This window comes from Petromyzon marinus, assembly GCF_048934315.1.
Source record: "Petromyzon marinus isolate PM22_M1 ecotype Great Lakes invasive population chromosome 68 unlocalized genomic scaffold, UKy_Petmar_22M1.pri1.0 chr68_unloc.1, whole genome shotgun sequence".
NCBI lineage: Eukaryota > Metazoa > Chordata > Hyperoartia > Petromyzontiformes > Petromyzontidae > Petromyzon > Petromyzon marinus.
In genome coordinates this window covers 5,181,917-5,326,095 of record NW_027422597.1, presented here as the reverse complement: position 1 = coordinate 5,326,095, position 144,179 = coordinate 5,181,917, and the positions used below count along the sequence as shown (strand labels likewise).

Here is a 144,179-nt window from a genome sequence, read left to right as displayed (position 1 = left end):
CCACTTTGGATTGGAATGGGGTCCTGGGTGTACACCCACGACGGGAATGGAAGAATGGCAGGCGCATCTAACAGATGACAAGTCTATGGCCAGTTGGCAGATCAGCTCCATGGTAGGTCCTGGTGTCAAGGACATGTGCACGCATCCACTGGTCCATCACTATGTAGCCCAGCAGATGTTCTTCCTTGGACCCGGCATGCATCCATGATGTTGTGTGGATGCGCCGATGCCAGAACAGCGTGTTGGTAATTACAAGCCCATGGGCTGCACAAAAATCTAGCAGCCTCCTACCGTTGTTATTGAGCTGATCTGGCCCATGCCCTCCAATCACTCCAGACCAGGTGCAAGCATCATGACCAACTCGGGCATTGAAGTCACCCAACAAGATGACTCTATCCCGAGGGGCCACTTTAGTCAGCACCTGTGACAGGAGGTCATAGAAGGCATCTGACTCATCGGCTTTGCCAGCATCCCTCCACGGATGTTCATCTTTGGTGGGGGCATAAATAACCATGATCACCACTCCTCACCTCCGGTTGATGGGAAGGCGAGCCCAAAGTAGCCTGGGGCTTACAGCTTCCCACACCTCACCACCACGCTCCCACACCCATTCATTATTTTGTTCAAAATAAGAGCCACACCCTGTTGTTGGCAGTCTGCTGCCCCGAATAGAGGACTGTCCACCCTTCATGGTGGCAGGAGGCAGAACCGGTCCACCGGACCTCCTGTATGCCACAGAGATCCAGGCGGTACCGGTTCAGCTCCCGACAGAGGAGTGGCAGCCTCTCCTCCGCAGTGAGCGTTCGAACATTCCACGTGGCCACACGAAGTGGCTTTTCGTTGTTTCGGGAGGAGCCCCAAGGGTAGAGATTGAATCTCCTGGCTCCGCCAATTGAGGTTTGTCTAACACACACACACCCTGTGTCTAACACACAGAGCCCATGTGTCTAACACACACATCCAGTGTGTCTAACACACACATCCTGTGTTTTGAGTGTTTAACCATGAGATGTTATGGATCTGTACCTGCGCATCACCTCCAGGTGCCCCTGTGGAAGAGAGGGATAGATCATGAGTGAAGTCTCTACCCTTGGACCACGAGTCTCATTGCCACTGCCCGCTCTGTTGTTCTGGACACCCAAATGGCATCTCCACAGAGGTGATTCCCACCTGCAGGAAAGCGAGCGAGTTCCTCTCGTGCTGCAGAGCATGCAGGCGAGCGGCCGTGGCCTGGAGCTCGCCGATCTCCTGCTTGTGACGAGCGATGTCCTCGTCTATCCGGGACAGCAGGTCGTGCTCCTTCACGGCCACGCGATGTAGAGCCTCCCTCTCGTCCTCGTCCAGAGCCTTCCTTAGGCGGGCGAACTTCCCCACGACGCGATCCCTGATCCCAGCAACCGATTCCTGCGGAGACGCGGGGACCACAGTTGGCTCCTTGAGCCATGAGCTACTCCGTGTATGCGTGTGGGCGCCGTGGTGGCTAGGAGATGTTGACTCCTTCACATGGTATCCAGCAGGTTGGAGTTCTATCCTGACCCTGACGCCTGATGTATATTTGGGGTTCGTTCGCTCTGTGGTTGTGTGGATTTTTATTTGGGTCCTCCGGTTTTTGCCTCCACATTTAGGATCAATGTTGCGCATTTAGAGTATTTGGCTCCTATCAGTTTACACATTACCAGCGGCCACTTTTTTTAGCTCTCATTTGTAATAGCCAGGTCGCTTCTGGAAAATAAACTACACAGCTCAGTGGAGCCGTTCCTGCTAAAATAAAAAAATAGTTTAGTCTATTGGTCTCTATGGGTCTCTATTTCTCTCTTGGGGTGCCTCTCTATCTCTATTTCTGCTTATATATCTCTCTGCATGTGTAGTGAGTCCAACTAAGTCGCAGACGTTGTCTTGGGAGAAACACTATTTATTACATCAACTCAACACAACATAATGTAACCTACACTCGGGTGTTGAACGCCCATCTAACCACGCTATGGCAGAACTAGACACGGTTCCGCTATCCCGGTCCGGACCACGAGCTGCGTCCTGGACTGCGTGGCTACAGGCTTCTTCAACCTGACGTGGATCTTCACTCACCAACAATCAAGAACCCCGAGCCCCAAACAGGGCACCCGTTATATCGACTTGGGCTGGGGCTGGCTCCGCCTCTCGCCCCGCCCACCTTCTCGATCTCTCTGGCCCTTTCCCGAAGGCTCCCAAGAGCTCTTCTATACCACATGACCACCCAGCGGCCCCCGTCTACCGGTGGCCCCCCTCCAATATCATCTGGTCACGTGTCGGCAGGTCAACCAGCGTATCATGCCCCAACGTAACCCTGGCTGGCTGACTCTCTCTCGCTCCCTCACCGGGAGCCCGCACTGCACACTGTACGTGGTGCCTCTGCGCTAACCAGCGCTCAACCAAGCCCCGCTAGGGCTGGTACTACGCCCAGTAACCAGGCTGCACGTAATTACATTATCTGTCGTGGCCTCGCAAGGCCGGCATCACACAGTGACATTCACAGTCACTACACATGTCTAGGTATCTCTATGGGTCTAGTATCTCTATGGGTGTCTATGTATCGATATGGGTCTCTATGTATATTGGCTGCTGCTATAAATTTCCATGTGATAATTATGATGTCAACCACTTGGTGGAGCTTTAATTTGTAATAGCCAGGTCACTTTGGAAAAAGAGCTATACAGCTTAGTGGGGCCTTACCTGGTAAATAATTAAATAATATTACCTAGTGGTGAATCATGCCCAAGTGACAAGGCGCCCATGGGACTGAGTCGATCCATGCCAAGGGGGCAAGAGGGGTGCCGCTCTCTTCTTGTTTCTCCCCTAGAGGGCGCTGGGGTCGTGGATGTTGAGACTCGGGCACTCCGCGTCCGGGGGTTCCCCTCCTGGGTCCGACGAGATGTGGCGAGATGTTAACCACCTCGCCTGGTGTACAGGGAGTCGTGGGTTCGACCACGACCATGATGCCTGCCTGGATTTTTGACCAAGACCTCCGGCTTTTCTCTCCACATCTAGAATAGGTATAATCCAGGTCGGGTTTTCTCACAAGTCCGACTCGGGTTTATAGTCCAAGGCATTCGTTATCTGCTGTGAAGAACCCGCAGAGCCCAAGGGTGTCTCCAAGTTCAAGCAAGCGTTTAGAGTACTGTATTTAGAGTATTTTTCTGCTGTCAATTTCCACCTATATAAGCCATTTCATTGAACTATCATTTGGGACAGCCAGGTTCATTCTGAAAAAGAGCTACATGGCTCAGTGGGGCCTTACCTGGTGAAATAAAAATAGTTTAGTCTATGAGTCTCTGTGTATCTATAGGGGTCTCTATGTATCTCTATGGGTCTCTATGTATCTCTGGGTCTGCTGCTATATATTTTCACGTGATGATGTCAGCAAATTAGTTGAGCTACTATCATTTGTGACAGCCAGGGTCGCTTCTGAAAAAATCTACACAGCTCAGTGGGGCCTTACCTGGTAAAATAAAAAAAAATTAGTTGTTATCAAAATAAACTCCGGTAATGCGATTAGGGACGACGTGAGGTGCAGCTGTGTGGTGTTCGTGCCTCTGCGTCCGTGCCGGTGCATGACCTCCTGTGCAGTGCAACAGCTGCACAAAAGCCCCACCACTAGAATCCGTGGCACTCTTTACACTTTAGTTTTTGCCACAGGAGTGGAAGACGCAATGCCAAGAAACCCACCCTCACAGCAGACTTGCCAATGCGGATATCGAATGTAGTAAAAGTGAAACCCACTTGTAGTTGATGTTGAGTTCCAAAGTGAATGATATAGTTAGGAGGTATCAAAGTTATGAAGCTGCACGAAGTTCGCTTGAAATAATTGTGATCTCCATGACTTCTGCCTTGGGTGGAGGTGACAGGGGTCAAAAAGCCCGACCCGGACACGGTACCTGCGCCTCCTTGCGAGCGGCCTCCATCCGCTTCACGGACTCCTCCGCCTCCTTCCTCTTCTCCTCCACCGCTCGCGTCTCCTCCCCTACGCGAGTCTGGAGTGAGAGACGAGACGTCACCAGTGGGAGACTCCAGCCCCCTGAGCCACCCCTCATACCGCCCTTCCCTCCACAACGACCCCTCCACAGCGAAGGCCCTCATCTCCATGCTGCCTTTGTACAGCGACTGAGATGGGGGGCAAGGGTAGTAGCAGCAGCCGGTGTGAGCCGTGCTGGCTTGGTGTACGTAACGACTCGGACACATGGGCCCATGTGACTACAGCTGTCTAGTTTAAAAGATAAATTAAATATAATTGTTTCTAAGGGGGCTGTGATATCAGCCTCAAATCTATGTCTACTCAATTACTTTATATGGCAATTATGTTTAATGAAAGCCTAGGATTCAATACATCCTCAGTTTCTTTCCTAGAATGCAAACCAGAAGATTAGCTACACAGGCAGAGAGACAGATATTCAAAAGGGAGAGCATGAACACACGATAATGTTTTTCATTAGATGTTGTGTAGCAGAGTGACAGATTTGGTCAGATCGTGTTATGGTGTCTCACTCTGAGGGCCTCACCTTCCGTGTTTCGTGCTCATCCTTCAGCGTCAGGACCTTGTGTCCTGTGTGTTTATCTGCGATGGTGCAAGTTGAGCAGACCAGGCTGCTCTCTACTGTACAGTAGAATTCCAGCTCCCTTTTGTGATTAGGACATCTTCGCTCATCCAAGCTCGCAGTAGGATCCACCACAGTGTGGTCCCTCAACCTGGGATTCTCCTGGTGAGGCCTAAAGTGAGAAAAACAGTAGGACATCTCGCATCTCAGGCAGGTCTTCACTGCAGGAGTGTGTCCATCGCTGCAGATGTCACACACGACGACCGCGGCCATCACGTCTCCAACTTTGAGCTGCTCTGCCAGGTTGGCGAGGGCCACGTTCCTCCTCAGCTGGGGTCGTACAGGGAAGGTAGCTCGGCACTGCGGGCAGCTGAAGCTGCTCGCCGTCTCCCAGGCGACCTCCAGGCACCGCAGGCAGAACGAGTGTCCGCAGCTCAGCGTGGATGGGCAGATGAACGTGTCCAGGCAGATGGAGCAGCACAGCTCACTATCCACACTCTCACTGGGAGTTGCGCTCGCCATGACCCATGGCTTCGCTGGGATCGCTCGCTGTGTGGCTCAGTGAGACGCTGGACCAGGGCCTCTCTCTTATAGCGACGGTGAAGAAGGAAGTAAAATTCTTAAAATATTTTCATTGTCGTTTTTGACATTGAGACTGCCTGGAATGTGAACCTGCATCCTATGTGTACAAACACAATGCACACGGCTACTGTACACACCTGTTGGGATTTAACTTTAATTAACAGAATATATCAAAATAATCTACTCTTTAGAAAAACACATGAAAAGAAAAAAATACACTTAAAGAAATTAGTTGTTTTTGATATTAACATAAATCAAAGAGGATCAGCTTCGAAAGCTCATTCGTGAGATGAGTATCGAGAGATAGACTCATCCTTCCACAGCTCAGTGCACAATTCGGTGTCTATGGTAAGACAGCAATGTTATCTCCCTCGCCTGGTGTACAGAAGGATCTGGGTTTTATCTGATGCTGGCTGTATATTAGGAGTTTGCGTCTCTCTACCGTGTGGTCACGTGGAATTTTCTCTGGCTCCTCCGGTTTTTCGCTTCACATTTAGAATCAACATCACGTATTGAGAGTACTTGGCTGCAATACATTTCTACCTGATAAGCCACTTCATTGCACAATCATTTGTGCCAGGTCGCTTATGAAAAAGTGCAACATCGCTCAGTGGGCTTGACCTGGTAAAATAATTAGTAGTTGATGTAGTTGTAGATATTTAATGATGTCCTGTAATTCCATATCCACGTAATTATCCCAATGTAATGAGTTGCTTGAATGTAATTTTGGCATCTGAGATGGAGTTTGTCACAGACTCCCGTGACCCATCCTGGATTCTTGAGGCTTTTTTTGCAGTGTGAATCTATCACCCACTCTACCTTCCTCCAACACCCACTGTTTGCGATGTCACCGTATCTCACCTTGTCCGAGACTGAAGATTCCCGTGCCGACTATTCACCATTCACAGCCACACCGACTGCTTATAACATGAACGGCAATCGGCGTTCACCATTAAGTGGCACCAATATCACCACGACGCTTGGTGATATCATCCAGCTGCTTGATGACATCACTATATCCATTAACTCCACACAGCTTAACCTGTTTGTGCTATTGTTGTCACGTCATGAAATTAGTGAATCGAGTGTTGATCCCTTGGTAGAGCAGTGTTAGGGAACGGCCCACTGAAGTAGACATCAAAGAGCCACCTCTGAGAAACCTTCAAATTGGAGACCTCTGGTCCACAGGCATAGTAGAGGCCCTCAGTCGACATTTCTGTGGCGAGGATTATTTTAGGTGAACCTGAGACTCTGCCCTGGTCTCGTGAGTACTCACACCTGGCTACACGCACCGTGATCACATTGGGGAGATAACGTCTAAACGAAATGTCGTGGCATTTTTATTCCCTTTATTTGTATTATTATTTTTTCTACCTACGTGACTTTACTGAAAGAACCAAATAATATGAATTCCTGCAGTCACGAAAGTTTTAAGTCAAAAAACATTTAAATAATAGATTTTTAAAATAAATCGTTACCACGAATCGTGACAATCGAATCGTGTGGGGTGGGATGGGGTTCGCATCTGATTGGTTCAGAGCATACGGTGCTCTCATTGGTCAAGCGAATGATGGGGGCGGGTACATTTACTCGTCCAGTTCTGCTGTGTATTGTCACTCTTAGAGACTTTGTAGATTTGTTGATTTAATTTATTTTTATTGTTGTTAAATTGTTCTGCGGCACAAAGAGCGCAACAACGAAATCTACTTTCTACAGGGGTCGTCCTCAGCCGGTTCTGCCGGTATCTCTTCTGTCTCTACACCAGCTGAAGCCTCCCACTCATCACGTGACTACTGTGTGTGGCCACCCCCACTCTGAACCCCTCCTCACTCATCTGTAGATCTCGATCTCTACATCAGTGGTTATTCACATTCACTGCAGCCTTGCACCCCTTTGGTTCTCACTCGTTAACAAAATTACAATGTTAATTAATAAATAGGGTTTTATGAAACAAAGTAGATGTACTTACGTACTTGTACTTAAGGGGCCGTCCATAAATGACGTCACGCACCTAAGGGGGGGGGGGGCGTTAGACATTTGTGACGATGTGTGACGATGTGGGGGGGGGGGTTTGAGAAATGTGACGTCACATCAAAATGCACAACTTTAAATAAATATAGACAACACGTTCTACTTAATTAAATAGACTTTTAAATACATGTTTTCTCCTCCATCATCAGAGTGCAGCGCCACATTAAATACGCACTAGAATAGCTTAAAGCGATGTGAAGCATGTTTTTTTTTGGGGGGGGGGGGGGCAGAGCTTTGTGACGTCATATTTGAGAGGGGGTCTGACTTTTTGTGACGCCGTGTGACGATGGGGGGGGGGGGTCAAAAATCGTCCAAAATCGCGTGACGTCATTTATGGACGGCCCCTAATTTGTCTTACACCCCCATGAAGGGCATCTCGCACCACCAGGAGGTGCGTGCACCCCAGGTTAAGAAGATCCACTGCTCTACCTAAACCACCTCAAGCCTCCCCATCCCCTTAGTAAGCACATACACTGCTCTCCCTAAACCACCTCAAACCTCCCCACCCCCCTTAGTAAGCATCAAAAGGCGATGTAATTTTGTCACGCTCAACCATAAGCCTCACGTTGTACATCGATCCTGTATAGAGCTGTCCCGATTCAGCCTATTGGTTTATAACGGCATTAAATGGCATCACACAAAAAAACTAAAAAAAAATAAACATGTTTTTTTATATATATGAGTCAGACTCAGCTGCGAGGGCTCATTGACGAGCTGATGAGTGTTGAGTGACACCCTCATGCTATCGCAGCCTAGAGCAGTGGTTCTCAACATTTGTTGGCCACTGTTACCCCCCTTGTTGAATTTAGTTTCAACCCAGTACCGCCCTTTCCTGACCCATCATGGGTCTGAGAAATACATGCATGAAGAATAAACGTCAATATTTGAACCAACTTTCCATTGTGTGAGGTGTATCCTAACTGGCTTGTAAATGCAAGCTACCCCTGGGACAAACAATCAACGGACGCTCTGGATACGTGACGTCATTTCTTCTAGCTCGCGGGTTACTCTTGGAAACCACGTGGTTTACGATCAATTAATTTATAAAGCTATGTCGCGTCGTTCTAGGTTACCATACGAATATAAATTGTGTCGTAGTTATTTTATTTCGGAAGATTCATACATGATTGTTCACCAATGACTCCAACGTATGTGATATTTCACGTATTTTATAAATCACCTTACGTCCTACCCCCTGGGAAATTACCAGGGGTCTGCGTACCCTCGGTTGAGAGCCACTGCTCTAAGCTGAGATATGTTTCCACGCAGAGAAAAATAATTTGAAGCCGGAGAGGTCGTAGGGGTTTTCAATTGGCGGTACGTGACCAAGCAACTTTGTGTGAAAGACAACATACAAGCTGACAAAATATGTCATTATTTATCTATTGTTATTTATAACACCTATAAGTCCAATTGACTACTGGGAGTGCATCATTTAAAAAAAGTTTTGATTCGGTACAAGCACATTCCAGATAGGATTTTTACATAATAGTGTCTCATCAGCAGTCAAGCTTTCTCGAATTAATGTTGGTGAACTTTCAGATAAAATAGGCAAGTGCCTATCTTTAAGATATGGGTCCTAGTTCGATACAAAATAATAATTGTAAATAATATTTAGTGTCAAATTAAGAATACGTATCTAATGTTATATTCTTGGTTCTTTCAGTAAAGTCACGTAGAAGGGAAAAAAATAAAATGATACAAATAAAACATAATACAATTCTCACGACGTTTTGGCCACAACGCAAGCAGACATAACTAATGTTAGTTTATTATCATGTACTGCGTGTTATATAGTGTTAAATAGCATCCATATGTTTTAAATAATACTGTAAAATATAAATTGTCGTTTTTTTTTGTAATTAGAGTATTTCGATAGTTAATATAAGCAAAATGTATTTGTTCATGCAAGAAATACTGATGAATAAGTGCATAGTTCACCAATATTGATTCAGTTATACTTGACTACTGATGACACACTGAATGTCAAAGCCAATGCAGAATCTGCTTGTATAATTATCAATGCTACTGACACGTGACTCTCCCAGAAGGTTATGCGCCTGATGAGTTCTGTAATAAATACAGTTGTTGTTTTTGTTTGGAGGGACAGACATTTGAAGGCAGTGGTTCTTAACCTTTACTGTAGATTCGCACCTATTTGGTTATCAATCGTAAATAAGTACAATATGAATAAATACATAGGGTTTGATGAAACAAAGTCGTTACGGTACTTACGTGTCCATTCTTAATTTGTGTTTCAATTATTTACCTTCTAAAAAACCTGGCATGTCTCGCACCCCCAGAAAGGGAATCTCACACCCCCCGAGGATGCATGCACCCCAGGTTAAAAACAATAACTGTATTAAGGGGTCGTAGTGACTGCTTATCTATATTGTTACTTGTATTCTTCCGTGTAATCAACTGAGCCGTCTGCAAGCAATGGTGTTTGACGCTAAAGCTCTTAATGAGGCGGCCAATAGGAGATGCGAAGGTCGTGAACAGCACGAGGCCGAGGTCAGAATCGTGAGAGACTCTCCAAGGGAGCTCGGTTTCTGCAGACAAAGACTCCCCGGTTTGACCGAGAAACCCCGGCAGCCTGAGCAGTCGGACGTCATCTACTGTATGGCTGGACCGCTGATAATGAAGTGACATTCCGGGAGGCCAATGGAGGTAGGAGAGTTGCTAAGTCTCCATTGTGAAAAGATGCCAAGGCTCATCTGGTGATGTGAGTTAAATATCAGGCCATGTCCAACATCATTGACGAGTTGATCATTGAATGGGCCTCCACCCTACTTCTCCAATCCGGATTGTATTTTTATGCTCCTATTGAATTTATCACGAGAAAGCAATTTTTCTTCATTTTAATGTTCAAGTGTTCACATCCGCTCGTAATCCAAGTGCATTGTCTTCTGGTTAGGCTGTGCGTTGAAGAACGCGCTGCTGACATCTTAAGGAGTCACAGTAGAAATAACTTTTTTATTTCGTATTGAACGCCGGTAAATGGCCACTTTAGCACCTGGAGAATGCTTGAGAGACGTGACGGTCAACACGCAGCCCAACCCAGACAACCACACGTGGAGTATTTAAATTTTATGAGGCTTAGTGCACCTCATTCATCCCATACACGATAACAAAAAACATCTGGAACTTCAAGGACATCTGAAAAATGTCAGGCAGACTTCAAGGAATATCAGGCAAGATGCACGGATACTATGTATGTTGAACTTACTATATCTGCATTTTTAGGCAGTCTCGATTACTTTTGAGACGATGACTATACCCTCATTTTGTCCCCAAATAGCCTGAAACATGTCACGTGATTTGTTTGCTTTGGTTTAAAGTGCACAATGGAATGACAACTCATGCTTAAACTATTCGCATTGTAGCTGTTCAATAGATAAGGCGCTCATCTTTGGAATGCTGCTGAGACTTGTGACAGTGTTTGCTGAATCATTCCACTTTTAGTTTGTCTCCAAAGGTCGCAGGTATTTTAACGTTTAAGCTGCCAGTCAGTCCTCAACGTAAAACAAACCTCTTATTTAACTTGTAGATTTTGAATTATTATTTGATGACACTGCGTTGGTAGTTGTGCACAATCAAAGATAACAAACTCTCAACACATTCGTCAACAATAGCCAGGTAATAGAAAACGAGTAACTGGTGACGTTTCAGGCAATGGCTCTTCTTGAGAGCATATACATAATGGGTTTGAGAAGAATGGCAATTGCTACAAACGTCGCGTATTGTGTGTATAGATGCATTTCTTTTTACTGGCAGTGTTATTGATGTATTCAGTTTTTTGAAAAACGATGAAGATTACAATTCGTAAAGCGTAGCGCATCGTCAGTAGAACACGCGCACAGACTGAAGAGGCTTCATCACCATCTTGATCAGGATCACTCGGTGGAGCCCACCTGAGTGGAAGCCTTTTGAGGGGGGGGGGGGGCGGGTTGGTGGATCACGAAAATTTGTGAAGCTCAAAAATAGCTGAGGCTGCTTTTCCTCTGTCAGTCAGTTATTTTCCAGTTGCTAGGCTGGACATTGATGTGGGTAGAACAGAGTAAAGCAGAATAATCCAATTATGTACTCCAATATCTACCTCTTTCTATAGATCCCACGTCTACCACCAACACGTAATGGCTGGCGTCGTGAAGTATGGCCAAACAACCCCCACGATCCGCACGGCCTGTAGACACTATACATTATTTATTCTGAGTAACTGCGTGCGTTGAAATGGGTGGCTCGTAGATGAATAGCTCCGTCCATAGTAGAAATACCCAACTTTACCGATCTCTCTCTACATCTTTACCCCTTTTTACTCCACCAGCTAAAGCCTTCGGTTGTTTTGTTGTCATTCATAAACTTCTCTACAGATTTTCCAACCACCCTCTTCTTGCCCTCCAACAACCTACTTACTGTACCTGCATAGCACGAGCTGCGGTGATGCGTGCCTGAAATCCAGCACTGGATTCCATTGAGGAGGGAGGGATCCCCTGTAATCCAGGTGGATCACTCCCTTCCCTCTGGGCACTGAGGTCACCATAACCTGGCGTGCCAGCAGATGGCAGTACAGTAAGTGGACTCATCTCCACCTGCTCCATCGCGTTAGATACGTCTGGGTACTCGGGTTCATCATCAAACTCGCATATCCATCACTCGAGCAACTGCGCTGGAGCAGCTCAGCAGCGTTGCTACTCACGACCCCTCACGTCCATTCTAATTAACGTGCGCACACTCCTTCACTTTGATGTTGTAACTCGTGTGCCGACATGCGGAGGGTGCTGTCACGCGTGGATTCTTTGATTTAAAAATGAAATATATTCTCAACAGCAGTGATTTCCCCCGTACTTTATGTGATGTAGAATGGGTGGGTGGCGTTCGTGCGAGTGAATACGTTCATCCAAACCGCATCGGGATTGTTCACCCGACGCTGGGGGGACGAGCCGTCTCGAGCACGCCCTGTCCACAGGACGTCCTTCACGAGTGTCTCTACTCCGTGCTCTGTACAAGACGCAGCTACTCACGCTCGCCTGCCCCTAACATCCACCATTTCACAAGGGGAGACCGGTGCATTTATTATTCTTTAAATTCGTTTTTTGTAAAATGTATTATCCATACATTATTATATTTAATTGAAATTCTGAAAATTTTCATAAAAAATTATTTTCTAATATTATTTTATTACAATTATTACGTAAATAATAGCATTTATTTAATTATTAACGTATTCATAAATGACTCACTTTATTAAAATTATAAAACCCGCTGAGGTCGTGACGGGTTTCTTTTGTTTCATTGCTTTTGCTCTGTGGCCCCGGCACCGTTCACGTGCTGCTGCGATGTGCACCGATGCCCACTTCAGTGAGGGCGATGTTGGCACGCAGACTGAAGATTGATTGAAGATGACAAATGCGAGTCCCTTCATGTCCAGTAAATGTCTCGTTACTTGAACAAATAAGTGAAACCTTACCCATGGCTCGACGAGTATCCTAAAGCTCATTAAATAACTTAACAATTATGTTTGGAATCTCAGCTCCACCGGAACAAGCAATGAAAGCTGCCAATGCTCCCCACATTTCCGCTTTCAACTGAGGAAGCTTCAAATCTTGATGATGCTCCCAGCACGTGGAGGGAACGTCACAGACATCGCGCTGATCAACAAGGGGCAGAACCTGAAAGCGCATCGGAGGCACAACGCATAACCTGCACACCGCACTCCGACGTGCACGCCGCTCACCAATCACAGCGCTGCAGTCTAGGCCCAATCTTGCGTAGCTTCCAAGATCTGGGGAAAAAAATCGGCGACATTCCGGGTTGATTTGGCCACAGCCTCTTTTGAAATCTCCCGTGCACTTTCATTACTCAGCGCGACCCACAAATCCCTGCGGTGGAGCGGCAGCGCCCTCGCGTGGCGCGCACCAACACCGCTCTAGGCACCGCCGAGACCCAAACGGCGTCTGGGAATCGGTCGCGATTCGTGACTCGGTCCGCAACTCTGGAGCAGTGCTGGCAGGAAAACAAATGAACCCCACGTGACCCCCAACATCCCCATCTCCCCATCCCTTTGGGGTCCCTCCTCTCGCGTGACAACCCCCAAGCCCCCCCCCCACCCAGACAACCCCCCCCACCTCGCGCACACTTCCTTAGCACCCCGCACCCCCTCCCCTACCTCTACCCCTCCCACTACCCCTACCACTCCGCAACCCCTCGTCTCGTTGTAGATGACGGTCAGCTGCTCGCTCAGCGGATCCCACCGTGCAGTCCATCGCTGCCGCTCAGCCAGGCTGCTCGCTCACTCAATGCAACGCGTCGTGTTAGAGGCATCCTGGACCACGGCAAAGGTGTGAAGGAGCGACATCAACGGTGCGAGTTCACGTTGAGACGTCTCCACGTGGGGTCTCCTCGTGATGGCAGCCCCACGGTGTCCGCGTCTCTGCCGCTCGGGGCTGCGCTGCCACCCGGCGTGGGGAGTGGTGGCGCAGCGGTTAGCGGCGCGCTGCGCTACAAACTCGAGCCGACCGAGTTGGATTCCCGCTCACGGCCGCCAACGCCGGTGACGAATGATCTGAACAACCGTTCCTGGGCCTCCCCTAGGTCGACTCGGCCTCAAATGTCTACCTGGTGCAGTGTGTAGTAAACATTACCACTAGGGAGACAAAGGCGTTCGGGCGTGGTGCTGGCCACCCACCCCCTCGTGTGCCACAATTCCGGCCTTCACAGGTGCTGCTACTTGCTAACAGCACATGCCCCAGCCGTCTGTTAAGGCTACACGGGGGATCTTTGTCGTTGTCTCCCCTAGTCAGCACTGTGCTGCCATCTAGTGATACAAGAAGATTGATGTAAGTTGTTTTTACCACCTTAAATTCAAACAGCTGATTAATACAGAGGCTGGTTGCTGTGGAGACGCACGCCACAGTCACTCTGCATGGGAACGTGCGTGATGACGTCATCACGCACAACACCTGACAATCAGCGACTACTTCAGCACTAACCGGCTGTGTGTTGGAGAGTGAACCGACTACAACGTTGACGATTTGAGTTCCATGACGTTTCGCTAGTGACTACAACAACAAGCAGCTGCATCGGGCGATTTCCCAGGCAAGTTCCACTGAGCTATACAGCTCTTTTATAGTTCTACTCACAGAAGCGACCTCGTCACACATAATGATAGCTCAATTAAGTGGCTTATCGTGTAAAAATGTATAGCAGCCAAATTGTCATAATTCCAAATGTGGAGGTAAAACCGGAATAATCCACGTGACCACGGGGAGAGACTTTTGACTTTTAAACAACTTTTATTGCCGCTAGCAGCAACAGCACTGGAGGCGATTCCGATATGAAATACACAAAGTCACCAGCAAACAAATAATCGCTATGAATCCACGCGCTCTGGCACTAAATGCAGCGTGCACACCACGAAAGAAAAGTCACGTGGTGGTGTTCATCGCGCACGCCCCGATGACGAGAGAGCGCTTCAGAAGGTGAACATGAGGTTGCCTACCATGCTGGTACAAAGGGCTTTTCCAGCTCCCCAGCGTTCGAAGAAGACGTGCACATCACCGACATGTGTGTGGTATGCGTGCTCCAGTCGGAGCCGCGCCTTAAGCAGGCCCCTGAACACTGGAAGCACAGAGCAGCCTTCAGTGTCACCTTCCAGCATCTTTTTCCTCGTTCTGTACACCGCCATCTTCGCCTGAGCACAGGTGAAGTTGGCGAGGTCATGGCGCTTGTTAGCCAGGTAAGGCACCCGATATACGAAGCTGCCGTTGTAGAAGGGCACCCCAGTTTCCTGAAGATGTCCCCCAAAAAACGGAACATTGGTTTGAGCCGCTGGCAGCGTAATGACCGACGGGGCAGATCCTCCCTGGCACCGCAGGAAATGCACAAGTCTGTTACCCCTAGCGAGATTCGGCTGAGCCACACGGCTCAGCCGGCTACGGGAGACTTGTACATTTGAGGGGCGGCCGCAATGAGGGGAGAGAAATGGTCTCTCCATTTTGTGTCCGATAGGTCGGCCATGGCCCGGGAATGCAGCGCTTTACACAGCCACGTGTAGAGCGCTGTGTTTAGGGCACTCTTGAGGGACACGTTCCTGCAGCCTCAGAGCTTCAGTAGCTTGCCGGAGTCGCTGTGGCCGGGGGGCTGCGCGCAGCAGAAGCACAACTCCAGGAAAGAGGAGGAGGGGCCCCGGGGGGGGGCCCGCCACCACCCCTCGGTGCCTCCAGCTTCAGGCGCAGCTTCTTCATGGCGCGGAGCACGTCCCACAGCAGCCTTTCCCCGGTGATCATGGAGCGGAGTCCTGCGGTGTTGGCGATCTCAGCTGCTGTCTTCCACTTGGGCTGGTGGGCCTGCACGAGGTGGAAGACTGTCCGCAGCCCTGCTGATGTGAGGCGTAGAGCCAGGGTCCTCTCTCCTCTGATTCTCTGGAAGAGGCCGTTGCAGAACAATGGCTCATCGCGCAGTGTTCATCAAGATGATCGTGAAGTGTGCCGAGTGCTTAAAGTCTACTGTCAATGCTACGCTTAAATTTTGATTTAAAGCTTTCGTGACTGCAGTAATTAATATTCTTAATTTTTTCGGTAAAGTCACGTTGAAGGGAAACAACAAAATAATAAAATATATATAAAACAATAAAAAAATTCTCACGACGTTTCGACCATAACTCAAACGGTCGTCTTCAGGTGTGTTGGTTTGCATAAATTAATTTTTAAACGGCGCATTTATTTATTTATAAAAACGTTAGTGCCACGCGCAACGATTTGGCAGTTTATTTAGGACTAGTCCATCTATATTCTGAAAAGAGGAGGGGGGAGACGAATTTTTTTATAATGTATGCTGTCTGAAAGCCACTGTAAGCGTGAACAATCAATTAAGACCTGAAATGGTTTATCAAATCTTTCCAATGATTGCTAAGATAGAATCCATCTTCTCGGTTGAAATTGTCTCTGTGCTTGTATATGTGGATAGCCTCATGAACGAATCTCTCATGGAAGCCAGATGGCTAACAAAGAACCTCTGTCTTGGAAAAGTCAATGACATGTGAGCCTACTGAATTAGAACAATAATCTGCCACGGCCGAGGTGTTGGTCCTACCGTGTTTAAGGTCTGCTTTGTGTTCACGAATGCGGTCCGAGACATGGCGTTTGGTTTCTCCAATGTAACTACTACCAGAGGCAACTTAGTTTGTAGACACCAGGGTATTGTATGTCCGGAATCACATCTTTTACAGACGGAACCAAATCACGGATTTTATGTAATGTGTTGAAACGGACCTGGATCTTGTGTTTATTCAAGATTTTGGAGATCTTTTTTGTGATCCCCGCAATGTAGGGTAAAGTGATGGTTTTGAAAGGCTCCTCAAGAGGGTTCTTCTTCATGGTTTGAGTGATAGCTTTGCGGATTGCATAGTCGGAGTAACCATTAGCCCTAAGAGCTTGGTGTACGTGCTTGAGTTCACTGCTTATGTGTTCCTGGTCGGATATGCATTGGGCTCTATGATACAGAGTCTTGATGAGAGAATTCTTCTGTGATGGATGGTGGTGGGAATCCGGTTTCAGATAAGCATCCGTATGGGTAGCTTTCCTGTAGACAGAGTGGCTCATTGAACCATCATGTCTCTTTTTAATTAGGACATCCAAAAAAGGTATCTTGCCATCTATTTCGACTTCCATGGTAAATCTGATGGCTGGGTGTATGGAATTGATGTGGTCGAAGAATTGGTCTAGAGCAGGCCGGCCATGTGGCCAGATGACAAAAGTGTCATCCACGTACCTCTTCCATAAGGTTGGGCGCAGAGTGGCAGTCTGGATGGCGTCAGTCTCAAATTTCTCCATGAAAATGTTAGCTATAACTGGAGAAAGGGGGGAGCCCATTGGGGTGCCCTCAGTTTGTTTGTAGAAAGTTCCATTCCAAGTGAAGTATGTATTGGTTAAACAGTGTCTCACCAGGGGGGGTACCTCAGTGTTTAGTCCTTGATGAACCAAGTCTTCAATGATTGCAATGGTGTAAGGTACAGGAACCTTGGTGAATAAGGAAACTACATCAAAACTGACAAGCAGGTCGTCTGGGGACAGGGAAATACCCTTGATTGTCGATACCAGGTGAGTAGAATTTTGTACCGCAGAGGTGGTCTTTCCAGTGAAAGGACGCAGGATTTCAGACAAAAAACGAGCTAGTTTGTAGGTGGGGGAGCCGATAGTAGAGACTATGGGACGAAGGGGTGTATCTACTTTATGTATTTTTGGTAAGCCGTATAATCTTGGTGGCCTGGCAGCAGAAGGTTTCAACGAAAACTGTTTAGATTGATCAATTAATGCGGTTGAATCAGAAATTATTTTGTTGGTTTGTGTGACGAGGCTGTTGGTGGGATCACTTTTTATTTTTGTATAACTACCATCGTCGAGTAATTCTTTAATTTTGTTGTTGTATTCTATTTTATCCATGATGACAGTAGCATTGTCTTTGTCAGCTGAGAGGACTACAATATCATTCCTCTTTTTTAATTTATATAATTCAAAACGCTCATCTTTGCTGAGGTTGCTAGCTGGCATCTTAGCGTTTTTGAGGGTTGCAGCGATTTCAGATCTTGCTACGTCTGCAGCGATGTGACCCAGGCCCCTGAGAGCAACGTCTACTTGGGCAATTATATCATTAACTGGTATGTGTTTAGGTGTGACTGCAAAGTTTAGACCTTTAGCTAAAATGGATTTCAGACCATCGGAAATAGAACTGTTAATGCGATTAATTACGACTTTATTAACGTCTAACTTTTTGGTGTGTGGGTCCGGTCTTTTGTTGAAGAGGAGGTTACATTTGGAAATCAGGTTTTCCTTACATTTGGTCGACATAGTAGCAGCTGAAGAGGCAGTCATATTGTCTACATTTTCCCAATCCGATGTGGACATTGTTGCCGTCAATGATAAGTGTGATTTGTAGAGTGTCTTGTCTAACTGATCTCGTTCGGTGCGTATAAGTCTGATTTTTTCTGAGATAAGAGCTAAGCTAGTTTTGAAAAGAATTCGTTTCGCATTAGAAGAAGTTACAGCAGCAGAGGTCAGTGTAAATGCGATTGGTATTACCCCAGAGTCGCGGCATCTCTTCAGGAAGGTGAGAGACTCGATCAGCTGAGCTTTCTTATCCCGGAGTTTGTTGAAGGATCTTAAAGTTACGTGAAAACCCTCCCCGTAGAGGCGATTAAATTTTGATTTAAAGCTTTCGTGACTGCAGTAATTCATATTCTTAGTTTTTTCGGTAAAGTCACGTTGAAGGGAAACAACAAAATAATAAAATATATATATAAAACAATAAAAAAAATCTCACGACGTTTCGACCATAACTCAAACGGTCGTCTTCAGGTGTGTTGGTTTGCATAAATTTATTTTTAAACGGCGCATTTATTTATTGACCGTATTCGTAAACACAAAGCAGACCTTAAACACGGTAGGACCAACACCTCGGCCGTGGCAGATCATTGTTCTAATTCAGTAGGCTCACATGCCATTGACTTTTCCAAGACAGAGGTTCTTTGTAAGCCATCTGGCTTCCATGAGAGATTCGTTCATGAGGCTATCCACATATACAAGCACAGAGACAATTTCAACCGAGAAGATGGATTCTATCTTAGCAATCATTGGAAAGATTTGATAAACCATTTCAGGTCTTAATTGATTGTTCACGCTTACAGTGGCTTTCAGACAGCATACATTAAAAAAAATTCGTCTCCCCCCTCCTCTTTTCAGAATATAGATGGACTAGTCCTAAATAAACTGCCAAATCGTTGCGCGTGGCGCTAACGTTTTTATAAATAAATAAATGCGCCGTTTAAAATACATTTATGCAAACCAACACACCTGAAGACGACCGTTTGAGTTATGGTCGAAACGTCGTGAGATTTTTTTATTGTTTTATATATATTTTATTATTTTGTTGTTTCCCTTCAACGTGACTTTACCGAAAACACTAAGAAAAATGCTACGCTTATGGAGTTTTACCATTTCATGATCTTATGAAGCTTAACCAGTGACTATTATTCTTTTTTCATTTAGGATGCAGACAGCCAGTTTGAGGCTCAAAATATGTTGCGAAGTGTTGTGGTTCACTTGACACAGACACAACGCCTACATCATAACTCTTTAAAAGCAGAGCCACGTTGCACTCTAAAAATATCAGACAAATCACATGACATGCTTCAGGCTGTTCGCCGACGACGACATCCATTCACATCGCCTGACATTTAACAACATCTATCTGTATTTTTTTTAATGCCCCTGATTTCGCAAAATTATTTGGTGTACATGATCGTAGTTCTTGCTGTGTTTTTACTTTTTGTGCTGTCTTATTGCATTCGATAGAGAGATATAATTATAGTGGGGCTTTCTGGGTCGGGCTGCGTACTGAGCAATGTTCCCTTCTCGAGCGTTCACAAGGCACTGCCGCAGGCATCTTCAGGGGCGTGCCACTCGCAGCACAACCGTTAAAGCCACCCTTGGATGACATTGCTGTGAGAAAAACAATGTACGCGTTAAACATGCACACATTCTGCTGTGATAAAACTGTAAAAATAACAAGAGCATGGATTAAAACTGTTGGTTGGGTGAAGTCGGATCAGGGACGGATGGCGATGTCAATCCGCCGCTGCGTGACGGCCTTCCCCCCAGGTCTCTGTGACCTTCTTTGAGATGCCCATAAATTGGCAGACTATTTTTTTGGTATTCTGGATTGTGTCTCTTTGCTATGTTTTTACTCTCTGCGTTGTCTGACTGCGTTCGAGAGAGATGCAGTAATAGTTATGTATAGCCCCATCACCTGTCAATGCTTTCTGGGTTGGGCAGCGCGCTGAGCAATGTTCCCCTCTCGAGCGTCCGCAAGGCGCTGACGCAGGCATCTTCAGGGGCGCGCCACTCGCAGCTCGAGCGGTGAAGCCACGCTTGGACGATTCCCGGCTGAGAGGAGACGAACAATGGACGCGTTAACGCGCACACACATTCGTCTGTGATAAGTCTGTAACAAAACAATTAACAATGGTGGCGTTGAAGTTGGGTGAGCGGTAAACGATGTTAGACTTGGCAGATGTTGATCTCAGGTGGCCCGATTGGCAGAACAATGCACGAACCACTGCACCACCGCTCCACCCGCAGTTTGAAAATTTACATTGAATAATCGGGATTGTAAATACGTCGACGTGAAGGTTTTCCACTTATTTTGTTTAAGTAGTACCCAAATAAACATCGAGTTGCTAGAGATACATGCACTCGATCGCAGTGTAGAAAGCAGTCGGGTTCACTTCAAGGTGCTGAGGACACGTGAGGATTATATTTTTTCCGCCTGAGGACGACCACTTGTGTTGCGTTCAAAGCGTCGTGATTTGTTTTATTTTATACCTACGTGACTATGCCGAAAGAACCAAAGAGTATGTATGTATATAGTAGTGCAGTGTATAGTGAAAGTGTGTAGTGTGGAGTATATAGTGTAGTGTATAGTGTGGTGTATCGTGTTAAACAATACATAGTGGTTTGATGAAACAACTTACATGCCCGTGCTTAATTTGTGCTTTCTATTATTTACTTTCTTAAAAAAAAAATATCTGCCCATTTCTCGCATCCCCCAGAGCAGGCATCTTGCACCCACAGGAGGTGCGTGATGCACCCCAGGTTAAGAATCCATGACCAATTTTCGACTATGGAATTTCATCTCAATTTTGTAACCCGATAGAGACATCGGGTTACATTCTCTGGAACCTAACCCTTCCGTAACCCGGGGACTGCCTCTACCATAGATAGATTGAACGTAGTGTGGGAAATGATAACTAGGATTGTAAATTGTAATCTTGATATGTTATGGAATGAATATCATAGATAGGATAAGTACGGTAATATAACCTATTGCTAGAATAGGTGCAGTATTATTAATGATAGTGGAGTTATGAAAAGCATAGTATTTTAAATGATTGTTATGATTAGTATAACATTAATTGTTGTTTAGATAATAATAGGGAATCTTGATTATCTAGTTTAAATATATATTTCAATAATTGTGAGAGTCACGTGACCACTGGACGAGGATCTTGAAGAGAGGGGGGCCTGTGTCGGGGGGCCAATCGTGACGTCAGCACGTCGACACTAAAAGGGGTCCGTTGGTGTCCCTGTGTTGCTGAATAAACAGAGGCCGTTTTGGACCCTCGTCAACCCCTCAGAAGGTCTTCGCTGTGTTTGTGCGTGGTGTGTGTGTGTGATGTGTGTTTGCACGTGGCCGGCGTTGTGAGCGAGTTGACTAGAAGGAGGATTACTCAGCGGAGCCAAGGAAAACTACGCAGGAGTACTACCCACAACTTTTATTTAATATTTTCTTGATGACCGCCACCCTTCTGTGTCTTCGATAACGGTGACGGCCAGGGAAGATCGAGGCACAGTGGGCACGGGTTACACGTGCCTGTCTCTCTGTCTCTTCACGTAGTCGGGTGGAAGTTTTTTTCCGGATCCCTATGTATCTCTAATTGTTCCTATATATGTATCTGTATGCGTCACGATGGGTCTAGTATCTATATGGGTCTCTATTTATATATATGGGCTCTATGTATCTATATGTCTGTATATATTTATATGGTTGTCTAGTTATCTCTATATGTCTATATGTATCTCTGTGTGTCCCTATGCATCTAGATGGGTCTCTATGTGTCATTTTGGATATGATATCTCTATGGGTCTATATGTATATATAAGGGTCTTTATGTGTTGAGGAGCACTAGACGACTCGGAGACGGTTCTTGAGGTAAGGGCTTCCTCCGTGTTTTTTTATGGCTTGCGCCGATGACAACAGTCTATAAACACTTCCCCCAGGGGTAGGGGTCCTAGGCTCGGTCCAACACTCGGACCCCTGGCTCTGTCTGTCTCCTAGCACAGCGGGCTGCCCGGGCTACCTCCTCTGTACCGGCCGAGGGTTCATCCAGCATCGGCCGACCGAGGAGCGCAGCCACACCTCGCTCTTACGCTGGCCTCTCTACAGACTGCTATCCCCTTACCCCTGGCCCTAACTCCCACCCTTCTTCGTCCCTTGTCTCCCGCAACGATCCCGCTGACATCACGGTCTCCCGCTTTTATCCCCTTGCGAGATATGACGTCATCCCGCCGGCAGGCGCGCATGACGTCATATCTCGTGACGTCACCGAACCTGGAACCGAGCCTGACGTCATGTCCGCAACTAGTCTACTACATGTATCTCTATGTGTCCCTATGTATTTCTATCGGTGTCTAGGTATCTCTATGGGTCTCTATGCATCTCTGTGTCTCCCTATGTATCCATATGAGTCTCTATGGAAATTTGGCTGCTGCTAAAAATGTCCACACGGTGACGATCAGCCACTACGTAGAGTTATCATTTGTGGTGGCCAAGTTGTTTATGAAAATAGAGCTACACAGCTCAGTGGGGCCTTATCTGGTTAAACAAAAATAGTTGTTTTGTACAGTTTGTGCCTTGGGCACGGCTGGGTAGCTCTGTGAGATATTTAAAGCTGATTTTAAAGAGGTAACTTTCACACCTCCATCACGGGACACAACACCACTCGAGTCGTCTTACAAGTGCTGAAGTTTAACATTACAGGGTTGGTCCAGATGTACTGTGACCCCCACCCCGCCCATTTACATCTCTAAAACGTAATATATATTTTAAAGTAAAGTTTGTTTTAAATAGAAATTAATTTGCAAAGGAACAACAAAAATGTAAGGGGTCAATTAATGGGGGGGGGGTCACCAGACATCTGGACCACCTCTGTGCAAGACACGCAGTGGGATGGTCCCCACAATGTTGACAGCAGTGGCTCTCAACCTTTGTTGGCCACTGCTGTGCCCCCATTGTTGAATTTAGTTTCAACCGAGCACCGCCCTTGCCCGACCCAACATGGTTCTGAGAAATAAATGCGTGAAGAATGAACGTCAATATTTGAACCAATTGTCCATCTTGCTAGGTGTTCTAACTCGCCAGTAACTGCAAGCGAATACAAACAATCCTACGGACGCTCTGCGTGCGTGACAACTTACGAACAGACCTCTGGAAACCTCACTCGTTCATAAGTAGAGGTGTCCCGGTAATTAATTTCATTATTGCCAACTTGTCTGGAATAACAATTGCTGAATGGTCCACCTCGGAGGAAGGAGTTGGCGAGTCATCTTGGAACGACAGAAGAAGAAATAAACTAAGATAACAAATACATATATAAATGATACAGCGTTGTTTGAGTTTAAAAACACAGAAGTTTCGCCATGCAAGTGTCAAAATGAAACTCAAAACAAGAAGCTGAAATATTTTCTTCTGATATTAATTTTGAATGTTTATCCTGCGCTAAAAGATGCTGTGTACATTATAGGGACACCGCTTACTACTTATCGTGTGCATATGACAACAACAACAATAATTTACACAGAGAGTCGCGAATTGCATCCGTAGGGTCCCGCCACCAATGCATCCCGTGTATGGAAAGCAGAAAATAGATAGAACCTGCAGGGTAGACGGGCAGGGCTTGGCAGGGGGGGGGGAGGGTGATTTAGCCACTCACCCACTTCACTCACCCACCCAACTCACTTACTAACCAACAGGGTAAATGGGGTGAAGACCAGTTTCAAGAGGTGAGTTTTCAAAAGGAAACTTAAACAGCTTCAGACTTGGGAGCTGCACAGTGCAGGCAACAGCTCCATCACCCACTCACGTACCCACACGCCCGCCAGCTCAACCACCAACGCACCCACCTCCACTCACCCACTCACTCACCTACTCACTCACCCACACACCCACACACCCGCCAGCTCAACCACCCACTCACCCACCTCCACTCACACACTCACTCACCCTGCCACCCACTCGATCACCCCACGAATAGAGCCTTGACCTCGGAGTCCTTAGAAGGAGGCGACCCGTATGCCTCAGGGGTCTCGTTGGTTTATGAGCGGAGATCGGTCCCTGTAGACAGTGGTTCTTAACCTGGCGTGCACGCAGCCCCTGGGGGTGCGAGACGCCCTTTCTGGGGGGTGCGAGACGTGGGCAGATTTTTCTAGAAGGTCAATCATCGAAACAAATTAAGCACGGGCACGGAAGTACAACTCCATTGTTTATCAGATCCCCAGCTATTTATTAAGATTATTAAAATGTTTAACGATTGAGAACCCAAGGGGTGCAAGGCTGCAGTCAAGGTTAAGAACCACTGCTGTCAAAATTGCGGGGGCCATCTCGTTGCATGGCTTGTACAGGGGTGGTCTAGATGTCTCGTGACCCCTGTTAAATGTATTGTGATTTTTTTTGTATTGATAAAGTAATAAAATAATTTAAAAAAACACAATTACGTAAAAAAATATTAATTGTATGTAATTAATTGTGTTGACTAAAATTGTGTGCCAAGTGTATTTAAGAATGCGTGTGTTAAAAACATGTATGATTAATGTGTGTATGTGATTATGTGTTCTCTAGGGGTATGTACGTGTGATTATATGCGTGTGATTATGTGTTCGTGATTATGTGTTTGTGTGTGCAGTTATTATGTGGTGTGATTATGACCGGCTCTCTCGTTGTCTTGGGGTATGTTTCACCAATCGTGATAATATCAATGATTCTCTCTCTGATTTTATGATTCTCGCTTTAACAATTACGAGTGTAATTACGTCAGGTCTCGGGGTTCAGATCTCACCGCAAGAGAAAGTTTGTCATTACGACAATGATGCATGATAAAAGAAAGAAGCACTCGGAAACCTGTTTTTAATCTAAGGAACTTTAATATCCAGAACTATTATCAGCAGTAAATCATAGCAACGACAGTACCCATGCAAATATACCTACTCATCAATCCGTATTGAATTATAAAAACAAGTAATGGCTAATATTCACGATCACGTGATAAAAATAATAGGCAGATCTTAAAATAGCAATATTCGTACGGCATCAATAGCAAAGGCCCTTTCTCCAGTATTTGTACGGCAATAGAGAATGTGAAGCTGGTAAATGAGCGAAGACCTTAGGTCAAATTTGTTTTTGAAACAGAGAAGAGATCCAGCAGGTAGTCTGCGGATTTTTTTGCAAGTACATTGTGAATAAATAAGATCTGGTGCACAAGCCGTCTAACATTAAGAGATGTTAAGTTTGACCCAATGTAGAGATCACAGTGGTGAGTCCTATATGGGCTGTTCAATGCAAATCTTAAGGCCGAGTGATAAATGGAATTAAGCTTCTTCAGTACAGTACTTGGGGCTGATGTATACACGATGTCACAGGAATCAAGTAGAGGCAGTATGGTAGCTTTTATCAATTCCAAACGGAACATAGGGTGCAAGCAGTGTTTGTGTCGATAGAGAAAACCAATTTATATTTTTTGTCTTTTTACCAATATAATCAATGTCATCTTCAAAATTCAGTTTTGAATCCAGGATGACCCCAAGATACTTATAGATCTTGACTTGCTCTATTTGATAATTATTTAAGGAATGTAATTGGGGAAAATAAATTTCTGCTTTAGTCCTGGTGAGAAGCGTAGCACCTTGGTTTTGGAGGTATTCAGGACTAGTTTAAGAGCAACTAGCTGATGTTGTAGTTTATTGAAATCACCCTGATGCTTAGCAATCACGTCATCCGGAGAGCGGCCAGCAGTAATCAGTATCGTGTCATTTGCAAAAAGATATACCCTGGAATGATCCAGGTTAGTGCCCAAGTCATTGACATAAAGAGAGAACAAGAGGGGGCCGAGGATGGAATCCTGTGGAACCCCTTTTGTTATCTTAACACTGCTTGACCTCCAACCATCTGTGAATACAGTTTGGGTGCGAGAAAAGAGGTAATTCTTTAACCATTTTACTGCGTTTTCGGGTAAACCGAGGAAACTTAGTTTACTAACCAGGGTGTTGTGGTCTACTGTATCAAAAGTTTTGGACAGGTCAAATAGACTGGCGCAGTACTGCTTATTATCAAGGCTACTGAAAATGTGATTTAGATAGTATAATGCAGCAGATGTGGTGCTGTATTTTTTTTGGAACCCTAGATTGGTTTCGATATAATACATTGTTGTCGGACAGGAAACTGCTAATTTTTTAGTTCAATAATTTTTCAAAAAATTTCATAAACGGGGACAAAATTGAGATAGGTCGGTAGTTATTTGGATCATAGTTAGGGCCCCCTTTGTAAAATAGACGGACATAGGAATGTTTCCATTCTAGAGGAACTGATGCTTCTTTGATGGACATGTTGAAAATATGGGCTATAGGTTCATATATTAGGTGACCAACAGTTAGTAGAGCAGACGGGAATTCTATTTGCTCTGGTAGAGGACCCTTTGATGTAGGACATTTGTTTCAGAACATTACTTTCGTTGATTGGCTGGAAACTTAATTTGCTTAATGTTCGGACAGGAGTGTAGGAATTTGAATGAGCAGGGGTGACTCCCAATAGATTGTCAAAAAGGTTACCAGCTTCAGAAAAATGAAGGTTAAAATTGTCAACAATTTTTTGGGGATCTGAAAAATATTCCCCATTTCGGTTAAGCTCAACGGGCAGCTTATCTGTTTTGGATGCCTTTTCGATACATTTGATTGTTTTCCAGAAAATCCTGGCATTTCCATGTGATACCAGGAGAGTGGAGGAAAAGTAGATATTTTGGCATGCCGTATTTTTGTGACGCATCTTTTCCTTATAATCCTGTATTCTAGCCAGTCATTGACCAAATTACTGTTCTGAGCACATGTCCAAGCCTTGTCCCTAGTTTTCATGAGCTTTGTAACCAAAGGATCAAACCATGGTGGGCGGTTGCCTTTAGTTGTAAATCTAACCAACGGAGCATGTTTGTTAAGAATTTGGAGAAACGTGTACCTGACGGTCTCCCAAGCTGTAGTCAGGTTGGGGATATCACAGACCTTGTCAATATCCGAGTGAAGTACATCATTAGTAAATGCCTGAGTGCTGAAGTGTCTTATAGAGTGCTTCTCAACCAATTTAGGGGCGGGGGGGGGGCTTTGGGTCTGGCTGATGATCTCACCCCCAAAATGAAGCAGTGATCACTAAGGTTATTACCCAGAACACCAGTCAGTGGGAAATTGTGAGGGGTATTTGTCAATAAGACGTCAAGCAGAATTGACTGTCCCGGATTTTTTAGGTTGGGTCTTGTGGGGACATTTATTAATTGAAACAGGTTAAAATGATTTGCAAAATTTGTGGCCACGGCCGGCGGGTTTAGCCAATTCCAATTTAGATCACCCAGTAAAACTATTTCATCTTTAGGGAGGCCCATAAAAAGCTCTCTCAGTGCAGATGCAGCCTAAATACCCTTCCCACTTGGCGGTATATAGCAGCACACTACAAATATCTGTTGATTATTTGGGAGAGTTATTCTGAGAGCCAGACCTTCAAAGCAACATTTTTTAAACAGGAGTGAGCTGGTGAATATGCAATAGTATTACGAACATAGATGGCAATTCCACCTCCTTCAGATCCTCGGTAAAGCCGAAAAAGGTTGTAGTTGTCAATCGTAATGTGCAAGTCATTAACGGCAGGAGTGAAAAATGTTTCTGTTAGGCAAAAAATGTCCGGGTCAAGATTTGCCACTTCTAGTTTAAGTTGACTTAATTTAATCACAAGCTCTCTGATGTTGACATGTAGAACACCAACACCTTTCCTGCCAAAAAAATCTACAGAATTATACGAGTTGTTTATATTTGGGCCAGGATGAAGCTCAATACCACCCATAAATAAGAAAAGTAGAATTAATAGTTTGCACAAGTATTTTCTGTGAAAGGATGAAGAGCGGTGAACCTTTGACGAATAGCAGCAGCTCACAGATGGTGTTATTTTTAAGAGCAGACTGAAGTTTGGAAGGAGTGCTGGTGAAGTAATGGGACAAAGATAGGGTTTAAAAGGATACAATGATGGAGTATAGAAGTGTCTATGAGCTGTTTCATTTGCAGGTGTAGTGGCAAATCGAGCAACAAGTATGGACGCAAAGTGACGAGGGTAGCCGTTTGTAGAGTTGAGTGTGGCACTAGATATGGCGGGGAGGGACAGCAGTAGGATACACAGCAGGAGAATTGCCATCTTTAAGATAACAAAGATCCACAACAGTTAACACACACAAGTGAAAAATGTACAGGTAGGTCGAGCGCGAGTAATGTCTTGCCACACTCGTCGCACATGAACGGCTTCTCGCCCGTGTGCTTGAGTTTGTGGTGGCGGTCAGCTTCAGGTCACGAGGTTGACTAGCCGTTCAAGTTCTTGCTGTTTGTGAGCACACCTTGGTGCATTGCTATTTATCTACGCTAGCGTGCATGTGACCGAACATGTCACTCTTTTTTTTTCCAACAACAACGGAGGGTGGAGGAGCGATGCTCACAACAATGAGCGGAGCGCCGGGTAGCTAAAGCACAGCAAGTTGACACAGTAGGAGGCACAGGTGGTGCATCAGCCAGTCATCTCAGTCAGTCGACCCGTGGCACCTGGGTCTGCCCCGTGACCTCCTGCCAGCGGGCGTTCGACACTTCACGTGGCCTCAAGGTGCACATGGCCTGGCACAAGCGTCGTGGTGACGTCACCGCCACGGTTGTTGTTGTCTGAGTGTGTGTGTGAGTGAATGTGTAATTGTAACTGGATGCGAAGCCGGGTGTGGGCTGCGTGGCACCCGAGGGGTGTTGAGCTGTCACCTAACCGGCTCTGCCGGGGTGCGAGGATTTGTTGGCTACAAAACCCGCGGCAGATCGTGCTGTCTGCCTGGCCTGGAGCCACTGCGCCTCACTGAGCATTGAACCGTCTCTGCTGCTGCTGCACCAAGGAATGAGCCGTGGACATTGTGGGAACCCCCTCCCTCGGATTGGTGACCTTGTAGAAGGACCCTTTCAAACGCAGTGACGCGTTTTTATCCGTTAGTAAGCAAAACGGACGAGTCCAGGCCGTGTGTTCAGTGTAATACAGTTCGCATTTTCCCACGAGTCCGCCTGGGGCGGAGAGTCCAAGGCATTCGTTATCTGCTGTGAACAACCCGCAGAGCCCAAGAGAGCGTCTCCACGTTCAAGTAAGCGTTTAGAGTGCAGTATTTAGATTATATGACTGCTATAAATTTCCAAGATGAGCCACTTTGTTGAGCTATCATTTGTAATGGGTAGGTCGCTTCTGAAAAATAAACTAATATTTCAGTGGGCTTTACCTGGTGAAATAAAAAATAGTTTAGTTTTATTGCTTTTTCTTTTACCATCATGGTGAACGCCGATGGGCATTTGTGTTGCTGCATGTGCATGCGCGTTGAGTAACCGTGCGTGTGAATGTGAAACAACAACGCAGGTGAAGTAAGCGGTGGGTGCGGCTGTGAATGCCCGGCACGGGGATCTGCAGTGAGGGTGAGAGACGGTGACATCCCCAGCAGTGGGTGATGGAGGCAGGTAGAGTTGGTGATAGATTCACACTCCTAACAAATGGCTCAAGATTCCAGGATAAGTCACGGGAGACTACAGGTATTTTTTTTTCTGATGCCACGATGACATTCAAGCAACTTGTCACGTTAGGGTAATTACACGGAGATGGAGTTACAAGAAATCATGAGATATCTACAACTATACCGTACAATATATTTTAATTATAGCAGGTAAGTCTCACTGAGCTGTGTGGCTCTTTTTCAGAAACGACCTGACCACAAATTATGGCTTATCACGTGGAAATGTATTGCAGCCAACTTCTCTAAACACGTGATGTTGATTGTAAATGAGGAGGGGAAAAACCGGAGGATCCGGAGAAAATTCACGCGACCACGGAGAGAGAGAGACGCAAACTTTAAATATAAACCAGGCGTCAGGATTTGGATGACACCCACCACCACTTGTATACCTGGTGAGGGAGATAACATCTTGACCCCAACTTGCTGTCGAAGGATGATTTCATCTCTCAACACTCATCTCAAGAATGAACGACCGCAGCTGAACCTCACTGCTTTATATTAACAACAGGACTAATTTCTATAAATGTCAAGGTGTGTGCAGTAGCCGTGTTCACCTTGAGGCTGCTGTTTGCGCACCTCGGGGCGCCGGTTCACACTCCAGGGAATGTCTCGTGATGTCAGTGACGACAATGAAAATATTGTAAGTATTTTACTTCCTTCTTCACCCTCGCTATAAGAGAGAGGTCCTGGTCCAGCGTCTCTCTGAGCCACACAGCGAGTGATCCCAGCGAAGTAATGGGTCATGGCGAGCGCGACTCCCAGTGAGAGTGTGGATAGTGAGCTCAGCTGCTCCATCTGCCTGGACACATTCGTGTGCCCCTCCACGCTGAGCTGCGGACACTCGTTCTGCCTGCGTTGCCTGGAGACCGCCTGGGAGACGGTGAGCAGTTTCAGCTGCCCGCAGTGCCGAGCGACCTTCCCTGTGCGACCCCAGCTGAGGAGGAACGTGGCCCTCGCCAACCTGGTGGACCAGCTCAGAGTTGGAGACGGGATGGCCACGGCAGTCGTGTGTGACAACTGCGCTGACGGCCAAACTCCTGCAGTGAAGACCTGCGTGAGATGCGAGACGTCCTACTGTGCGACGCACTTGAAGCGTCACGTGGAGAATCCCAGGCTGAGAGAACACCTCCTGGTGGCTCCCATCGCGTACCTGGAGGAGCGACGGTGCCGGGAGCACAGCGAGGAGCTGAAATTCTACTGCACAGTAGACAGCAGCCTGGTCTGCTCAACTTGCAGCACCGCAGGTGAACACATAGGACACAAGGTCCTGACGCTGAAGAACGAGCACGAGACACGGAAGGTGAGGCCGTCAGATTGATACACCGCAACACGATATGACTAATTCTGTAACTGGGATTCACAACATCTGATGAAAAAACGTAATTGTGTGTTCATTCTTGATTCGAAGCGTTCGTGACTGCAGGAATCCATACTCTTTGGTTATTTCGGTAAAGTCACGTAGGTAGACAAAAATAAAAGATCACGACGTTTAGAAACAAACCCAGCAGTCCTCCTGCTGTGTTTGTTTCACACCTGATGGTGGTTGCTTATGTTGTGATCGAAACGTCGTTATCTATATTTTTTTCTTACCTACGTGACTTTACCGAAAGAACCAAAGAGTGTGTTCATGCTCTCTCTTTTAAATATCTGTCTCTGCCTGTGTCGAAATCTCCTGCTTGCCGTTTTAGGATACAGCCTCAGGATGTATTTCATGCCAGGCTCTCACTAAACATAATTCCCATGTAAAGGAATTAAGTGAATAGAGATGTGAGACTGATATCACAGCCACCTGATAGACAATTCTATAAAATTAATTTTTTAAACGAGACAGCTGTGGGCACATGGGCTCTTGGGTCTGAGTCGGTATGGACACCAAGCCAGCACGGCTCCCACCGGCTGCTGCTACAACGAGGCATCAGCTTGCCCACTCCCCGTGCCCCCCGTCTCAATCGCTGTAGAGAGGCAGCATGGAGATGAGGGCCTTCGCTGTGGAGGGGTCGGTGTGGAGGGAAGGGCGGTGTGAGGGGTGGCTCAGGGTGCTAGAGTCTCCCCCTGGTGAGGTCTCGTCTTTCACTACAGACGCGCGTAGGGTATGAGACGCGAGCCATGGAGGAGAAGAGGAAGGAGGCGGAGGAGTCCGTGAAGCGGATGGAGGCCACTCACAAGGAGGCGCAGGTACCGTGTCCGGGCCGGGCTCTTTGGCCCCCGTGACCTCCATCCAGTGTGGAAGTCGTGGAGGTCAAAATGCATTCAAGCGAACTTCGTGCAGCTTCATAACTTTGACACCTCTTACTGTAATTATATCATTCACTTTCAAACTAAACATTAACTACAAGTGGTTTGCACATTTACCACATTCGGTAGCCGCACTGGCGAGTCTGCTGCGAGGTTGGGTTACTCGGCATTGCGTCTTCCACCCCTGTGGCAAAAAAACATCTAGAGAGTGCCACAGATTGTCGGGGTGGAGCTGTGGTGCAGCTGTTGCACTGAACTGGAGGTCGTGCAAGGCACTGACGCAGAGGCAGAAACACCGCACAGCTGCACCTCACACCGTCCCTAATCGTGTCACCAGGGTCTATTCTAACTACAACTATTTTTATTTTACGAGGTAAGGCCCCACTGAGCCACATAGATTTTTTGAGACGCAATCCTGGTTGTCACAAATGATAGCAACTCGACAAGTGCCTGACATCATCATCACGTGAAAATATATAGCAGCAGACCCATCGAGATATATAGAGACCCATAGAGATACATAGAGACCCACAAAGATGCATAGAGACCCCTAGAGATACATCGAGACCCATCGATTCAACTATTTTTATTTCTTTTCTAGATTTGAAGCTTTCGTGACTGCAAGTATCCATACTCTTTGGTGGTTCCATTCGGTAAAGTCACGTAGGTAAAAAATAAAATAAAACAATAAAAATAAAAATCACGACGTTTCGGCCACAACACAAGTGGCCTTCATCAGGTGAAGGGACTGGACTGTCCAGAGGACAGCGTTGGAGTGAAAACAGCTAAGCTCAGGTCGCGTCCTTTAAGCTGTGTGGGAGGAAACAAAGGCGCCTTGACAAAGGAATTAGCATAACAATGAGAATGATGTAAGTAGGAGGTACATGATGGACCATGATGGACCAGACGCGGGGGGGACCATGATGGACCAGGCGCGGGGGGAGGGGATTTTACATAATGTTGGTGTGAAGGGTAATAATCAGCTATGAAAGTTTGGGATATCACTACTTGAAAAAAATATACTGTACCATTGAAAATTAGTTTAATGTTTGGATCCACTGAATCATGTAGCTCTTTTGCAGACAGAACCTGAATATCACAAATTATAGCTCAATGAAATGGCTTATCAGGTGGAAATTGATTGTATCAAATACTGTACTCTAAACGCCTGCTTGAACCTGGAGACACTCTTGGGCTCTGTGGGTTGTTCACAGCAGATAACGAATGCCTTGAACTCTAAACCCGGGTCAGATTCGTGGGATAACCTGACCTGGATTACGCCGATTTAAAATGTGGAAGGAAAAGCCACAGGACTTGGGGAAAAATCCACGTGACCACAGGGAAATATACGCAGACTCGAAATATGCAGAAATAATTATCGTCGAGATCGAACCCACGACTACCTGTATACCAAGTGAGATAGTCAACATCTCGCCACATCTCGTCGGACCCACGAGGGGGCCCCCACCGTACTCCGAGTGCCCGAGTCTCAACATCCACGACCTCAGCGCCCTCTAGGAGAGAAACAAGAAGAGTACGGCACCCGTCTTGCCCCCTTGGCATGGATCGACTCGGTCCCATGGGCGACTTGTCACTGGGGAATGATTCACCACTAGTGAATGTTATTTATTATTTTACCAGGTAAAGACCACTGAGCTGTGTAGTTATTTTTCAGAAGTGACCTGGCAATCACAAATTACAGATCAACCAAATGACTGACATCATCATCACGTGGAAATATATAGCAGCAGCCAGATATACATAGAGACCCATATCGCTATTCACCCATAGAGATACTAGACCCATAGAGATATCAAAGACATGCAGAGAGATACATAGGCACCCATAGAGATACAGTGAGATCCCGAGAGAGACATACAGACCCATAGAGATATTAGGCCCATAGAGACTCATAGACAGCCATAGAGCTCCATAGACTAAACTATATTTTATTTTACCAGGAAAGGTTATTTGTCAGAAGCGACCTGGCGATTATAAATGATAGCTCAACAAAGTGGAAGATTGTAATGTTGAAATTGCTAGCAGCCAAATACTCTAAACGCGTAACGTCGATTCTAATTGTGGAGGCAATAACCAGAGGACCCAGAGAAAAATCCATACGACTACAGAGATAGTTCCAAATATACAGGTGTCATGGTCAGGATCGAACCACGACCTGCTGTATACCAGGCAAGGGAGTCAACATCTTCTAGCCACCGCGGCGCCCACATGCACACACAGAGTGACTTATGGCTCAGGGAGCCAACCGTGGTCCCCGCGTCTCCACAGGAATCGGTAGCCGGGATCAGAGGTCGCATCACGGGCAAGTTCGCCCGCCTAAGGAAGGCTCTGGACGAGGACGAGAGGGAGGCTCTACGTCGCGTGGCCGTGAAGGAGCGCGAGCTCCTGTCCCGGATTGAGGAGGACATCGCTCGTCACAAGCGAGAGATCAGCGAGCTCCAGGCAGCGGCCGCTCGCCTGCGCGCCCTGCAGCACGAGACGGACTCGCTCACCTTCCTGCAGGTGGGGAGCGCCACTGTGGAGATGGCGTTTGGGTGTCCAGAACAACAGAGCGGGCAGTGGCAGAGGGACTCGTGGTGCATGGGTAGAGACGTCACTCATGATCCCTGTCTCTCTCTTCAACAGGGGCACCTGGACGAGACGCGTAGGTACAGATCCTTAATATCTCACTGTTAAACACTCACAACACACGGGCTGTGTGCGTTAGACACACGTGCTTTGTGTGTTAGACAGGGTGTGTTTGTGTGTGTGTTAGAGATGCAGGCTGTCTGAGACACTGACTGTGTTTGTGACACGGGCTGGTGGTGTGAGACACGGGCTGTGTTTGAGACACGGGCTGGTGGTGTGAGACACGGGCTGTGCGTGAGACACTGGCTGTGTGAGACACGGGCTGTGTGTGAGACACGGGCTGTGTGTGAGACACGTGCTGTGTGTGGGGCACTGACCATGCGGGAGACATGGGCTGTGTGTGAGACACGTGCTATGTGTGCTATGTGTGCTGTGGTTAAACGAGGCTGTGTGTTATGCTGTTGGTGGTTGTCCCAGGAGAGAGATCCCAAAGGAATATGCACCCCCACCTCCCACTTCACTGGACGCCACCACGGTCCTCTCCCTTGAAAGGGTCGTGAACAGATTCCTGCCTCTCGTCTGTGAGTTCCTCAGTCTTTCACCCGCTTGCCCCACTGTGTTGCACTGCACTTCTGTGCTCCCCGCCTTCATCAACTTTTCATTTTATTTTACCAGGTAAGGAACCCACTGAACCATGTCGCTTTTTTACAGAAGCGACCTATCACAAATCACAGCTCTGCGAAGTGGCTCCTCGTTGAGCCAATACTCTGAATGCAAATTGATTCTAAACGTGGAGGGGAAAACGCGAGGAACCAGGGGAAAATCCACTCCACAACGGGGAGAGAGATGCAAACTCTGAAAGAGAGCGACATGGATCAGTGGGCTCTACTTAATGAAATAAAATTAGTTTAACAGTTTCAATATTCGACTAAACTAAACTGCTGTTGACCCGAGGAAAGTGCTGTTAGCGATCAGCAGCAGCAGCTATGAAGTCCAGCACGTCACACGAGGGGGTGGGTGGCCAGCACCACGCCCGGCCGCCTTTGTCTCCCTCCTGCCGAATGTTTACACATCACACCAGCAGAGGGCAGTGCAGCGTTAACCATTGTACTGCACCTGTACGCTTCTACGTTCACGATCCCCACCATCACCAACGCGCACCGATGAGAGCGGTAAAGTATGGTCAAATAACCCCCCCACCCCCCCCCCCTAGGATGCGCACGGCGCGGGGAAGCGCTCATCCAGCAGCGGAGTGACACACAACGTCTGTGTGTGGATGTGAGAGTGTGCGAGTCTGTGACACACAATGTCTGTGTGTGTGGATGTGAGAGTGTGCGAGTCTGTGACACACAATGTCTGTGCGTGGATGTGAGAGTGTGCGAGGCTGTGACAGACAATGTCTGTGTGTGGGTGTGAGAGTGTGCGAGGCTATGACACACAATGTTGTGTGTGGGTGTGAGAGTGTGCGAGGCTATGACACACAATGTCTGTGCGTGGATGTGAGTGTGCGAGGCTATGACACACAATGTCAGTGTATGGGTGTGAGAGTGTGCGAGGCTGTGGTGGCTGTGGTACAGGCGTCGTGTTTATAGAGAGACGCTGTGAGAGTGGCGTTCACATCATGGTGCTGGCATCATCACTGCTTAATTCTAGATTTGAAGCTTCCGTGACTGCAAGGATTCATATTCTTTGGTTTTATTCGGTAAAGTCACGTAGGTGAAATAAAATAAATAATTAAATCGCCCCGGTGTTTACAAATTGAGTTGTATCTGCGGTGACTGCTATATCGGAGAGACAAAATGAGATATTTCTGACCGAATCCGCGAGCACAAATCAGATTTAAACACGGCAGAACCAATTCGTCTGCCGTGGCTGATCATTGTCTCAACACAGCGGGTTCCCATGAGATTGCTTTCTCCGACACCAAAGTACTATGCAAACTTCCCGGTTATCACCAAACATTTGTCTATGAGGCCATCCAGATATACAAACATAGACACAACTTCAACCGAGAGGGTGGTTTTAAATTAAGCAACCACTGGAAAGATGTCATGAACCAAGTCAAAACTTTAGCTTCCTCATAAGCACACAGCAGATTCTTTCCGAACGTTTCTATTTTTCCTTTTTTTCCATTGCCCCCGTGCAGTGACTCATCCCCCGCACCCTCAACATAACAAAAGACGGATTAACTCAGCCCCGCACCCCATCAAGGTCCCCTACTTGGTTCCTCCTCCCCCCCCCCCCCCTTAACCTGTATTTAATCTCGAGGCTCTCAGAGCCTCCCCACAGTTCCACCTGAAGACGGAAGCTTGTGTTGCCTCCGAAACGTGGTGATTTAATTGTTTATTTAATTTTATTTTACCTTCGTGACTTTACCGAATAAAACCAAAGAATATCATCACCGCTGTTCACTACCACTGCACACACACACACATTGTCATGTTAGTGTAGTACCATTAATGAGTTATTATTTATTATTATTCACTAATAATTATTCACAAGTGATTAGCAGTATGTGTACATTTATACTAACGATATTAGTATATGTACACTGATACTAACGAATATTAGTATATATGCACTAATACTAACGATTAATAGTATATGTACACAAATACTAACGAATATTGGTATGTGTAGACAAATACTAACGAATATTCATATTTTATAAACTAATACTAACAAATATTCGTATATGTAAATTAATACTAACGAATATAAGTTTATGTATACTAATACTAACTAATATTAGTATGTGTACACTAATACTAACGAATATTAGTGTGTCCACTAATACTAACGAATATTAGTGTGTGTACACTAATACTAACTAATATTAGTATGTGTACACTAATACTAACTAAAATTAGTGTGTGTACACTAATACTAACTGATATTAGTATGTGTTCACTAATACCATCTAATATTAGTGTGTTTACACTAATACTAACTAATATTAGTGTGTGTACACTAATACTAACTGGTGTGTGTACACTAATACTAACTAATATTAGTGTGTGTAAACTAATACTAACTAATATTAGTGTGTGTACACTAATACTAACTAATATTAGTGTGTGTACACTAATACTAACTAATATTAGTATGTGTACACTAATACTAACTAATATTAGTATGTGTACACTAATACTAACTAATATTATTATGTGTACACTAATACTCACCACAGATGGACGCTCACCGACTCTGGACACAAACTCAGCCCACGACCACCTCCAGATTTCTGCGGATCGCAGGACAGCAACGTGGAGCGGTGTCCCCCAGCGTCGCCCCCATCACCCACACCGCTTTGATGTCTGGGACCAAGCGCTGTGCTCTGAGAGCTTCTCGTCGGGTCAGCACTACTGGGAGGTGGACGTGGGGAGCGCGGGGCGGTGGTGTCGGGTTGGAGTCGCATACGTGACGATCCCACGGAGAGGGAATGGTGCTGAGTGCCGCCTGGGAGAGAGTGACGTCTCCTGGTGCCTACGGAAAGATGGCGACAGCTTCTCAGTGTGGCATGGCGGGGTAGAGACGTCACTGTCGGTGCTGGAGCCTCCGTGGAGAGTCGGGGTCCATCTGGATTGGGACGCAGGGGTGCTGTCGTTTTACAGCGCCGACTCCATGGTGCCATTACACTCGTTTCAACAAACATTCACTCAGCCCCTACATCCTGGGCTGCTGGTGGGGTGGGGTAAAGTTGGTGCCTCAGTGAGGATTGTGGATCTGAGTGGTGCGTCCTGAGATAGGTGAACGTGCCATGCCCGTGACTGGCTGGTGACTGTCACGTGACTAGTGTAGGGGTAAAGTGATTAGCAATGAATTTTGATTTAAAGCTTTCGTGACTGCAGTAATTCATATTCTTAGCTCTTTCGGTAAAGTCACGTTGAAGGGAAACAATAAAATAAAAAAATAAAACAATAAAAATTCTCACGACGTTTCGACCATAACACAAACGGTCATCATCAGGTGTGTTGGTTTGCAGGTGTGTCGGTTTGCAAACCGACACACCTGATGACGACCGTTTGTGTTATGGTCGAAACGTCGTGAGAATTTTTATTGTTTTATATATATTTTATTTTATTGTTTCCCTTCAACGTGACTTTACCGAAAGAGCTAAGAATATGATTAGCAATGATGAACTGGGATGTGTTTATGTACTGGTGGTGTCATGGGCTGTGAGAGAGACACAACAACAATCATTTTTATTTTAAAAAGTATAAATATATGCATACGACAGTGGCGTTGTAACGCTTGTATCGTCGATTCTACAATAAAAAATACAGAACACAAACAACATCAACAACAATGTAATTACATCATGGGACCTCCTTTGCCAGTACCAATATGTGAGAATAGGTTTTCCCCTATTTTCTGGCAGCAAAATAGCTGTTAAGATGTTAATACACCAAACTGAAACCTTTTACAAAGAATAATGACTGCATTAACCACAATACTTGTGGTCAGAATGCAAACAAAAAAATACTGTGATAATATATGCATTGTTTTTAAGGACTTAACACCTGTTTTGTGGCCAGAAAAAAGGGGAAAATCTCTTCTCATATTTTGGTCCTGGCAACGGAGGTTTAGCTGCTCTACCCGAGCTCTCATTACTCTGATGGTGGCATTGTCTTTGAGTTGTAACACCTTTTGGCATCCTCTGGTGTAACACCGTTTTGAGACGAGGCTCTAAAGAAAGTTGTCTCTGGTGTGGACCAATCAGTTTCAAAGACAATGCCACATACATTGTCAGAGTGTTTTGTTTCTGTGCACTCTGACTAGAGGCCGACGGAAATTCGGTTTCGGTTTCGGCGCCAAAAGTTGGCAAATGGCCACTTTCGGCATACTTTCGGATTCGGCCGAAAGTCAATTTTAAACTTTCAGTTTACTTTCGGTTTCGGCCGAAACTGATATTGACTTTCTGTCCTCAACTGAAGATCTATTTTTAGATATAACGCTAGTGCTAAGTCTATCACTGCCTATCGGCCAGTCAGTCGGCGCTAGGCAATCCTATGAGATAGGCTGCAAACACACACACGTCAGCAGCAGCAGCTTGGGAGCGAGGTTACAGCCGCAACGATGGTCTGCTAATGTCAACAGACGGCAGCCTGCATCTGCATCCGTGGGTGGAGTCTCTTTGGCGGGACGACAACAAAGTGCCTCTATTGTCTGTTCCCAGCCACCTGCCCGCCTTGGCTTATGTGTTGCATTCGCTTAAGTCTACACGCGTGTTGATATCGAGATTCGAATTCTGCCAATATTGATATTCAGTTAGTTAATAGTTCCGTAGCGAATTAGTGATAACGAAATTACGAATCTGTGTGAAGTAGAAAATAAAAGTTAATAAACGGAGCAGTTAATCACCGTGAAGAATGTCGAAACATGCGGTGTGGGATTACTTCACTAAAGTCGATTCTGATCAAAGCAAGGCGCAGCAACCTTCTGGGCGAGAATGCAGAAAAACTGTTCTTTCTTAACTACAATATTCGTTTGTTTGGATATAATTACTAAGTAAGTAACACCTAAATATTTTATATTTAGCGACTATTACTGCAGGCTCTGAATTATTAGTTCTAGATTTCTTTTTAATTAAAGTAGCATTGCATCATGACATATTTCATGAATCTTGTGTTCGGTAACTTCGGTTATATACCGTTCTGTTTCGGTCTCGGTCGAAAGTGTAGTTCAACTTTCGGTTTCGGCTTCGGTTTTGGCCGAAAGTCAATATTTAACTTTTGGTCTGGTTTCGGCCAAAACCGACCGAAACTGAATTTCTGGTTTCGGCTGAAACCGAAACCATAAATTCAGTTTCGGTCGGGCTCTAATTCTGACCACAAGTATTGTGGTTAATGCAGACAAGATTCCTCGTAAAAGGTTTGGTGTTTTAACATTTCTACACCTGTTTTCTTGACAGGAAAAAGGGGAAAACCTATCATCAAACAATGTAGCTGTGGACAGGGTCATTCGTGCTCACTGTATCCCGCAACGCTGTTCATTAATTAAATACGAGGACCAAATCCTTTACACAGCCACTGCCAACCAAATAAAATATACAAATTAAACATATATAAAAAAAGTCTACGTGCGCTCGCACTTGCGGGGGATTTGGCTCTCGGACAGTGGGATTTAGGTAGAAAACAGTTTGCCAGGCTGCAAGACCTAAGCCCCGCGATGGGAATAGGCTGTTCCGTTTTCCCATCCGTAAACTTTAAAGTACTTAAATTAGCACATCTGTGCCGTTTCTTTATTTAATTATTTACGTATTGCACGCCATCGACCGTACCAACTGACGACAATTACGTGAGGGGGGGGGGGGGGGCGGCCCCTGTCAAATGATGCGCGTTTGTTCGAGCTCACGGGGGACATTTCCTTTTACATGCAATACATTCACACAACGCTGCGGATATTTCTTCAATGTGATTTCCTCTTCGCTCCCCCCCTCCCCCTCCAACACGATGCGTCCAGTTTATACTACAGAGTCCGTAAATAATATTTTAGTGATCACCCATTGAAATTTTGCCGTACAGCACCTTTACTTTTCACCAAACCCAGGACCACGCAGGGAGGTTCAATCCCATAAATATTGTTGACCTTGCTTTCTTATGGTGGGTGAGGAACATTTTGAGAGAGGCATTGTTCTCCCATACCAAGAAAACACCATCACACGATATCCTGACACTAACAGAGCATACGATGCCCTACAATAACACATTTTCCTGTCGCAAGCCCAAGATGGGTAACTCGTCAAGATTCCTCCAATTACAAAGCTGCACGACAAAGACATCCTCACGAAACTGTCTCCTATTTTTTTATATTCCTTCGTAATCATGGACAGAAGAGGAAACCACACATTATTATGCGCCAACCTCTTTCACCAGTATGTTGTTGATGATCATGCCAACATTGAGAGTGAGCACCTTCTTTACATTCAACTGAATGAAAACCGCCTGCGTGTGAACAGTATGCTCATCTCTGGAATGCCATCAATGCCAAAGGAGATGCAAACGGTCACAATGTGGGCTGATTAGTTATTTTGCCTTCATCCTTCACAGCTCCACCAAGATACATGCATGAGAAGATTCAGGATGCGATGACGTACATCAGTCAATATGCCACGCCGCATCTCTTCATCACATTCTCTTGCAATCCCAAATGAAAGGAGATCCAGGTTTAATTTTATCCAAACCAAAAGCCACCAGACAGACATGACATCTTAGCGAGGGTCTTAAAACTCAAAGTTTATAACCTCATGATGATTATTACGACCAACGAAGGCAGCGTCTTTGCAAAGACAAGCAGCACCTTGCACACCATTGGGTGTCAAAAACGTCGTCTTCCTCATGCTCACATTTCCCTATGGATGAGGTAAACAATTCATGCAAGTCACATTGACACATTTATCAGTGCTGAGCTACCTCACCCCCATAAAGACACTGCCCTTTTCCTATGTGGTCTGCAACCAATGGTCCATGGCCCATGTGGCCAGTTCTATCCAAATGCACCATGTATGCAAGACCAGAGGTGTTCGAAGAGGTATCAATGCAACTACTTGAAACACACTCAGTCGGCCCATTTTGGCTATCGTTTATATCGTCACAGAGCTACTGGACATGGTATATTTCAAATTATGCTCAGACCTGCCACTAACTCGCTAATTAAGGTTCACAACCAGTCGATTGTTCCCTACTACCCTCTCCTATGCAAGATCTTCCAGGCCCATTTTAATGTCAAATTCTGCTATTCTAAAAAAAAACATCAATATTCTTCGCCAATAAATTAACAAAGGCTCTGACATGCCTGTCTTTGCCTTACAAAACAGAGAGACAACGTGTGCATGACATCAAACTTTTTTTTCCAACGAACATACATCAGCAACAATGGGGCCATTTGTTAAATTCTTGCCTTCTCCATCCATCACCGTTCCCCCACAGTCGTCCATTTGCCACTTAACCTCCAAAATGGTCAACTCGTAATAATAAGGTTTTTCCCCTTTTTTTCTGGCAACAAAACTGAAACTTTTTACAAGGATTCATGTTACTGCATTAACCACAATAACTGCAGTCAAAATGCAAACAAAAAACATAAGGGCTGGGTCGAAAAAGATGGCAAGCTACCTTTTTTGGATGTCCTAATACAAAAGAGACCTGATGGTTCAATGAGCCACTCTGTCTACAGGAAAGCTACCCATACGGATGCTTACCTAAAACTGGATTCTCACCACCATCCATCACAGAAGAATTCCCTCATCAAGACTCTACACCATAGAGCCCAATGCATCTCCGACCAGGAACACATTGCCAGTGAACTCAAGCACGTACACCAAGCTCTCAAGGCTAATGGTTACTCTGACTACACAATCCGGAAAGCCATCACTCCAACCATGAAGAAGGACCCTCTTGAGGAGCCATTCAAAACCATCACCTTACCCTACATTGCAGGGGTCACAAAAAAGATCTCCAAAATCTTGAAAAAAACCCACAAGATCAAGGTCCGATTCAACACAGTACATAAAATCCGTGATCTGGTCCTGTCTGTAAAATATGTGATTCCAGACATACAGTACTCTGGCGTCTACAAACTAAGTTGCCTCTGTGGAAGCCGTTACATTGGAGAAACCAAACGAGATGTCTCGGACCGCATCCGTGAACACAAAGCAGACCTAAAACACAGTAGGACCAATACTTCAGCCGTGGCAGACCATTGTTATAATTCAGTGGGCTCACATGACATTGACTTCTCCAAGACAGAGGTTCTCTGCAAGCCATCTGGCTACCATAAGAGATTCGTTCATGAGGCTATCCACATATACAAACACAGAGATAATTTCAACCGATAATATGGATTCTGGCTTAGCAATCATTGGAAGGATTTGATACACCATTTCGGGTGTTAATTTATTGTGTTCATGCTTACGGTGACTTTCAGACCGCATTTCATTTTCTTTCTCTCCCCCCTCCTCTGTTCCGAGCATAGATGGACTCGTCCGTCTGAACAACCACCAGTTGCTGTTTGTGGTGCTAACATTAAGAAAAAAACACCACTTTTTTCAAATTTTCTAGCGTGGTTTTCACACCTGATGATGATTGCTTGTGTTTCAATCGAAATTTCGTGATAATTTTACTGTTTTATTTTTCGATTTAAAGCTTTCGTGACTGCAATGATTCATCTTCTTTGGTTCTTTCGGTAAAGTCACGTAGAATGAGAATAAAATAATAAATTGATAAAATAAAATAACACAATAATATTCTCACGACGTTTCGGCCACAACACAAGCGGCTTAAAAGTCGTGATCTGAACGTGGCTCTTTCACTCCAGCGCTGTCCTACCAGACAGTCTCGTCCCTTCACCTGATGAAGGCCGCTTGTGTTGTGGCCGAAACGTCGTGAGAATATTATTGTTATTTTATTTTATCAATTTATTATTTTATTCTCATTCTACGTGACTTTACCGAAAGAACCAAAGAAGGTTTATTGTTTTATTTTATAATTGTATTATTTCCCTTCTACATGACTTTATCAAAAGAACCAAGAATATGAATCCCTGCAGTCACGAAAGCTTTGAATCGAAAAATAATTGTCAACCTTTATCGTCCAACATTAACAATTTATAATGGGTCGTTAATTGTAAATGTTGTGGACTATGTAGGAGCCTAAACCCACACCATTATCAATTGTACATTTATTTTGTATTACTATATATACCCTATTTTATTTATCATTATTCATGGAAAGTTGTTTCATACAAAGTAAATGTAAATGTATTTTTGTATTACTATATATACCATATTTTATTTATCATTATTCATGGAAAGTTGTTTCATACAAAGTAAATAAATCGTACTGAAATAATTTCGGCAGTACGAAAATGATACACTGGAATTAAATCCCAATTTTATACCAATTCATGCCGATTGCTTAATCCTCACATTAGCAGTTCGCTAAGGGTCACTGTCCAAACACTCGCCACATTCTCATTGCTGATGAAGTCATTTGGGAAGATTTCTGAAATGTGCAAAAACTTGGACCATCATGTTGGCCTACACCTCCAATAAGTATGGTTGGCTAAGAAGTTCAACATGTATACACAATCTTGATTTTAAGCTTTCGTGACTGCAAGAATCCATACTCTTTGGTTCTTTCGGTAAAGTCACGGAGGTATAAAAATCAAACAAAAGTAAAATTATATATCACGACGTTTCGATCGCAACACAAGCGGTCGTCCTCAGGTGGAAAAATTATCCCCCCATTAACACAACTGACGTGCTTGCTTGCCCATTGCCACATATATAACCACTTGTTGTAACAGCTCTCTCGCTGGTTCAGCAGTTCCACTGCTGGATTATTTTTTCCACCTCAGGACGACTGCTTGTGTTGCGATCAAAACGTCGTGATATATTACTTTTATTTTGTTTTATTTTTATACCTACGTGACTTTACCAAAAGAACCAAAGAGTATACATACACAAGGTCCACTCTTAATTGGTGCTGCAGTTGTGAAATGTTGCTCCCTCACCTTGTATGGAGAAGGTTGTGGGTTCGATCCCGACCACGACACCTGTGTATTTGGAGTTTCCATGTCTGTCTCCGTGGTTGCATGGATTTTTCTCCGGGTCTTCCGATTTTTCCCTCCACATCAACATCACGCATTTAGAGTATTTGGCTGATATACATTTCCAAGTAATAAGCCACTTCGTTGAGCTTTTCATTGGTGGAAAAGGAGCTTCTCCACAAAAATCTATATTGCGCAGAGGCCTTTTACATCCGAGGTATTAACTGGGGTGGCCACTGAAATTGAACCGAGAACCTCTGCAAAACTAGACACCTCCACCCCTCGTCTATATCACTACTTTAAGACATATGTGTTTAATATTGTTATAATATTAAAACGATGCATCGAATACGTTATCTAAAAAGATGCATCTGTATGAATGCACACGATATTTTACAGAATTACAATATACACACATTGAGAGGAAGAGTGTCGGCACTGGCGACAAGTGTACGAGCTGCGAGTGCAATCGTGCACCATCAGGGACGAGCATCGTGCGGACTCAGCGGTCATCCAGCAGCAGAGAGGCCTGCAGCTGCCGCCAAGAGAGAGAGAGCGCCGTATGTATGACAAGCCCACACACACACACGACTCATTTCCCAGCAGCATTAAGCGGCTGCTTAATGCAAAGAGTTGAGCTAGAAGACAATACACCCACACACACATAACGCACATATCAGGAATAATATGATTACTCCAAAGTTCTCCTTGTATTTCGAAAAGGGCCATCCTAAAGTGGTGGAGTTAACTATTAGCTGATCGTGAAACACATTATTTGGTCCATTGAGCTGCATGGATATGGCCGTTTAGAAGTATTTAGTCATTCGTTTCGTTAATTGCTTAAATGCACCAATGAATTAATTGAGGAAACTAAATTATAAACATCTATGTTACGAATATACACACTCACAAGAATCCTATTATTTTGAGATTTATTTATTTTTATGACGGAATCTTGCCCACGAACCAATTAAAACTCAGCCAATTGATACGCATATATTAGGCAAACAGACACTGCCGCACACTATTGTTCCAGGGAATTTCGTTAATTGCATAATCTTACCAATGAATTCATTGAAAACTACTTTTGCCTTAGGCACATGTTTCTTTATTACTGTTCGTATGAATATTGTCACATTAATTTGTATGGACTTTTTTCTATCGCCGTGTATGCTCGCTTTACTCCAAGGAATTAGCCGATTGTTCTGTTACCCAGTTTAACAAACGTAACCATTGAGGATTAAATGTACGGATCAATGAGGAGGACATCTCCAGGAGTACTGTGTTGACATTCCTAGCATGAGAGTTCGCATATGATAGTGTTATGTTTGTTTTACATATTAAAGTTGCTTAACACAGAAGAGTCTGAGTCGTGCCTTCCTAAGTTAATGCGCAATAATATTAATTCTAAGAACTGTTTCCTGTGGTAGGTCACATCCTTCGCTAGCGTAGAGAAATAGCAACGCACAGAGGTGTGCTTACAAACATCGATTAGTCAACTTCGTGACCTGGAGCTGACCGCCACCACAAACTCAAGCGCACGGGCGAGAAGCCTTACATGTGCAATGAGTGCGGCAAGACATTTCTCGCGCTCGGCCGACCTGTACGTTTTCACTTGTGTGATTAACTGTTGTGGATCTTTGTTATTTTAAAGATGGAAGTTCTGCTGTGTATGCTACTACTGTCCCACCCAGCCATATCTAGTGCTAAACTCAACTCCACCACTGGCAGCCCTCGTTATTTCTCGTCCATACTTGATGCTCCATTTGCCACTGCACCTGCTAGTGAAACAGATTATATCCACTTCTACACTCTATCATTGTTTCCTTTTAAACACTATATCTGTCCGATTACATCACCAGCACTCCTTTCTAACTTAATTCTGCTCTTGAAAATGTCGCCATATGTAAGCAGCTGCTATTCGTCCAAGGTTCGTCGCTCTTCATATTTTCACATAAAATACTTGTGCAAACTATTAATTCTACTTTTCTTTTTTCTGGGAGGTAATTAAGCTTCACCCTGGCTCAAATGTAAATAACTCATTTTATTCCGTAAATTTTTCTGGCAGAAAAGGTGTTGGTGTTCTGCACGTCAACATCAGAGGGCTTGTGATTAAATTATTATGTCAACTAAAACTGGAAGTGGAAAATCTGGACACGGACATTTTCTGCCTTACAGAAACATTTCTCACTCCGGTCGTCAATGACTTGCAGATTGCGATGGACAACTACTAAAGCAGGTGTGTTCGTAGTACTATTGCTTTGAAGGTCTGGCTCTCAGAATCACTAAAAATCAACAGTTATTGGTAATGTGCTGCTATAGACCTCCGAGTGGTAATGATGTTGAAGCTGGGAACGCACTGAGGGTGCTTCTTGGGGGCCTCCCTAAAGGTGAAATAATTTTAATGGGTGATCTGAATTGGAATTGGTTAAACCCGCCGACCGTGGCCACAAATTTTGCACGTGAATGTAACCTGTTTCAATTAATAAATGTCCCCACAAGACCAATCCTAAAAAAATCCTGGACAGTCATCTCTGCTTGACGTCCGATTGACTAATGCCCCTCACAATTTCCCACTTACTCCTGTTCTGGGTAATGACTTTAGTGATCACTCCTTCATATTTGGAGTGAGATCGTCAGCCAGACCCAAAGCCCCCACTAAATTGGTTGATAAGCACTCCATGAGACACTTCAGCATACAGGCATTTACTAATCATATGCTTCACTCGGATATTGACAAGGTCTGTGATATCCCTAACCTGACTACGGCTTGGGAGACCTTCAGGTATACATTTCTCCAAATTCTTAACAAACATGCTCCGTTGGTTAGAATTAAAATTATAGGCAACCGCCCAACATGGTTTGATCCTTTGATTACTAAGCTCATGAAAACTAGAGACAAGGCTTGGGCATGTGCTCAGAAAAGTAAATTGGTCAAAAACTGGCTAAAATTATTTTTTTCCTCCACGCTCCTGGAATTGCATGTCAATGCCAGGATCTTCTGGAAAACAGTTAAATGTATCGAAAGGGCATCTAACACAGATAATCTTCCCGTTGCACTTAACCGAAAAGGGGACTATTTTTCAGAGCCCAAAAAAGTAGTTTTTCTGAAGCTGGTGACCTTTTTAATAATGTTTTGGGAGTAACCCCTACTCATGCAATTTCCTACACGCCTGTCCAAGCATTCAACGAATTTAGTTTCCAGCCTATCCACGAAAGCAATGTTCTGAAACAACTTTCCTACCTCAAAGGGTCCTCCTCTACCAGAGCAAATAGCATTCCCGTCTTTGCTCTGCGAACTGTTGGTCACCTAATTTACAAACCAATAGCCATATTTTGAAGCTGCACATCAAAGAAGCATCAGTACCTGTAGAATGGAAACATTCCTATGTTCGCCCACTTCACAAAGGGGGCCCTAAAGATGATCCAAATATCTACCGACCTATCTCAATTTTGTCCCCGTTGATGAAGATTTTTGAAAAATTATTTAACTACCAAATTAGCAGTTTCCTGTCCGACAACAATCTCTTACATCGAAACCAATCTGGGTTCCGAAAAAATACAGAACCACATCTGCTGCATTAGATTCTCTGAATCACATTAACAGTAGCCTTGATGTTAAGCAGTACAGTACCAGTCTTTTTCTTGACTTGCCCAAAGCTTTTGATACAGTCGACCACAACACACTGCTTAGTAAACTAAGTTGCCTCCGTTTCTCCAAACACGCAGTGGAATGGTTAAAAAATGTCCTCTTTTCTCGCACCCAAACTGTATTCATAGATGGCTGGAGGTCAAACAGTGTTAAGATAGCAAAAGGGGTTCCACAGAGTTCCATCCTCGGACCCCTCTTGTTCTCTCTTCATGTGAATGACTTGGGCACTGACCTGGACCATTCCAGGGTACATCTTTTTGCAGATGACACGATACTGATTACTGCTGGCCGCTCTCTGGATGACGTGAATGCTAAGCTCCAGGGTGATTTCAACAAACTACAACATCAGCTATTTGCTCTTAAACTATTCCTGAATACCTCCAAAACAAAGGTGCTATGCTTCTCACCAGGACTTAAGCAGGAAGTTATTTTTCCCCAATTACGTTCCTTAAATAATTATCAAATAAAGCAAGTAAAGATCTATAAGTATATTGAGGTCATCCTTGATTCGAAACTGAATTTTGAAGATCACATTTATTATATTGGTAAAAAGACAAAAAATAAAAATTGGTTTTCTGTATCGACACAAGCACTGCTTCCCCTCTATGTTCCAGTACTGTACTGAAGAAGCTTGACTCACTTTATCACTCGTCCTTAAGATTTGCATTGAAATGCCCATATAGGACCCACCACTGCGATCTCTATATTGGTCAAACTTAACATCTCTTAATGATCTTGTGCGTCAGATCTTATTTATTCACGATGTACTTACGAAAAAATCCACAGACTACCTGCTGGATCTCCTCACTGTTTCGAAGAACAAATGTGACCTAAGGTCTTCGCTCATTTACCAGCTTCACATTCCTTACTGCCGTACAAATACTGGAGGAAGGGCCTTTGGTATTGATGCCCCCCCCCCCCAGGGTCTGGAATGCCATCGCCAATAAACTGCAACTTTGATCACTACCTGTGAGGTCTTCACTCAGAAATACTCTAGAGGAGTTGTACACCCCTAGCTGCCACAGCTATTCAGTGGCCTGAAATCAAATGTATCGTTCTGGATGACCGTTGCAAAGGATGATCTTGAGTTATGATTATTGTGTGCTGATATTTAAAGGTGCATTGACAAATGTTGATACTCCGACTGATACTCCTGCTGTTATAGAGTGCCTCATGCTGCCAGCTATGGCTGCAACGTTTGGTCGTACATGTAATGTATATCGGGTATTGTTAAATTTTAATCACTGTTCCAATTATCACTTTTACATTGTTTTCATAGCTTTATTTTGGTGTATTCGAAAACGTTTTGGTTTAGCCATATTTGTTTGTTGTAGTACAAAGTTAGACTGATAACTTTAATCTAAATTGTCATATGGTTATTATTGTTTGACTTGCATCCCACTGGGATTTTTGCACACAGCGTTGATATACGGTGCTTTTTCTGAAAGACTTTGCTGTTTTTTCAAAGATTTTTCTGTTGCGCATTGTCACTTTAAGATGTTACTTGTTCATGTTTTTGTTTGTTGCGGTTGCACCCGATTCAAGAGCGGAATGGCTCCCAGGGGTAATCCTAATAAATTAACTGAACTGAACTCAACTCGGTGCACCTCAAATAGGATTTCAACAGCATCAAGACTTTGCTGGATGCCTTGAAGTATGATGAGTATGGCTGGAAGGTCATCGGAGACTTCAAAATGGTGGCATTACTGATGGGTCTCCAAGGCGGTTTTACCAAGTTTCCCTGCTATCTTTGCCTTTGGGACAGCAAGGACATCAAGGCGCACTACTACAAGGGGTACTGGCCACAGCGGACCAAGTTCTCTGTGGGGAGGAACAACGTCAAGTGGGAGCCACTGGTGGATCCCCAGAAGGTGCTGATATCACCACAGCACATCAAATTGGGCCTTATGAAACAATTTGTCAGAGATGTAGATGAGTCGGCAGCCTTCAAGTACCTTCAAGACTTCTTCCCAAAGCTGTCTGAGGCAAAGGTCAAAGCCAGTGTCTTCTTTGGACTACAGATAAAGAAGATCCTGGAGTGCAATGAATTCCCCAAGTAGCTCACTAATAAGGAGAAAGCGGCGGTTCGTGGCTTCCTGGGCAATCACAAGGTCGAAAACTATGTGGAGCTGGTTGAGACTGGTGAAAAACTACGGCGCAATGGGCTGTAAGGTGTCCCTCAAAGTCCATATCCTTGATGCTCATCTTGATAAATTCAAGTAGAACATGGGAGCATACTTGGTGGAGCAAGGCGAGCGTTTCCACCGGGATATACTGGTCTTTGAACGCCGCTATCATGTGTAAAAGTAGCTCTGCATGTAATGCGGCTCTCGAAATATTTTGTTCGAAAATAAAATGTTTCTTCTTCTGTAAAAGGTTGCCGTCCCTTGAACTCAAAGGGTTAAATTGCAATTTCAAAAATATATATGTATCAAATAAGTTTCATTTTCAAACGAATACATTTGTTGTTTTATGAGGAGTGGCACATATTTGAAGGACACGTAAATTATCCTAATCTATTTCATGGTTTACATGTTCAAAAATATATAGTACTTCATAGTTTACTATCCATAATTATTTGCATCCACTAAAGGAAGTTGATATAGGCACTACTGACCAGCTGCTCCCTCCGGTAAGTCTCGTAGATAGGTTCCAAAATAATAAAATAAACAAAAAACTACGACGTTTCGATCGCAACACAAGCAATCGTCATCAGGAGGAAAAAAGGGGTAAAGCCACTAAAGGCAAGCTGTTTTAAGGGTTTAAAATGGGCGTAGCCCAGGCGTCCTGGTATCAGAACGAAGTGGGCGGGGCATAAGTGCCCTGGAACCTGTGCAAACGGACATGGTTATGTTAATATGAAATCTAAATTAGGAGAGGTGGATCCACATGAGACGTGGAGAAGTAAAAATCTTGTGGTACGCCCAATGCAGGGGCGACACAGCAGGAACGGGAATTGCTCGTCCCATTTTTGGTCAAATGAAACTAACAACGGAAGGTAACAAGATGGAAACATCACAGCCAGTTATGACTTAAACTGGTTGATGATGTCCTTCTAATGATTGCTGAGTTTGTAGCCATCCTCTCGGTTGAAATTGTGTCTGTGTCTGAAAATATGGATGGCTTCATGAACGAATCTTTGTTGATAGCCAGTGGGCTTTCAAATGACCTTTGTCTTAGAGAAATCAATTTCGTGTGAGATAACCCACATTAAAACAATGATCAGCCACGGCTCTATTGTTGGCCCTCTGATGTTTCAAATCTGTCTTATGCTCACGAACACGGTCCGAGACATGTCGTTTAGTTTCCCCAATGTAACTACTGCCACAGACACAGCTTAATTTGTAGACGCCAGGGTATTGCATGTCAGGGATCTTATGTTTCACAGATGGGATTAGATCACCAATTTTATGCGCTGTGTGAAATCGAACATGGATCTTGTGTTTGGTCATGATTTTGGAAATATTTTTGGTGTCCCCTGCTATGTATGGCAAGGTAATGTTTTTTATTGGGTCCTCCGATGGCTCTTTCCCAACGGTTGGAGTGATACGTTTACGGTTTGTGTACTCTAATCTAAGTTGTGGGGGAAGGTGTAGAGTTTTGATCAGGGAATTATTCTGGGATGGGTGGTGGTGGGAGTCAGGTTTTAGCAAGGCATTAGTATGGGTTGCTTTCTTGTAGACAGAGTGACCCATTGAGCCATCTGGTCTCTTTTTGATTAGAACATCCAATAATGGTAGATTGCTATCTTTTTCCACCTCCATGGTGAATTTGATGGCTGGGTGTATGGAATTTATGTGGTTGAGGAATTGGTTCAGAGCTGGTCGCCCATGTGACCAAATGACGAACGTGTCATCTACGTACCTCTTCCACACGGACGGACATAGAGTGGATGCCTGGATAGCGTCTGTCTCAAAATTTTCCATAAAAACATGGGCTACAACCGGAGATAAGGGACAACCCATCGGGGTGCCTTCAACTTATTTGCAGAATGTTCTATTCCAAGTGAAGTATGTGTTGGTGAGGCAGTGTCTCACCAGGGCTGGTACATCAGCAGTTAATCCTTGTTAGACCAAATATTCAATGATTGCAATGGTGTCAGGCACATGAACTTTTGTGAACAAAGAAATTACGTAGAAACTAACGGGCACATCACCTGAAGACAGTGAGATGTCCTTAATTAACGATACCAAGTGAGCTGAGTTCAGTACAGATGAGGTGGTCTTACGAATGAATGGCTGCAATGTTATCTAACAGAAATCGGGCCATGTAGGTGGGTGAGTCAATGGTGGAGACGATGGGACGGAGTGGTGTACCTTCTTTATGGATTTTTGGTAAGCCATACAATCTGGGTGGTCTAGCAGCAGAGGGTTTTAAGGAAAACCGCTTGGTTTGTTAAATTAATTAAGCCGAATCAGTGATGATACTGTTTTTTTTAACGAGGCTACTCAGTAGGTCCTGAATTTTGTTATTGTATGGGGTTTTGTCCATGATGACCGTGGCATTGCCCTTGTCGGCTGAGAGGATGAAAATATTTGCCATATCATCTCTATTTTAAAATTGAGATAGCTCAAAACTCTCATCCTTACTGATGTTGGTGATTGGTGTCTTAGCGTTTTTGAGGATTGCAGCGATTTCCGATCTTGCCACGTCTGTAGCGATGTGTTCCAAAACCTTAAGGGCTACATCGACCTAGGCAATGATATCATCCACTGGGATGTGTTTAGGGGTGATTTGCGAAAATTCAACCCTCTATGACCGATTTTAGGTCGTCGAAAATTGGACTCTTACTCAGAGTAATAACAACCTTACTCTTTGGTTCTATTGGGTAAAGTCACGTAGGTGAAAATAAAATAACAAAAAATCACGACGTTTCGGCCACAACACAAGCGGCCTTCATCAGGTGAAGGGACGAGCCTGTCTGGAGGACAGCGCTGGAGTGGAAGACTTTACCCAATAGAACCAAAGAGTATGGATCCTAGCAGTCACGAAAGCTTTAAGTCTAGAATTAATAACAACCTTGTCAATCTAAATCATAACCTTGCCATACATAGCAGGGGTAACCAAAAATATTTCCAAAATCATGAGCAAACACAAGATCCATGTTCGATTTAACACAGTGCATAAAATTCGTGATCTGATCTAATCTGTGAAATATAATATCCCTGATATGCAATACCCTGACGTCTACAAGCTAAGCTGTGTCTGTGGCAGTAGTTACATTGGGGAAACTAAACGACATGTCTCGGACCGTGTTCGTGAGGATGAGACAGATTTTAAACATGGGAGAACCAACACTTCAGCCCTGGCTGATCATTGTCTTAATGAAATTTGCTCACACGAAATTGATTTTTCTAAGACGAAGGTACTTTGCAAGCCCACTGGCTATCAACAAAGATTCGTTCATGAAGCCATCCATATATACAAACACACAGACACAATTTCAACCGAGAAGATGGGTACAAACTCAGCAACCATTGGAAGGATGTCATCAATCAGTTTAAGTCATAACTGTCTGTGATGTTTCCATCTTTTCACCTTCCGATGTTAGTTTTATTTTACCAAAGATGAGACAAGCAATTCCAGTTCCTGCTGTGTCGCCCCTGCATTGAGCGTACCACAAGTTGTTAATTTATCCACGTCTCATGCGGATCCCCCTCTTCTAATTCCGATTTCATATCAACATAATCATCTCCACTTGCATAGGCTCCAAGGCACTTGTGCCCCGTCAACTTCATTTTGATACCAGGACGCCTGGGCTAGGCCCATTTTAAACCTTTAAAACAGCTTTCCTTTGGTGGCTTTACCCCCTTTTATTTGATTTTTTTTTACCTATCTACGTGACTTTACTGAAAGACCCAAATAATTTGAATTCCTGCAGTCACTAAAGCTATAAATCAAGATTCTAGTTTTTATGTTAATATTTTAATAACACATCGAATGTGTTCACCAATCAAATGGTGGAGAGGAGATGCATGTCTGTATGCATGTTGAACTTCTTTGGCACAGTACGTAACCAACCATGCTAATTGAAAAGTTTTCAATCGAGATTATTTAAAGTAAATAGCTTTATTTGCTTTCTAATTTTCGGAAGTAAGAGCGTTAAAGACGGCCGCAGAAGCACATCTTAGAGCGCGCGATGCGGTGACCATCTGCTGCTGATCACACTGATGATGTATTACTGAGGATGTGTGTTGGTCTACCCCACGCAGGAGGAGCTCAGACTCGAGAAGACGAGGAGGAGAACAAGAAAACGGCAGCGTCACAGACTCCGTAACTCAGGGACATCTACCGGCGCGTGCAGGCACAGAGAGAGACGACAGCTTCACGACTCCCCCTAGTATTTCGCCTGTGAATTGTATTCAATTGAATCCCGTTATTATATTTGATGTGTTTCATTCCCCTCATGCTGCTATAATGTAAGTATGCTGCCTCCTTGTACCGAGTATGGAGATATAGTGGTGTTGAGAAGATGTATGATGTCACATTGAACTGCGTGAAACGATGAACGATCATTATATCTCTGTTTAGGAGTCTCTGCGTGAGACCAAGGAGCAGAACGGCTGAGAGTTTGAGCGCCGGAGGGAGCAGCTGAGGGAGGAGGAGAGAGGGGCGCTGGAGCACGTGGACGAGGAGGGTCTTTTTGTGCTGTCCCACATCTAGGTGGACATCGCTCGCTACGAGAGCAGAGCACGCGGCCTGGAACGGGAGATCAATCAGCTGCTCGCCGCCCTCACTGTGCATGACCCACTTTCCTTCCTGCAGGTGGCCCCACCTCCATTCACTCACAGCCTTGGTTTATGAGAGGGTTTATCTGCAACCAGGAAAGGGTCGCCACTCTATTAAACGTTGACATGGTAGGCAATTTTATTTCAGTGTTTTTCGATCTGAGAGAAAAGTGTGTTGTCCAAATAATTGTGGGTTTGACCCCGAACCTAATGTCTGATGTCTACATTTATCTCTTTCCCCATGGTGGTAGCAAATATTTTTCTCTGGGTCCTCTAGTTGTTCATCTGACATTTATTATCAACATCACACATTTAGAGTATTTGTCTGCTACTCTAAATGTCCACATGATAAGCTTCGTCGTTAAGCTATAATTTGTGGCCAGTTTGCTTCGGAAAAGAGCAACATAGCTCAGTGGACCTTACCTGGTGAAATACAAAGTTGAGTTTATTCAGAGCTATAAAATATGAGCTGTTGAACGTTATTTAGCCATTTGTTTAGGTGTTGGACTAGACCTGTAAAACAGTGGTTTTGTAATTTGTAGAGTTCTGTTCGTGTCCACCGAAAATAACCCTCTTTTGATGAAAAAAAATAAGAGTAGGCTTAACACTTTCTGGCAATAAAACAGGTGTTAAGATGTTCAAATACCTAATTGCTACCTATTGCAAGGAATCAAGTCTGCACCAACCATACATACTTGTGGCAAAAAATATGAACAAACATGCTCTGATAATATATGCATTACATCTTGACTTAAAGCTTTCGTGACTGCAGGAATTCATATTCTTTAGGTCTTTCGGTAAAGTAACGTAAATAGGTTCAAATTAATAAAAATTAAATAAACAAAAACCACGACATCATGAGACCTCCTTTGCAGTAGCAAAATATGAGAATAGGTTTTCACCCTTTATCTGGCAACAAAACTGACACCTTTTTCAAGGGATCATGTTTGCATTAACCACAATTCTTGCGATTAAAATGCAAACAAATAAAACAGCACTCTGATAATGTATGCATTGTCCTTGAAGTTGATTGGTCCACACGAGAGGCAGATTTTGTTAGAGCCCAGTCTCATAGTGTTGGACCAGATGACGCCAAAAGGTCGCAGATGAGGAGGAGTGGGGTGCAGAGAAGGGTGACGGTGCTGGTTGCTAAGTTGGACTCAGGATTAGTGAGAGCCAAACCCGTCGCAAAAGCAGGTGTTCAGAACAAGTAAAAGTTATTATTGTCGGGGCACAACTCTCACCGCGAAGGCTGTGTGTGGTGTTAGAGCAGGCTGCGATTAATCTACTGAAATATAAATAAGAGTGGGGTGGAGACTGAATGTGATAGAAGCATCATCATCACTAAGGCAGCCGTCAGAACGAGCACTCATTATCATCTTGCCGACATCAAGACACGCATTAATTATCTGTTGCAACTTTAATTGGGCTATTTGTTTCGATTTAAAGCTTTCGTGACTGCAATTATTCATCTTCTTTGGTTCTTTCGGTAAAGTCACGTAGAATGAGAATAAAATAATAAATTGATAAAATAAAATGACACAATAATATTCTCACGACGTTTCGGCCACAACACAAGCGGCCTTCATCAGGTGAAGGGACGAGACTGTCTGGTAGGACAGCGCTGGAGTGAAAGAGCCACGTTCAGATCACGGCCTTTTAAGCTGTGTGAGAGGAACAAAGCGCCTTGACAAAGGAATTAGCATATAATTTAACATTGAAATGGCTGAATGATTAGCTTGTGACTGGTCACAGAAATAGTTATGTTAAAAGTTAAAGCATACACATCCGCAGAGGCACCCCTTGACAATGGAATTAGCATAGAAAGTGTATGCGTTAACTTAGCTATTTCAATGCTAAATTCTATGCTAATTCCATTGTCAAGGGGTGCCTCTGCGGATGTGTATGCTTTAACTTTTAACATAACTATTTCTGTGACCAGTCACAAGCTAATCATTCAGCCATTTCAATGTTAAATGATATGCTAATTCCTTTGTCAAGGCGCTTTGTTCCTCTCACACAGCTTAAAAGGCCGTGATCTGAACGTGGCTCTTTCACTCCAGCGCTGTCCTACCAGACAGTCTCGTCCCTTCACCTGATGAAGGCCGCTTGTGTTGTGGCCGAAACGTCGTGAGAATATTATTGCGTTATTTTATTTTATCAATTTATTATTTTATTCTCATTCTACGTGACTTTACCGAAAGAACCAATTAAGATGGGCTATTTGTTGGCTGGATGCTGGACTTTAATTTGGGGGCACCACGGTGGCTATCTGCCTCGCCTGGTATAAAGGAGATCGTGGTTTTAATCTCAACCGCGACGCCTGCTGTACATTTGTAGGCTACGTGTCTCTCTCTCTCTCCTGGTCCTAAGGGGTTTCCCCTTTAGATTTAGAATTGACATCACTTGTGTAGAGTATTTGGCTGCTATAAATGTCCACATTAAATATACACATGATAAGCCACTTCGTTGAGCTATAATTTGTGGGCAGGTCGGTTCTGAAAAGAGATACATTCCTCATGTGAGCCTTATGTCGTAAGAAAAAAAGTTATTTTTATTTAATTAAACAAAAAATATACATTCTTGGTTCGTATTGTTTCCCTTCTACGTGACTTTACCGAAAGAACCAAGAATATGAATCCTTGCAGTCACGAAAGCTTAAAATAAAAAAAATAAAAATGTCTAAATCTCAGAGAGCTGCACTGAAGGAGTTAAGAGCTGTGTAACTATGCATGCAATTATATTTATGTACTCATACACCCAGATGGTAATATACACGCTCCAGTGAACTAACTTTTGTTTACTCACTGATGGAGCGGTGACACAGTGGTTGATGCACTGCACATTGTGGGGTTGATTCCTGGCTATGCCGCGTTGAGCCTGGCGAGTACAGGGATAGGTGACCACCATGCATAGTAGGTGCTATAGGCTGCGGGGCTACAGGGTGGGCAGCAGAGGACAGTACACCGTAAACCATTGTTGTACTGTACCTCTATGCTTCTACGTTTGTGATCCCAACCTTCACCAACGTGCACTCACAAGCATGGTGAAGTATGGTCAAATAACCCTTATTACCCGCAAGGCCTGGGGAGACCCTCATCCAGCAGTGGATTGTCAAAATATATGTGCGTGGATGTGACTGTGCGAGGCTGTGGTGACTATTGTACACGCGTCGTGTTGAAAGAGAGATGCTACAAGTGGCATTAACATCGTGGTGGCATCACCAATGTTCATTACCACTGCACACACATTCGTGGTGCTGTTATTATTATTATTATTCATTAGTACACACACTAGTATTCGTTAGCTTTTGTGTACACATACTAGTATGCATTAGTATTTGAGTACACAGACTCCGAGTATGCATTTGTCATACATGTAATAATCATTGTGCATGTGTTACGTATTAATGTATTATTTATTGCAGTGTTACAATAACATCAAATAAAATCAAATAATAATAGAATACGACGTTTCGATTGCAACACAAGCAACCATCAACAGGTAAGAATGAATGAAAAAACACAGACACGGAAATAACATAGGCAGACACACATTCAGAGAGAAACACACACAAAGACACACCGAGCGAGACACACACCAAGACAAACAGAAGGACAACGACTCTGTGGTGAGGCCTTAAATAGAGAGGGGGGAGGGGCCGGGGAAGAGAGATTACTGCGGAGTCGGACCAACGAGGGGACCAGCAGACAAACGAAGGGAGCATTGTGGAATTCCGGACCACAGTGGCCGGAGGAGCGAAACGCACGAAAATCGAAAGTTTGAGAAAGCAAATTTAGCAAAATTAAGAAGTGTAATGCAATGCAACACATAGGGTATGTTAACACACAGCTAACTCATAACCTGGTCAATTAATGTTTTTCCAAAGATTGCTAAATTAGAATTTAAGTGTAGAACAGACAAGCAAGGAGAAATTTAGAGAGAAAAAGTACGAATACATACTCTTTGTTTCTTTCGGTAAAGTCACGTAGGTAGAAAAATAATAGATCACGACGTTTTGATCGCAACTTTACTGAAAGAACCAAAACGTATGGATTCCTGCAGTACCGAAAGCTTCATATCAATATAGAAATAGGAAGTTCGACAACAAATTTAGTAAAATTAGAGAGGGTAATGTAATGCAACGCAGAGAGTCAGATAACACACATTTAACGCATTGCCTGGTTGATTAACGTTCTCCCAAAGATTGCTAAATTAGAAGTAAAGTGTGAGTTGTGAGTAAAAAGTGAGTTGTGAGTAAAAAGTGAGTTGTGAGTAAACCCTCCCCGTAGAGGTGGTTCAAACTAGATTTGAAGCTATTGTGACTGCAGGAATTTGTCCAGGACGTAGCCCTGGACAAAGGCCTCAGTGATGGCTGCTGCCGACTGGTAGGGGAGTGGCCAGGCCATGTGCCAGCTTGTAAAATACTCCACCCCAACCGGCAAGTACTTGTTACCCCTAGGTGTGGTAGGGAAGGGCCCCAAAATGTCCAGAGCCACCAGCTCGTTTACACGGTACACCGTGATAGATTGCAATGGTAGGCACGATAGCTTAGCTGGCAGTTTCCGCCAAGCGCACTGGGTGCAGCCCTTCAGGAGATCGGTTACATCTTGCAGCATGCCCGGCAAGAAGAAATAGAGTTGGATCAAGCCGAGGGTTTTGTGTGCCCCCAAATGCAAAAGGCGCCCATGCGCCCGCCAAGAGGCTTTACCCCGCAGGGCAGAGGGCACCACAATTTTGTGCCGACAGGAGTCACCATCCCAATTCATGAGGAGATTGTCGCGCAAGACAAGGGATGTAAAACGACCCCGAATATTAGCTGATTTCCTGTGCGATGGTGTAAGGTAAGCAGGGACGCATCCTCCATCTGTTGACGAACTCATTCAGCCAGGGTCAGGCTCAGCAATTCGTCCCAACCTGCTGGGTCGATGGGATTCTCCGAGGGACCCTGCTCAGAGGGGAGCACGTCGGCCACTGCTGCGAGGGGTGGAACCGGACCAACCCCTAGTGGCTTGCAACGACCCAAACCAAGAAAACACGCGCACCCTTTGGGAAGATGGGAGACGTGACAGTGCATCGGCGTTGGTATGTCGGTTGCCCTTGCTGTAGCTAACGGTGAAATCATAGTCCTGGAGGATCTGAAGCCACCTAGAATGCTGACTAGATGGTTGGTCAACAAGCAAGTTGTATTGCAACGCAGAGTGGTCTGATCTAACGGTAAAGTGCCTGCCGTACAAGTATGGCCGATACTGTTGAATGAAGAACATGATGGCCAATAACTCGTTGCGAGTCACGCAGCAGCGTTGTTCCGCTGGGGACAACACTCTGCTGGCATAAGCAATAACCCGCTCGACACCGACGATAACCTGAGAGAGCACCCCACCATTACCAGTATTGTTGGCTTCTGTATCAAGTACCGAAAAGTTGGTGTAACTCAAGGGCGGCGCTTTCACCAGGGCATCGCGTAGGGAATTGAATGCGGTCTGTTACACTTCCCCCCAGTGGAATTTCACTCCCTTGGCCGTCAGGGCATGGAGTGGTTTTGCAATCGACGCAAAGTAAGCGACAAAGCAGCGATAGAAAAAGCAAAATGAATGAATCTGTGGACATCCCCCACCGAGGTAGGAGTCGGCCACAAGCTCACACACTTGTTTTTTTCCGGGGTCGGTGGAAATACCTCAACGGCTGAGAATATACCCCAGATAATGCTCAGACTCGCGCAAAAGGTGGCACTTTTGCGGCTTGAATTTTAGGTTTGCAGTGCGCGTCTTCAATAAGAAAACCCGCAACTGTTCGAGGTGTTCTTCGAACGTGTGACTGAAGACAATGATGTCATATAAGTAAATCAAACACGAGTCCCACTGGAACCCAGCGAGGACAAGCTCCATGAGCCGCTAGAATGTTGCAGGGGCCGAGTGGAGGCCCATGGGCAACCTATTCAACTCGAAAAGGCCCTGTGGCATTCGAAAGCAGTTTTGGGTTTGGACGCGTCATCAAGGGGAAGTTTTCAGAACCCCGATAAAAGGTCCAGCGTTGAGAAGTAACAAATCCCGGCCATGACGTCCAACGATTCATCCATGCGTGGGAGCGGGTAAGCGTCGGCCACCAAAATTTTGTTCAGACGACAAAAATCAACGCAGAATCTCAAACTGCCATCGTGTTTTTTTTTTTTTCACGAGCACTATAGGAGCTCCCCAATGGCTGGTCAAAGGAGAGATTACGTCTGCGGCCAGCATGTCATTGACAGCCAATTTAAGATGCTTTTTATCAGCTGGGCTAAGCCGAAATGGATTTTGTCAGATGGGAGCAGCATCACCAGTGTCAATATTTTGACGTTATAACTTAGTGCAGCCAATATCAAATTTACTTTTAGTGAAAAGGTCGGTAAATTCACGTAAAAGCGTGCGCAATTTGGCCTGCTGCGACCCTGACAGGTCACCAGCCCCCGCGCATAGCGATTCCAACCATCCGTCATCCAGGTCTGAGCGCGGCCGTGACCGAGGACCGGCACCGTCATGACCAATGACCGTGCTTCCCAGGGGCGCCAGCGTCGCATAAGTGAGCACGGTCCCCTGGGGAACAACGGTTGGTCGCAACCCAGCATTCAGGACCTAGATGAATGGGTCCCTGTCACCCGCCACGAGAGTCTGTGCGGCTACGAGTTCCAGGCCCCTAATCATGGTATTCGACAGTCCCAACAAAACGCCTTTCACCGACGCTCCAGAGTCGAGCGGTTTCCTTAAGCGAAGGGGCACCAACATCTGCGCACCTGGCGGAATGCGCAATCTGTGGGCAAGCAGTGCCTACACGTTGGTACAGGCAGTGTGCATCTGTGTGGGGGAGGGCAGGAATGCCACGCGTCGGCCGGAGGGAAGTCCCTGATCAACGAGGATCCCCCAAATAGGGACAGCCGATTTGATGTCGCCAATCGAAATTTGCAAGCGAATTTGTCCGAATATGCCTAGCGAGTCCCCCATGTGTAGTGAGTCCAACTGAGTCGCAGACGTTATCTTGGGAGCAACACTACGTAACATAACACAATCTACACTCGGGTCTCGAATGCCCATCTAACCACGCTACAGCAGAACTAGACGTGGTTCGCTATCCCGGTCCGGACCACCAGCTGGGTCCCGGATCGCGTGGCTAGAGGCATCTTCTCCCCGCAGTGGATCTTCGTAACACCAGCACATGAAGAACCTCCAGCTCCTCACGGGGCCCCTGTAATATTCCCCTGAGCAGGGGCTGGCTCCGCCTTTCACCCCGCCAACCTTCCAGGTCTCTCGAGCTCCTTCTCAAAGGTTCCCGAGAGCCTTTTGGACCACGTGACCACCCCCGTCCACCGGTGGCCCTACTCCAATATCATCCAGTCACGTGTCAGCAGGTCAACCAGTGTATCATGTCCCAAAGTAACCCTGGCTGGCTGATGCTCCCTCTTGCTCCCGTCACTGGGAGCCTGCACCACACACTGCTCGTGGAGCCTCCGCGCTAACCAGCGCTCACCCAAGCTCCGCGAGGGCTGCTCCTAATGACAACACATTACCTGCCATGGCTTTGTAAGCCCCGGCACTATACAGTGACAAGCACAGTCACGACACATGCGTGGGAAGGCAGCCCTTGCTATGGCCAGCAAAGCGCTGTGAAAGGCGAGGGGGGATTCGATCTCACCCCTTCGGCGTGCAGCGAATCGGTGACGAATGTCCGAGGGTGACCCATAGATCTCTGACATGCCGCGGAGCGCCAGGTGCAGAGTCGCCCAGTCTGCTTTCGGGATAGTGATGAGAGCGTCGAGGGCGTCATCATCCAAGGAGGTCGGGAGCACATGCAGAGCCTCTTCCTCGGACCAGCCCACCATCTCCTGGTGGGCGAGGAAGCGGCGTTCGAACGCAGCCCAGTCACCCCCAGCCATCACGAATTCCTTCAGGATGGGCAGGCGTTGCAGGAAAGATGGCATGCGCACCGTGATCAGTCGCTCGGCGTCCAATTTTGCGATGTCGATAGCCGGCAGGATTGCGGCCCCAGTAGCGGGTCACGTCGCTGATAACGTAGTGCCCTCTGGTTCGTCTGACCCGCATACATCCACCGCTGATGATGCGGCGCTCGCTGGTTGGTCCAGGCCGCTCCCGTGATACACCTGACTTCCTCTTCCCGCGGAAGTTCCTTCACCATTGGCGGGATTTTCAAAATGTTCGGACGGCCCAGTGGCGGGAGCAGCCGTTGGTGGCGGGCCTGCTCCGTCCACTACCTTTCCCATCGGCACTCCGCAATTTATTTCCTCCAGGATGGAGGCCGCAGCATGGAGCAGCTCGGCAAGACAGGAGTGCGCATATTGGAGCGCACCGACTGCTGTTGGCAATCCTCCCGATGGCTGTGGCGGCTGTTGAGCAGCCGGCAGCACCTCGCCGTCCTCCGCAGGGCTCGCCGTCCCTGCAGGTGAATCCTCGTTGTCTTCACCCGTGCACCTGGTACAGTGTCTCCTTATAGTTTCCATTCTTGGCCACTGCTGACGCCAGTTGAAATGGGGCAATAACTAGAGGAGAGTCTCTCTGAGGCAACACGTATTTTATTAACAATACATCCCTAACACAAAGGGGTAACGGCGATACATTGAGGTAGTCTCTCCATACTAATACGCCTATCACTGTCTTTTCTAAGCCTTCTTGAGTGAAGCTTGTTCTTCACTGGTATATAAGCTGGAGCCGACTCTTGCCAGGGGTATGGCTCAGCCCATTGGGCTCTTCTCTTCAGTCTTCACTGGTATAGCTTAGAGCCGACCCTTGCCAGGGTTCGGCTCAGACCATTGGGCTCTTCTCTTCAGTACGCTCTTGACCTTCGGGTGGACGAGTGCCGGGACCGTTCAGAGGTCCAGCTATTATACAGGTCCGTGGCTCGCTCCGCCCCGGCCACACCTTTCTTCCAGAACCTTCCACCAGGTCCTGGGAGGGTGATGTCATACCCAGCCCCCTCCAGTGGTCTGGGGTTACCATTGGTCCCTTAGGCCATAGTCCTTGGATACTGGACTCAGTTACTCTTCCATCCTCTATTGACACGTGTGGGATACTACCAGCTGCGAGCATCATGGGGAGTGCAATTAAATTACGACCAATTCTTACTTGTGTTGTGTCTGTAACTAACCACACAAAGGCGTCAGTTGGAGGCAACGCATTTATTGAAACAACTCTTAACAACTCTATTAAACACTACTGTAACACGAAAGGGTACGGCCCCTTCCACCCGATAGCCTAAGGGAGAGACAGCCTAACTTCTAGCGTGTCCTACGCACTTTGGTCTACACTACACGCTGGTCCCTTGCGACGGAGGATAGGCGAAGACTGGACCGACCGACCCACCCAGGGTCCAGGACTTGCTCTGGTCCATTGCAACCCTGGCTCTAGCAAGAGCTTTGGGGAGGGTCCAGGGTGTCCGAGCTACCTTGGGTCCGCTTACAATGGGCTCTAACGAGAGCCTCGGTTGAGGGTTCCCGAGTGCTGGTACAGTCTTCAAGTCTTCAGATGTCTTCCAGCTTGAGATGGCGAACACTGCCCAGCCCATTCAGAGGGCCGGCCTTTTATATCCAGGTCAGGGTCACACCTCCCCTCATGACCCCCCCTCCCCCTCCATAACCTTCTGGAAGGTCTTAGATAGTCTTAATTCTTAAGGGGTCTTAGGAAGTGGTTGGTGGCCCCATCCCCCTCAGCCCCTAGCCCCTGGGAGGGTCTGGGGTGTCAACCTCCGGTCACGGAGGGGCGGGGGTTTGACCTTCGGTCAACCCCTACCCACCTCGCTCTCTCTCGGCTGCCCCCTGTTGGCCCTTGAGCGTGGTGGCAGGTCAGCTGCCTACAGCGCCTTATTATAGCGCAATATTTGCACCAACTACCAAGAAAATATTATATCAATGTTAATGAACAATTAAAGAAAATGCACCACCGATGAGAATCTAACAATGTCCGAGTTTTTCAAATTATCTGCTACTGGGCTATCCGTCCCTGGCATGGTGACGTCACCATGCATGCTCCCCAGCACGGTGACGTCACCCCTCAACTGCTCAGTCGAGGCATTCTCAAACGCTTCTCCCAGACCCCACCCCTCTCCCTCCCCCCTCCTTTGCCACCCGCTCCCAGCCTGCCCCACACTCCTGGACATCTGTAAATAAGAGCTTTATAACTCATAGTATTTCTCCTGCAGTATATATACATATTCTGAAAAAAATAGTCTGATATTCTGGCTTCCCACCACTGGGGAATTTATTAATTGTAAACAAGCCCTCGAGTAGAGGCCATTCATGAACAAGACATCGCTGATGAGCCGTTCTGCGCTCTCTGGCATCATCAAGAACGAGATTGGGCGGAGTGAATGTAGGGAATTTTGTTCTGCGTCTCCACAACACGTGGTACAACCCACGCACACATTGGAGAGATGTTATTTGATCATACTTCACCACGTCTAGAAGTAGATATTGGGGAAGGAGAGATGCAGAGACAATGCAGCCCCATGAGAGTCGACCGCATTCTGTGTGCATGGTAGCCCATCCAAGCACTATTCAGACTCGCGCTCATTAGCTAATATCAGATGAGATCGGCGAATTCTGGGCTGCTGCTGTTGCTGTGTGGGTGGGGCAGCTCTGAGGAAGTGGAGAGGGGGTCAGGAGTGGGTGGGTGGCTATGGGGGCAGGCGGGCACTGATCACACGGCGGGGATTCCCCTCAGCATGTACGTGCGCCTGTGTATGACTTCGTGTGGGGAGCAGTGGCACAGTGGATAGCGCACTACGTTACGAAGCTCAGCGATCCGAGTTCACTGCCTGCTCATGGCCAAATAGAGATCATTAAAGTCGGGTGTTTCTGCTATGGACGGAGCTATTCATCTGCGAGCCACACATTTGGACGTGTGCAGTTGTTCAGCAATATATATTTATTAATACATTAATAACTATAGTAATACGTTTTTACCCTTTTATCTGGCACAAAAACTGACACCTTTATACAAGGGATCATGTTGCAATAACCACAACACAAGTAGTCAAAATGCAAACAAAAAAGACAACTCTGATAATATGCACTGTCCTTGAATTTGATTGGTCCACACCCGAGACGGCTTTTCTTAGAGTCCAGTCTCCATTGGTGTTGGACCAGAAGACGCCAAAAAGCGTACAACTCAAAAACAGCGCACCATCAGAGTTTTGAGAGCTCGGGTAAGCACTTACATTATGAGACCTCCTTTGCCAGTAACAAGATATAGTAATAGGTTTTTACCCTTTTATCTGGCCCAAAAACTGAGACCTTTATACAAGGGATCATGTTTGCAATAACCACAACACAAGTAGTCAAAATGCAAACAACATCCACAGGCCGTGCGTCTCGTGGTGTTGTTTGGCCTTCACGACGCTGGCCAACACGGGTTGGTGGTAAAGGGGGGATCTCTAGACAGAGATGCATATTGCAGTTACATGTTTTTTCTGCTCTACCTTGTTCTACCCACCACAATGTCCAGCGTAGCAACTGGAAAAGAACTGACAGATGTATAATATCTGGCTACTTTGCAGCTTCAGATATTATTGAGTTTCACAAATATTCGTGATCCACCACCCCCCCACCGCTCCCAAAAGGCTTCCACACAGGTGGGTTCCGCTGAGTGATGCTAATTAGGATGGTGGGGAAGTTTTTGCAGTTTCATATTCTTGGTTCTTTCGGTAAAGTCACGTAGAAGGGAAATAATACATTAATCAAAATAAAACAATACAAATTATGCTTTCGTGACTGCAGGGATTCATATTATTGGTTCTTTCGGTAAAGTCATGTAGAAGGGAAAAAAATAATGAAAATAAAACATAATCTTTGCAGTTTGTGCACGTGTTCCCCTGCCAATGCTATGTTTTACGAATTGTAATCATCTTCATCATCATGTTTCAAACAACTCAACATATTCATAAATCACACTGTCATAAAAGAAAATGCATCTATACATATGTTACGGTACAAATTATGGCACGGAGGCAGATCTTCAGAAGGGCTGACACCAAGGTTTATTTGGAGGCTTACGTCTAACTGTTCCTGCTCACTCCTACACTCCTGGGCTATTCTATTCTCCCCCCAGGGAAGGGTACTGGGAATCCCTAACACCCCCCCCCCCCCGACTATCTGGGCTCTTCCCACTGCACTGGCCGAGGGATGATCCAACTTCTGTCAGTCGGGAACGGAGCCACGCTTGATCCCGTGTTATATTTCCCCTACCCTGGGTCCCAACTCCCAACCTTCACCTTCCCCGGACTCCCACGACGAACCCCTTTACGTCACGGGTCCCCCCTTAAATACCCCAGGTGGACATCCCGTCACCGTACCGGAGGCGAGCGTGACATGACGTCACTCACTACTCCTCAACACATACAACGCATGACGTTTATATCAATTGACATTCTTAAACCATTTTGTGTATGCTCTGAAGAAGAACCATGGCCTGAAATTTTCACCAGTTATGATTTTTCTATTTCTGACTGTTATTGAGGAATGTGTTTAGAGTTTGCTATATTTGATTGTGCATGACTGCCAACGCTTTATCATCACATAATAATTCTATATCTAAAAGTAATGTTAGTGCTTTGTTTATGTTGAGGACTTACAGCCAGCTAAAAGGTTAAGAAACATGCGACCAACTAGAAGTGGTATGATTCAGCAGACACTGGCACAAGGGTCACTTCCAAATTTGAGCGTCTTATCTCTTGAACAGCTACAGTGCAAATAGGTGTAGCACGAGTTAGCATTCCATTGTACACTCTGAACGAAAGCAAATAAATCACATTACATGTTTCAGGCTCTTTGGGGCCAAACTTAGGGTACAGTATATCATCTCCAAAGTAATCGAGACTGCCTAGACCTCAAATAGTTAAACAAAATAAGTTCAACATACATACATATGTATTGTTAGTACGCCGACTGGCAGCCATGAGGGCTAATCGCGGGTGGGAAAACAGCATATTCATAAGAGGTTTTTTGGGTTAGATCACGTAAATATAGAAATGTGTTGTTAAAACCAGCCACCACCTGACACAGCCAACTCGTAAGGGTTGGTACGTAAACGGAACATGCCAAGTCGTCACGAGTACAGCACACCAGTGTGTTGGAGAGCCAAGCCACAACATTTACAATCTGAGTGTGAAGTTTCGCCAGTAATTACAACTAGCTTCATCAGGCGACAGCCAGATCTTAAACATAGGTAATTGCCTATTACACGTGACAGTTCACCAGCATTGATTCAAGCAATATTTATTCTGATGATGAGACTGTTACATCAAAACCTATCTGGAATTTGCTTGCACTGTATCAATGCTTCTGAAATGATGCACTCCCAAGAGTCTGTCGGACATTTGGGTGTTACAGAAAAATAATGAAGGACACATTGGTCTGCTTGTCTCTTTTCTTTCAGGCAATGTTTTTTGGTCATGCGCTGCTAAATGAAAACCCCTCCGACCGGTTTGGCTTCAAATTCTTTAACTTATACTGTATGTGCAGCTCACGTGATGGGCTGGCAGTCTTGAAGAACACGCGATAATATTTTCTCTCTAAACTGCTGAGGAGTAGCGCTGCTCAGGGGTAGTGATCGGACTCCCGAGTCTCCACGGGAATAAAGTCCCGGCGTCTCAGATCAACTCAAGCTGTCTCAGAGACCGGATGGGACCTCAGCTGCTCTTTATCGTCGTTATCGGTTGCGTTATGCTGGTGAGTGCTTTAATCATGCATACATACACTTTATGAAACAAGTAACAAGTTTGATTTGAAGCTTTCGTGACTGCAAGAATCCACACTCTTTGGTTCTTTCAGTGAAATCACGTAGGTAGAAAAAATAATAGATCACGACGTTTCGATCGATTGTGTTGCCATCGGTTGCTTGTGTTGCGATCGGTTGCTTGTGTTGCGATCGAAACGTTGTGATATATTATTTGTCATTTTATTTGTATTTTTTCTACCTATGCGACTTTACTGAAAGAACCAAAGAGGAAGTAACAAGTTATTGTTTCAATAAAGAAGAAATATGCAGGACTCCATTCTACGTTTCCACATAGTAACACATTTACTCTGGCTTTCTAAGCAAATATCAAAAGTCACCAGGCAATTTTTTTTTTTTATAAAACTCTGGATTATTTATTTGCGCTGTTTTAAATGTGTGCAGTGCATGTGTCATGCGAGATGTATTCATGGCCGTTGGAAGGTTCTTTTTAGGTCCTGTAGGGAAAAATAACCTGAGGCTGCTGGAGCTCATGAACACTGTCTTACCCACAGTATGTACACTTACAAGCACTATGAGGACCGCTCCACGCCAAGCATGCCGTAGGGGTTATCTGACCATACTTCAATGTGATCAGTGCAAGTTGGTGACTGCGATATATTGGAGCAGAGCACAGTTCAATAATTGACTTTGGCGAACTGCCCTCAGCTGGCAATGTAGCCCGCAGAAGCCTACGGGTCATTGTTGATGCAGATCCAAGCACTATCCAGGCTCAATCCTGGTTGCCTCAAAGACCTTGGCGCATTCCGGGTGATTTTCTATACATGTGTATCGTTATCTTTGTACGTATAGTCATATGTAGCTATGTATATTATAGCTGTATTTATGGGGTGAGAGGTGTATAGTGGAGTGAATTGTAGGGTAGCGGAGAGGAAGTCAGAATGGGAGTATAAACACACACTTACTGGTATTTATCAAATATCTCAATACCCCCCAAAATACCTGCAAATTACTCGATTGTTATTCCTAAGAGCAACATCAGCACGACTGTAAAACCACTGCAATGTCTGTGAAACATTGCGCCTTTGTGATAACCTTGAGCAATCAGAATGGTACCAACATCAAGTGTTCTGAATTACTGTATTGTTGTCATGGGGGGAGTGGCAAGCTAAGCACATTCCCGTCCGCCTCTACTCAATGTATGCAGCATGCCTGTGTTTGCATGGGTCACTTTAGAGCAGAGGGAAGGTATAGTGGTTGACGCAGTGCACTCGTAACTGGTCACCTGAGTACAGTACCTACCTGCATCCAACATCAGCGATTAATGTCTAAAGCGATTCTGCACCTTCCCCAGGTCAACTTAGCCGTTAATGAGTACATTGACGTCGGCATAACGAATAGCTATGCTTGCATACAGAGCACATCCCTTTGGTCAATTCACTGCTGAATGACAGCCTCCCCCAGGTTCGGTGGGTCATGTGACCATACTTCACGCTGGCCATTACTGGTTGGTAAAGGCACCATACTTCTGTAATGACAGAAATTAGGAAGCAATCACCACAAGCAAATGCGCAGCCAAACAGACTTACAGGAAGTAGACCAAGGCCTACTATTGGTGCAGAGAGGTCACTATGATGGTTGGTCAGAAGGCAAGGTTTGAAGGGATTGGAGGAGAGGTTCAAACTGACAAGCAGAGGTTTAGAGTTGAGGCGACGGTTGAGATCGTTAAGGGAGAAGGATGGGGATAGGATGGAAAATCGACAGTGAGGGAAATTTCGAGAGGAGGGGCATGATAGGGATGAAAGGGGAGAGCACAAGGGGAGGGGAGGTTTCGGCAGAGCGTATGAGCTTAAAGCTACAGGAAGAAGCCAGGGCTAGAGTTGGTGCTGTGTCACGAATTAAAGAGGCTCCAAGCACATGTGTGTTGGCGTCATTACAACTGGTGTCATAAGTGGTCTACCTCAAGAATGTCACACTCAAGCCGATGAAGAAACCCACCGACGACGTACGATAATGAGGGGGTCAGCCTTCAGAACGTCCCAGGAGACGAGCACCCAGAGACCAACCTCGAGACCACAGGAGAGGCGATGAACACGCTGGTCGAGCGAGAGATGCAGCAGCAGCGGCCAGAGAGTCTGCTCGCTCTGATGCCGCTGGTGACCAGCAGCTGGGAGAGGCTGGAGGGGTGGATCAATTGACTTGCAGGTACGTTCTCCCAGCTGGTGACAAAGCTCGCCGGGATGGAGAGGCCGGGAGTGGTGGAAATGGTGGCAGAAACTATGGAATTGGTGGTTGGAACCACGGAACCGGCGGTTATAACTGTCTCGCCATCGGTGGTCGAAACTGAGGAACTGGCAACACTCAGTGCAGCCGTGGTTCAAGAAACAGCCGTGGCAGCATGGGAGAGAGTGGCCAACTGACCTCGCCGGCTGGGGCCGGTGAAAAAGTTTGTGGTGGCGGGCGTCGAATGGGGGCCTTCGTCCGCCAATTTTAAGCCACCTATCAGACCTTGAACTGGTCGGAGGCCAAAGCACTGAAGGCCTTGCCAACGAGGCCCTCACCATCTTCAAGGCGATACTGATGGAATGGAGAATCACGCATAAATTAGCCGGTCTTGAGGTGGCAGAGGTCTTTAACTCACCATCAAGTGGAAATTTCATCGGCGCAGGCAGGAGGAAGCCGAGTCGCTCCTCATGTACCAGATTGCTCGAGCAATCAGCTTACCCTCAGCTGGACGTAGCGGCACTGGACTCCCTGGTGATGGAGAAAATGCTGGCATTGGTCCAAGAGATGGCCATGGTGCTCCCTATATTGGACTCGGAGGCACAGACTTTATTGTGGGTGGCCTGGTGACTTAAGGCTTAGGAGGACATCAGCCGGAAGACCCAGGTGATGGCTCGAGTGGACGAGAGCCCGGACATCATCAGAAACCACCTGTACATAGGTCACAGCCACCCTTACAGCCGATTGTTGTCTCTAGAGTCAACGAATTGGTCGCCCTCTATCATCCGGCCAATCTCATGCTCATCAAGGGGGAATATCTCTTCTGATGGGGATGGAATATCTCACAAGGTGGCCAATGGCATGGCCGCTGCCTGACCAAACCACAGCATCAATTGCTGATGAATTCCTTCACAGATATGTGATGGACAACGGTCCTCTTGAGCAGATCCTCAATGACCAGGGACAATTTTTTCGTCAAAACTTCTAAAGGGGGTATGTCGGGCACCATGGAAATAAAAAGGCGCGCACTTCCCCATACCACCCTTAAACAGTATGGTGGAATGGCTGAACAGGACCTTAATGCTAATGCTCTGCCAAGTCATAGATTAGACACACATTGACTGGGATCTCCACATCCCGGGGGTTTTGGCAGCATATAGACTGGTGCCACGTACCTCCACGGGGTTTTCTCTTTTTACATAATGTATGGCAGGGAGCATGAACCTCCCATAGAAACACAGCTGGGAAAGACTCCCAAAAACGTGTCAGGTTAGCCGGTGTCCTTGCAGGTCACACTGGACCAACTACACGAGGCGCGCTGATTGCATTGGGGTTGGTGGCCTACCCGCAGTTGTATCAAGCAGCGCTCGACCCCCTTATAATGGAGAAAATGTTTTAAGTGGCTTCTGAAATGGAAGTCATGCTACCGGTGATCGACGAAGACACTTAGACATCCTTGAGGGCCGCCAGGTGTCTGCAAGTGCAAGAAACCTGCGAAAACGGACTTGGGTGGCTGCATGGACTGGGAAGCCGTGGACTGGAGATGGATCGAACAGCGGACCATCACGGGGCATAGAGGAGCTGACGGAGGATGGCGCCGAATCTACGGGGGAGGTGACGGCAGCGGTTCATTGATGGGAGCGGCGGCAAAGTGAGATGCCGCGACGGAACCGGGAGTGGCGATCCCGGTCGAGGCAGCGCCATTGCTGCGAGCGCCCAGGACTGCATGCTTCCGTTGTGGCCAGCTTGGACACTTCGTGTGGGGATGCCAAATCATCACTCAGACATCGACAGAGTCCCGCACATCCAACGCCTCGTCGACCACCACATCCCAGCCCCCCCCAGGCAAGTCACGATGCACCTAACAACCGGCCGCTGGAAGAATATCACGCATCGGGGCTACGTGGTCTCGCAGAGACCATTTCCATCTCCCATTCTCTGGTCAGGGTGGACTGCCAGCTAGCATGGCCGACAAAGCGGTTGCCAAACTCGAGAACGCAGTGGCGAAAGCTGGCACGCCGAGTAGTAGCAGCGACGGCTGGCTCATTGGTAATAGTAAGGTTTGTACAAGGAGTGGAAGTTCGTGTGTTGGTTGACACAGGTGCCTCGGCTACTATCATATCTGAGGTTATTTTTTAAACGTTACCCTTTAAAAATCGTCGTGTGATGCTGGTGGTGAATGCGTGTTGCAAATGGGGGAAATATGGGAATTGTAGCACAAATAGAAGCACGCATCAGATTGGAGGAGATTGAGATGTCAGGGCCGGTGTTGCTTTCAAAAACACTGGCTGTGCCCTACCTCTTGTGCACAGTTTTTTTGAGCAGGATGCCCTTACAATTTTTTTACTAACCAGGGTTGTATTCAGATGCTGTCGAGCAGCTCCTTATGGACCCAGGCAAGAACTTCTCATTGAAGTTGTTACGTGAAGTGTGTGACGTGCTAGGCACAAAGAAGATTCGGACGTCGCCTTACTATCCTCAGATAGACTGCATGGTAGAATGCCTTCACAAAACCCTAACATCAATGCTTTGCCAAGCAGTCGATGCAGGGCAGGCAAATTGGGACCAACACATCCCTGAGGTCCAGGCAGCATATAGGATGGCCCCTCGTACCTCCACGGGATTTCCCCTGTTTTTACTGATGTATGACCGCTATAGTGAACCCACAATTGATGTCCAATTGTGTCTGTCCTCTGGAAGGAAGAGTCATTCTCTGCCAGCAACCTTGCAGGTCACGCTGGATCGGATATCTGAATCACGTGAGGTAGCTAACAAAAACAATGCCAGGGGGCAGGCCACTAAAGAAAATAACGTGAGGGGAAGCACGGGACCCAACGGGCGTAAATGGTAATAAGGGCAGAGATTGACAGGGCCAGGTGTGGTGAGCGAGAGTTTGGGGATAGGGGCGTGGCCAGGTCATGAGAGGAATAAGAGCCGGTGCGAACTTGACCTCGCGGCTGTTGTTGTGGGGAATCGTCGCCGCCGCCGTCACCTTGGAGCAGGTCGTCCGCATCATCCTGGAGTGGGCACCATGTAGTCTTGAAGGGCTGGTGTTACTTTGTCTCAGAATATAGTATTTAAATTACCCAAGTGTATATATTCACTCGCGATTACTCGTTAAGTTGTAAGCGGACTTTATTCATAATAAATATATATATATATCAAACAACAAGATGGTGTCTCTGAGAGCAACATTAAAATTGTACCAGAGGAGTTTCCATTTAGAACAGATTCAATGAGATGCTGATCGGTGACCTTATTGGTTAATAATAAGGGTGTGCTGATTATTTGGTTACTGCTGCTGAATCTGGGAAGGAATTGAAGGCTCTCTTGCTCAACCTGGAGCATGCCACTAAGAGGTCGGGCTGACTATGAGACTGACCAAAAAAAAAGCACCTGCCTGGGTATTTTGTGTCATCAAACACTTCACCCCTCAACTCGCCATAAGGTTTGTGGCAGTTCTGGAGAGAGTAGAGAAGTTTGTTACTGTGGAGTGTGCTTACAACCGCTCAGTTTTGGCAGCAGAGATATCACTCCGAATCATTCCAGCAGAATTATATTTCCAACCACTGCGTAATGCTGCGTGGCAGCTACCTGTCTGCCACTCCTTGCAAAGCTTTCAGGTTTTCTTGGTCACAGGTATGCACTTCCTTCTCTAAACTTGTGGAGTGCAGACCCCTCTGAAGGAACATCTGTGCCATTTGAAATGGTCTGTCTGGCCTGCCTACAATTCATCCTGTTTTTAACCAGGCTGGATTTTGTGAGGAGTTCACACATAATTGAAAGGTCTGGACAGACATTATGAGACCTCCTTTGCCAGTTGCAAGATATAGTGATAGGTTTTTACCCTTTTATCTGGCACCAAAACTGACACCTTTAAACAAGGGATCATGTTTGCAATAACCACAACACAAAAGAGACACCTCTTATAAATGATATGCACTGTCCTTGAAATTTATTGGTCCACACCCGAGACGGCTTTTCTTAGAGCCTAGTTTCCACTGGTGTTGGATTAGATGACGCCAAAAGGCGTACAACTCAAAAACAGCACACTATCAGAGTATCGAGAGCAGAGAAGCAACGCTCACAACAACGAGTGGAGCGCCAGGTGGACACAACTCAGCGAGGTGGCCCAGTGGGGAGCACAGGTGGTACATCTGCCGGTTATCTCAGTCAGTTAACTCATGGCACCTGGGTCTGTACCGTGATTTCTCCTTCGCGTTCAGAATGCACAAAAAATGCACGAAAACATGCCGGTAAATTCATCCAAGTGTCATGTCCTCTTCTCTCCCCCCTCCACCCCAATGTGTGCACTTACTACTCTAGGGTCGGTACATACTAATATTAGAGCGCTTACATAGTTTCTTGTAGGATTATTGTAGCTCGGGCGGGGGGATGGTGGGGTGGGGGGTACTTTATTTTCTACACTGCTAATTTCCCTATTTACCATTATAAGTGTATGCCAGTCTATAATCTGTTGCCTGTCTCTTTACTTCACTCAGTGTACTGCCAACCTTTCATGTCGAATGTATCCTGCTTTTTAAGCTGCTGCCTGTATTGCCAGCTTTTTGTGTCCACTGTAGCAATGGTTTTGTCATTGAGTCGGCATACTGGGAGTCTATCATCTAGACTGTAGTCTGCTTCTCATTTTACCTGTACGTACTGCTGCTATTTTATGTACACTTATATCAGCTTATTTCTTCTATGCATTTCTATTGTTTCGATTGCTCATGTCCCGCTATTTACTGATACGTAGTACCGCAATGCTGATAGCTGTGCCATCATCGGGGATTGCTGTGCATGTCCATGTGTGTGTGAGTCGATGTGTGTGTGTTTGAGTACATATGTGTGTGCGTGTAGGTCCATGTGTCTGTGTGTAACTCCATGTGTGTGTCTGTCTTATTCGAACCGAGAACGCCCAATGTGTGTGTACGTCGATGTGTTTGTGTGTGTCAGTCCAAGTGTGTGTGTCAGTCCATGTGTGTGTATCAGTCACTGTGTGTGTTAGTCGATGTGTGTGCATGGCTCCATGTCAGTGTGTAAGTCAATGTGTGTTTGCGTGTCTGTGTGTCTGTCAATCTGTGTGTGTGTGTGTTCTAGTCCACATGTGTGTGTAAGTCTGTACATGTGTGCGTGTCACTCGATGTGTGTGTGTCTAAGTCAATGTGTGTGTGTGTGAGTGGATATGTGCGTGTAACTCCATGTGTGTGTATCTAAAGTATATGTCTGTGTGTGAGAGTCAATATGTCTATGTGTGTGTACGGCAATGTGTGTCAGTCTATGTATGTGTTTGTGTGAGTCTATGTATGTGTGTGTGTGTCAGTCTATGTGTGTGTGTGTTAGTCGCTGTGTGTACATGGCTCCATGTTAGTCAGTGTTTGTCCATTTCTTTAAGTGACTGTAGGTCCATGTGTGCGTGTTAGTCCATGTGTGTGCTTTATTCACCTACTCAAGGCCTATGATACCATCAGTAGGCCTGGGCTCAGTGGGTTGCTCTTCGTGCTTTTGGAGTCGCTGGCCCTCTACTCACGATCCTTCAGGACCTTCATGATGTTGAGCGGCCCCACGTCAAACTACGTGGCCATGAGTCAGAGCCATTCCCTCTACACCTTGCGGTGCGACAGGGATGTCCTCTAGCTCCCACAATCTTTTACATATATTTGGACCACGTAGTTCGTTAAGCCTTCAATGCCTATACCGGAAGAATTCCCATCTGGTACAGATACAATGGAAGGCTGATCGATGCCCGGGTGCGGTCAAGGGATGGCTCCCTATTGGTCAACCACATTATGTATGCCGATGATCTGATAATTGCTGCTCACTCTGAGGAGGAGTTCGAGGTGCTGCTGCTGGACCTGGAGCTTGCCACCTAGAGGTGGGGCCTTACCATCAGCCCCAGCAAAACTAAGCACCTGCCTGGGTATTTTGTACCATCTGACACTCCACTCCCACAACTCCCAATTGGTGATGGGGCAGTTGTGGAGAGAGTGCAGAGTTTCCCATACCTGGGTAGGGTGCTCATGACTAGCTCCGGTTTATCAGCAGAGGTCTCACTCCGAATCAGTCGAGCCACATTATCTTTTCATCGGTTGCGTGATACTGTGTGGAAGCTACCTGGTCTCTCGCTCCGCATGTAGCTCCTGGTCTTCTCGGACACGGTCATTGCCTCCCTTCTCTACGCTTGCGAAACTTGAACCCCCCTAATGGAATATCTTCGCCGGTTACAAACATTTAGGCTGGCCTACCTACGATCCATCCTGGGTTTAACCACGCTGCATTGTGTGAGGAGCTCACAAATCCTTGAAAGATCTGAACAAAGTCCATTCGATGACCTCCTATGGCAGGCAAGGCTGCGTTGGCTGGGCCATGTAGTCCGCATGCCCAGCCAACGCATGCCTAAACAGCTTTTGTTCCGCCGGATCGAGGGGGCTAAACGGGCGCATCACGGGCTAGAGAAGAGATGGAGTGATTTGGTACAGGATGATGTAGAGCTGAGTGGACTTGTCGATGACTGGTACCAGCGGTGTCAAGATCGGCCTCTGTGGCAGAGCCTCATGAAGGACGCTACTGGCCAGTTGGAGGCAGTCGCCTTCCAGCAAAGGAGGGTGGAAAAGCCACGCTCAGAACAACGAGTGGAGCACCAGGTGGCTAAAGCACAGAAAGTTAGCACAGTAGAGGGCACAGATGATGCATCAGTCAGTCATCTCAGTCAGTCGACCTGTGGCACCTGGGTCTGCCCCGTGACCTCATGCCAGCGGGCGTTCGACACTTCACGTGGCCTCAAGGTGCACATAGCCTGCCACAAGCATCGTGGTGACGTCAATGCCACTTAATGGCAAATAACGGTGGTTGTTGTTGTTGAGTCTATGTCTGTATGTGTGAGTCGATATGTGTTTGTAAGTCTGTGTGCGTGTGAGTCGATGTGTGTGTAACTCTATGTGTGTGTGTCTAAAGTCGACGTCTGTCTGTGTGAGTCCATATGTGTGTGTGTGCGTCTAGGTACATGTGTTTCTATGTATGTGGGTCGATGTGTGTCTATCTTTTTCACCCGGGCAACGCCGGGTACTTACCGCTAGTTCATATAAACCCGTTTCATGGATATCTACAGTGGAAAGACAATAGCATTTGCATTTCAATAACATTAAATAGTAGCTATTTCTGTAAAATTCCAGACTACAGATCATGCATTCTCAGCGTGGTATAACGGAAATTGGATTGAAGTTGTTGGCCACCATTACACGTGATTAATTAATATGGGATATCCATAAAGGCGCATAAAAAAACATGTACAAATACAATTTAGTCATTAGTGACATATACACTAATGTTTTCTTGAATTTTATTAACTGCTTGATTTGGGGGAGCTGCAGTAATTGTCTAATTTAACTCTCAATCTGAGGTGTTTTTCAATAGAATATGAATGTCTACATCATTAGACCTCTTTTACCAGTACCAAATTAAAATAATAGGGTTTTCCCATTTTTTCTGGCAACAAAACGTGTATAGGTGTACGCCAAAAAGCGTCATCTGGTCGAGCACCAATTGGGTCGAGGCTCAAAAGAAAGCCGTCCCTTGGTGTGGACCAATCAGTTTCAAGGCAAATGCATATATTATCATAGTATGTTTTTTGTTTGCATTTTGACTGCAGGTATTGTGGTTAATGCAGACATGAATCCTCGTAAAAAGGTTTCAGTTTTGTTGCCAGAAAAAAGGGGAGAAACCCTATTATTAGAATATGAATGCTTAAGTCATATTCCTGCGAAATGAAATACCATTAAAATAGTCTCCATCCATGTCCTCCAGGCACAGATTTGTTGTGTCAATGCTTCACTAAATATGACTCCTTGTCTGTGTTCTCAGGGTGTTCGGCATGCAGAAGGATCTGAAGCTAAACAATGTCCCAAGGACAGCTACAAAACCGAAGATGACGTGTGTTGCGATCTCTGCCCTGCAGGTACAACTCGATGCAAATGTTCTACAAAAACAGACACCAGCTCTGCACGTTCTGATTGCAGGGACTCGATTGGCATTTTGTTCCACTGTTAGAGCGTATGATTGGTCAGTCCTATTGGTCCTATTATCAGAAGCTGTTTTAAAATCCATATTTAACTCACAGCACAAACTACTCAATACAAGCCAAGAGTATAACAATACAGGCAGAACTTGATTAGCGCTAGAGATGCCTTCCTGGAGAAGCAAGCACGAGTCGAATTGGCGATAAATGTGGTTATTATACCATTGCATATATGTGAGCAATATTTTATGACTCTATTGAGTTATCGGTAACAGCTCTTATAATAAAACATATAGTAAACAATAAATATAGATTTAAAATCATCAGTTTGATGTACTGTACTCACCAGTGCATGCCCCTGACGCTCATGACACACATCGACCTGACGCTCACCACCTCGACTCGCCACATCACTTGCATTGTAACATCCAAAGTTATACTTTCCTTTGACACTTTGGTCACGTTTCCCTCACTAACACTTGCAGGCCTTTTTCCAGACATCATGAATCGACAATGCAAAAAAAGAAGCAAAAATAAGGCAGATAGAGACCAAGGACGAGTAAACACGTAAAGCTTAATTATTAAAAGCATAACTACGTGGTAAGCACCACGTCAGATGTGGTAGTTTACTTTACCATACTTCACCACACTGATCAATGCGGGTTATGCAGCAGAGAACAGTGTACTTCTATGCCCCACATCCAAGCTCGTTCTCCAGCCCACACTGACCGGCGTGGTTAAGTATGGTCAAATACATATTTATGGTGTGGGGAGACCATCATCGACCAGTGGATTAACAAAATGCCTGTCAGTGTGCATGCCACATGTTTATATAGATATTGCTTCACTGTAAGTCTGCAGTATTGTGGTGATAACTCTGACATTTTGCTTTGAACTCTTGTAATCGTTTAATTGTATTGCATCCCCTAGGAACATTCAAGGCAGGAGACTGTTTGACTGATGGAGGAATCCGTAAATGTATTCAATGTATTGAAGGGATTTTTTACACTGACAAGCCAAATAATGAATCTGCTTGCTTCGACTGCACACCCTGTTCAGAGGGTGAGTATGATCCCGATATTATCAGTTTGTACTGTTTGACCATGGTTAGTCACCAACGTTTTCTTCATTATAGCAGTTGCCATGAGGATGTGGGACTGTGGAGGGGGTCGTGGACGTTGTGTTTACAACCACAAACACCAAACTGCTAGAGCACTCATCCACTCCAGTCCTATAATGTCATATCCGCTTACCTGGAACACGGTTAGCAGTATTACCCACACACGTATACATACATAATTAGTCACGTGCAAGTTACAAAGTGACTGCTTCAAAAATAGTTAATGTTCAATAAGATATTAAATTTTGAAAAATTGATAACATGCTCTTCCACAGTTACTTATTGGGAAAAAAAACCTCGAGATTTTCCCTGAATATGCTTCTTTAGTATACACTGTAGACATACGTCTGGGATTTACTCTACATATGATTGTGTTGATATATTCGCGTGCGTCAAACGAGATGTCTACTGACCAATAAAATATGTACCAAATGAGAAAACCCCATGATAGCAGAATACTTTAAACCAGAAAACTATGAGCTTCAAACACACGAGAATGTGTAAAGAGAAAATCACCTCTGAGCATGTGGAAAACCACCAGCAATTCCTGGCGTGAATTGTAGGTCTCTCAGGTTGACATCAAAATTAATTTGAGCAAAAGCACTTCTTCAAATGTAGTTTCATGGTCTTCTAAAATTGGAGAGGCATTTGTTTCTTAGCTGATCAACAGGTTGTGCTGCTCAGCAAGTTGGTCCCACTCCTGTGCAAACGTCACACGGCCACATAAGTCCATATTCAATGCTAGTTGTCCAACGATTAATGCTGTGCTCACTGTCAGTCTGCTGACCCAACCTTACCGAGAACGTGACCACCCGCTCGATGTGGAATACATCTACGGAAAAAAGTTCAACATACATACATCGACCTGCAGTCCCCGTTTAGTTCAGTGAACAGAAAACCACTGTCGTTGACGCTGAAGGGCGTCCCAGGACCACCCATGAACTTGCTTTGGGACCTCCACACTAACTCGGGAGCAAGGGTTCGACTTGGGAGATGCTTGTCTCCAAGATTTGTATAACTACATCTGGAGTACGGCACTGATTCAACCTCACTCCAGCCTTAATTTATGTAATTATTGACTGGATTATAGATTTAGCCTTTACATTGATGGCAGGAGGAAGACCAGTACTTAAAGACAGAAGGAGAACAGTGCACTTCTTTAAACAAATTCTAATAGTTTCTGCATATGAAGTGTCGGCGTTTACTTTCAATGTCCACTACAGATCTATCCCACTTTACACCACAGGGGGAGCAGATGGTTTGGTTTGTTTGTGAGCGAGTGTGATTTTTCGCTCATGTTTAAGACATGTACCCTAATTGAGAGTCGGAGAACTGAAAGATTGACTATCTTATACTTAGATAATTCACTTTGTATGTTGATACGAAATATTTGAAGAACGTTTACATGTGTTATGTTGGATGTACAATTAAGATATTGTTCAGTACACAATCCCTTAATAACATCTGGATATACACACGGACATAATTTTAAATTAGAATGAATTTAGAAATGGAGATGTTTCTAAATGACTACAAAGACAAAACATGTGACATGAGTGAAGTCCATTGCTGTGGCAGCCAGCAATCACCCGCCAGGTAGTGAAACGATCCACACTGAATATTTTTTAGTCGCTTACATCTTAGCAATTATGGTTGTAAAATCAATTGTGATTCACGCACATCAAAGCAAAGTTGTCAACTGTATTTCAGACATCGTGCTGCTCGCAGTAGACATCACGGCTATCGCGATTTTCACCTGTAGACGAAAGCTTGTGTTGCGATCGAAATGTTGTGATTTTAATTAGATTTTACTGTAATATTGACATTTTTATTTCACCTTAATTGTGCAAGCAAATAAGGTTCGCAGCATTGCCACCCAGCAACTAAGACACGTGGATCAAGTGTAGTGAGTTCAACTGAGTCACAGACGTACTCTTTGGACGCAACACATTTGTTGATACTAACACAAAGGGGTAATTGCCCCTTAACCAGATAACAACCAATGGTGGTGGACCACCAGGCTAACTACAATAATTACACCAGGAGTAGCTACGACGGACCGGACCACAGCTTGGGTCCTGGTCCATGTATTGGTGACTCTGTAGGACGTAGAACGTAGCACGTAGGTTTCTTCAGGATAACAACATCGCTGGTCCCTCTTGAGGACCCGGATTATATGCTCTGTGGTGTGGCTGGCTCCGCCCAGAGCCACGACCACCTTTTGAGAACCCTCGAGCAGGATCTCGAACCTGACATGTGACCACCCCTAGCCCCCACCTAGGGGCCCTGTGTAGACTTTACCAGTCACGTGTCCTTTGAGGTTAACTAGAGTGCCATTGCCCTTAGTAACCCCATTCCCATGGCCGGCACTCCCACACCCTATCCTGTAGGGGTTGGCACTGCACGCAGAGCGTGGTGCCATCCAGCACTGCCAGTCAGTGATCACCGAGCACCTCTAGGGCCAGTACTGCACCCACATATACCTGGTACCCGCGATGTCAATAGATCGCACGCCATGCCTCTCTAGGGCCTGAATTACACAGTGACACCAGCGATGCCACTACACATGTGAATGCTTTGCTTCAATCTCAAAAAATAACGTGCACTTTTTAACTTCTTGTGTGGATTTTTAAATGTTAATTTGTTTTTTAGGAGAGGAGATTGTACAAGAATGTAGGAAAGAACATAACACAATTTGCCAATGTAAAGAAGGATACTACAGATCGAATGGACAGTGTGTAAGCCTTGGTAAGACCAATACAGTCCACATTCGTCAATAGCACTGATTTATAGGTCAAACTACATGTTACATACATCCCGTGCTGTTAGAGTAATCGAAGCTGGAGTATCATTCTCATTCAGACAATTAAATATAATCTAATACTGGCAAAGGAGGTCTCATGATGTTCCTGCTCACCCGAGCTCTCATTGTCCTGATAGTGAATTGTCTTTGTGCTGTTCATCTTTTGGCGTCCTCTGGTCTAACACTGTTTGAGACTAGGCTCTAAAGAAAGCTGTCTCTGGTGTGGACCAATCAGTTTCAAAGATAATGCACCTACTGTCAGATCATGTTTTTGTTTGCATGTTCACGACAGGTATATTTTGTTAATGCGGACATGATTCCTTGCAAAGGTTTCAGTTTGGTGTTTTAACATCTTAACACCTGTGTCATTGCCAGAAAGGGGAAAATCCTATTATCATAATTTAATACTGGCAAAGGAGGTCTCATGAAATGGACGTCGTGTTCATCAAAATATCCTGATGATCCATCCCACCAATAGGGCATCGTAAACTCTGCACGTGATGTAGGTTTTGCAATGGTTTTGACTTTTACAAAAAAATTGAATTTCTTCAGAAACCCTCGAAGGAGAAGTGAGCAGACAATGTTTTTTTTATTAATTTAATTAAATTCCTTGTAAATCAGCGGATGCTTTAAAATCAATTTGTCAGCAGTACTATTACTAACAATACTATCACGAACATTACAACTCACATTACATATAATAGTAGAATACAATAAGATCAAGAGTTTGAAAGACATATATTACTATAAACTGCAAAAAAAACAATAATATAAGCATCAATGACATGAACAATAAGATAATAAACAAGAGTTGTACTAAATGGGAACTTTCTTACCAGCATCAAAGTATAAAAAAAGAATAGTTTTAACCAATTTTGGCAATGAAAGAAGGGTTTAAGATGTTCAAAAACCAAAGATAAACCTTTTGCAAGCAATCACGTCTGCATTAACCACAACTACTCGTGGTGAACATGCAAACAAAGACAACGCAAAATTAGAGCATTTATATTCATGATCATATCATGACTATACATGCTTGCAAATTGTTTATATTTGGTGTTTGAACATCTTAACACCTGCTTTATTGGCACAAATGTTAAAACCTATTCTTATGTTTTCATAAGAGCAGTACTATCAATGGCCTCACTAATAAAATAATCGGTAATTTTACCAGTCGCTAGATGTTTAAGGAGAATGAAGCACCAACTCAAGTGCACGACCACAGTCACTGTCTTGGAGCATTAAAGTTGTGGCTAGGGCCACCGTGCTCGAGTGCAGGAGCACAATGTGCCTGTCTGTGTGTGATGCTAGCCCAACCGAAGACGCTTCCGCATTGATTAAATCAGTTCTAGGCTGAATTAAAGTGTCACCTGGGGATTTACCCCTCTGGTAAGATGATAATTTGGGGAGAGGCCAATATTATCTACAACTCCTCTATCCTCGCTTACTTTATTGGCAGCGGGTGGGGTGTGAAACATGCAGGGAAACGGTGGAGGACATTGGAAAACGACGATTCTGAACTCTCCAACTTTGTTCCCTTCAAGGACTCGACACCTCCCTGTCCCTGTCAATTGCAGATAGTCGGGTCGATGTAGCGACGGTGACATAATTTCACCAACATTTACATCAGATAATGTCACTTTACAACATAAAAAACTACAAAAATGTTTTTCATAAAAAGTGGGAAACGTTTGTTAAAAATCTGATGATTATTGCCTTTAATCAAGATGAACACATTTCTACAAACACTAACCTTCTTGAGAATGGAATAAGAAGACAATGTCTTAATATTTTAGGATTGTGATTTAGGACACACTTCCTACCAATTAGATCAGTTTTCGGAAAATATCAGTCGACTAGATAAAATAACTGACAAGAGCAGTCAGATAGACATTCAATGTTCATATACTGCTGTGGGTAATTGGCATATATTGTGTTTTTTTGTGAGAGAACATTACTGTAGAAGAGAAGTGACCCAAGTATAGAACCTTGATGAACATTATAGCATAAGGGTTCCCAAGAGGAGGAACACCATTGCTGGGAAACAGAGTAGAATTGCGAATCAATGGGTTTACCAGGTGCAATGTGGTTAACTTTAAGCAGGATACAGAGAAGTATGGGGGTAGGGGTGATAGAAAAGTGATTTAAGAGAATTGTACCAATGATCTAGCATCTATATCCTCACAAAACGGTTAGAAAAGGAGCAAAATGTTATATCAAAGTATAATTATTTAAATGTTGTTTTATTCTGACTAGCAAGCTTAATTATAAAATTAAACAAAGGTTATTTCGTTTGATCATGTACTTCCGAATACAATTAGATTAGTATGTTTTAAATTGTACTTGTGCTGTATAACCACTAAAAATGGCTCTCCTTTAACACGTTTCTTATTGTCTTTTCTGTGGCGATGCTTCAAAGTTGCATTGCGCGGGGGATTGTTTATAATGGTGGTGATCGCCTGCATCAGCATCATCATCATCATCATCTCTCTTTGGAGGTTTAAAGCAACAGGTAAGAATTGCTAATATTACACATTTACTAATTAATGGGAAATGCATTCCCGAAACATTGTACCAAAACATTTTAGCGATAACACAACAATGGTATCACAACTTAAAAAAAAAACAATGGCCCAGCATTTACTGGTGTTCTTTTGCTTTTCCTGCTTTTAAAAATAAAAAAAATAAGATATATTTAAAATGCAAAATTGCAGTTAATGGCAGATGACCTGTTTGGTAGCATTTAGCTGATTCATAGACGAATTATCTATGTGCATCCAGACGCAGTAATATCGCACGCACGCGCCATATTGGGCCTCGAGCTGGCTTCAACAAACTCGGTGGCTGTCGTTTCCCCAGTTTAGGCTTCTCTAAGTACTTACTGTTATTTTACCCGCTCAGAGTTGTTAAAATTACTTGTATTTTTCATATATATACACTTATACATGCACAGACAGCAGCTTCATTTTAAATCACTGGCCTAAGTAGTGTTCCAAGTAAGATTAAACGTTACCATGCTTACACAAATGGGGGTTGCTTCCAACATTTATCGGCAATAAACCTTGAATGGAAATGGCACATTCCTTTGAGATCTCTCATAGACCACTACAGTTGACGTTCTGAGTTGTACTCATTGTATTTACCTTGAAGGACGACAGGCCCGTGGTTGATAATTTGAACAGGAAGCCCTCGAATTGAAACGTTATCACTCTTCAACAGTGTCGTAGGCTGTAATAGTGAAATTTGTAATAGAAGTAAAGATACAACTAATATGATTAAAGTTATATGATTACATCAAAGCAATTAACATCATTAAGTAAACATTAAATTATAATGATTCTACATGTGTAACGTCTCCAACACGTTGGTTAAAGAAAAGGTGTGAGAAGATGTAATTATCTTTTGCAGCCTGCGTTCACGTCAACTTCCACCATCAAAAGCGCCCTGGGCCTCTCCGTTCCTCTTCTCCTCTCTCTTTCCCTTTCTTTCTCTTCAGTTTTTCTCCATCCAATCACTTTTCTCTTCCCATCCCTCGTCACGCCTCTTCACATCTCAAATTTTCTGAGCGCACCTTCCGAACCTCCCTCACCTTCCGTGTCGGTAGGTACGTCTGACGTAATTCATCTCTTTCCACCAATGGCAAGTGAGCTTATTCCTAGATGCGCTCTCTTAGCCAATAGGGAGCAATGTTGCACGACGGCTCCGCAGTCCACATAATGCTCACACGTCAAAACTACCTCTCCGTTTGTGCAGGTAATTAATCTATACTTGTGGAGAGGAGCCGGAGACTGGTTAAGCACTTCTTTATTCTTCAAACCACAGCCACACTCGCTCCTCAAACCAACCTCGAACATGCGTTTCACAGCCCCTTTTAAACCCTCCATCTCCGCCCTCCTTCCCAATCCACATCTCTATCTCGCGCGCCGAGTTCGTGTGACGTCAGTGTCCCTTAACCCTTGACCCCCGTCTACTGCATTCCCGTGCGTGTGATTGGTGTGTGCAATTCTAGATTTGAAGCTTTCGTGACTGCAAGGATCCATACTCTTTGGTTCTATTCGGTAAAGTCACGTAGGTAAAAATAAAATAACAAAAATCACGACGTTTCGGCCACAATACAAGTGGCCTTCATCAGGTGAAGGGACCGGACTGTCCAGAGGACGGTGTTAGATTGAAGACAGCCAAGCCCAGGTCGCGTCCTTTAAGCTGTGTGGGAGGAAACAAAAAACGCCTTGACAAGGGAATAAGCATAAAATGATGTACTGGACCGGCATGGTGGGGGGGGGGTGGGGGCGGGGGGGGTTCAATACAGTACACAAAATATCCGTGACCTGATCCCATCTGTGAAGGATGGCTGCACCTGTGGTGACTGCTATATCGGGGAGACGAAAAGAACATGTCTCTGACCGAATTCGCGAGCACAAATCAGATTTGAAACACGGCAGAACGAATTATTCTGCCATAGCTGATCACTGTTACAATGCTGTGGATGATCACGATATAGTTTTCTCTGATACCAAGGTTCTCTGAAAACCGAGGGGTTTTTATCAGAGATTTGTCCACGAGGCAATTCAGATTTACAAACACAGACACAATTTCAACCGAGAGGATGGTTTCAAATTAAGCAATCATTGGAAAGATATTGTAAATCAAACCAAACATTAAAATAATAAAGTATTAAAGCTTTCGTGACTGCAAAAAAATACTCATTAGTTTTTTCGGTAAAGTCACGTATGTAGAAATACAATAAAATGATATTATGACAAAAACAATCACGATGTTCGATCACAACGCAAGCGATCTTCATCAGGTGTCAAGAACAAATCACGGAGGTAAATGCAACAAAAGATGAGAGACGAGAATTCAACAAACCTGAAAAAATATTATGTGAAGCACATCCAGTCAGGTCAACAACACAGTTAGACACTTCCTGGCAGACCACGAATTTCAGAAGAGTGTTAAAATTCGTGTTCAACTTCTGGATTGCACAAACCAGCATAGACAGTGAAAATACGAGGTACATGATCAGTAGGAAAGACGGACAGAGAGGCAAGGAGAGAGAGAGGGATGAACAGAAGCTTAAATAGGAAATAAGGTTTGGAGTTTGGGAGGGGCCAGAGAGAGAGTGGCAGCTCAAAACAAAAACATATTGCAGCAGCTTAAAAGGCACATCTTGCACATACACAGAAGTGGGGGGGGGGGGGGGGGAGGGGTGGGAACAGGCTTGGGGTGTGCATTTAGGACAGAAATGCAACGGTAACTTCCCCGTAGAAGTTCCCACCATCCATCCCAGAAGAATTCCCTCATCAAGAGTCTATGCCATAGAGCCCAGTGGATTTCCGACCAGGAACACATTGCTAGTGAACTCAAGCACGTACACCAAGCTCTCAAGGCTAATGGTTACTCCGACTACACAATCCGCAAAGCCATCACTCCAACCATGAAGGAGGATCCTCTTGAGGAGCCATTCAAAACCATCACCTTACCCTACATTGCGGGGGTCACAAAAAAGATCTCCAAAATCCTGAATAAACACAAGATCCAGTTCCGATTTAACACAGTACATAAAATCCGTGATCTGGTTCCGTCTGTAAAAGATGTGGTTCCAGACATACAGGACCCAGGCGTATACAAACTATGTTGCCTCTGTGGTGGCAGCTACATTGGAGAAACCAAACGACATATCTCGGACCGCATCCGTGAACATAAAGCAGACTTGAAACACGGTAGGACGAACACCTCAGCAGTGGCAGATCACTGTTATAATTCAGTGGGCCAACATGACATTGACTTCTCCAAGACGGAGGTCCTCTGCAATCCATCCGGCTACCATGAGAGATTCGTTCATGAGGCTATCCACATATACAAACACAGAGACAATTTCAACAGGGAAGATGGATTCTCGCTTAGTAATGATTGGAAAGACGTTATAAACCATTTCGGTTCTTGATTGATAGTATATTACGGTGACTTTCCGCCTGCAGTCCATTCGCTGGTACTGCCTATTAGTACCTATCACACGACGGTCAATATTATAGTTTATAGCATTTGTATAATAATAAATAGTATAACAGTGTAATGTTTAACATAATTAATAATGCAATATATAGTACCATAATTGTATAGTGAATATACAGCAGTGTGGTATACAGTAGGGTTAATAATAGAATAATGCATAGTGTAATACTACAAGTATAATATTTTATAGTCTAAAATATAGGGTAGTGTATAGTAATGCATTATATAATTCAAGGGTGGGATTTGTCTATGGATACGATATTATACAATGTAGTTTAGATTGGAAGGTATAATATTGTATTGTATAGTAGTCAAGTTTATAGCATAGTTATAACGCAACACAGGACACAGCAGTGCACCGTGTGCTGCTTCCTCCTCTTCCCCCCCCCCCCCCTCCTCCGTTCAGAGCATAGATGGACTCGTCCGTCTGAACACAAACTCTATAATTTACTGTTGATATGTAAACTGCTGCTAATCCCTCACACCAACTTTATGCTAGTCCCCCAGTTACATGCTAATTTATATGTAAACTCCTCTCCCCCCTTCCCTCGTCCGTCTGAACATAGCTCGTCGTTCTCCATGGTGCTAATCACATGCTAATTTTATGTCAACTCTTTTGTCAAGGCGCTCTGTTCCTCCCACACAGCTTAAAAGACGCTGTCCATGCTTGGCAGTGTTCACTCAAGCGCTGTCTTCCGGACAGTCCTGTTTCTTAACCTGAGGAAGGCTACTTGTGTTGTGGCCAAAACGTCGTGAGAATTTTATTCTGTTATTATTTTTATTATTTTATTCCCATTCTACGTGACTTTACTGAAAGAACCCAGAATATGAATCCCTGCAGTCACGAAAGCTTTAAATCGAAATGGTTTTACCTGGTTAATAACATCCTTCCAATGATTGCTCAATTTGTATCCATTTTCGCGGTTGAAGTTATGTCTATGTTTATATATCTGGATGGCTTCATGAACAAATCTTTGATAGTAGCCCGACTGTTTGCAGAGCACCTTGGTCTCGGAAAAAACTGTATCATGAGAGCCCACAGCATTATAGCAATGGTCAGCTACGGTGGAGGTATTAATTCTGCCGTGTTTCAGATCTGCCTTGGGCGCACGAACACGGTCCGAGACATGTCGTTTCATTTCCCCAATGTAACAATTAGCACAGGTGCAAATTAGTTTGCAGACTCCAGGATATTGCATGTCAGGAATGACATCCTTCACAGAAGGGATTCGATCACGGATTTTGTGTACTGTACTGAATCGGACCTGGATCTTGTGGTTTTTTTTACATTTTGGAAATATTTTTGGCAACGCCTGCTATGTATGGTAACGTAATGGTTTTGATCGGCGTCACAGGGGAATGTTTCTCCATGGTTGGAGACAGTTTTGCGGATAATACAGTCCGAATATCCATTCATCTTAAGGTCCTGGTGTACGTGTTCCAGTTCACTGGCTAGGTGGTGTTGGTCAGAAATGCAGTGGGCCCTATGGTGTAGTGTTTTGATGAGGGAACCAGGGTGAGGATGGGAGTCAAGGGCTTAGCTATATTGGGCTGGATGTCATCGGCAGAAAGATTTATTGTCTTTGATCTCACCCCCCTTGCATATTCGGGTAATGCCATGACAAGATTGATGCTTTTAGCTAGGTGCTCAATTTCCAGCTCAAAGAGTATGGGGAGAGAGGGAAACCCTGTCTCGTGCCCCTACTCATTGGGATATTCGGGGAGATCTGACCATGTATTATGACTGTCAAGGAGGATTTGGAGTATAACAGGCTGCATTTGTCTATGAAGGGGGTGGGGAATTCGAATTTGTTCATGGTTTGAAATAGGAATCCTATTTGACCCTGTTGCTTACCTTTTCACCATGAACAGTTAAGGTGTATACACTCATATTCTCCTTGGTGGCTATGTGAATTATGGTTATTAATGTTCTGATAGTCTACTGAGCCTCTGTTTCTGATTAATCCTGTATGGGTTTCGACAACTATTGGGGGATTGAAGAGAGGGATTTTTCTGGCCTTTTGATTAGAATTTTGGTGAGCAGTTTGCAGTCAGAATTTAGGAGGGAATTCGGCCTGAGTTTTCTACATGTTCGGGGGGGGGGGGGGGTGTTTCTTATAGACCACTAGAGCTTTCTAATTCATCTGCAGCCATTGTACAGTTACAGTCTTTGTGAAGGAGTTCAAACCAAATCAACTCATCAAACAGACCTTACACAACATTTCAGGAACAATGCTCTGTATTGAATGTACTGTTCACTATTGCTCCAGATACATGTTCTGAAGTCCACGTACTTGGATAGCACCTCAAAGGCCATTCCATAATAGTTGGCATTAGGCACTTGAAAAGACAGCAAGTCCCAGACAAGTTAATATCCAAATGAAGAGGCCTTCAAGACCTCCACAATAAGATTGAGCAGCTAAAACAGCATACCGTAAAAATTGGGTTCTGAACAGAGAAATACACCGCCTTACACAGGTGCTTAACAATAAGTTGGGAGTGGTCAGTGAAAGGGTGGGAAAGCAGGAGTCGATCCCGGTGACCCTCCAATCAGAAATTGAGCAACAAGTTGACATAAATCTGAAGCACAAGGAAAAACTCAGGGAGCTAGAGGAAGGCTACTAGAAGCCAAGCGTGGGGAAGCCAGTTAAAGGCCTATGGGCTTCCGGAGGGTGTGGTGGGGGCTACTTTGTAGGAGGCCTTCTTCTGCATTCAAAAACATCTCCCTCTAAAACCCAGAGACCCCAGACCAACAGCCATACTTTGCAAGTTGTATCCTCTAGGCTTTTCGGGTTGGGAATAGAGAAGTCGTGGGTCTCTGGAGACCAACAACACAAGACTTCACCCGTTGCTCATCTTCTTCTCGAGCCACCAAGGGGATGTGGAGGTACTCAAGATGGCAAGGCTGGTCAGGGGGTAAGGCACTAAGATACAGGGGAGCTGAGTGTTCATTACCCCACCCTTACTCTGGCAGACTTGAATACGAGAGAGAAACCTACTTTTCCTACTGCACACAGACTTCGTGAGCAAGGAGGGGGTGCGTTCTCAACTACTCTACCTGGCCAAGCTGAGGGTCCATATTGGAGGGGAGAGATGGGACTTCCTGACCCCACGTGAGGTGAAGTAGTACAAGGAAGCGCAGCAGGTGCTACAGGGACAGATGGTGCATGGAGAGCAATGTAGCGAGAAACCTGTGCACTGTTAGGATATTAATTCGAGACTTGGTGACATAGCATCACACATTGGCTGCTAAACAGGGTGGACTGTGGGCATGTGGTTCAAGCTCATCGAATATATTCGATTTGTATCCCTTTTCTTGCCAAGCGGCATATGGACTGCCCATTTTCCCCCATGTGTCTCTATCCCCCACCATCATTACCCTTCCCCCCCCTCATCTTGAGGCCCCCTTTGACCCACCCACACATCCCCTATCCTGCTCCCCCACACTCACTTCTCTCTCCACACACAATGACACGTCTCTCCACTTTGCCTCCCTAAATTTCTCCACTTGAGCCTCTGCATCGGTTAGTAGACCCATGCAGGACTTTAAACCCTGCAGAAAGAGACTACACTCATATCTCGACAGCACATAGGACACTCACCAGAATAGACATATTCCTGGTTTCCAAACCCCTCTTCTCTCAATTCACCAAGACCAAAATCCGAGACCTGCAACTCTTTGACCATGCCCCAGTACTAGCCCAACTTATCGTAAACATAACTTATGGTCCCTGGATGAGAGCCTCTTAAATGAAAAAGCAGACAATGGAACAGGTGAGAAAAGAGATCGAAACATTAATCACCGTCAACAAAAAGAAAGATCCTCCAACATCCACCGTAGTGATATGGGACGAGCCTCAAAGCCTTCCGAAGTGGCTTGTTGATTGAAAAAAGTGCACTCAGACTCACGAATATTAAAGCCAAACAGCTCACTTTGGAAAAAAAAAACCTCAACTCCCTGCACAATAACTATAAGATCACACAATCCCAAACGTTTAGGGAAATTAGCACACACAACTAAAACTGTAAAATACCCATAATAACCAAACTACTGCGCTATGCATTAACACTACACTTCCTTTACACGACTCGGATAGATTCCCTGTTAAAATATATACGGCGATTGAGGCCCCAATCATCTCCCAATTACTGGCAGCTACATGTATGAATGCGGCTTTCATTCTGGGTGGCTTCCCAGGCTCTGTGAATGCCAGGATCTAAGTACTCCTTAACCTAGTACTTGGCTAGAGGCAATGCGAAAGTACAAACGATATCCTTACTAAACTCGTACTACAAGTTACTTGCCTAAAATATAACATGTAAACTAGAAAGAGTCCTCCCATCAATAATCGGAGAAGCACAGATGGACTTTGTAAGAAAATAATTACTCAGCTGAAAATAAGAGGCATCTGGTAAATACAATTGATAAATGCAACCATGGACAATCTCACGGCATATGCTCTCACACTCGATGAATAAAATGCATTTGACAGGGTCGAATGGGCATTTACCAGGGTCGAGCGCCAATCCTTCTGCCACAGTAGTAACGAATGGACTCGTCTCTCCTAGTTTGCCCTTGGGAAGAGGCAGTAGGCAGGGATGCCCCTCTTTCACCTCTTCTGCTCACAATAGCAATAGAACCCCTTCCAAAAAGCACTATAAGTAACCGACAGGTGACCATAATATGCAAGGGGGGAGTAGAAGGCTAAATTAACCTTCATGCCCACGATGTAATAGCAACTGTTACCAAACCATCCACCTCTATGAGTACCCTACTCTCTTTGATCACAGAGTACAGAGAAGCCTTAGGATACAAGCTACATTTAGCAAAATCAGAACTGATGCCCTCTCCCCTAAGGCTTCGGAGGGCATTTTACCAATTAAAGTACCTTGGGGTAATAATACCATCCACACTCCCATCATCCTTCTATAGGAAGTTCTTAACTCTGTTCCAGGAGACCACTACATCGCTGGAGGCCTGGAAGGTCATTCCTCTATCACTTTCTAACATAGCCCACCTAGAGAAAATTAGAATTCTAATGAAACTCGTATACCACCTAGGAATACCCCCCACCGGGGTACCAAAAGTATGTTTTAAAACACTCCACTCACGCATCACGTCATTCGCATGGAACTACAAAATATCAAGAATCGACCATCACTCTCTTACACTCACCAAGAAGCAGGAGAAATTGGCCCTCCCCGATTTTCTTCAATATCAAAGATCAATCACGCTCTAAAATATAAAAAAACTGGATAAACCCAAAAAAAGGGGGATTTGGGAAAAATGGGAGGAAGGTTATTTTGGTCCCTGGTAGCTCGCTGGGATGGCTTTCGTTTCCACCAAAGATAGAACTTGTAAATTCGATTCTTAACAACGCATCCATAGTTAAAATTTAACACGACATTTTATTGAGGCTTGATGTGGTCTGGGACTGTTTTTGCTGTTGTTTTGATTCCTTTCCCAATCTTGGGAATTGATTATGCAATTTTAACTTATGAACTGTATTTATTTAAGGGATGCCACGGTGGTGTGAGGTTTTGTTCCTTGCCTGTAAATTTGGAGTTTGCATGTTCTCCATGTGGATTTTTTTCTCCGGGTTCTCCCGTTGTTCTCTCCATATTTCGAAGCATGCATTGAGATTATTGGGATAATTTTGCTGCTGTAAATTTTCACATGATAAGCCAGTTTGTGGAGCTATCATTTGTGGCCAGGTCGCTTCTGAAAATCAAGTTAATACCTCAGTGGGCCTTACCTGATCAGATTTTTAAAAATGTTTAATTTGTATTTTTGCAAGTGACTTGTTTACATGTCTTTTACTTTGCACTCCTATTTTGTTGTTGTGACATTCTTATCTGCCCCTGGTGGACATATATGAAAAAGAGCAATGTAGATAATCGGATTACTTGAGTATAAATAAATATTCTGATTCTAAGGTTCCCACAGGGCACTGTACAGCATACCTGCATGCGTTTTGGCAATGCTCAGACATAATCGATTTCTACCAAGACATAGCCAACTACTTAAACTCAATCTGTGGCACAGAAGTCAGCCCTTCAGTGGATTCATCATTGTGAGGTTTGAAACCCATGGCGGGTATCCAAGTACCAACAAACATTATGCCAAGCTTTTTAAAACCATGGCAAGGAAAACAAGACCATGTATCCACAAGTAGGGACGTTGGCATAGATCGCAGCGATGGAGCACCTCAGTTACAAGCTGAAGGGAAAAGCACGAGAATATGAGGCGATGTGAATTCCTTTTCCTGAGAATCCAGCGTAACACAAAACACCTGTACGTAATAAGGGGATGAGGAGGAGGCTTTGGCCGTATAAACCACATCACTCTATTACATGTTGAATGACAATTGTCCCTTCGGGGGAGAAAAATTACCTAGGGGGCGTGGCTCCCATTCACACGTTACCTGTCCTCGAGTTTGCCCTCTGTTATGTTTGCGGTTGCGGGTTCAATAAACATATAAAAAATGCCAATTGCAAAGCTATCACCACTAACCAAATTCGTTGAAAGAATGTCCAGACCAAAAGTATCAATTACACCTCTACAATATGGGCTGCTTCACCCTAAACAATCAGGCTGCTGTAAACATTCGTGCACAACTTCTGCGGTACTCAACTCCTTTAATGTCCTATTTATGAAACTAGACAACAAATACTCTTCGTATTCTTAGCTCTTTCGGTAAAGTCACGTTGAAGGGAAACAATAAAATAATACAATATATATCAAACAATTAAAATCTCACGACGTTTCGACCATAACACAAACGGTCATCATCAGGTGTGATGATGATCAACGTGACTCTACCGAAAGAGCTAAGAATATGAATTACTGCAGTCACGAAAGCTTTAAATCAAAAATACTCTCTTCGGTTCATTCGGAAAAGTCACGTAGGCAAAATTAATAATCGATCACGACGTTTCGATCACAACGAAAGCAATGGTCTTCAGGCAGAAAAAAGAGGAGGCAAGCTGCTGATGCAGGCTGCTTTTAAAGGTAAGAAATGGGCGTAGCGAAAGAGTCATAAACGACTGAGAATCAAACGACTGCATAAACAATAATCGGCGGCAGGGGCAGAGAGAAGGGGTGGGGCAGAGATAATAAAAGGGGATGCCCCACCCCCTCTCTCTCCCCTTACCGCCGATTATCGTTTATGCAGTCGTTTGTTTCTCAGTCGATTATGACTCTTTCGCTACGCCCATTTCTACCCTTTAAAATCAGCCTACATCCAGCAGCTTGACTCATTTTCTGCATGAAGACGCCTGCTTGCATTGCGATCGAAACGACGTGATCTATTGTTTTTTTATGCCTACGTGACTTTACCAAAAGAACCAAAGAGTATGGATTCCTGCAGTTACGAAAGCTTCAAATCAAGATTAGACAAGCAATATTGTGCCTACTACTTTTTAATTTGACCAAAGCCTTCGATACAGTGGACCACGTCACTTTACAAAATGAACTCAAAATCTTTCATTTCTGCAGGCAGTGAAATAAAGTTGACTCAGACCAAAATTTGGTATCCGGAAATTTCAGTTTACAAATGGAGTTCCAAAAGGCTTCATACTTGGACAAATCTTATTCTCAACGTCAATAATCAAGAAAAACAACTTACAGACTCTGATATCAACATCATCAGTGCGCTTTCTCAGGTTGCATTGAATAAGCTAAATTTATATTATTTCGGTCTTTCGGTAAATCTCGTAGATAGGTTCAAATTAATACAAATAAAATAAACAAAAAAACACGACGTTTCGATCGCAACACAAGCAGTCGTCATCAGGCGGAGAGAACACATTCCTGCGGAGGGAGCTGGTAGGAATGTTGGGTTGCTCGGTCAATGGCTAGGGTCAACGGCGGCGTGGTGTATTCCGCAAATATGCCCGACTGAGGGTGGGCACAAGCCGGCGTGAAGGGTGGGGACCGAGTGGGGACCTGGGATGGTGGAGAAAAACAAAAGCTGTTCCTCAAAAAAAAAGAGTACAATACCCATCGGGGGGTTGTTGCACAAGTTGTCATACAATACTTACTCTGTCTGGATGTGCATGTACCACCTAAAGCAGCCTCTCCCCCGCCTGAATAGAATGCAATTCCACCAGAAAAAATGTCGTGAAGATGGCCGGACGTGTTTGGTAGCCACCCACCCCCTCGTGTGTGCCGTGGCCGCCTTCCCCACCCAGCGCCTCCCTACCCACCCTCCCCTCTCCACCCAGCCCCACCCCTCCCATTTTTGGATGCACGACGGACGGACGTACACAATAATCCCCTGTGGGCTGGTGGAACCAGGAGGTTCCTACCAGTAAAATGGGGGTAAGCCTCTACAATAACCGCAATTGTGACTTCTATATTGGTTCAAACTTTAACTCCCATTCTGCCTCTATAAATATCCAATGGGCTTTGTTTGTTTTTAGGTTCCATTGGATACATCCGCGAAATACTTTATGGCTCTGTTGACCCCAAAATAACAAAACAAAGCCTTAAACGCTTTACACTCAGTGGCTACTCCCTCATTGTAGAATCGCTATCGCATTAGATTTTGTAGTTCAACATTTGACAAGATACCTCAGTTTACTCCAGAAACTCAAGGTCCTTCATAGAGGTAGCGGTCATAAAAATTAATCAGCGAAGCATGAACCCCAAAACATTGTGAAAAACTTGAGTCTCAAGGGTAATGTTCCTTGAGAATCGACATAGATTGGGTAGTGATGGGGGTTGTGGATGGGTGGGCAGATGTTGCATGCACGCAGTAGCGAGCGATCGGTGAGGAGAGGAGATAGGGGTAGAGTGGATTCATAACAATCAGATTTTTCCATTGCATGCATTTTTTTATTCCCGAAGTACTTCAATGTGTTTATGTTTAAATGAACTTTGCATAAAATTGTACAACTGTGACAGTGTTGTTTGTTTCTGTTGATTTTGTTGTCAGCTCGAGCATGGATAAATATTCAAGGTACGTTTTGTAAACAAATATTTGATACATTTGAATTAAATTGGCATCGTCTATTCAGAGATATTTGAATGCGGGGCAGAAACTATTTTTGAAATTTAAAAAGGAAGCTCATTTCACAATGATTGTTGTGCTAGTAACTTTGAAATGCGAAACTTCTATTTTTATATTTTAACAAGAAAATAATGTGTATACAGGATCTGTGTGGTAACATGATATATTTGTACATTTGATAACATTCCAATGACGAATTAAATCAACACTGAAATCAAACTGTTCTCTCATAACAATGAAAAACGCTGAATGTATTCCTATTTTATTTTACTCATAGGTTTTTTTTATTGTGTCGATCATTGTTACATTGTTACAGTACCGGATGAAAGATTAGTGTCCTCATTCAGTCACGCCTGCTGGCTATTGTGCTCCATTGTGATGGATTTGCAGTGAATTACGGGAAAAATGGAAAGCAACATCGTGCACACGAATGAAATCCATAACAATTTGTAACACGTATCTGTGCTCGGAAGTATGTTATTATCCAAATAAATGTGTGTACCTGGCTGCAGCATCGATCATAAATGCAGACGAATTTAAACAAATTGGAACAAAAACGAGAACGCTAATGAATCATTGCTGTGTGCGTGCTTGGAGTTACATTAAACCACATAGAAACGTGTAGATTAGAGAGAATACGCAGGTGAAAGACGCCTCCTTGATTTAAACGTTAGGCAGGACTAGTCACGAGAAGAGATGACTACCAATTAACAAACGTTTGATGTAATGGCAACCAGAGCAGACAAGGCAACCAGAGCAGAGAAGGCACCCAAGAAGACGACCTCTGTGGAGAATGAGTGGTAAAATCAGACTGTGTGCAGGACACGAGACAGATGGCAGTGGCTGCAGGATGATTTGCCCGTAAACAGCAGCGCGTGGGTTTGATCCAGATGCCGACCCTGACGCCTGTATATTTGTAGTTTACATGTTCTCCTCGTGGTCGCGTGGATTTTTATCTGGGTCCTCCAATTTCTCCCTCCACATTTATAATAAACATTCGTTTACAGTATTTGGCTGCTATAATTGTCTGCGTGACAAGATATATCGATGAGCTAACATGTGGCCAGGTCACTTGTGAAAAAAAGCTTGACAGCTCAGTAGGCTTTAACTGGTAAAATGTAGTTTACATGTTCTCCTCAGGATTGATCAATTATGTAGTTTACATGTTCTCCTCAGGATTGATCAAGTCTGGTGGTGATTAATAACCTCAGCTTGTAAATTGCGCAAGAAGAGATGTAAATGTAGGATTCTGAAAGACTTATAAGAAGTAGTGGTCCTTTCAGAGGTGAAAACATGTTGCGTTAATTTATTTACCATTTAAAATAATTAAAACCATTCTAAACTTGTATCTGAAAAACAGGAATATTATATTCTTAGTTCTTTCGGTAAAGTCACGTTGAAGGGAAACAACAAAATAATAAAACATATAGAAAACAATAAAAATTCTCACGACGTTTCGACCATAACAGAAACGGTAGTCTTCAGGTGTGTTGGTTTGCATAAATTTTAACTAAGAACAGAAATATTGTTTAAAAGTACTGTTCGGACTCTGATGTATATAATCTGAACGCATCCATTTAGACTGTGAACCTTGGCTCATAAATCCAGTGGAAACGTAGGGCCATCATCCGGTATTCTACACATTTATTGGGCGCGATCTTTACCACAGTGGAGTTGTGAAGGATCTATCACAGGGTAAAATGTATAATACTAACAAAATACAGCAGTCATTAGCTGAATGGACAAAAAACAAAACTGCTATAATATGCAGCTACACTTATCTTAAGCACGCTCCAGCCAAACTTCACCACGGTACCTAGTGTACAGTAAAGACTGAGCTAATTATCACAGCCCATGCGTTATAAAAAAGGGCTTATGATAGAGGCAGACTTCATCGTCCTCGCTTCAGAGAGCCTTGGACTGATCCTCAAAGATAATGAAAGGGAATGATTTCACACACGTTTGCCATCAGTCTTCAATTTTAAATTAGCTGGTCATTACATGGAATGAACAAGTACACTTATGTCATCTACACCAGTAATAGCAATTACCCACAACTATTGTGTCTCCAGGGCTACAAGTTGACTGGATAAATACTTCTCTTCGTTCATAGCTTAAAAAACGTGTCGACTACCTCATCAAAAAGCAGGGCCCCTCACTCTTCCTATTCATGTTACTGGGGACACTCAACCTGAATAGAAATTTCAAACCCGCTTGACTGTGCAAACTCTTGTAAATGACCGTGTCTGTAATACCTGTGATTTTTAATCAGCAGAATTATTACTTTTATGTTTGGTATTTTACTAATATTCTATTTCTCTTGTTTTTCGATCAAGAAAAGAGGGCTCTAACTGAAGGTAAGTTCTGTACAAAACTATTTTCTTCAAGAGCATTAAAATGTCATCATTCAATTATAAATCTTAGAACTGGGAGGGTGAAACTTTTTTCGTGACTCAATCAGAGGCTCCTTTAGCAATGCTTGCAGTACATGCACAGTGCTTTAACTTTGAAATGCGACATTTCCATTTTTACATATTTTAAAAGGTTAAATATTTATGCAGTAGCTGTTCAGTAACTTGAATATTTCAATATATGATTAAATTTCAATGACACATTAAATCAACACTGAAATTAAACTACTCTCTGCTAACAATTTAAAACGCTCAATGTTTAAATCCATAACAATTTGTAACACGTATCTGTGCTCGGAAGTATGTTATTCTCCAAATAAGTGTGTGTACCTGGCTGCAGCATCGATCAGAAATGCAGACGATATTAAATGAATTGGAATAAAAACTAGAACGCTAATGAATCATCGCTATGTGCGTGCTTGCAGTTACATTAAAATACATAGAAATGTGTAGATTAGAGAGCAAACGCAGGTGAAAGACGCCTCCTTGATTAAAACGTTAGGCAGGACTCGTCACGAGAAGAGATGACTACCAATTAAGAAAAGTTTGATGTAATGGCAGCCAGAGCAGAGAAGGCACCCAAGAGGACGACATCTGTGGAGGATGAGTGGTAAAATCAACCTGTGTGCAGGACACGAGACAGATGGCAGTGGGTGTAGGATGATTTGCCCGTAAACAGCAGCGCGTGGGTTTGATCCAGACGCCGACCCTGATGCCTGTATACAGTGAGGGAAAAAAAGTATTAGATCCCCTGCTGATTTTGTACGTTTGCCCACTGACAAAGAAATGATCAGTCTATAATTTTAATGGTAGGTTTATTTGAACAGTGAGAGACAGAATAACAACAAAAAAATCCAGAAAAAAACGCATGATAAAAATGTTATAAATTTATTTGCATTTTAATGAGGGAAGAAAGTGTTTGACTTCCTCTCACTCAGAAAGATTTCTGGCTCCCAGGTGTCTTTTATACAGGTAATGAGCTGAGATTAGAAGCACACTCTCATCAGGAGTGCTCCTAATCTCAGCTTGTTAACTGTACTCAAAGACACCTGTCCACAGAAGCAATCAATCAATCAGATTCCAAACTCTCCACCATGGCCAAGACCAAAGAGCTCTCCAAGGATGTCAGGGACAATATTGTAGACCTACACAAGGCTGGAAAGTGCTACAAGATCATTGCCAAGCAGCTTGGTGAGAAGGTAAGAAAAGTCGTCTCGGGTGTGGACCAATCAAATTCAAGGACAGAACATATCATTATCATTATCAGAGTTGCCTCTTTTTTGTTTGCATTTTGACTGCTTGTGTTGTGGTTATTGCAAACATGCCTTGTATATAGGTGTCAGTTTTTGTGCCAGATGAAAGGGGAAAACCTATTACTATTATTATAATATGACAACAATTGGTGCGATTATTCGCAAATGGAAAAAAAAATAACACAAAAGAACTGTCAATCTCCCTCGGACTGGGGCTCCATGCAAGATCTCACCTCGTGGAGTTGCAATGATCATGAGAACGGTGAGGAATCAGCCCAGAACTACACGGGAGGATATTGTCAATTATCTCAAGGCAGCTCGGACCATAGTCACCAATAAATCAATTGGTAACACACTACGCCGTGAAGGACTGAAATCCTGCAGTGCCCGCAAGGTCCCCCTGCTTAAAAAAGCACATAGACATGCCCGTCTGAAGTTTGCCAATGAACATCTGAATGATTCGGAGGACAACTGGGTGAAAGTGTTGTGGTCAGATGAGACCAAAATGGAGCTCTTTGGCATCAACTCAACTCTCCGTGTTTGGAGGAGGAATGCTGGCTATGACCCCAATAACACCATCCCCACCGTCACACATGGGGGTGGAAACATTATGCTTTGGGGGTGTTTTTCTGCTAAGGGGACAGGACAACTTCACCGCATCAAAGGGACGATGGACGGGGCCATGTACCGTCAAATCTTGGTTGAGAACCTCCTTCCCACAGCCAGGGCATTGAAAATGGGTCGTGGATGGGTAGTCCAGCATGACAATGACCCAAAGCACACGGCCATTGCAACAAAGGAGTGGCTCAAAAAAAGCAGTTTAAGGTCCTGGAGTGGTCTAGCCAGTCTCCAGACCTTAATCCCATGGAAAATCTATGGAGGGAGCTGAAGGTTCGAGTTGCCAAACGTCAGCCTCGAAACCTTAATGACTTGGATAAGATCTCCAAAGAGGAGTGGGACAAAATTCCTCCTGAGATGTGTGCAAACCTGGTGGCCAACTCCAAGAAACGTCTGACCTCTGTGATTGCCAACAAGTGTTTTGCCACCAAGTACTAAGTCATCTATTGCAGAGGGGTCAAATACTTATTTCCCTCATTAAAATGCAAATCAATTCATGACATCTTTGACATGCGTTTTTCCGGATTTTTTTGTTGTTATTCTGTCTCTCACTGTTCAAATAAACCTACCATTAAAATTATAGACTGATCTTTTCTTCGTCAGTGGGCAAACGTACAAAATCAGCAGGGGATCAAATACTTTTTTCCCTCACTGTATTTGTATATTACATGTTCTCCTCGTGGTCGCATGGATTTTTAACTGAGTCCTCCAATTTCTCCTTCTACATTTAGAATAAACATTCGTTTACAGTATTTGGCTGCTATAAATGTCCACGTGATAATATACTTCGGTGAGCTATCATGTGCCCAGGTCACTTCTGAAAAAAAGCTTGACAGCTCAGTAGGCTTTAACTGGTAAAATGTAATTTACATGTTCTCTTCAGGATTGATCAAGTCTGGTGGTGATTAATGACCTCAGCTTGTAAATTCCACAAGAAGAGATGTAAATGTAGGATGCTGAAAAACTATAAGAAGAAGTGGTCCTATCAGAGGTGGAAAGATGTTGCGTTAATTTATTTACCATTTAAAACAATTAAAACCATTCTAAACTTGTATCTGAAAAACAGGAATATTGTTTAAAAGTACTGTTCTGACTCTGATCTGAGCGTATCCATTTAGACTGTGAACCTTGGCTCATAAATTAAGTCGAAACGTAGGGCCATCATCCGGTATTCTACACATTTATTGGGCGCGATCTTCACCACAGTGGAGTTGTGAAGGATCTATCACAGGGTAAAATGTAAAATACTAACAAAATACAACAGTCATTAGCTGACTGGACAAAAACAAAACTGCTATATTAAACAGGTACACATATTCTTGGCTCTTTCGGTAAAGTCACGAAGGGAAACAATAAAATAATAAAAATATAAAGCAATAAAATTCTCACAACGTTTCGACTGCAACACAAGCAATCATCATCAGGTGTGAAAACCACAGCAAAAAAAATTGAAAAAAGTTACTTTTTTTACGTTAGCACCACGTAGAGCGATTTAACAGTTTGTTCAGATGGACGAGTCCCTCTATGTTCGGAAAAAAGGAAAACCGCCACTTCAATTTTTTTTGCTGTGGTTTTCTCACCTGATGATGATTGCTTGTGTTGCAGTTGAAACGTCGTGAAAATTGTATTGTTTTATATTTTTATTATTTTATTGTTTCCCTTCTACGTGACTTTACCGAAAGAACCAAGAATATTAATCCCTGCAGTCGCGAAAGCTTTAAATCAAAAAGTGCATTTATCTTAAGCACGCCTCAGCCAAACTTCACCACTGTACATAGTGCGTTATAACAAAGGGCTTATGATAGAGGCAGACTTCATCGTCCTCGCTCCAGAGAGCCTTGGACTCATCCTCAAAGATACTGTAAGGGAATTGTTTCACACACGATTGCCATCAGTCTTCAATTTTAAATTAGCTGGTCATTACATGGAATTTACAAGTACACTTATGTCATCTACACCAGTAATAGCAATTACTCGCAACTATTGTGTCTTCAGGGCTATAAGTTGACTGAATAAATAATTGAGTTCGTTCATAGCTTCAAAAACGTTTCGACTACCTCATCAAAAAGGTGGGCCCCACACTCTGCCTAGTTATGATATTGTGGTCACTCAACCTGAATAGAAAATGCAATCCCACTTGACTGTGCAAACTCTTGTAAATGACCATGTCTGTAATACCTGTAAATTTTAATAAGCAGAACTGTGACTTTTATGTTTGGTAATTTACTAATATTCAATTTATCTTGCTTTTGGATCAAGCAAAGAGGGGATTTACTGAAGGTAAGTTCTGTACAAAACTATTTTCTTCAAGAGCATTAAAATGTCATCACTCGTTTATAAATTTTGGAACTGGGAGGGTGAAACTTTTTTCCTGACTCAATCAGAGGCTCCTTTAGCAATGCTTGCTGTGCATGGACAGTGCTTTAACTTTGAAATGCGACATTTCCATTTTTACATATTTTTTAAGTATAAATAGTTATATAGTAGCTGTTCGGTAACTTGAATATGTCAATATATGATTACATTTCAATGACACATTAAATCAACACTAAAATTAAACTACTCTCTGCTAACAATAAAAAATACTCAATGTTTAAATTAATAACTATTTGTAAAACGTATCTGTGTTCGGAAGTATGTTATTCTCCAAATGAGTGTGTGTACCTGGCTGCAGCATCGATCAGAAATGCAGACGATATTAAAAAAAATTGGAATAAAATCTAGAACGCTAATGAATAATTGCTATGTGCGTGCTGGGAGTTACATTAAAACACATAGAAACGTGTAGATTAGAGAGCATACTCAGGTGAAAGACGCCTCCTTGATTAAAACGTCAGGCAGGACTCGTCACGAGAAAAGATGACTACCAATTAACAAAAGTTTGATGTAATGGCAACCAGAGCAGACAAGGCAACCAGAGCAGAGAAGGCACCCAAGAGGACGACCTCTGTGGAGGATGAGTGGTAAAATCAGACTGTGTGCAGGACACGAGACAGATGGCATTGGCTGCAGGATGATTTGCCCGTAAACAGCAGCGCGTGGGTTTGATCCAGATGCCGACCCTGACGCCTGTATATTTGTAGTTTACATGTTCTCCTCGTGGTCGCGTGGATTTTTATCTGGGTCCTCCAATTTCTTCCTCCATGTTTAGAATAACATTCGTTTACAGTATTTTGCTGCTATAAATGTCCGCATGATAATATTCTTCGATGAGCTATCATGTGGCCAGGTCACTTGTGAAAAAAAGCTTGACAGCTCAGTAGGCTTTAAATGGTAAAATGTAGTTTACATGTTCTCCTCAGGATTGATCAAATCTGGTGGTGATTAATAACCTCAGTTTGTAAATTGCGCAAGAAGAGATGTAAATGTAGGATTCTGAAAGACTATAAGAAGAAGTGGTCCTATCAGAGGTGGAAACATGTTGCGTTAATTTATTTACCATTTAAAATAATTAAAACCATTCTAAACTTGTATCTGAAAAACATGAATATTGTTTAAAAGTACTGTTCTGACTCTGATCTGAGCGTATCCATTTAGACTGTGAACCTTGGCTCATAAATCCAGTCGTTACGTAGGGCCATCATCCGGTATTCTACACATTTATTGGGCGCGATCTTCACCACAGTGGAGTTGTGAAGGATCTATCACAGGGTAAAATGTATAATACTTACAAAAAACAAGTCATTAGCTGACTGACAAAAAACAAAACTGCTATAATAAACAGGTACACTTATCTTAAGCACGCTTCAGCCAAACTTCACCACTGTACCTAGTGTACAGTAAAGACTGAGCTAATTATCACTGCCGATACGTTATAACAAAGGGCTTATGATAGAGGCAGACTTCATCGTCCTCGCTCCAGAGAGCCTTGGACTCATCCTCAAAGATAATGAAAGGGAATTATTTCACACCCGTTTGCCATCAGTCTTCAATTTTAAATTAGCTGGTCATTACATGGAATTTACAAGTACACTTATGTCATCTACACCAGTAATAGCTATTACCCACAACTATTGTGTCTCCAGGGCTACAAGTTGACTGGATAAATACTTCTCTTCGTTCATAGCTTAAAAAACGTTTCGACTACCTCATCAAAAAGCAGGGCCCCTCACTCTGCCTAGTTATGTTACTGGGGACACTCAACCTGAATAGAAAATTCAAACCCGCTTGACTGTGCAAACTCTTGCAAATGACCGTGTCTGTAATACCTGTGATTATTAAACAGCAGAACTGTGACTTTTATGTTTGGTAATTTACTAATATTCAATTTCTCTTGTTTGTGGATGAAGAAAAGAGGGCTCTTAATGAAGGTAAGTTCTATACAAAAGATTTTCTTCAAGAGCATTAAAATGTCATCACTCATTTATAAATCTTGGAACTGGGAGGGTGAAACTTTTTCCGTGACTCAATCAGAGGCTCCTTAGCAATGCTTGCTGTGCATGCACAGTGCTTTAACTTTGAAATGCGACATTACAATTTTTACATATTTTAAAAGTATCAATATTTATACAGTAGCTGTTCGGTAACTTGAATATTTCAATATATGATTACATTTCAATGGCACATTAAATCAACACTGAAATTAAACTACTCTCTGCTAATAATTAAAAACGCTCAATGTTTAAATTCATAACAATTTGTAACACGTATCTGTGCTCAGAAGTATCTTATTCTCCAAATGAGTGTGTGTACCTGGCTGCAGCATCGATCAGAAATGCAGACCATATTAAATAATTTGGAATAAAAACTAGAACGCTAATGAATCATCGCTATGTCTATGCTTGGAGTTACATTAAAACACAGAGAAACGTTTAGATTAGAGAGCATACGCAGGTGAAAGACGCCTCCTTGATTAAAACGTTAGGCAGGACTCGTCACGAGAAGAGATGACTACCAATTAACAAACGTTTGATGTAATGGCAGCCAGAGCAGAGAAGGCACCCAAGAAGACGACCTCTGTGGAGAATGAGTGGTAAAATCAGCCTGTGTGCAGGACACGAGACAAATGGCAGTGGCTGCAGGATGATTTGCCCGTAAACAGCAGCCCGTGGGTTTGATCCAGATGCCGACCCTTACGCCTGTATATTTGTAGTTTACATGTTCTCCGTATGGTCGCGTGGATTTGTATCTGGGTCCTCCAATTTCTCCCTCCACATTTATAAGAAACATTAGTTTACAGTATTTGGCTGCTAAGCTTGTATTTGAAAAACAGGAATATTGTTTAGAAGTACTGTTCTGACACTGATGTACATGATCTGAGCGTATCCATTTAGACTGTGAACCTTGGCTGATAAATCCAGTCGAAACGTACGGCCATCATCCGGTATTCTACACATTTATTGGGCGCGATCTTCACCACAGTGGAGTTGTGAAGGATCTATCACAGGGTAAAATGAATAATACTAACAAAATACAACAGTCATTAGCTGACTGGACAAAAAACAAAACTGCTATAATAAACAGTTACACTTATCTTAAGCACACACTAGCAATACCTCAACACTGTAGCTAGTGTACAGTTAAGACTGAGCTGAAATATCACTGCCCATGCGTTATAATGAAGGGCTTTGGCGAGAGGCAGACTTCATCGTCCTCGCTCCAGAGAGCCCTGGACTCATCCTCAAAGATGATGCGAGGGAACTATTTTACGCACGTTTCCTATCAGTCTTCAACTTTAAATTAGCTGGTCATTCAATGGAATTTACAACTACACTTATGTCACCTACACCAGTAACAGTAATTTCTCACAACTATTGTGTCTCCAGGGCTACAAGTTGACTGGATTAATACATAAGTTAAGAGATTAAAAACGTGCCGACTCCCTCATTAGAAAGATGGGCCCGTCAATCTGCCTGGTTATGTTACCAGGGACCCGTCAATCTGAATAGACCATTCAAACCTGCTTGACTGTGCAAACTATTGTTAATGACCGTGTCTGATATACCTGTTATTTAGAATCAGCCGAACTATTACTTTTATGTTTGTTAATTAACAAATATTTAATTTATTTTGTTTTTAGATTTAACCAAAATGGCTCTTTTACGAGGTACGTTCTGTCCACAATTTTTTTTTTCATTTGCATTAAAATGTCATCGCTCATTTACAAATCTTTGAATGTGGGGCTGAAACTGTTTTTGAAATTCAATCACATGGGCACGATATAATATAATAACAATCATGAGCGGATTTGCTGCCTTGGATGAAGACATCCTGTGCATTATATTTTCTGCTGTTTTTTACTCAAGAATTACCTAAACTATAACATAGATGACTTTACTATTTCTACAACCACTAGGCAATAACCACACGGGGTCCAAACGGATCGATTTGATAATATAGACGAATCATTATTCACGTATTTAAATCACAGTCGACAAATCATGATATACCTTGATTTGCAAGACAAATAAACACAGACGTCCGATTGAAGCTGGAAGAGCCTGACGCGCTTTTAAGTTCTTTGCTGCTGGTGGGCAGCCCAAGATGGGATCTGCAATAGCGGTAAATAAAAGAGAACAATACTCAGATAAATTAACCACTGTAGTGTATAACCATGTTCTCCATGATTCACTGCATGTAGCATGCCCTGTGCTAAACTGTTTGCTAATTGTGTTGATGTGTTTGTTTTATGTCAGAGCAAGACAGCGCCTTACTATCTGCTGGTAAGTTTTCCATGTACGCTGTGGCTGAGAAGTTAATAACAGAGAATCTATTTTTCTCTCCAGAGCATGGTTTATTACATAACGAGCTTCGCTATGCTCTGGGCAGTAAATTCTGAATTTTCATTCGTCGTATTTAAAATACAGAGTAATGTGAAAGTATATATACATTACAAATTGTGTGCTATCAATTGCTACAACATTCATAATTTCGTTAATCTTGTAGATTTTATTCATTTTTCTTAGAAGTAATCACTGTATTGCTTTATTGTAAGCACTTCGTGGTCACTAAATGTTAATGTTGTTATTAGAACAAGCGCGACTCAAGAATTATACAGGTAAGTTATCTATGCGCATGATCCCACAAAGCACATTCCAAATTGTGTCTGTCACACATTGAGATAGGTCACCTAGTGAGACATCTCCACGGCTACGGCCTCTCTTGCTGAGCAACACACTGTACAGTATTTTTCTCAACCCTCACGTTGTTGACAAAAGTGCGGTATTTCCTACATCCGCATGGTGTCATAGCAGATACAATGCACTGCTTCTTTATTCTTCGTCTCTCGCGACATTCGGGTGTCGCTTTGCACGATCCAATTTCAGCAATTACCACCACTCTCGTCCACGACCTGTATTTTGTCAATTTGGTACAGATCCACAATCAATAGCTCTGCTAAGTGTACATATTATGTTGTGTTTTATTTGTCTACACATTGTTTACTTTCATGTTTAAGACGTCGGCTTTCGCTACCAATATCATCCATAATAGAGGTTTTTGGGTTAGATCGCGTTAATATATAAATGTGTCGTTAAAACCCGCCAACACCCGACACAGCCAACTAGTAAGGGTTGTCACGTAAACAGAACGTGCCAATTCGTCACTAGTACAGCACACCGGTGTGTTGGAGAGCTAAGCCGCAACATTTACAAACTGAGTACGACGTTTCACCAGTAATTAGAATGATGATGAGGCTAGCAACCAGAGAGGATTTTTCGATTTAAAGCTTTCGTGACTGCAATGATTCATCTTCTTTGGTTCTTTCGGTAAAGTCACGTAGAATGAGAATAAAATAATAAATTGATAAAATAAAATAACACAATAATATTCTCACGACGTTTCGGCCACAACACAAGCGGCCTTCATCAGGTGAAGGGACGAGACTGTCTGGTAGGACAGCGCTGGAGTGAAAGAGCCACGTTCTGATCACGACTTTTAAGCTGTGTGAGAGGAAACAAAGCGCCTTGACAAAGGAATTAGCATATAATTTAGCATTGAAATGGCTGAGTGATTAGCTTGTGACTGGTCACAGAAATAGCTATGTTAAAAGTTAAAGCATACACATCTGCAGAGGCACCCCTTGACAAAGGAATTAGCATAGAATTTTGCTTTGAAATAGCTAAGTTAAAGCATACACATCCGCAGAGGCACCCCTTGACAAAGGAATTAGCATAGAATTTAACATTGAAATAGCTGAGTGATTAGCTTGTAACTGGTCACAGAAATAGCTACGTTAAAGTCAGAGCATACACATTCACCGAGGCACTTAGTACAAATCAAACAGGAGAATTTAGCATTGAAATAACTAGGCGAATTTAGCATTGAAATAACTGAGTGATTAGCTAGTGACTGGTCACAGAAATGACTATGTTGAAGTCAAGGCCTACACATCTGAGCTATTCACAGTACTATATAGTGAACCAATAAAAAACTAAAATATAAATTACCTTAATGTTATCAATGAACTCTATATTCTCCAATCATTTTTCGCCATATAGCATTGTGATATATAACGACTTATTGTTGGTAGCTTAGCTATTTCTGTGACCAATTACAAGCTAATCACTCAGCTATTTCAATGCTAAATTCTATGCTAATTCCTTTGTCAAGGGGTGCCTTTGCGAATGTGTATGCTTTAACTTAGCTATTTCAATGCTAAATTCTATGCTAATTCCATTGTCAAGGGGTGCCTCTGCGGATGTGTATGCTTTAACTTTTAACATAGCTATTTCTGTGACCAGTCACAAGCTAATCACTCAGCCATTTCAATGCTAAATTATATGCTAATTCCTTTGTCAAGGCGCTTTGTTTCCTCTCACACAGCTTAAAAGTCGTGATCTGAACGTGGCTCTTTCACTCCAGCGCTGTCCTACCAGACAGTCTCGTCCCTTCACCTGATGAAGGCCGCTTGTGTTGTGGCCGAAACGTCGTGAGAATATTATTGTGTTATTTTATTTTATCAATGTATTATTTTATTCTCATTCTACGTGACTATACCGAAAGAACCAAAGAAGATGAACCAGAGAAGAGTTGTGTTTAAGCGAGAAGACAGAGCATTGTGTAACAGCGTGGGGTGTGTATTGCATATAGTGTACAAAGTGTGCTCGTTAAATTAAATAATTGCCTCCAAGAGATACATCTCCAAGTCAGTCACTGCACATGTGTAGATTATTACCTAATTTGTGTATTCATGAAAATAGTATTAATTCAATGATGTACATTTCCAAGCTCTTTTTGTCAAGGTCTAAATAAAAAAATGTGTGTGCTGTTGAATATATATTGATTGTATCTTTCCTTACATAATAACTTCAATGTTTTTTTTGTTTGCGTATGTGTTCTTGTCTGATTGCACAAGTAACTTAATGTAATTTTTTTTAACCAGATGAAGAACGGTTAAGACTACTCAAATGTATGTATTCTGCGTGTGCACTGTCTTGAAGGGGTTCCAGCTAAAATGTTTATTATGTTCCTCAGAAGAGTTCTTTTTGCTTAATGATCTATTTTTCTTAACTATTTACAGCTTGAAGTAAGAATATTTCTAATGGCATTCGAGTTAATAGGAAGAAAAATATTTGAGCTGAACACAGCCCCAATTGCACGTGTGATTTGTAACTTTTATCCTTACCCATGGAGTGATAGTTCAATTTGAATGTGTTAGCTTGGGTATTAATGTACTAATGCAATTTGAACAGATACACAGCTTTCTCTGGTGTGGACCAATCAGTTTCAAGGACATTGCATATATTATTAGTGTTTTTTTTGCATTCTGACAACAAGTATTGTGGTTAATGCAGACATGATTCCTTGTTAAAGGTTTAAGTTTGGTGTTTTAAGATCTTAATACCTGTTTTGTTGCCAGAAAAAAAAGGGAAAACCTATTCTCATATTTTGGTACTGGCAAAGGAGGTCCCATGGTGTGTATAGATTATTTGGCTACTATAAATGTTCACGTGATAAGCTACTTCGTTGAGTTCTCATTTGTGGCCAGTTCGCTTCTGAAAAATAATATAATAGCTCAATGGGCTTTACCCGGCAAAATACAAAAAAAACTGCTTAGTTTTTTTTTTCTGATTTGCTTACCTTTCTTATACTTTGCAATACTATAATATGTTTGTATCGCTTGTTGTTTTAACGTTCTGACCCGCCCTACTGGACATCTTTGAAAAATAGCTTTTTATATCCTAGTATTCCTCCAGTATAAATGAATATTATGATTCTAATAAATCTAAAGGGCCAAATTAATGCGGCTATTTGATATGTGTCAACCCCTTATAAGTGCCGACCTTATTCCAGACCGACTCAGCCCTTATTGGTCACCCGTGCCTTTATAAATCTCAACATTCATCCTACAAAGTTCCAACACATGGGAGAAACAAAAAAATAGACAAAACATGTTTTGCCCATATTGAAACGGCTGTACGCCGTATGGACCCGACGACTTAATTTTCCTTTACGAGAACACAGGTAAACCGTATGGGTTGACAGGTATGCTATTTTGGCTATCGTTCCATCACTTCAGGTTTACACAAGTAGAGTGTACGGGTAAATACCCTCCCACCCACTTTCTGTCACGTGGCATTGATTCAACCTATAATAGGGTAACGTTGAGGGAATTGACCTTCCTCAGAGTAAACAGAGCAGAGAGACACACTTATATTAAATTATTATTTGACTTTTGTCATTTGAGTTTCAGCTTTATGTATTTAACACTTATATTATTACTTATATATTTCTATTATGAGGCCTCAATTATGGACGTCATGAAATATTTTGAGAAATACACTTCATATTTCTTTACCAAACTAGTTGCAGCTGTGCTAACTTAATTGTCAACATTATAAAACTAAAGTATTATGATGGACATAATACGCCAACAGCATCACGCGTCCCGTAATAACCATGAGTCTAAGATAGCTTAGTGGTAATCTCATATCATAAATTAGTTATTCATATAGTGGGTGCTGTTCACATTTATACCACATTTTTTTGTCAAAGAAAAACATTTCCGGTGAATTGTGCATTTGTTGAAAATTTCTTCCCTGATCCAAAATCACATTGTCAGCAGATACGTATATTTCGACAAAGATTGGCAGTTGTGATAGCCCAAGCAAACACGTCTAACATGCACATGCTACAGTGAGGGAAAAAAGTATTTGATCCCCTGCTGATTTTGTACGTTTGCCAACTGACAAAGAAATGATCAGTCTATAATTCTAATGGTAGGTTTATTTGAACAGTGAAAGACAGAATAACAACAAAAATCCAGAAAAACGCATGTCAAAAATGTTATAAATTGATTTGCATTTTAATAAAGGAAATACGAATTTGACCCCTCTGCAAAACATGACTTAGTACTTGGTGGTAAAATCCTTGTTGGCAATCACAGAGGTCAGACGTTTCTTGTAGTTGGCCACCAGGTTTGCACACATCTCAGGAGGGATTTTGTCCCACTCCTCTTTGCAGATCTTCTCCAAGTCATTAAGGTTTCGAGGCTGACGTTTGGCAACTCGAACCTTCAGCTCCCTCCACAGATTTTGTATGGGATTAAGGTCTGGAGACTGAATAGGCCACTCCAGGACCTTAATGTGCTTCTTCTTGAGCCACTCCTTTCTTGCCTTGGCCGTGTGTTTTGGGTCATTGTCCTGATGGAATACCCATCCACGACCCATTTTCAATGCCCTGGCTGAGGGAAGGAGGTTCTCACCCAAGGTTTGATGGTACATGGTCCCGTCCATCGTCCCTTTGATGCGGTGAAGTTGTCCTGTCCCCTTAGCAGAAAAACACCCCCAAAGCATAATGTTTCCACCTCCATGTTTGACGGTGGGGATGGTGTTCTTGGGGTCATAGGCAGCATTCCTCCTCCAAACACGGCGAGTTGAGTTGATGCCAAAGAGCTCCATTTTGGTCTCATCTGACCACAACCCTTTCACCCAGTTGTCCTCTGAATCATTTAGATGTTCATTGGCAAACTTCAGATGGGCATGTATATGTGCTTTCTTGAGCAGTGGGACCTTGCGGGCGCTGCAGGATTTCAGTCCTTCACGGCATAGTGTGTTACCAATTGTTTTCTTGGTGACTATGGTCCCAGCTGCCTTGAGTTCATTGGCAAGATCCTCCCGTGCAGTTCTGGGCTGATTCCTCACCGTTCTCATGATCATTGCAACTCCACGAGTTGAGATCTTGCATGGAGCCCCAGGCCGAGGGAAATTGACAGTTCTTTTGTGTTTCTTTCATTTCCAAATAATCGCACCAACTGTTGTCACCTTCTCACCAAGCTGCTTGGCAATGGTCTCGTAGCCCATTCCAGCATTGTGTAGGTCTACAATCTTGTCCCTGACATCCTTGGAGAGCTCGTTGGTCTTGGCAATGGTGGAGAGTTTGGAATCTGATTCATTGATTGCTTCTGTGGACAGGTGCCTTTTATACAGGTAACAAGCTGAGATTAGGAGCACTCCCTTTAAGAGTGTGCTCCTAATCTCAGCTCGTTACCTGTATAAAAGTCACTTGGGAGCCAGAAATCTTTCTGATTGAGAGGGGGTCAAATACTTATTTCCCTCATTAAAATGCAAATCAATTTATAAAAAATTTGACATGCGTTTTTCTGGATTTCGTTTTTGTTATTCTGTCTCTCACTGTTCAAATAAACCTATAATTAAAATTATAGACTGATTATTTATTTGGCAGTCGGAAAACGTACAAAATCAGCAGGGGGTCAAATACTTTTTTCCCTCACTGTATAGGAAGGCCAGTGATTGGGCCTATGATGGATTCCTATGCAAACTGCATTGGTTTGTGCAACCCAAGCCCCTAGAGGATCGTTGTGATTGAGGTCCATCCACATAATGCCCTCTATTGTCCCGTGCCTTGAGAGACTCGATCATTATTCGTATGGCGCGGCAGTGCTGTGATTATAATCTAATTATAATTTGCCCAATCACGTGGTATTGTTGGCAAACTCTGCATAAGCGTCTCATTGAAACTCATGAAGCAGGTTCATTATTTTGATTTAAAGCTTTCGTGACTGCAGGGATTCATATTCTTGGATTTAGATTTTTATTATTTTATTGTTTCCCTTCTACGTGACTTTACCAAAAGAGTATTGTTTTATGTTTTTATTATTTTATTGTTTCCCATCTACGTGACTTTACCGAAAGAACCAAGAATATAGGTTAATTATTATTCATGGACAACGAAATAATGATGTGCATCTCATGCAACACGCACCTGCTATTTTTCCACTTATTATAGTCTTCGTCTTTTATTATTACTATGCATAGAGTAATTTCAGTAATGAATGGTGAAAATATGCTTGTTTAACTTGATGATGACCGTAATAATTTGTGATATTGTACTTGTAAAATACATGTAGTATTACTTTTTTTCTGCAGATGGATGCTCACCAACTCTGAAACCGAACACAGCCCATCATAGTCTAAACATTTCTTCAGATCTAAGAACGTTGACACGGACTCCCGTCTCTAAAGGTCACCATGTTCGTGAAAAGATGTTTGCCATCCATTACCAATCCCTGTGCTCTGAGAGCTTCTCATCGGGTCAGCACTACTGGGAGGTGGACATGAATAATTCAGGGTTATGTCGAGTTGGTGCTGCATACGGGAACATCCCACAGTCTATCTTAGGATTGACTGAGAAGTCATGGTGTTTAATTAAAAGTCACGACACATATTATGTACAGCATGGTTTTGTAGAGACTTCACTGTCTGTGAGAGAGTCTCCACAGAGAGTCGGTATTCACATTGACTGGGAGAATGGGATGATGTCGTTTTACAACACCGACTCCATGCTACTTTTACACAGATTTTCCCATCAGTTCTCTGAGCCTCTCTACCCAGCACTATATATTGGCAGTGTTGATGGATCATTGACAATTATTGATCTGAGTGTAGTGGATGAGCATAGTGATTGTGAAGTACTTGAATAACAGTCACTACACATAACACATTTACCATTATTTATAGTCAGTAGAAGTACAATGACAGGGTGCCACCTGTTGGCCAGGAGGGGTAATTTCGAGTATTGTTGCGTTATATTATAACCAATTAGAAGGGGGGCGTATCTGGGTTAAAGGTAAAAGGAAGGGTCAGTCGGGAAGCTCCGGGAACCTGCTCGAAGGTTCTAGAAGGGAGTGTGGCCGGAGGCGGGGCCTGGCCACACCTGGAACCATATAGGGGGGACGTGACCGAAGGTTCGGGGCTGTCGTGGGGTCCCGGGTCCTGGCTGTGTCGCTGCTCGCCATCCGGCCGCATGGCGGATCCTTTGCACGGCTCCCATCGCCGTCGTCGCTACATTAGTCAGCCAGCTATGTAGTTAGACTCCGACAATAGGGCTATGTAGAAAGGTCGGCTGTGTGTAGTTATGTAGATACGTTTCCATATGTCGCCTAGTGATTGTGCTCAAGTGTGAGAAATAAATAAGAAGCCCTCTCCACGTTGTGTATCAGCAGTCACTCACTACATAAGGATAATCATTCAGCAGAAATGGAAAAAAACACTGCTGAATGGTCTCTGCATGGTGTCACCATTTAATGGAAGTGCTTTTGCAGTTCTTTGGTGGATCTGCTGAGCCTGCACTAAATCTGTACCTAAGAATAAATGAAAGTGAACTTGGCAGGAATTTGTGATATTCCTGGGTTTTTTATAGAGCCACCGAAATAGAGAAATTATTCTCTCGACATTTAAACGAAAAATATGAATGATATTGTTTTAGAAATGAATGCTATATGGGACGCTTGTTTCAAACTAACGATATCAACATACATTAATATATTTTTCCATTTATTAAATTGAACTTCGTATATTTGGAATTACGAATATTCTCTTTCAGATAATATATTTAGGGCCTACATTATTGAATAATGCATTAATACAAGTGTCAGAATCACCACAGGCACTTACGATTAGCATGGTTGGTTATGTACGTTGCGAAAGAAGTTCAACATACATATTATTTACTTATTGATATTGTGTTACTTAACCAATGTGTAATTTACAGCAGCATTTTATCCAAGCAGGCAAACTCTGTACAAATTTTGAATAAAATAGTTGCATCAGTATAAGCACACGTTGCTATGTGGCCTTGTGTTATAGGCAGGATGCAAGAGTACTTAACATGAACTGTGGGGTATATATGGCACAAAACAGCAACAATGCGTAACACACATTATGCACTGGTTTGGTGTATTGTGGATCTGATATTTATTTGTTTTGTAGACATATTGGGTGTGCCGAGGTCACGTCTCTATACGATGGGCGACTCCGTGTGGTCCTCCAGGATGTGGCATTCATTTCCACGGAACGTTCATTCACTCTGCTGACTCCCCCCCTTGATTTATTGAAATCGCGCCTTAAGATACAACTTAATTTTAAGGACGTTTTCTACTTCTTGTGTCCTTTGTTTTGGGGTTGGATTGTATTTGTATAAGTCTGGGTGTGTGTTTGTACAACGCCTTGTGATCTGCGCGTGAAATACGCTTTAGTGGTGGAAATTATGAATATAATTGTCTGAACTTACGTGTATACATTGCATTGTAATTTGCCTTATCGTTTATTGTAAAAGATAAGTTTTATGGTATTGGAAATATCGATTTTTTAAATACGGCAAAATATTCTCCAAGCCGAGTTAATTAGGATGAGATCCTTTCTGGTTATGGGAGGTGGTCGACAGACTGCACATAAACGTAACGTTGTAGAGCATTGGCACGTAAGTAACACCTAACACGAAGGTAATTAACATATGATACATTACTATTCAAAATTACCAGATTAATACAACTTAAAAATGTCATCCTTACAGTCGAAACATAAACACCATAAATATAAGGCAGAGGATGAATTATGGGTTTCATTGGACGTGGAAGGCTGAATATATTTTATGACGGGCATAAGTAATAAATGTTGTCTTTTTGTTAAATATATTGTTATTAAAAAAAGAGCACGAACTGTACTAAAGGAGAGCACGTTGACGCGTCCCAGCCCACAGTTCATCCATGTGTGTGCGACTCAACTCGTGTTCGTAGCTTTAGTATTGGCAGTGCCCAGCAATTGTGTGACCATGCTACATTGGACGCGGATAGCGTTACACTTACAATATAGAATTCCCTACACGTGATCAGAATAGAACTTTACACTGTAGCTTCTGCAACTTCAGTGGCTTTTCCTTCAACCCAGAAGCACTGAGCTTGGGGTTTTGTCCGCGCAGTTTCTGTGACCCCTCCCTGCGTCACGGTTTTGTTCTTTGTACAGGGCTCATGTCGAGTTACAATAAAAACAAAAAAAGGAGATTTTCATATTTGCAATTGTTTTAGAGGTAATGTGTAAAAAGTTGTTGGTGAATACGTTGAGATAAGTAGGACTCGAAGAGAAGATCCACACAGAGGAGAGAACACCCACTGCACTCTACTGTGCCAATCAAGTCACTAACCGGAATCAACTCGGGGTAAATAGTGACTCCATAACTACAGATCCATGGACTATCATCACGGTTAAGATTTAGTTATTAAATGTATTTATAATATTATGATGTTTATGATGATTGTCTGCTGCTGCTGTGTTCTGTACCCCGCTTTGAGATCATTGACGAAAAGCGCGACATGAATGGAACTAAATTTAAATTTAAAGCTTTCGTGACTGCAGGGATTCATTTTCTTGGTTCTTTCGGTAAAGTCACCACGTATAAGGGAAACAATAAAATAATATTGTTTTATATTTTTATTATTTTATTGTTTCCCTTCTACGTGACTTTACCGAAAGAACCAAGAATATGAATGGAACTATTATAATTATGTGCTGAGCTGTCACCTGACGGGACCAGAATACTTGGCTGTCGGTATGTATGAGAAGATCGCGTCTATACTTTGTCACCGCTGATACCAGAAGCGTCGCTGTGCTGTGATTAACGGCCCGCGACTGCATCAGCACTCGTATGGGGCTGTCGTTCATCAGATGTCAGCTGCCACTGCTGGCGTGTGGCTGTTTCGCTGCGGCATGGCGCTGTGAACATCTATCTGCACTGCACTGACTCCGATGAAGGATACTGGACGGACTGTGTATTAAGTCCATGAATTACGAAGTACCACAACTACTTCGTGTCTGTGGTATCACTGACCAGAAGAGATGCGTTCTAGTGTCAATCGCTGTGGCAATACCCCAGTGTAGCTATCCAGAACAGCCTCGGTTGCCTAGCGGTAGCTGAGACAACATTGTTTCACAGTGCATGTGAGTTCGAGAATGCACAAGGGCATAAGTGAGAGACTATGGGTTTGGGTGTTCAGTACTTTCCTTGGAGTTTTTTTGATACATTCAACCTTTTCCCCTTGCTCCATAAAGCTGCATAAGCGAGTGGTGGCCTGTCTAAAAAATGAAGACAAACCGCCCTTAGCCTTGTAAGCCCTCTTGGTTTTAAGCCCCGCAGAATTTAGTCCACTGAGGGGCTCAGCACTGCCCCAGTTCCGATTAAAATAATCCATTATATTCTCGTAAAATTCTCAAATATCTGGGCACGTCCAGAAGGCATTCAGTTATGTCTGTTCCATGCCTTGTGGTATCTAGGGCAATTAGTAGAGGAATTTGTGAATTTGGCTCTCCTGTCATTCGTCATGTAGGACCCATGCCTGAATTTGAACAAAATCATGTTTATCAGAAGGGACCTGCGGCCTGCTGTCTGGGCCCAACCATATTTGAGTCTATTTCGGGTGAGGAATTTCCTGTCTGAACAGCCTTTTCCCTCAGCTTTCTATTTTTGTGTCTAAACCCGGTCTCAATCTCTTTAAAAATCACGTGCTATGCCTGCACAAACTTTTGATTTCCTTTTTGTCCACCAGACCATCCAAGATGGGGTGAGTGCTGCCGTCAAAGTTTTTGTTTGTAGCTTTGGAGATGGTGTCTCTGATAGTTTGGTATCCTTATTGGGAAGGTCCCCAACCCTTTCCAAGCCTGTCGCTCTCCTGCCAGCCCAGTTAGCCCTTGTGCATTCTATTAGTGATTGGTTGCCCCACAGAGGCGATTGTCTATGAAGGAGTGGAATGAGAGTTGTCTTTGGTTGCATTTCCCCAAGGTGTTATAAACCGTCAATAATGGTTTCAGGACCCTGGATCTATCTTTGATAGCGTAGGTAAACCCAGCAAATAACCAGCGGCTCACCGAGCCTTCTCCCACTTGTTACATGCCCTTTCTTGTTGATCTATTGTCTGACGTTCTAAAAGTGCTTGCTCACGGCTGGGCTTATGGCGTGGTACCTGGCTATTTTAATCCCCCTCACTCCCACCGAAGCCATGCGACCAAAGGCGCGTGAGTTGGTATGGTCGTGCACGCGTCATAAATAAATAAATAAATAACAGCGAAGCTCCCACAAAAAGCACTAAATCGTGAATTAAACTAATTTAAAGTTTCGATTTTAAGCTTTCGTGACTACAAGGATTCATCTTCTTTGGTTCTTTCGGTAAAGTCACGTAGAATGAGAATAAAAAAATAAATTTATAAAATAAAATAACGCAAAAATATTCTCACGACGTTTCGGCCACAACACAAGCGGCCTTCATCAGGTGAAGGGGACGAGACTGTCTGGAGGACAGCGCTGGAGTGAGAAAGCCACGCTGAGATCACGACCTTTAAGCTGTGTGAGAAGAAACAAAGTGCCTTGAAAAAGGAATTAGCATATAATTTAGCATTGAAATGGCTGAGTGATTAGCTTGTGACTGGTCACAGAAAAGGCTATGTTAAAGTTAAAGCATACACATCCGCAAAGGCACCCCTTGACAAAGGAATTAGCATAGAATTTAGCGTTGAAATAGCGAAGTTAAAGTATACACATCTGCAGAGGCACTCCTTGACAAAGGAATTAGCATAGAATTTAGCATTGAAATAGCTGAGTGAATAGCTTGTAACTGGTCACAGAAATAGCTATGTTAAAGTCAGAGCATATACATTCACTGAGGCACCTAGTACAAATCAAACAGGAGAATTTAGCATTGAAATAACTGAGTGATTAGCTTGTGACTGGTCACAGAAATGGCTATGTTGAAGTTAAGACCTACACATCTGAGCTATTCACAGTAACAGGGAATACAATACAATATATAATGAATACTATATAGTGAACCAATAAAAATACTAAAATATAAATTACCTCAATGTTATCAATAAACTCTATATTCTCCAATCAGCTAAGCTACCAACAATAAGTCGTTATATATCACAATGCTATATGTTGAAAAATGGGTGGATTCTTACCATCAACTTTAGCAACACGGATAGCTACAGGTCCCGTTCAGACGGACGAGTTCATCTCTGTTCCGACCATTGATGAACTCGTCCGTCTGAACGGGACCCGTAGCTATCCGTGTTGCTAAAGTTGAGGGTAAGAATCCACCCATTTTTCGCCATATCACATTGTGATATATAACGACTTATTGTAGGTAGCTTAGCTGATTGGAGAATATAGAGTTTATTGATAACATTGAGGTAATTTATATTTTAGTATTTTTTATTGGTTCACTATATAGTATTCATTATATATTGTATTGTATACCCAGTTACTGTGAATAGCTCAGATGTGTAGGCCTTAACTTCAACATAGCCATTTCTGTGACCAGTCACAAGCTAATCACTCAGTTATTTCAATGCTAAATTCGCCTAGTTATTTCAATGCTAAATTCTCCTGTTTGATTTGTACTAGGTGCCTCGGTGAATGTATATGCTCTGACTTTAACATAGCTATTTCTGTGACCAGTTACAAGCTAATCACTCAGCTATTTCGATGCTAAATTCTATGCTAATTCCTTTGTCAAGGAGTGCTTCTGCGGATGTGTATACTTTAACTTAGCTATTTCAATGCTAAATTCTATGCTAATTCCTTTGTCAAGGGGTGCCTTTGCAGATGTGTATGTTTTAACTTTAACATAGCCTTTTCTGTGACCAGTCACAAGCTAATCACTCAGCCATTTCAATGCTAAATTATATGCTAGTTCCTTTGTCAAGGCGCTTTGTTTCTTCTCACACAGCTTAAAGGTCGTGATCTCAGCGTGGCTTTCTCACTCCAGCGCTGTCCTCCAGACAGTCTCGTCCCCTTCACCTGATGAAGGTCGCTTGTGTTGTGGCCGAAACGTCGTGAGAATATTATTGCGTTATTTTATTTTATCAATTTATTATTTTATTCTCATTCTACGTGACTTTACCGAAAGAACCAAAGAAGATCATTTAAAGTTGACGGATGTGAAAAAGTAATAGCGCTTGCTGACCGTGGGGCTTACGACATGGTACATGGCTTTTTTATTTTCACGTAAATCCCACCATTGGAGAGCCAAGTGCGCGACCACACACAAACCCACACACAACTAAATCTTGATTTGAAGCTTTCATGACTGCAGGAAATACCTCTGCCGTTGCTGATCATTGTTTTAACGCAGTTGGCTCACACTAAATTGACTTTTTCAAGACGAAGGTACTCTGCAAACCCACCAGCTATTATCAGATATTTTTTCATGAAGCCATCCAGATATATAAACACAGACACAACTTTAACCGAGAAGATGGGTACAAACTGAGCAATCATTGGAAGGACGTTATTAACCAGGAAAAGTCTTAACTGATTGTGATGTCTCCATCCTACCTGCCCATATCAGCTGTTATTTCCGACTTTCTGTGTCTTTCTATCTCTCTCTCTGTGTGCTTCCCTGCTTTCTCTCCCCCCCCCCCCCTTCTCTTTCCCACCCTGCAGCCGACCTCTCCAGTGCTGCTGCGGTGGTCCACTTTACTCCAGTGACCCGGGTGCTGCTGCGGGGTCCACTTTCTGCCCCGCCTCCCCAACCCCCCTTTCTTTCTCACCCCCTACTACCGAGGCCTCTATAACCTCATGCCACGGCAGATCTCTCGCCTACTTCAGCAGTTTTTTTCTTGCTGTGGTTGTCCCACCTGATGACGATTGCTTGTGTTGCAATCGAAACGTCGTGATCTATTACTTTTATACCACACACAACTTTTGATTTTTTTAAAAGATGTAAAGTAACCTCTTCCAATAGTAATTGACATTCATAATGTTAATGATTTACAACTCCTTGTCAGTCCACTGCTGGGTAAAGACCTCACTACACTGTTAATGTGGTTGTTTGACCAAACTTTACCATACCCAAAACATTAATCAATAGCCCTTCTCCAGAGCTTTCTCATGCAATGATGGGCAATTATTGTTAGGTGTATGTGAATAATCGGACTGTAGTCATCTTATTCTGTATTATGTGAGAGCGATTTTGGTCGCCGCAGCCCTACCTGTGTACCACCCACCACGAGATGCTGCTGCTGTGCACGGACACTCGCAGACCTTTTACAACCCTCGCCACTACACGAACAGACCCAATCTGTGTCTGAAGGACGAAACAGGATGGGGAGGGGCCCTAAGAGGAAGGGGACTGGGCCTAAGAAATTACGGGGTGGGGGTCAAATCAGGAAGGGTCAAAGAGACATAACAAATAAGTGACCTCCAATTAAAACAGGAAGCGCAAAAAACTGCAAACCCACGAATATCATAACATGACAACTTAAAAGAAAACAATTCCGCAAATAGAGGAGTGCTTCAACTGTTAACTTCCCTATTGACTTCTGGAGAAATGAAAGCAGAAAATGAAACCAGTGTAACTGGCAGCAAAAATGATATGGCGCAGTGTGGCCAAAGGCCAATTAGTTTATTTTATTTGTAGAAAGAGCTTGTGATTGAGAGTGATGTTGCGATTTGTGCACTGCTTGATTCATTTTACAGTGTGAGTTTGATTCTCAGCCATGGCTGAAATGATTGGCCAATTAGGCATATCCTTCACCAACCTACACTGGCTAGTGTGGTTCGGTTCGTTAAATCAACCAGCTGTCTGACACAGCATAGCACAGCCTTCATTTAGGAATGGATTGATGAAGGACTGTACATTTGCTTTTAAAACAATCTTTTTCACACGGTTGCAATGATACCTAGACAATCACTTCGTTTTATGTTGCACCCTGAGTCCTGCTTTCGAAGGTTGATGTGCTGTAATGCAATTGCATTCAGCATCCATCCCGCTGGCCTTTTTATTTAAATAGTTTAATCCCAATTCGCCCAAAGTGCTCAAGTTATGCAGTGTGAGAGTTACACCCCTTTACAATAAGCACGTTATTTTGTTTTGCATACCTGTGTAGTGGGTTCAATTGAGGCGCACACTCGATCTTGAGGGCAACACCTTCATTTACTCAACAGGTAACTCTTTACTTAACGGGAAAAAGACTAAGGGTGGTGACTACCACGAGCAACTATATACACTTGGAGGGGTCTATTTACATACTGGATGGAATAACTGCAACGATCTCCACCGGAACTCGGCTATTGCTCGCTGCGGCGTGGCCAGGCTCCGCCCTTGGCCACGCCCCTTTTCCAGATCCTTTTCGATGGTTCAGGACCCACATCACGTGTTCCTCTCACCACCTCCTTGGTCTTCGTTGCCACCTCATCCGGTCACGTGCCCCCTCGGGTTCACCCAGACTGTCATGACCTCACCCGACCTCTTCCCTGGTCTGCTCACTCAGGTGCCAGGGAGAGGCTCCACACATACAGTACCACTCACTCAGTACTGTCGCTACACTATAGTGCCATCATCTATGACACTACATCTGCAACACGTGACATTTGTTTGGCTTACGTTTATCTTAATTCCAACTCAGCAGCCGTGATCACCACAACATAACTATGTTCTCACTACCTCAGGCGCCACAAGAGGGCTAATGAATGCGATACGAACGTTGATGATTTACAGCTTACAAGTTACCATTTATATTCAAGCAACGAATGTCTACGTGCTTTTTGCACCTCTTGTCGTTTGAGGACCAAGTCAGTGCCATTTACTATATTTCATGCTGTGCCTTTAGGCCTGTTGCTCTGATTGAATTTGTCATAGTTTTCCCTTGCAAATGCAGAAATTTCAAATGCGTTCACACCTGATTTCACGAAGACTCCGGCCTACCTAGTAGTGCTATTTTAACCACTGTGATTGTAGTTAAAGCGATAAAACAGACAGTGCAGTAGAAAGACCTACACAAAACAGCCAGGAAATTCGTTTTGATGCCTCCAACTGAGATGACCTTTGCCAAGTCCAGGTGACTAGAGACTGGACTAGGATCATCCTGAGTCTCCTGAGAAACCGAGCTCCTGCACTCACAGCACAAGACACACCGAGTATAACAATGGACCACCTCAAAGAGGATTTGCGATTATCAAACAGCATCCACCTTTCACAATTAAATTAATGGAGATGGCACCATGGACTTGTGCCAGGCTAGGTATACCTTGAGGCCACATGAAGTGTCGAAGGATTGCTGGCAGGTTATGCAACAGACTAAATTGACATGGCTTGACGAACTGAGATTACTGGTAGATGCACCACGTCTGATCATGACTCCCCACTTTCTGCATTTACTCCACACTGCGCTCCACTTGGTGTTGTGAGCATCGCTCTTCCGCCCTCCATTCTTGCTGGAAGGCGAATGCCTCGAAATTCCCTGTAGCATTCTTCATAAGCCTTATCCACAGATGCCGGTCTTGACACTGCTGGCCACGGTCATCATGAAGTCAAATCAGCTCCACAACCTTTTCTACCGCATTAACTCATCTTTTCTCTAGCCCGTGCCATGGTTGATTAGCCCCCTCTATCCAGCCAAATATAAGCTGCTTGGGCATACAGTGGCTGGACATGTGGGCTACTTGACTCAGCAAATGCACCCTCCCCTCACCTGTCTGGGTATTTTGTGTCATTAAACACTCTCCGCCCCATCAACTCCGTATTACTGATGGGGCAGTTCTGGAGAAAGTTAAACGGGTTCCATATCTAGGCATTGTGCTTATAACCACCTCTGGATTGACAGCAGAGGTTTCACTCCGAATCAGTCGAGCAGAAGTATCTTTTCATTGGCTGCATGAGAGTGTGTAGAGGATACCTGGTCTGTCATCTCACACGAAACTTTGGTTCCTTTTGGGTACAACCATGCCCTCCCTTCTCTATGTTTGCAAAAGTTAACCCCACCCTAATGAAACTTCTTTCCCGGTAATAAATATCCCGGCTGGCCTGCCTACGATCCATCCTGGGTTTAACCAGACTGTATTGTGTGAGCTCACAAATCCATTAAAGATCTGGACATAGTCCCATCGGTGAACTCCTCTGCATTGGCTGGGTGATGTAGCCCGCATGCCCTGCCACTGCATCCCCAGACAACTTTTGTTCGGACCAATAGAGGGGGCTAAATGGACACAGAGCGGGCCGAATAAGAGATGGAATGATGTGGTACAAGAGGATATGGAGCTGAGTAGACTTTCCAATGACTGGTATAAGCAGTGTCAAGATCGGCGTCTGTAGAGGAAGCTCGTGAAGGATGCTACTGGGCAATTGAATGCAGTGTTCCTCCAACAACAACGGAGAGAACAGGAGCAACGCTCAAAACAACAACCGAAGTGCCGGGAACAAAAACACAGCAAGTTGACACAGTAGGGGGCACAGGTGGGGCACCTGCCAGTCATCTCAGTCAGTCAATCCATGGCACCTGGGTCTGTCCCTTCACGATCGACACTTCATATGGCCTTAAAGTGCACATTACAATACCCCCCTCCTCTCCGCCTAAAAACACTGCACCAGAATGAATTAAATGATGACGTCACCCTGTTGCTCTATTTAAGACCGGGAGCAAGTGATGGCTTTACCATTCTGGCGAATTGCCCGATGATGCTGGATGTAATTACCAGCGAAACGTCGTACTCAAATTATAAATGATGGTAATTCACTCTTCAACACACCGGTGGGCTACAGTAGTGAACCATTCGTCCTTTGTAAATGTGACACATTTTTTACTGTTTGGCCGTGTCGGGTGGTGGAGGGTTATGACACATTTATAAATAACGCGATCTAACCCAAAAACCTTTATTAAGAAAAAAACAGCAAGGTGACACAGTAGGGGGCACAGGTGGGGCACCTGCCAGTCATCTCAGTCAGCCAATCCATGGCACCTGGGTCTGTCCCTTCACCTCCTGCCAGCGGACGATCGACACTTCATATGGCCTTAAAGTGCACATAGCTCAGTTTGTAGACACCAGGGTATTGCATGTCAGGAATCACATATTTTACGGATGGGATTAAATCACGGATTTTGTGTACTGTTTTGAAACGAACCTGGATCTTGTGTTTGTTTAAAATTTTGGAAATGTTTTTAGTAACTCCTGCTATGTACGGTAAAGGGATGGTTTTGGTTGGATCCTCAGAATGTTGTCTCCGCATGGCTGGGGAGACAGCTTTGCGGATTGTACGGTCCGAGTATCCGTTCATCCTGAGGACGACCGCTTGTGTTGCGATCGAAACGTCGTGATATATCATTTTTTTCCTTTATTTTTCTACCTACGTGACTTTACCGAAAGAACAAAAGAGTATAGATTCCAGCAGTCACGAAAGCTTCAAATCAAGATTGTGTATATTTGTTGATCTTCTTAGCCAACTATACTAATAGGAGGTGTAGGCCAACATGATGGTCCAAGTTTTAGCACATTTCAGAAATCTTCCCAAATGACCTCATCAGCAGTGAGAATGAGGCGAATGTTTGGACAGTAACCCTCAGCGAAATCCTAATGTGAGGGTTGAGCAATCTGCATGAAGTGCTGTGAAAATGGGATTTTATTCCAAGTTCAGCTTTTCTCTTCGATCCAAAATGTTTCGCCTCCGTCTCGTCTTTTCACAAAGGACCAGAATGCCTTTGATTTCTCTCCTTGGCCTGTGATTAGTGAGTTTCCTCTTACGACGGAACAACTGTCCTCATGATTGTGTCCGTTTGTCTGGTGTACGTGTGTGTCCGTCTGTTCTAATTTATTGAAGTAATTTACTAAGTGACATCAAGGCCTGGCCCTCCTCTCCCCTTCCTTCAGTCATCTCATGGTCTGTGGTGGACACAGAGGCTCTCAATTGTCCCTCAGTGTAGTTATTCCAGTTTTATAACTTTCCACAGTAATTAACCTACAGATGTCTTTTGTGTGGGCCAGGTAGTGGGGGGGGGGGGTGTTCCTTTCGGCCTTTTGTTGTCTCGAGAGAGTAGTTCGCATAAGCAATCCGTCGATGAGGTTGACAGAGGCTACACTCCGTCGATCCCCACACCCATCCGCCTTCTTGACATGGCGTCGTAACTTGAACAGGGAAGCGCCCTCAACCTGGAGGCGCCCCCACTCAGCATGGTCCAAGCCAAAAACGGCGTCACGTGCCACATGACTCTCGGCTTTCTCAGAGGTTTCAACCTCGGCCGATGTCGCAAGGGGAGGGGTCAAGTCCTCTGTAGGCGTCTTACAATGCCCGGGAAACACGCACACCCGTCGTTCGTGTGTCGGATACCTTTGCGATAAGAAACAGTAAAGGAATAGTCCTGGAGGACTGCCAACCAACGTGAAAGTTGGCCAGACGGCTGCTCAATACGCAGTGCATACTGTAGTTCTGCATGGTCAGAGCGCATCTCAAAGCGTCTGCCATAAACATATGGGCGATACTGTTGCACAGAAAAAAATAGACAAAAGTTCCCAGCGTGTGACAGAGTACCGTTGTTTGGCCGGAGACAGCATTCTGCTGACATATGCGACAACACTCTCGACGCCATTAACGACTTGAGACAGAACAGCGCCAATTCCGGTGTTGCTACCATCTGTATCAAGGACAGACGGCAAGGAAAAGTCGGGGTATCGGATGGGAGGGGCGTTCACCAAGCCATCCCAGAGCGCAACAAATGTGGCCTCTTCCTCCTACCTCCAATGGAACTTCTGATCCTTTGCCATCAAGGAGTGGAGAGGTTTGGCGAAAGTGGCGAACCCGGGGACAAAACGGTGGTAATATGACACAAGAACGCACATACGCGGTTTTGTCCAGATCCATCGCTATCCCTGATTAACTGACTATGTGGCCCCACCAACGTCAACCCACGAATGGCTCTGTTTGAGGGTCCTAGGAGGATTCCTCCCACAGTCGCCTCCTGATCTAGCAGTTTGCGCAATTGTAAGGGAACCGACATTTGCGCGCCAGGGGGAATCTTCACGGTCTTACTCGCAAGTGCTTGTAGAGTAGTGGGAGAAGCCAAAATGGCCATTCGACGGCCTGATGGTAACTCAAGGCAACGCTGATCGATCGAAATTTTCAGGAGCATCTGCCCCAAGAAGTAAGTCCCGAGCAAGCAAGGAACAGCAAGGGACGTTGACAAAAGAACTGGTCCTGTCAAATTTGACATCTCCAATACACACCTCCGATGTTATTTTCCCAATAATGCTCAATGAGCTGCCATTTTCAGAAAAGCAGAGAGCCCTGACCGGACGTAGTGTCTGACATTTAGGGTGCAGAATGAAAAAAATCAATTCGGAAATAATAATCGCGGACGCATGTTATATATATTAGGTCTTGAAAAATAAAAAAATATATAAAAATTAAATGACAATTGACAAATGTTTGATTCCCGAAATCACGCATATCAAAACAAATTATGCTAATCATGATAATTATGCATTTATGCTAATTATGCCCAGCTTCGTTGTCTTGGGGTATTACCTAACGTAATAATGAAATGAAGGTGCAATTGTATGAAGTTTTGCAAGTGTAGGTAATTATACTATGTAGGCTTGGCTTCGTTGTCTAAGGGTGTATTATCAATCGTGATAATACAATGTTTCTTGCTTTAACTTTTACTGATTATGTTTTAGTATTTTTATGTCAGGTCTCAAATTCAGATCTTACCACAGGAAACAGCTCTTATAATTAAGATTATTACTCATTAACTTAGGAAAGCACCACTCAGACACTTCTGTGTTAAGCAACTTTAATATGTAAAACAAACATATCACTATAATATGCGAACTCTCATGCTAGGAATGTCAACACAGTACACCTGGAGATGTTCTCCTCATTGATCCGTACATTTAACCCTCAACGGTTACCTTTGTTAAGCGGGATAAAATAACAATCGGCTAATTCCTAAGAGTAAAGCGAGCATACACAGCGATAGGAAAAAGTGCTTAAAAATGTATGTGACAATATTCATACGAACAGTAATAAAGAAATATGTGCTTAAGGCAAAAGTATATTTCAATGAATTCATTGGTAAGATTATGCAATTTACGAAATGCCCTGGAACAATAGTGTGCGGCAGTGTCTGTTAGCCTAACATATGCTTATCAATTGGCTATTGGGCTTGAATTGATTTATGGGCAAGATTCCGTCATCAAAAGAAATAAATCTCGAAATAATATGATTCCTGTGAGTGTGTAGATTCGTAACATAGATGTTCATAAATGTTAGTTTCCTCAATAAATTCATTGGTAGAGTTATGCATTTAACGAAACGAATGAGTAAAATACTTCTAAACGACCATATTCATGCAGCTCAATGGACCCAATAATGTTTTGCACGATCACCTAATAGTTAACGCACCACATTGGGATGGAGTAATCTTATTATTCCTGATATTTGCGTTATGTGTGTGTGGGTGTATTTTCTTTTTAAGCAGACGTCAAGGCGCCTTGGCGTCTGGTTGTACCGAAAATGCCTTGGTTCCCTGTTGGGCAATGAGTCGTGTGTGTGCGCGTGTCATACACATGGCGCTCTCTCTCTCTCTCTTGGTGGCAACTGCAGGCTTCTCTGCCGTTGGATGACCGCTGAGTCGGCATGACGCTCGTCCCTGACGTTGCCCGATGGTGCTCGAAGCTCGTCTGCTTTTCGCCAGCTCCGACACACTTCCTCTCAATGTGAGTATATTTTATATCAGTAAAATATTGTGTGCATTCATTATTTTTTGATTTAAAGCTTTCGTGACTGCAGTAATTCCTATTCTTAGTTTTTTCGATAAAGTCACGTTGAAGGGAAACAACAAAATAATAAAATATATATATAAAACAATAAAAAATTCTCACGACGTTTCGACCATAACCTGAAGACGACCGTTTGAGCCATGGTCGAAACGTCGTGAGAATTTTTTATTGTTTTATATATATTTTATTATTTTGTTGTTTCCCTTCAACGTGACTTTACCAAAAAAACTAAGGATATGCATTCATTATTGTTTTATTATTACAACAACGTAAAACACAAATGTCTTAAAAGTGGTGACAAAGACGAGGAGTGGAGATGTCTAGTTTGCAGAGGTTTGTGGCTCAATTTCAGTGACCAACCCAGTAAATACGGCGGATGTAAAAGTCATCTGAGCAATATAGATTTTGTGGAGAAGCGACTTTTCCACCAATGAAAAGCTCAAAGAAGTGGCTTATTACGTGGAAATGTATATAAGCCAAATACTCTAAACGCGTGATGTTGATGTGGAGGGAAAAAACGGAAGACCTGGAGAAAAATCCACGTGACCACGGAGACGGAGTGGAAACTCCAACTATACAGGTGTCATGGTCGGGATCGAACACAAATCCTTCTGCATACAAGGCGAGGGAGCAACATTTCACAACTGCGTTGCCAATTAAGAGTGGACCTTGTGTATGTATACTCTTTGGTTCTTTCGGTAAAGTCACGTAGGTAGAAAAAGAAAACAAAATAAAAATAATTTCTCACGACGTTTCGATCGCAACACAAGCAATCGTCGTCAGGCGGAAAAAAATAATCCAGAGTGGAACTGCTGAACCAGCGAGAGAGCTGTTACAACAAGTGGTTATATTTCGATTTAAAGCTTTCGTGACTGCAAGGATTCATCTTCTTTGGTTCTTTCGGTAAAGTCACGTAGAATGAGAATAAAATAATAAATTGATAAAATAAAATAACACGCTTGTGTTGTGGCCGAAACGTCGTGAGAATTTTATTGTGTTATTTTATTGTATCAATTTATTACTTTATTCTCATTCTACGTGACTTTGTCGAAAGACCAAAGAAGAAGTGGTTATATATGTGGCGATGGGCAAGCAAGCTGGGTCTGAGATGGAAAGCAATTCCATCCACGGACGCAAGCAAGTCAGTTGTGTTAATGGGGGAGATTTATTCTGCCTGAGGACGACCGTTTGTGTTGCGATCGAAACGTCGTGATATATTATTTTTATTTTGTTTTATTTTTCTACCTACGTGACTTTACCGAAAGAACCAAGAGTATGGTTTCCTGCAGTCACGAAAGCTTCAAATCAAGATTGTGTATGTATGTTTAACTTCTTAGCCAACCATACTAATCGGAGGTGTAGGCCAACAAGATGGTCCAAGTGTTGGCACATTTCAGAAATTTCCCCAAATGACCTCATCAGAAGTGAGTGTTTGAACAGCGACCCTCAGCGAAATCCTAATGGGAGGGTTAAGCGATTGGCATGAAGTGCTATGAAATTGGGATTTCATTCCAGTGTATTATTTTCCTACTGCCAAAATTATTTCAGTACGATTTATTTACTTAATATGAAACAACTTTCCATGAATAATGAAAAAATAAAATAAGGTACATATAGTAATAAAAAATACATTTACAATTGTAAATGTTGTACATTTAGGCTCCTACATAGCCCGCAACATTTACAATTAATGACACATTGTAAATTGTTAATGTTGGATGATAAAGGTTGACAATGATGGTGAATGGTGAAACGTTTAAACTAAACTATTGCATTTGCTATGGAACACCTTCCAAACTATTCGCTACTTTTCAGAAGCAAATTGTTGACTAATGATAGCTGAACGTAGAAGCTTATCACGTTGAAATTCATAGCAGCCAAATAATCTAAACGCAAATTTGTAAATGTGTAAGGGTAACGTGAACAGCAAGAGAAGGTAGTTTCAATGGGAATGGAGCAGCCTTAATCGATAGTGGTGGTGAGTTTAACGACACATTTATATTCAAGAGATCTAACCCAAAAACCTCTATTATGGAAAACATTGGTCACGAAAGCCGACATGTTAAACGGAATAAAAACAAACATTTGAATCGAGTGTAAAATAAGTGTGCCCATTGATTTAATGATTATCAAATTAAATTTGCAATGCAGAGGTTTCGTTGATCAAATCTAGCGTACATTAGTGTAAATGTTTTTTTCACCCAAACGAAATAATTACTGTGCAGTCGTGCTTGTGATGTCACAGGGGATTTTCTAACCACGTGTCATGACAGGAAACCTGTAACAATGCGTCACGGCCGGAACTGATGACGTCACCACTGGGAGTGCTATAAGAACGCACGCTCGCACTTGGCACTCACACACGGACTTTGACAACACGAGCGGCAAGATGCTGATGCTACTGCTGCTGCTGTTGCAGTTCTGCATCAAATTTGTCCGGTTCCTCTTCTCCCTCTTCGTGGGCAACAGAAGCAAAGCTTCACATCTCATCCCCAAGCCACCATGCCCGAACCCTGGCACGGATTCACTGGCATGGACTTTGGTATTGCTCATGATTGGGTTGATGGTCATGACGGTTTTCATTCAGGTCATGAAGCGGCGTCATTGGAAACATGGTAAGATGATGATTCCTGTTTCACACTTTACAGCCTTGTCAACGTTTGAAGTGCACAACGCGACGCTTCGACAGCAGAACGAGAATCTGGGGCGGAAAAGAGCGAAGATGCACGAGGAAAACACGATGCTACGTGAAGGGATTGAGATGACTCGTCAGGAGTTTGTGGCGATGCACGCGGAGACGATGCTACAAGAGCGAGTGATGTGGCAACATGAGATGCTGCGTAAAGGAAATGAGAGGCTGCATTTGGAGAACGTGACGCTGCGTCAAAAGAAGGAGACGCTCCTTCAGGAGATTGAGACGCTTCGTCTCGCCACTGCCGCCGCCACCGCCATTACCAACGCCACCACCGCCAACACCGACACCAATGCCAAGGAAATCAGCACCACCGCCACTGCCACCAGCACCGCTATCAATGCCACCAACAGTACCCCCATGGCCAAGAAGAAAAATACCAAATTTTCTTGGTTCAAAAAACATTTTCATTAATTTATGATGGGGGCAATTTTGGGAATAATTTAGTTTAAAAATTACCCATTTAAAAAGTCACACACACTTACACACAAAAACATCGACAACCTTCAGAATAAAATACCCATACAGGTGCTTTGTTTTCGTGGGGCCGTGTGATGGTTGAGGCCCCACCACTGAGTGAAACTGTTCAGGTTCATCCGACTGGGCATTTGCTCTCATTACGAGACACAGAGAGATACGGATATAGACATGGAGACAGTCAAGGAGACACACACACGGACACGGAGATGAAGACAAAGGTCTCCCTATAGCCTTGTTGTATATATTGTTTTAAAAAAAATAATAATAATAATAATAAAATACATTGTAAAATTGTCATTTTATCAAAATAAAATAGTTATTGAAGTATGCAAATGTATTCAAATTATATAAATTAGGATCGGCTTCGTTGTCTCGGGTGTATTACCAATCTTGATAAAACAATTATTCTCGCTTGAACTTTTACTGATTATGTTTTAGTGTTATTATGTCCGGTCTCAGAATTCAGAGGTCGCCACAGGATACAGTTCTTATAATTAAGATAATTACGCATTAACTTAGGAAGGAACCACTCAGACTCTTCTGTGTTAAGAAACTTTAATATCTAAAAACACTCTAATTTCCGAACACACTTAATGATCGAAATTGCCACCACAGTACTCCTGTATATGTCCTACTCATCGATCCATACAATTAACCCTCAATGGTTGCGTTGTTAAAACTGAGCAATAGAACAATAGGTTAACTCCTCACAGTAGCACGTCAATACACGACGATAGGAAAAGTCCATAAAAATGACGGAACCGTGCTCAAGAAACATGTGCCCAATGGCAAAAGTGGACATCAATGAATTAATTTGGAAGATTAAGCAATTAACAGAATGTCCCTAAACAATAGTGTATGTTCGGCTGTGTATTTTTGGCTAAGAGATGCTTATCAATTGGCTAATGGCACATCAATGAATTCGCGGGCAATATTCTGTGATCAAAATAAATATCTCAAAACAATAGTATTCATGTGCATTTATTATTGTTTTATTATTACAACAACGTAAACACAAATGTCTTAAAAGTGGTGACAAAGACGAGGAGTGGAGATGTCTAGTTTGCAGAGGTTTGTGGCTCAATTTCAGTGACCAATCCAGTAAATACGGCGGATGTAAAAGTCATCTGAGCAATATAGATTTTGTGGAGAAGCGACTTTTCCACCAATGAAAAGCTCAAAGAAGTGGCTTATTACGTGGAAATGTATATAAGCCAAATACTCTAAACGCGTGATGTTGATGTGGAGGGAAAAAACGGAAGACCTGGAGAAAAATCCACGTGACCACGGAGACGGAGTGGAAACTCCAACTATACAGGTGTCATGGTCGGGATCGAACCCAAATCCTTCTGCATACAAGGCGAGGGAGCAACATTTCACAACTGCGGTGCCAATTAAGAGTGGACCTTGTGTATGTATACTCTTTGGTTATTTCGGTAAAGTCACGTAGGTAGAAAAAGAAAACAAAATAAAAATAATTTCTCACGACGTTTCGATCGCAACACAAGCAATCGTCGTCAGGCGGAAAAAAATAATCCAGAGTGGAACTGCTGAACCAGCGAGAGAGCTGTTACAACAAGTGGTTATATTTCGATTTAAAGCTTTCGTGACTGCAAGGATTCATCTTCTTTGGTTCTTTCGGTAAAGTCACGTAGAATGAGAATAAAATAATAAATTGATAAAATAAAATAACACGCTTGTGTTGTGGCCGAAACGTCGTGAGAATTTTATTGTGTTATTTTATTGTATCAATTTATTACTTTATTCTCATTCTACGTGACTTTGTCGAAAGACCAAAGAAGAAGTGGTTATATATGTGGCGATGGGCAAGCAAGCTGGGTCTGAGATGGAAAGCAATTCCATCCACGGACGCAAGCAAGTCAGTTGTGTTAATGGGGGAGATTTATTCTGCCTGAGGACGACCGTTTGTGTTGCGATCGAAACGTCGTGATATATTATTTTTATTTTGTTTTATTTTTCTACCTACGTGACTTTACCGAAAGAATCAAGAGTATGGTTTCCTGCAGTTACGAAAGCTTCAAATCAAGATTGTGTATGTATGTTTAACTTCTTAGCCAACCATACTAATCGGAGGTGTAGGCCAACAAGATGGTCCAAGTGTTGGCACATTTCAGAAATTTCCCCAAATGACCTCATCAGCAGTGAGTGTTTGAACAGCGACCCTCAGCGAAATCCTAATGGGAGGGTTAAGCGATTGGCATGAAGTGCTATGAAATTGGGATTTCATTCCAGCGTATTATTTTCCTACTGCCAAAATTATTTCAGTACGATTTATTTACTTAATATGAAACAACTTTCCATGAATAATGAAAAAATAAAATAAGGTACATATAGTAATAAAAAATACATTTACAATTGTAAATGTTGTACATTTAGGCTCCTACATAGCCCGCAACATTTACAATTAATGACACATTGTAAATTGTTAATGTTGGATGATAAAGGTTGACAATGATGGTGAATGGTGAAACGTTTAAACTAAACTATTGCATTTGCTATGGAACACCTTCCAAACTATTCGCTACTTTTCAGAAGCAAACTGTTGACTAATGATAGCTGAACGTAGAAGCTTATCACGTTGAAATTCATAGCAGCCAAATAATCTAAACGCAAATTTGTAAATGTGTAAGGGTAACGTGAACAGCAAGAGAAGGTAGTTTCAATGGGAATGGAGCAGCCTTAATCGATAGTGGTGGTGAGTTTAACGACACATTTATATTCAAGAGATCTAACCCAAAAACCTCTATTATGGAAAACATTGGTCACGAAAGCCGACATGTTAAACGGAATAAAAACAAACATTTGAATCGAGTGTAAAATAAGTGTGCCCATTGATTTAATGATTATCAAATTAAATTTGCAATGCAGAGGTTTCGTTGATCAAATCTAGCGTACATCAGTGTAAATGTTTTTTTCACCCAAACGAAATAATTACTGTGCAGTCGTGCTTGTGATGTCACAGGGGATTTTCTAACCACGTGTCATGACAGGAAACCTGTAACAATGCGTCACGGCCGGAACTGATGACGTCACCACTGGGAGTGCTATAAGAACGCACGCTCGCACTTGGCACTCACACACGGACTTTGACAACACGAGCGGCAAGATGCTGATGCTACTGCTGCTGCTGTTGCGGTTCTGCATCAAATTTGTCCGGTTCCTCTTCTCCCTCTTCGTGGGCAACAGAAGCAAATCTTCACATCTCATCCCCAAGCCACCATGCCCGAACCCTGGCACGGATTCACTGGCATGGACTTTGGTATTGCTCATGATTGGGTTGATGGTCATGACGGTTTTCATTCAGGTCATGAAGCGGCGTCATTGGAAACATGGTAAGATGATGATTCCTGTTTCACACTTTACAGCCTTGTCAACGTTTGAAGTGCACAACGCGACGCTTCGACAGCAGAACGAGAATCTGGGGCGGAAAAGAGCGAAGATGCACGAGGAAAACACGATGATACGTGAAGGGATTGAGATGACTCGTCAGGAGTTTGTGGCGATGCACGCGGAGACGATGCTACAAGAGCGAGTGATGTGGCAACATGAGATGCTGCGTAAAGGAAATGAGAGGCTGCATTTGGAGAACGTGACGCTGCGTCGAAAGAAGGAGACGCTCCTTCAGGAGATTGAGACGCTTCGTCTCGCCACTGCCGCCGCCACCGCCATTACCAACGCCACCACCGCCAACACCGACACCAATGCCAAGGAAATCAGCACCACCGCCACTGCCACCAGCACCGCTATCAATGCCACCAACAGTACCCCCATGGCCAAGAAGAAAAATACCAAATTTTCTTGGTTCAAAAAACATTTTCATTAATTTATGATGGGGGCAATTTTGGGAATAATTTAGTTTAAAAATTACCCATTTAAAAAGTCACACACACTTACACACAAAAACATCGACAACCTTCAGCATAAAATACCCATACAGGTGCTTTGTTTTCATGGGGCCGTGTGATGGTTGAGGCCCCACCACTGAATGAAACTGTTCAGGTTCATCCGACTGGGCATTTGCTCTCATTACGAGACACAGAGAGATACGGATATAGACATGGAGACAGTCAAGGAGACACACACACGGACAAGGAGATGAAGACAAAGGTCTCCCTATAGCCTTGTTGTATATATTGTTTAAAAAAAATAATAATAAAAAAATACATTGTAAAATTGTCATTTTATCAAAATAAAATAGTTATTGAAGTATGCAAATGTATTCAAATTATATAAATTAGGATCGGCTTCGTTGTCTCGGGTGTATTACCAATCTTGATAAAACAATTATTCTCGCTTTAACTTTTACTGATTATGTTTTAGTGTTATTATGTCCGGTCTCAGAATTCAGAGGTCGCCACAGGATACAGTTCTTATAATTAAGATAATTACGCATTAACTTAGGAAGGAACCACTCAGACTCTTCTGTGTTAAGAAACTTTAATATCTAAAAACACTCTAATTTCCGAACACACTTAATGATCGAAATTGCCACCACAGTACTCCTGTATATGTCCTACTCATCGATCCATACAATTAACCCTCAATGGTTGCGTTGTTAAAACTGAGCAATAGAACAATAGGTTAACTCCTCACAGTAGCACGTCAATACACGACGATAGGAAAAGTCCATAAAAATGACGGAACCGTGCTCAAGAAACATGTGCCCAATGGCAAAAGTGGACATCAATGAATTAATTTGGAAGATTAAGCAATTAACAGAATGTCCCTAAACAATAGTGTATGTTCGGCTGTGTATTTTTGGCTAAGAGATGCTTATCAATTGGCTAATGGCACATCAATGAATTCGCGGGCAATATTCTGTGATCAAAATAAATATCTCAAAACAATAGTATTCATGTGCATTTATTATTGTTTTATTATTACAACAACGTAAAACACAAATGTCTTAAAAGTGGTGACAAAGACGAGGAGTGGAGATGTCTAGTTTGCAGAGGTTTGTGGCTCAATTTCAGTGACCAATCCAGTAAATACGGCGGATGTAAAAGTCATCTGAGCAATATAGATTTTGTGGAGAAGCGACTTTTCCACCAATGAAAAGCTCAAAGAAGTGGCTTATTACGTGGAAATGTATATAAGCCAAATACTCTAAACGCGTGATGTTGATGTGGAGGGAAAAAACGGAAGACCTGGAGAAAAATCCACGTGACCACGGAGACGGAGTGGAAACTCCAACTATACAGGTGTCATGGTCGGGATCGAACCCAAATCCTTCTGCATACAAGGCGAGGGAGCAACATTTCACAACTGCGGTGCCAATTAAGAGTGGACCTTGTGTATGTATACTCTTTGGTTATTTCGGTAAAGTCACGTAGGTAGAAAAAGAAAACAAAATAAAAATAATTTCTCACGACGTTTCGATCGCAACACAAGCAATCGTCGTCAGGCGGAAAAAAATAATCCAGAGTGGAACTGCTGAACCAGCGAGAGAGCTGTTACAACAAGTGGTTATATTTCGATTTAAAGATTTCGTGACTGCAAGGATTCATCTTCTTTGGTTCTTTCGGTAAAGTCACGTAGAATGAGAATAAAATAATAAATTGATAAAATAAAATAACACGCTTGTGTTGTGGCCGAAACGTCGTGAGAATTTTATTGTGTTATTTTATTGTATCAATTTATTACTTTATTCTCATTCTACGTGACTTTGTCGAAAGACCAAAGAAGAAGTGGTTATATATGTGGCGATGGGCAAGCAAGCTGGGTCTGAGATGGAAAGCAATTCCATCCACGGACGCAAGCAAGTCAGTTGTGTTAATGGGGGAGATTTATTCTGCCTGAGGACGACCGTTTGTGTTGCGATCGAAACGTCGTGATATATTATTTTTATTTTGTTTTATTTTTCTACCTACGTGACTTTACCGAAAGAATCAAGAGTATGGTTTCCTGCAGTTACGAAAGCTTCAAATCAAGATTGTGTATGTATGTTTAACTTCTTAGCCAACCATACTAATCGGAGGTGTAGGCCAACAAGATGGTCCAAGTGTTGGCACATTTCAGAAATTTCCCCAAATGACCTCATCAGCAGTGAGTGTTTGAACAGCGACCCTCAGCGAAATCCTAATGGGAGGGTTAAGCGATTGGCATGAAGTGCTATGAAATTGGGATTTCATTCCAGCGTATTATTTTCCTACTGCCAAAATTATTTCAGTACGATTTATTTACTTAATATGAAACAACTTTCCATGAATAATGAAAAAATAAAATAAGGTACATATAGTAATAAAAAATACATTTACAATTGTAAATGTTGTACATTTAGGCTCCTACATAGCCCGCAACATTTACAATTAATGACACATTGTAAATTGTTAATGTTGGATGATAAAGGTTGACAATGATGGTGAATGGTGAAACGTTTAAACTAAACTATTGCATTTGCTATGGAACACCTTCCAAACTATTCGCTACTTTTCAGAAGCAAACTGTTGACTAATGATAGCTGAACGTAGAAGCTTATCACGTTGAAATTCATAGCAGCCAAATAATCTAAACGCAAATTTGTAAATGTGTAAGGGTAACGTGAACAGCAAGAGAAGGTAGTTTCAATGGGAATGGAGCAGCCTTAATCGATAGTGGTGGTGAGTTTAACGACACATTTATATTCAAGAGATCTAACCCAAAAACCTCTATTATGGAAAACATTGGTCACGAAAGCCGACATGTTAAACGGAATAAAAACAAACATTTGAATCGAGTGTAAAATAAGTGTGCCCATTGATTTAATGATTATCAAATTAAATTTGCAATGCAGAGGTTTCGTTGATCAAATCTAGCGTACATTAGTGTAAATGTTTTTTTCACCCAAACGAAATAATTACTCTGCAGTCGTGCTTGTGATGTCACAGGGGATTTTCTAACCACGTGTCATGACAGGAAACCTGTAACAATGCGTCACGGCCGGAACTGATGACGTCACCACTGGGAGTGCTATAAGAACGCACGCTCGCACTTGGCACTCACACACGGACTTTGACAACACGAGCGGCAAGATGCTGATGCTACTGCTGCTGCTGTTGCAGTTCTGCATCAAATTTGTCCGGTTCCTCTTCTCCCTCTTCGTGGGCAACAGAAGCAAAGCTTCACATCTCATCCCCAAGCCACCATGCCCGAACCCTGGCACGGATTCACTGGCATGGACTTTGGTATTGCTCATGATTGGGTTGATGGTCATGACGGTTTTCATTCAGGTCATGAAGCGGCGTCATTGGAAACATGGTAAGATGATGATTCCTGTTTCACACTTTACAGCCTTGTCAACGTTTGAAGTGCACAACGCGATGCTTCGACAGCAGAACGAGAATCTGGGGCGGAAAAGAGCGAAGATGCACGAGGAAAACACGATGCTACGTGAAGGGATTGAGATGACTCGTCAGGAGTTTGTGGCGATGCACGCGGAGACGATGCTACAAGAGCGAGTGATGTGGCAACATGAGATGCTGCGTAAAGGAAATGAGAGGCTGCATTTGGAGAACGTGACGCTGCGTCGAAAGAAGGAGACGCTCCTTCAGGAGATTGAGACGCTTCGTCTCGCCACTGCCGCCGCCACCGCCATTACCAACGCCACCACCGCCAACACCGACACCAATGCCAAGGAAATCAGCACCACCGCCACTGCCACCAGCACCGCTATCAATGCCACCAACAGTACCCCCATGGCCAAGAAGAAAAATACCAAATTTTCTTGGTTCAAAAAACATTTTCATTAATTTATGATGGGGGCAATTTTGGGAATAATTTAGTTTAAAAATTACCCATTTAAAAAGTCACACACCCTTACACACAAAAACATCGACAACCTTCAGCATAAAATACCCATACAGGTGCTTTGTTTTCGTGGGGCCGTGTGATGGTTGAGGCCCCACCACTGAGTGAAACTGTTCAGGTTCATCCGACTGGGCATTTGCTCTCATTACGAGACAGAGAGATACGGATATAGACATGGAGACAGTCAAGGAGACACACACACGGACACGGAGATGAAGACAAAGGTCCCCCTATAGCCTTGTTGTATATATTGTTAAAAAAAAAAAATAATAAAAAAATACATTGTAAAATTGTCATTTTATCAAAATAAAATAGTTATTGAAGTATGCAAATGTATTCAAATTATATAAATTAGGATCGGCTTCGTTGTCTCGGGTGTATTACCAATCTTGATAAAACAATTATTCTCGCTTTAACTTTTACTGATTATGTTTTAGTGTTATTATGTCCGGTCTCAGAATTCAGAGGTCGCCACAGGATACAGTTCTTATAATTAAGATAATTACGCATTAACTTAGGAAGGAACCACTCAGACTCTTCTGTGTTAAGAAACTTTAATATCTAAAAACACTCTAATTTCCGAACACACTTAATGATCGAAATTGCCACCACAGTACTCCTGTATAGGTCCTACTCATCGATCCATACAATTAACCCTCAATGGTTGCGTTGTTAAAACTGAGCAATAGAACAATAGGTTAACTCCTCACAGTAGCACGTCAATACACGACGATAGGAAAAGTCCATAAAAATGACGGAACCGTGCTCAAGAAACATTGCCCAATGGCAAAAGTGGACATCAATGAATTAATTTGGAAGATTAAGCAATTAACAGAATGTCCCTAAACAATAGTGTATGTTCGGCTGTGTATTTTTGGCTAAGAGATGCTTATCAATTGGCTAATGGCACATCAATGAATTCGCGGGCAATATTCTGTGATCAAAATAAATATCTCAAAACAATAGTATTCATGTGCATTCATTATTGTTTTATTATTACAACAACGTAAAACACAAATGTCTTAAAAGTGGTGACAAAGACGAGGAGTGGAGATGTCTAGTTTGCAGAGGTTTGTGGCTCAATTTCAGTGACCAATCCAGTAAATACGGCGGATGTAAAAGTCATCTGAGCAATATAGATTTTGTGGAGAAGCGACTTTTCCACCAATGAAAAGCTCAAAGAAGTGGCTTATTACGTGGAAATGTATATAAGCCAAATACTCTAAACGCGTGATGTTGATGTGGAGGGAAAAAACGGAAGACCTGGAGAAAAATCCACGTGACCACGGAGACGGAGTGGAAACTCCAACTATACAGGTGTCATGGTCGGGATCGAACCCAAATCCTTCTGCATACAAGGCGAGGGAGCAACATTTCACAACTGCGGTGCCAATTAAGAGTGGACCTTGTGTATGTATACTCTTTGGTTCTTTCGGTAAAGTCACGTAGGTAGAAAAAGAAAACAAAATAAAAATAATTTCTCACGACGTTTCGATCGCAACACAAGCAATCGTCGTCAGGCGGAAAAAAATAATCCAGAGTGGAACTGCTGAACCAGCGAGAGAGCTGTTACAACAAGTGGTTATATTTCGATTTAAAGCTTTCGTGACTGCAAGGATTCATCTTCTTTGGTTCTTTCGGTAAAGTCACGTAGAATGAGAATAAAATAATAAATTGATAAAATAAAATAACACGCTTGTGTTGTGGCCGAAACGTCGTGAGAATTTTATTGTGTTATTTTATTGTATCAATTTATTACTTTATTCTCATTCTACGTGACTTTGTCGAAAGACCAAAGAAGAAGTGGTTATATATGTGGCGATGGGCAAGCAAGCTGGGTCTGAGATGGAAAGCAATTCCATCCA

The 144,179-nt window shown here is 43.6% G+C and overlaps 3 protein-coding genes across 7 annotated transcripts in view; 2 read left to right on the top strand and 1 right to left on the bottom strand.

Moving 5' to 3' along the window:
* Nucleotides 1–5,090, bottom strand: part of LOC142908050 (E3 ubiquitin-protein ligase TRIM11-like) — a 23,053-nt gene extending 17,963 nt beyond the window's left edge. The window contains exons 1-4 of the mRNA XM_076058219.1: nt 4,533–5,090; nt 3,912–4,007; nt 1,171–1,404; nt 1,027–1,049 (exon numbers count right to left, since the gene is read on the bottom strand). Of these exons, the coding sequence (XP_075914334.1) occupies nt 1,027–1,049; nt 1,171–1,404; nt 3,912–4,007; nt 4,533–5,090 (911 nt within the window). The remainder of the gene's footprint in view (nt 1–1,026; nt 1,050–1,170; nt 1,405–3,911; nt 4,008–4,532) is intronic.
* Nucleotides 5,091–28,881: 23,791 nt separating this feature from the next.
* Nucleotides 28,882–44,170, top strand: LOC116957997 (E3 ubiquitin-protein ligase TRIM11-like). 2 transcript variants are annotated; one of them, XM_076058172.1, is made up of 7 exons: nt 28,882–29,202; nt 29,804–30,919; nt 31,699–31,794; nt 34,144–34,377; nt 34,501–34,523; nt 34,921–35,024; nt 37,634–44,170. In XM_076058172.1, the coding sequence occupies exons 2-7, from the start codon at nt 30,362–30,364 to the stop codon at nt 38,185–38,187; spliced, it is 1,569 nt and encodes a 522-aa protein (XP_075914287.1). In that variant the 5' UTR covers nt 28,882–29,202; nt 29,804–30,361; the 3' UTR covers nt 38,188–44,170. The 2 variants fall into 2 exon arrangements, with proteins under 2 accessions (XP_075914287.1, XP_032836350.2); XM_032980459.2 differs by lacking the exon at nt 28,882–29,202 and adding an exon at nt 29,222–29,638.
* Nucleotides 44,171–68,791: 24,621 nt separating this feature from the next.
* On the top strand, nt 68,792–118,795 carry LOC142905334 (E3 ubiquitin/ISG15 ligase TRIM25-like). Of its 4 annotated transcripts, none has more exons than XM_076058175.1 (15): nt 68,795–69,079; nt 79,170–79,263; nt 80,254–80,385; nt 83,096–83,191; nt 85,666–85,758; nt 98,201–98,224; nt 100,612–100,632; nt 104,817–104,837; nt 106,847–106,867; nt 108,577–108,603; nt 109,193–109,219; nt 109,528–109,554; nt 111,880–111,906; nt 115,886–116,050; nt 117,728–118,795. In XM_076058175.1, the coding sequence occupies exons 1-15, from the start codon at nt 69,032–69,034 to the stop codon at nt 117,829–117,831; spliced, it is 927 nt and encodes a 308-aa protein (XP_075914290.1). In that variant the 5' UTR covers nt 68,795–69,031; the 3' UTR covers nt 117,832–118,795. The 4 variants fall into 4 exon arrangements, with proteins under 4 accessions (XP_075914289.1, XP_075914288.1, XP_075914290.1 ...); XM_076058176.1 differs by having other exon boundaries at nt 68,796–69,079; nt 115,886–115,981; XM_076058173.1 differs by having other exon boundaries at nt 68,793–69,079; nt 115,886–118,795.
* The last annotated feature ends 25,384 nt before the right edge of the window (nt 118,796–144,179 follow it).

Excerpts from the sequence above, each read along its gene's own strand:
- LOC116957997 (XM_076058172.1), top strand. The coding sequence starts at position 30,362 with ATGGCGAGCGCGACTCCCAGTGAGAGTGTGGATAGTGAGCTCAGCTGC. Across the intron at positions 34,378-34,500 it reads ACTCGCTCACCTTCCTGCAG|GGGCACCTGGACGAGACGCG; the intron begins GTGGGGAGCGCC and ends TCTCTTCAACAG. Across the intron at positions 35,025-37,633 it reads CAGATTCCTGCCTCTCGTCT|ATGGACGCTCACCGACTCTG; the intron begins GTGAGTTCCTCA and ends TACTCACCACAG.
- LOC142905334 (XM_076058173.1), top strand. The coding sequence starts at position 69,032 with ATGGGACCTCAGCTGCTCTTTATCGTCGTTATCGGTTGCGTTATGCTG. Across the intron at positions 104,838-106,846 it reads AAAGAGGGGATTTACTGAAG|AAAAGAGGGCTCTTAATGAA; the intron begins GTAAGTTCTGTA and ends TTGTGGATGAAG. Across the intron at positions 108,604-109,192 it reads CAAAATGGCTCTTTTACGAG|AGCAAGACAGCGCCTTACTA; the intron begins GTACGTTCTGTC and ends GTTTTATGTCAG.